This window comes from Bidens hawaiensis, unplaced genomic scaffold, assembly GCF_021521415.1.
Source record: "Bidens hawaiensis isolate Kalapana, Puna unplaced genomic scaffold, B.hawaiensis_p1.1 tig00013262_1, whole genome shotgun sequence".
NCBI lineage: Eukaryota > Viridiplantae > Streptophyta > Magnoliopsida > Asterales > Asteraceae > Bidens > Bidens hawaiensis.
This window is the reverse complement of record NW_027492122.1, coordinates 520,711-664,889: the sequence shown is the minus strand read 5'-3', so window position 1 is coordinate 664,889 and position 144,179 is coordinate 520,711. Positions and strand designations below refer to the sequence as shown.

Sequence of the window (144,179 nt, the reverse complement as noted above, 5' to 3'; positions counted from 1 at the left end):
GTCAGTTTATCGTAGGCTTGAACAAGTATCTTGAATCTTTAAACAATGGATTTACAGTCGGTATGAAATTTAGTATGCGGTTTGAGGGTGAGGATTCTCCAGAAAGAAGGTAGATGACATTTATATTTGTTGGTATTTAAGTCTATATATACAGAGATGATTGTCCTTAAATGTTGTTTTAATTCGTTAGGTTTACGGGTACGATAGTTGGAATTGAAGACCCGCCTTGCCAGTGGGAGGGTTCTAAATGGCGCTCACTTAAGGTAAATATCTGACATTATCTTTTTAATATTTTGTTAAATTCATAGCTAAATGAGTCACAAAGAAATAAAGGAAAATTAATAGTTTCTTGTAAATTCTTTTTCTAGGTTCATTGGGATGAATCAACATCAATAGTGAGACCAGACAGGGTTTCACCATGGGAGATTGAGATTTATACGACTTCTGTACCGACAAGCTTGGTTCAACCCGCGGTACCCAAAAATAAAAGACCCCGACCTCTAGTCAATGGTTAGTCAAAATAATAATAATAACAATACTAATGATTTATGTTTGTTTTATCCATATTAACCTTTGCTATATTTTACTTTTGCTGCTTAATGTTCTAGAACCTGCATGCTCAACTGTATCTGCTGTTTGGAATCCTTCACATGAGCAAACAGAAAATGGTAACAATGGCAAATAGCTACTAAAAACATTTGCGAGGGCTGGGTAACTGGTCAACACGGGTCGGGTTGGCTCAACACTTTATTTAGGCATTAAAGTTTAAAAAATAGTTAATTTGGTAACGATGATTAAATTGACTTAGGATGTTTCATACATTTGAATGCACTTTGAATGGCTTTACCCGTTCCTTTTTTAGTTGAATACTTAAATCTTTTGGATTAATCCAAACAAATCGTAATTTAAGTTAACATGTTTATATGTAAGGGTGAGAATTTTTGACATGGCACGAACCTAATACGGGATTTACGGGTTTGGGTTTAAACTAAACATGTTCGGGTTAGTTTCGGGTCGAACTTGCGACACATTTAGCTAAATGGGTTATGTTCGTGGCAATCCGGCTGGTTCATAGGTTGATATGTAACCTGTTCAACCCATTTGTTTATTTTTTTAAAATGTTTTTATGTAATAACCTAAACTAGTTGGGTATTTTTTTTATACATAAAAGTTGAAAATTTGATTGGCATGTTTTAAACACAAATGCTTAAAAAATAAAATAATATGTAAATTTAGAATTTTGTGAAAACAAATTAAATAAAATTCACTATTTAGTTTTGCACTAATTTTGCAGGTGAAACAGAAGATAAGAAAGGTCTCTCTGGTTGGTCTCTCCATTCAAATTTTGCGCCTCAAGAATCCACAAAACCGATCAAAGATTCAACTAAAAACCCGGTTGACTTGAAAAATTCAGAAAATGTTTCAACTTGTAGATTATTTGGTTTTGACTTAAAAGCCGCCCCAAAAAATGACATTGTACCCGAGGTTGACCCATCTATTTCAAACCCAAAATCTGATATCTCACCAAAGGATAATAAGCATGGCCAAAGCAAACAAACTACTTTGACCCGAAGCCGCACGAAGGTACATAATATTTTGTTCAATTTTTAATGTTTAGTGTAAGTAATGTAAGGAGTATGGTTAAATGAGTATAAATGTATAATAACTGAAGGTTCAAATGCAAGGAGTGGCGGTGGGTCGTGCGGTTGATTTAACGGTGTTAAAAGGGTATGATGAGCTCATTGATGAACTTGAAGACATGTTTGAGATTAAGGGAAAGCTTCATCCACGAACGCAATTGGAAATTGTGTTTACTGATGATGAAGGAGATATGATGCTCGTTGGTGATGATCCGTGGCCGTAAGTAACCTTACGCTAATTGTGTTAATTATGGATTATTTATTTTTCACATTATTACTTGTATAGTTGGCAAATTGAGTGGGTTGGGCTTGTTGGATACAGGGCTGGCTCTCAAGGCGGACAAGGTGGTCGACGGCTCACGGCCCGACACCCCGCTAAGCCCGATTTTTTTTAAAAAAAGTTATATATATTTTAATAAAAACAGTATGTATAGTTATTGTTTAAACTCAATTACACAACCACTAGCTTGGTCTAGTGGCAAAGGGATATGACTCCCAACCAAAAGGTTGTGGGTTCTAGTCTTACTTGAGACATGTTTAAGTCTATTCAAAAAGTTTTTTACACAACTAAAATCATAACCAAGTAAGCTCATTTAAAAATTAAATTGTTTAAACCCAACAAAAAACCCCTTTTACTTAAGGCCCAATCTTTTTCGCCTTCGGCCCAAAAAAATTTAACAATTCTCGGAGACGGCCTTGGTTGGATAATAGATCATTAGGGGTCCGGTTCGGGTCAAGACGAGTTAGGGTTGTTCAAAAAGCTCACCGCTCATTCGAAGTCAGCTCGTTTGTAAATGAGCCGAGCCTGTGCCGAGGTTAGCTCGGCTCGTTAGTTAGGCTTGTTTAGCTGGCTTATCAGCTCGTTTAGGTTAAAGCCCAAAATTTTAATATATATATAAAGTTATACATTATGTAGTTTATTAGCTATGTATTACGTGTGTTTCTTTTTTAATTTTACTTATTTATTTTATTGAAAGGGTTAAATGACAAAAATGCCCTCATGTGCAACACAGATGACTTTATTTAACCGGAAATTTTAACGTCGCCTAATTGAAAGGACGAAAACTGTGACAATATATGAACATAAAAGATATTTTTTGCTAATTTCTTGGTTTAAGGACCAAAAAGTGAAATTTTCTATATACCTAAAGGGCGAAAAGCGTAATTTACTCTTCTTTTAATATATCTTAATGTGTGTATGAATATATTTTTTTCTGTTTAAATAAATGAGTCAACTCTAGCTTTTTATGAGCCAATTCAGGTCACGTTCGGGCTTGTCTCGTTTACAGCCCTAGAACGAGTACATTTTTATTTCTGGTTTTTTCTTTCCAAAATTTTAAGCATTTTCACAAATAACTTGTCAATTGATGTCATAATTATTTTATTTCAGTAATAATCCATTTTTAAAATGAGATTTTATGCATCAAGTATAAGATTATGGGCGACTTTCAACCCGTTTGACCAATTTCCTTATAAGCTAATTTTATTTCACATGATCAGCCCATTATAGATAAAACATAACCCAAATCGATCCACTCATGCAGAGAATTCTGTAGAATGGTGAAACGAATTTTAATCTGCTCGATTCAAGACGTGAAGAAAATGAATTCAGGAAGCAAGCTGCAACTTTCTTCCTCCAATGACAATGAAGTCTCTGGTTTTAGCTTGGAGGCTGCTGAAACTTAACAAGTTTAGCAGTTTCTTATATATAATATCCCCTGTTTTTTAGGTTTGTGGCTGTGTTTTTTTTCTTCTTTTTATGAAGTCGGTGTTTGAAGATCAACGAAAGGGGAATAAGAGCGTAAGCTATTTGGTATTGAAGTTGTAGGAATGGAAACATGTAGATTAGGATGTGTGTAGTAGTTTAATGTTTGATGTTGTATGTGGGAGATACTATGTTATATATATGATTGCATGTTGCCGTGACTGATGCACACTATCTTTTGAATAGGTTATTGGGAGATAATATATGGTAAAAACTTGAAACTAAGATGTTTTTAAGGAATAATTATAAGTTTATAAAATGGATGGGTTGGTAGTAAGTAAAAACTGTGATCGGGTCAAAACGAGTTGTATATTGTTAGGGATCAAATAGGTATGATCATAATATTAATCGGTTTAGCAGTTGTGACAATAACGGTCACAAAAATATGTGAGTTAGTGTTAAGTCATTGAGCCTTATCTGTCCAAACCATGTGTCCATATCATTTACGACCAAAATCTTATTATGAAATAAAACTATTTACAAGGTTTTATATATCTTGAAAGAATTTAGGCATTTTAATAATTTATTTAGTATTTTTTTTTAATCATGAGACGTCTTATTGAAAAACCAAGGAACCTGTGATATCCTTTTACAAACTTTGAATTCAGTACTTTGAAATTTAATCCATTTATGACCCGTCAGCAATAATATATTAATATATAACCTAACATGACTCCTTTATAATATGAGGTCATATATTACTACTTTTATCTTTTAAATTACTGAAGGCTAATTAAAGACAACTAATAGATGATTAATTTATTATTCTAACTTTCCAAAAAAGAGGACTTGCATTATCATAAATTGTTTTGTACAACTTGGATTTACTTGGTACAAGATCAATGCATGCATTTTTATCTAGTCTGAAAAGACCATCCTACCCTCCTAGCAAACTCAAGATTCATGGATTTGAACATTGACGACAACAAACTCTTCATTTGAATGAGACAGCTTATTGCCCATGCTTGAACTCGATGACCCTTCAAGCATGCCCACACTATGTTGTACATGAACCACCCCTTGTGAGTTAGAATCCACATTGATCACAGTGGCTGGTTCAAGGATCACTGGCGGCTCGTGGTGGCGGCCTTTAGATGTGTTGACAACCGAGCATCTGCAAAGAGGGCATGTGGTGTTTGAACCGAGCCAGTTTCGTATGCAATCGCCATGAAACATGTGTTGGCAGGATGGTATTTGATGTAGCTTTTCATTTATCTCAAATTCTCCCAAACAAACACAACACCTTCAGATTGAATTTTCAGTAAATTCCTATTAGATTTTCTGACTAGTTTCTTCGAGTTTTGTTGATATAAATTGAAGGGAGAACAAACAATCTATATATGCATTATTTGAGTGTTTTAGCAAATGGTATTTCACTTCATTTTCTTCAAATTATCATTGTTTTGTTGTGGAAAAGCATTGCAATGCTATAGCTTGTAAAAATATGTTTTACTTTGGTTATAAAGTTGAATGGGAATTGCAACTAGTAAAAAGAAAGAGGGGGTGTGGTACGCTTAGCACAACCCTAAAAACTCAAGTATAAGATTCAAGAAACTGGTCACACTTTTGAGTAGGTGTATGCTTACATTAAATCCTTTGCGTATAAATCTTGATCGAACGCGATCACGGTAAGCTTATCTTCAAGGTTTACCTTTGATCCTGTTTCGCCCTACAAGAAAATATGAATCAAAATTATATTCGAGAAGAGAGAGAGAGAGAGGTGTTAAGTTTATACTTACAACTTGATAGTGAGTTGAAGAATCTTGAGTCCTTGAGGCTCTTGGATGGATTACAGATGAAGATAAATAAGAAGAATTGTTTCTGCTAAAAGTCCTCTTGAGGTAGAACAAGTAAAACAAGAGAAATAGTATTATGGAAAAGAGAATTGGGATGGAAAATATGAATGCTTGGTATAATTTCATTTGAAGTGCTTGATAATACAAGTGAGAGTTAACAACACTACTAGCACTTGAAGATTCAAGGTACCCCATTGCCTTTGGTAACCAAAACCAAAATGTATATGACAAGATTTCAAACAAAGATCCTTCTTTGGTTTCGATTTTAAGAAACCCTGCTGGTGGTTTTCTTGATTGATCAAGGGTCCGACACCATACACGCTAAATTTCGCTCACCTACTCGGGGTTTATATAAGAAGGGCGAAAAGACACGTGTATGTGTTTTGTACACAAAACTCAAAAAAACCTTAGTGGATTTCCTGTTTCATGAATGAGTTAGAACCAGAATGTAATAGTGCAAGTTAGAATCTTTTGGTGGAATAGAAGTTGGGTGTTATATGGTTCGTGTTTCAAACCATCAAACACTAGCTCCAAGTTTATCCTAGAATAGCAAAAAGACACTTGGTTGTTTTATAGACATGTAAGTTGATATATATAGAGTCTACAAATGAAGATCGATGTATGGAACAGTGGAAGTTGGAATAAACAGGTGGTAGTGTTTTTAATTAGCAAGCAACTATATTGGTATGTCAAGAGTTCAGAGACACTTTGGTTTTACATATGAGATAAAATAGAAGGAAAAAAAAAGAAGGCTAGTGCATTTCTTAGTTGGGTGGGTAACCAAGGGATGGGGTATAGGATTCAGGTATAAGTGGATGGTGTTTGATTGGGACTTTATGGGTTAGGAGTTTGGTGTGAAAAGCACAATGGAAATTGAAAGCAAAGGTGTGGAATATGATTGTTAGGATTAAACGCACACACGAAACCGAACACACACACGAAAGCAGTAAACGAACACGAGGATTTAACGTGGTTCGGTCTAAACTGACCTACGTCCACGGGTGGCAACTAGGTATATCTTTTTTGAGTGACCAAATATTACAAGTACATAATGTTGTTTATATAGAGTCTGAACTAGGGTTAGTAAATTATTATGCAAGAAATCTAAACCGGGCCGGGCTTGGGCCCGACCGCCCACACCCGTCTCCTCTTTTGACTTCATATAATAAACCGGGCCAACAAGGCCTACGAACCCAACAATCTCCCACTCGGAGGCCTTGAGTACTCTCGTCTGCACTCCTGATTGTACTTCTGTAATCTGAACATTAAACTTCTTCTAGTTGCCACCGCCTTCTCATCAATTAACCTGAAGGCCCGTTGAAGCTCCCCGGAGCTCCAACACGTCAGTCATGGCTGAAACTGCCCCTGACCCGTTCTCTGTCCCTACTGGCTCCCACTGTAACGAACTACCGGATCCTGAGATAACCTGAGAACAAACACTCTCCATATTCAGCAAGTAATTCACTGGAGAGACTTTTACAGCTGGAATACTGGTTTTCTTAATCCACTGTCGACCTGGAACTGTAACTGAAACACGATCTGTGCTCCCACTGTCACGATGTCCCCCAACTGATTTAACCTTCCTAGCTCGTTCATCCTGAATCTTCACTTTGGCTCTGGGTTTGTTACTTGCAAAACGAACCTTCTTCTGCCCACGAGATTCTGTGAACCGGACTTTGTCTTTCACCAAAACTGGATCCACTCCTTTCGGTGACATATCGACCATATACAACGAACCCATTTTCTTGCCACGAGCAACAACGAGATTCCCTTTGACTACTTTCCACTGCCCATTCCCGAACTTAACATCGTGCCCTTGGTCATCCAACTGCCCAACTGATATCAAACGTTTCTTCAAACTTGGAATAACCCTCACGTCTTTCAAAGTCCAAGAAGTACCGGCTGAAGTTATCAAATCAACGTCTCCCATACCCGTAACCTCTAAAATATCATCATTCGCTAGTCGAACCTTTCCAAAATCCCCAAATTTAAGATTCTTCATCGTTTCACTACAGTGAGTGGCATGAAACGATGCACCAGAATCCATCACCCAAGCATTAACGCTACTCTCAACACTACAAACCAAAGCCTCATCACTACTGACCCCGTCATCTGTGTCGTCTTCTGTAACGTTCACCTCTTTCTTACCATTCGGACACTGATTCCTGAAGTGTCATTTCTCTTTACAACCCCAACATTCAATATCCTTACGAGTCTTAGACTGACTCCTCTTCCTGCTCCCACTGTCTCGCTGTTTTCCCCTACCTCTACCTTCTGTGACTAGCATATTGCCTGATGATTCACCTGAACTTCTGCGTCTTGAATCTTCTCCCAGAATCAGATCTCGAATCCCATCGAAAGTAATATTTGTAGACGAACTACAAACTGCAGTCACTGTTTGCGACCAACTGTCGGGCAAAGAGGATAATAACAAGAGGCCTTGAACTTCATCATCAAACTTAATGTCAACTGACACTAAGCGGGACAAGATCGAATTAAGATTATTGATATGAGTTGTAACTGACCCACCCTCTTTCATTCTTGTTGTCACTAGCTCTCGGATAAGATAGACTTTATTCGCTGCCGAAGGCTTCTCATACATGTTGGATAGCGCCTCCATCATACCACGTGCTGTGGTTTCTTTCATGACGTTAAATGCCACATCTTCCGACAACGACAATGTAATACAAGCCCTAGCTTTCTTGTCTAACTTCTTCCAATCTGCTTCTGACAACTTTTCTGGTTTTTCATCCTCGAACACTACATCCAAGTCTTTCTGACAAAGTAGTGCCTCAATCTGCATCTTCCACCAACCGAACTTCTGTTCGTCAAACTTCTGTATCGAAACCTTTCCGTCTTCTGCCATAACAATGACTAAAACGAAAAACTGGATAAAAAAACAGAGACAGACACAGCAACACGAGCCTGAACTTAACGACTGTTCAACTGAACTCTGTTAAACAATCAACCTATTTAACGTGCAGCGGAATAACGAACTGTAAATCAGAAACTGAAACTTTAAACTGAAACGATAAACCTGACAAACGCGGTTGGCACTGGTTCTCCGTTTCTTTAAACGACTTCAACTGTTCTTCAACAAAAAATAGGATCTTGATTGGCTCGTTCTTGACTCGTTGAAACTGTTAAAAAATATCTTGTCCTTGTGCCTCGGCTAAACTGCCCGATAAAACTTTCGAACCTAAATAGAGAAAACTTGGCCCACACAAAAAATTGATCTTTTAAAACAAAAAAGAATCAAGAATTTTGGTCAAATCTGGCTATTGGTCAAAAGGTATGCTGCAACTTGAACAAATATAATTAACCATGGTCACGTCTCTCTCTACCAAGCACACGCTCTTAGTGAGAAAATATCGATTAAGCTTCTGCCTCAAAATCAATATCTTACAAAAACTCCGGTGTCTGACCCACAACTAAACAACGGTACACGGTGGTTATGCGGTGGTAAAATGCTTTCGAAAATAAAACCGAACCTGAACAACTCCGGCGACTGGGTATGGCGGAACCCTACCGGAGATCACCCCTTTCTTCCCTGCGGCTGAGTCGGTAAGACTCTAGCGGTGTTGCGACAGCAACAGCAAGGTTTTCTCGCGGCGAAAAAACGATGACGGCGGAACCCTAGCGCAGTAGGGTGGCGGCGGCGGAAGGTTAGTTCCCGTGTTCTTCGTGTGATCCGAACCTAAGCTCTGATACCACTTGTTAGGATTAAACGCACACACGAAACCGAACACACACACGAAAGCAGTAAACGAACACGAGGATTTAACGTGGTTCGGTCTAAACTGACTTACGTCCACGGGTGGCAACTAGGTATATCTTTTTTGAGTGACCAAATATTACAAGTACATAATGTTGTTTATATAGAGACTGAACTAGGGTTAGTAAATTATTTTGCAGGAAATCTAAACCGGGCCGGGCTTGGGCCCGACCGCCCACACCCGTCTCCTCTTTTGACTTCATATAATAAACCGGGCCAACAAGGCCTACGAACCCAACAATGATCACTATAACAAATGGCTTTTGAGATGAAGAAAGAATTCATTAAATATGAAAAGAAAATGGATGGAGTAAAACATGGCATCAGGTGCCGTGGACCCTCGGCACAACATCATATCGGCACAACATCATATACACGCGTATGCATAAGGAAGGTTCTCGTACAATATAAAAAGTTTGTAAGAAGCGTACAAAGTGGTCATGGGCCAATGATCACACTTCATTTACGGATGGTGGCATCTCCGTAAACAATAGGAAAAATAATAACATGATATAAAACATGGGAAGGTATATATATATGTGTGTGGTATGAAAAAGAAAACCAAAGGTAATCGCACCACATTTCATAAATTACGTTGAACGGTGATTATAGAAACACTAGTACTTTGAGAATTTGTAATCGTAACGTTTCATTATCGCGCACCATAAAATATGGTGTATTGTAATCGCACGATAGTAAAAGTGTCATTTAGTATCACGAACAAAGTCTTGATTGTTATCACATAAAAATTCTAGTTTTTATTATTAGGTACTTATCCATCTATCGGTATACCTTATTCAATCTATACCATCAAAAGGTCGTTATTATTCTAATCAAAAAGTTTTCGTTCTCTCCTAGTTAAAACTTAAAACACAAACACACACAACACAAGTATCTATTGATTTTTGTCATCAACCAAAAAGATGATAAAATTGTAGAGACCGAGATAGCCAACGACAACATTTAAGCATCACTAGTATCTCTTGATCGGGTCAAAGTCAGGTTAGATACCGGTCACAAGGTTTTAGCATTAGTCAAATGTTTTTAGTGTTATAACTAGTTATGGGTCAGTCACTTGTTTGTTGGGTCACTAAGTTGAATATTGGACTTAGTTGATAGGACGTGCATGTCCACATAGTGTCACACGAGCTTATTTATATGGGGTTTTGAGCATGAATGAAATACAAAAAGAGCTGCAACAGAAATTATTCATTGTTTTCTTGTTTCAATAAGTAAAATCAAGTTATTATTTGTGTGTGTTATTGGAGCCTGAACCAACATTTGGTATCAGTGCCTAGGGCTCGAGTGAAGAAAGAGTGACTGTTTTGAGAGTCGTTTAGATAAGTCGAGTAAAAAAGAAAGTAGCCTTGGCCGCTAACAATAGCGAGAAGGAATGAAGAAAATAGGGTTTTCATCAACCCTAAGGAAAAAAGAGCGATTTTCCAAGGTTAATTCGCTAGAAAGGTAGACCGAAGCCAGCGAGAAAGAAGAAAGAAAGCAGCTGGTGTAAGAAAGAAACACGGGAGACGTAATAGGCCGAACGTATTGAAAGAAAGACCGAAGAAAGAGACCGATGTGGAGAAGAGAGAAAGACTGCTACCGAAAAGTGAATTCCAATTAGGAGACAAAGAAGGCCGATAAAAAGTAGGCTGAAAGAAAGGACGAAAAAAGAGAGCAAGAAGATGATGGATTAGGTCAGCAAGAAAGAGAAAGAAAGTCGGGTTCAAATAGTTGAATCCTTAAGAAAGAAAGAAAGAAAGAAAGAAAGAAGAGGCGCCACAAGAATGAACAAAAGAGGTTGGTGTCACTTCGCAAGAAAGAAGGCCTCAAAAGAAAGAGATCGGTAGTATTGCAAGAAAGAAATAAAGTAGCATGCCACAAGAAAGAAAGAAACCAAACCCATGTGGCTCTAAGAAAGAGCAAAATCGAAAGTTTTGGTTCATTTATTCAGAAAAGCGATTCCACTTTTTGCAAGAAAAGCAAGTGTTGAAGCAAGCATGCGAAGTGGTGAACAATATGAGTAAGAAGATATGAACAACATCAGTCGATGTTGTTGAGACCAGACCGGACTGAACCGGTCCAACCGGGATTTGGTCCTCGACCGGTCCGGTTCTATAAAGTTTGCTCGGCTCCGAATCGACCGATCTGAACCGGTTCAATCGGTTGGACCGGAAAAATCGGACCGGTTGAACCGGTTTTCTATGAAAAAAAGATATCTTTTTCTTGAATAATCATTTTTCTAGCCTGACTCGTCATTTTTTGACCAAAGTTGTTCGACCGGTCCGACCAGTTCGATTGATTGAATCGGTGAACCGGTTGGCCGTCCGGTTCGCTGTCCGATCCGATTATGCAAACATTGACATCAGTAAGTAGTAGGTTAACTGAAATTAGCAAGAAGAGAGGTTTGAAGCAAGAAAAAATAGATGTGGACCCTTTCGATCTAGCACGAAGCCAGCTTACCATGATAATGTATGCATACTAGATGAGGATGAGGTGGCCCTACCACCAAAGAATAAAAATAAACACATAACCATATAACATGTCATCGATGAGTAATAAATCCATAAACACATAATGTTGAATTGTGGTTGATGAGATATAGATGCATATAATAAAGTTTGATGTGTATGGTACGCATGTTACCCCCAAAAGTAAAAGATGAAAAACAGGTGTGAATTACTCACCTTGATAGTATGTGAGTGGAGAGATATATAGTAAATAACTTGAATTATAAGTTAAGCGAGTTGACAATCCGATTAAATGAAAGATCCCTAACATGAGGCCAAGTGTAGAAGAACTTATGTACCTGATGTTTTGATGATAATAAATGTGCGCATTGAAGTTTACATTGTTCTTATTATTTTTATCATCTATATTTCTCTTGAATCATCATAGTGTATAGATTCCGCCTATTCACTATGTTAATTGATATCATATTGTATAAGATCCTGATCTTGGACTTACAATTCGGGTGTGATATCTAAAGATTCAGAACATGAAATTTTGGTTTTGAGATTTGTTTTGCTACTGGTGTAGTCTAAGAATTCGAAGAACACCTCCTTCATGTTCATCAAAGTTAAAATTGGGAAGAAGATTTGGAGACATATGTTCAAAATTCAAATAGATATTAAAATCTCGGAAGTTTCAGGATTTTGAGTCATCTCCAAGCTTTCTTGTTCTCAGCTATTTTGGGTTCTCGGCTACTTTGGTTCTCGGCAACTAAGGTTCTTGGTAATTTGTTTGGGTTCTTGGTGTTTTAGTTCTCGATATTGGGTTCTCGGCAACAACAGTTTTTGGTTTTCGATGTTGACTTGGGTTGTCTATTTGACTACTGTTTGCTAGATTTTGACTTTGGAATTTTATGATGGAGAATAAAGACACAAATTCATCCATTACCGACCTACATCAGGAGCTGAACTCTGTTATGGGAACCATGACTCGTATTCCCCGTCTTTTGACTGCTAATGGATTGGATGAGTGGAAATTTAGGTTTGAAAATTACTTAAAGATGAAGGATGCTAAGGCTTGGAGAAGCATCCTTAGGTGTCCCACAATTATTACCTATGAAAGCGACGATAAAGAAAAGACTATTGCACCAAAAGCCATTGAAATGTACACTGATGCTGATTTTGATAGTGTTGAAGAGGATGAGAGAGCTATGTCCACACTTACACATGCACTGTCACCTGACATTGCTCAGGGTTTTAGAGAGCTTAAATTTTCGAAAGCAATGTGCGAGGCCTTGATTGATGTGTATGGGGGAAATGAGGACATGAGGCAAAGTGGACAAGATCTGCTTTGTCAAAAGTTTAACATCTTTAATCATGTCTAGGGTGAATCATTAGAAGCTCAACTTTAAAGATTTGTCACGCTTGTTACTCAAATGTGTGTTGCTAAAATAGAGCTGACCCACATTGAAGTAAATAAAAAAACTATTAAATTTCCTCCCTCAGAGATGGGATATGAACGTGGCCGTTATTAGAAAGAAAAAGGATCTGGCTAGGATAACTCTATCTGAAGTTATGGCTATCATTAAATCCTGTGATATGGATGACAAGTGTAACATTCGTCCATTTTGAACCCGAAAACCTAACCCGGTGATTGAAACCCTAAAACTTGATGTTTTATTATATATTTATTTATTTATTTCCCTTTTAACTAATATTTTTAAGGGAATTAAATAATCACTTTTTTTCTAAACAAATTTCCAAGTTTTATACGTTTAATTATTCACAAATGGCTAACTGATTTGTTTTATAAATCGTTGCTTCTGCATCTTAAAAATTAATATATGTTATTTTAAAGACACACGTTTTAACGTTCCTATACGAACACTTATTGGGGAAATTATAGTCTAAACTAAACAATAATTGTAGGTTTCAAAACATTTACTCCTCGCTCAAGGATTCCTTTCGGTTATATTTGCTTGCATTATTTAAGCCTTCGTGTAAACGACTTTACAGTCTTAAAAAAACATTTGTGTCGATCATCTGACAACTTTATCATTCGAATCACTGACCGGTCCATAGTTCGAGGTGAGTAATCACATATCTTTTTTCTCTATTTTTTTCGGGGGGTGGGGGGGATTTTGCGCATTAAATTAATATTAATACACTATTATACTCAAAACACAATTTCATAATTTGTATGGTTATGATATTGTTCGATTAATTGTTGATTGTTATATGAACTATGTGTGTACCGCTTTTCTGGTTGGTTGATATCTCATCATCATCAACTTCATAGTATGCTCATACGCCTCCGGCGTAACTCGACACTGCTTAGTTTGAGAGGAAATGACACTTTTACTTTATGTTGTTTATTGGTTGCAAATTTGTCTAAGTAGACATGTCCATAATCTAGTGGCATGATCGAAAAGACACATATACTTGTTTACGTTAATTGATGCTATTCACTAACGCAAGGAATTGTTTTATTTCTCATTATTATTATATTTATACTAAAACTGTGGCAACTCGCTCAACATGTGTTGACAAATTATTTATACGCATAATGCAGGTTTTTATATGAAGTGAATGGATGTGAATGATTTAGTTTGGACTTTGGGATAATAAATAAAAAATAGAATAATTTATTTATTTTCTGTTCCTCTTTAAATTCTTTGGATAAAATTATTTATGAATGAATAAAGTTTAATACTGGCATCTATTAGTATTTTAGTGTCTTTGAGCTATGATACAAATATTGTCGCACCTCGGTAAACTCTGCCATTAGGTTGGGGTGTGAAAACAAGCAACGTGACATTAATCACGCCAGTTCCTACAACACAACATGATACAGTTCTACCACCAATAAAGCTTTTGCCGCTCAATATGGTTTTGCTATATTTAGATCCTCATTGAATCAACCAGCTTCGCCACCCATTTATCATTCACGTCAAAGCTCCAACCAAACACCGACCAAGGCTTACACCCTGTAACGTCCTAGTTTTGATTATAATAAATAAATGGAAGTTTGCTTATTTGATAAAGTGTCGTGTGTCGGTTTAAATAATTAAACTAATGGAAGGTGGGCTTGGACTTTAGAAGATAGAATAGGAGATGGAATGGGCCTTAGGTCCATGGGCTTAAAGGAGTATAAATACCCCTTAAACCCTAAACCTTTCCATTTTTATCCATTCTCTACACCTTAGCCTACACCTTCCAATACACACACATCATCCTATAACCCGAACCAAGATCCGAAGGCGAAAACCCAAGCTTGTTAGTGCTAGATCATTGTGAGGAACCAAAACAACATCAAAGACCAGCTCGTGCTCGTAGTTCGACTCGTTTAAGGTACGTTTATATTTAGAAATCGTTCATATAGATTCGATTTGATTTGGGAAATCACAGATCTGTCTTAGTATGTTGAAAACGAATCTAACCAAACAAATATTACTGAAATGGATTAGCATTTGATTGGTTAATTGATAACCTAAAAGAACCCGTAACCTATAGGCCTAAATCGCACCCCTTAAACATTGATGTTTGGCCGATTTGATGGGTATGGTTTGTTGGCGCTTGGATTTCGAGTTCAATGGTAGCAAAATCGTGTCGTTTCGTTAAGATTTGAGGGTTCAATCGCAAAAATCCGACTCTGTTGACTAGTTACTGTTCTTGGCAATTTTGACTTTGACCCTGAGTCAAAGTCTGGATAAGATGGATGCAGTTCGTTATGAGATAACGAATTAGTCATCCATTCATTAAGACCAGATAACGAATCAGTTCAACCATTCGTTAAGACAAGATGGCGAATTGGCTCACCAAATTCGTTATGCTAAAGTAACGAATCAAGTAATTCGTTACCTGCCAGTTCGCTATGGAAAGGTAACGCATTAGAGGACGAATCAGACGACAATAAGAGGACGAATTAGAATAACGAACCAGATCTCAAAAGATAATGAATTAGCTAAAGAACGAGACTTAATTCGTTATAGAGAATGGATTAGCGAATTAGGAAATAAATTAAATCCCTAATGGAAAATGTGTTAAGACAGTTAATGAAAATAAAATTTTTTCAAGCTGACCTAGCAGCTTAACCCCAGCCAGGGGCTCTGCTCCTTGGATCCCGCTAGGGGCTGCCGCCCCTAGAACCCCGCTGCCAGGGGCGCTGCCCCCGGACCCCCGTTTGTTGTGGGTTATATAAAGATAGAAATACGATATGAGTAGTATTAGTAAATTGATACATGTAAATATTATACAGTTAGCCGTGCACAGCTCAAGAAAGGGATTACGATTAACGGTGAACGTAACCGCATTCAAGTGAGTTTCTAGCCCCATTTCTGTGTTATGTTTTCGGGGCTGTGTGCATACTCGATGTGATTGTTAATACATTTATCCTAAGTGATAAGTGTATGTCTTATGCGATTATGTGAAAGGTAAGAATGATTGCTTGCCGGTACGTGAACGATCTTCGGATATTGCACGTACTGTCAAGTTATAATGTTATGTACGAAATATGAATGATATGTATGTACGTTATGAAAGGTAAGAATGATTGCTTGTTGGTACGTGAACGATCTTCGGATATTGCACGCACTGTCAAGTTATAATGTATGTATGTATGTTATGAACAAAGGTAAGAGATAGAAAGGTAGAAAAGGGACTGGACCCTAATAATATCCAAGGCAGAAAAGGGACCGAGCCCTTTAATAATCTCGAGGCAGAAAAGGGACTGGACCCTAATAATATCCAAGGCAGAAAAGGGACTGGACCCTAATAATATCCAAGGCAGAAAAGGGGCCGGACCCTAATAATATCCGAGGCAGAATAGAATAGAGTAAAGTAGAATTTAAGTTATGAAAGTATGAATGAAAGAATGTATGTATGTAAAGTGTGTGATGTTATTAACTAGAACTCACTCAGCGTAGCTGACTTTTAGTATGCACGCAGGTAAGCAGGATGAGACAGCTGGCTTGAGCGGGGAGGCATGACAGAAGAATAAGAGTCTGGCATCTGAAGACCTGTTATGTTTTATAAGCTATGTTTTGATTTTGAAAGACAAGAAGAATGTTTTAAGACTTGTTTATGATTTGATATGTGATGTTCTATGAATTTTTATGTTCCGCGTAAAGTTTTAATTAACTTTGATATTCAGAACTGTGTTTATGAGTAAATCCAACACCAAAGTAGGGCTACCAGTAACGGGGCCTTACACACCCCTATGTATCAGCAATCTCTACAGCCAACCCCCAAACCCCCCTTCTCAGATTCCTTCACTTTCAAAGAGACAAAGGAAAACATTACTTTAATGATTGGCTTTATGAACTGTTACAACAAGTTCATGGCTGGTGATCTAATCCATCCTCTCATGATTGCTGAACTAGATCAAATCCATCTCGAGGATGTAGAGGAGATGGATATTTCCTGGAAGATTGCTATGGCTGTTTTCAGAGCCAAAAACTTCACCAAGAAATATGGGAAAAATAATTGGACCTTTCCTATTGATAAGAAAGTGGGTTTCAACAAGGGTGAACTTAGATGCTACAACTGTCATGAACCGACCCATTTTGCTCATGAGTGTACAAACCCAACCAAGGAAGCTAATATGGAAAGGGCAATGGTACCAGCCGGGAATTGTAACACCCCGGCTTTAGCGGAATACGCCCGGGTGTGGCGTACAGATTGCCCAAAACACATGTGACACTATTAAGTGACAATATTATCATTATTTCATTGATGATCCAAATAACAAGTACTTTTGCAAATAAGAAAAATACAAGGAAATAAACAAGTCAAACACTTTATTATTGATAATCCTATGTCTAGTGTCTTTGCTTGTTTCATCCTCTAATAAGTATACCTGTAACATATGTATAAAATAATGTCAACTAACTTAATAGTTGGTGAGTTCACACATTTTTTTTATATAATACATAAAAAACATACAATTCCATGAAACTCGTGAAAGCAAATAAGGTCCTTTCCAATTGGGATTGTGCACCAATGTACTCGGTTAATGAGGCCCTTTTTCCACTCATAAAAACAAGGTCTTGAGTGCAAAGGGGGGGGGGGGTATGATTATACTATATTGCAGTAATCCATGAGCAAGTAACAAGTAAGCACACAAGTCCATGTATGAATTGTAGTTTGTAAGCAAAATCATAAACAGTTGGGTTTTTGTAGGATACATATGCCACCCCCAAAACAATAAAAGAGTAAAAAAGGGGGGGGGGGGGGTGAGAAACTCACCTTTGAGATTGGATGACAACTTGGAAAATAAACAGAAAGCGCGTTATATGAAAACGAAGGATTGAATCTCGCGAGCTAAAATAATAAACACGATAATTACTAACTAAATAATGGAAATAAAAGGTTGGTTTTACGGTTCATGCATTGTTGTTTATATATATATATATACTTTTACCCATTTTAAAGTATTTTAATAATTAAGTCTAACGGATTTTACAAGTTATTATTATAATATTACTTATAAGATGACTATTGATTATAATAATACTTATGGAATTTTAGCGTTACCGGTATTGCTTCATTTTAATACGAATGTTTCTTGGTTTATAAAATTACAACGTTATTATATATTTTATTTATATAATTATTCTACGAGTTTTAACGAGTATTGTCGGGTTTGTAAAAGTTGATTCTTGGATGAAAATGCTAAAGTAATCTAAAACAACTTTTATTTAACTATATATATAAAAAATGATTTTATTTATTTTATAATGATTTATAAATATATATAAGATTTATTATAACTAGTAAAATGGCTTTAAAAAATATAAGATTTATTATAACTAGTAAAATGGTTTAAAAAAAAAATATAAGATGGATCTGCAGTGACCCGGGTTCGAACCCGGGCCTCTACGACCACAACACATACACAACCACTTGACCAATTCAGTTTTGTTTTTAAAAGATTGGAACTAATAATTTAAACACATCATCCTGTTCATCTTCTTCCTCACAAAACCCTAGATTTCAATTATCCAAATCTGTTCCATATTTGTTGAATTAGAGTTAGGGGTTTTATTAGTCGGGTTGAAACTAATAAAAACCATGTAAAAATTACCTTGGATGGTGCCGGAAAGATGGTGGTCGGAGCTTGACCGGAACCGAGATAATAAGAACAAATTCAAGGTTACTAACAGTTTGTTTGTGAAATATTTATGTTTGTAGTAGGTTTATACGATGATTAGCATCCTATTTATACTTTCAATTGGATGGTTTGATGTTTTAATTCAAGTTAATAAGATCTTTATTATAATCCGGCGAGTGGGTGATTAATGGGTGTTAATTAGGTGTTAAATGATAAAATATATCGCGTAATAATGTTTAGAACTAGTGGAGACGACGTTTGGATATATTAACGGATTGAATCAGACGTTGAATGTGGGTATTAAAAGGTCGCCGGAAGTTCCATCGCCGCCGGCTGCGGCTCATCGGAAAAACGGGAAACAGGGAAAAGGGGACTAGCTGGGTTGGGATAATTATATTATTATTATTATTTAAATTAAAAGTTACACTTTGGACCCTAGACTTTATAAATATATATAAACTAATTTTAAACTTTATTTACTTTTTAAACCTTGAACTTTGAGAGTATACTAAACTTGATAAAACTTTATATACTTTAGTATTTTTGATTTGTCTACATTTTATACTCGTATAGTTTTAAACTTTGATTATTTTATCATGTTTTAAGGCTCGGAGATTCGTTTATTGAACAATACAAATAGGAAGTGAACGAAAACAAACTTTAATCATTGAAATTTACATAAATCGATAACTTTCAAATACAAATATACTGAAACGACTAAAGGGGTCGGTTTAACAAATTCAAATACAAACACGAATACGAAAAATTGACAAATGTCACAACATTCCCTACTTTTGAAAATTTCGTCCCGAATTAAGTAGAATAATCCGTAAAAAACAGATGAGGATACTGTGTTCGCATTTGATCTTCTCGTTCCCAAGTGAATTCAGCGCCACGCTTGGATTCCCAACGAACCTTTACCAAAGGTATATGGCTACGTTTAGTTCACCTTGTCTTTGTGATCCATGATTTCCACCGGTTTCTCGACAAAATGCATTGTTTCATCGATGCGCACTTCGTTAAATGGTACATGGAGGTTTCCCTCAGCAAGACATTCTTCAGATTTAAAACATGAAACGTCGGATGAATGTTGATATACGTCTATTTATACATCTTGGATCCCTTGTAAAGTTATGTTTATTTAATGTTTTGAGTTCGTTTTAGTTCGTGTTTCGTTTATCTTTTATTAATTTAGGTTTTAAGTCAAGTAGTTTATATGTTTACATGTTTTAACTCTTTTGGTGTCTTGCATTTTAAACTTAATTCTTTCTATCTTTTCATGCGAAGTTTATGCTTGTTTTGCTCGCTAACGATTACATGATTACTTCACTAATGTTTTGTTATGTGTTCATGTAGATGGTGGCTTGGTGATCAAGGGAAGGAAGATCTAGAAGATTCTAAGCATTACTTGGAGTTCAAGGAAGAATAATATGAAGATTTGGCAACAAATAACAACAATTAAAAAAAAATCCGGAACCCCCTCAAAGAGGGCGCCGCGCCGCGCTAAAGTAAATGCCCAGGATGCCTTCGCGGGGCGCCTAGGCCTTCTGGTCAGCCAAAAATTGCAAGCCCAAGCCCGATTTTCGTTATATAAACATCTTTTTGCAAACCTAGCCGAATGGACAATCATTGGCAGCCGATTATGGAGAGGAAAGAGCAAGAGGTTGAAGGTTTTTGGAGTTTGATTACATTATAGATCATAGAGCTTTCACACGATTGTTCAAGGGTCGATTAAGAAGGGTTCTTTTGTTCTTCTTCATTATCTTTGTTCAATTTATATCATGATTCTCTTTTATTTACTTGGTTGTAGTTATTTGTCTTTGATTATAATGATTCTAGGCTAGACTCCATGTCTACCTAGGTTTGATGAACATGTTTGAGACTTGATTCTTGCTTTAGACAATTGTTTGATTATGGTTTTGTTATATTAATAGTAAAAGACTTGATTTTGTTTTCATAATGCATATGAGTGTTTATTATCTTGGTTGATTATTAACTATTGCTTCACATGGATCTTGCTTTCTATTGATTGTGTTCTTTAGATCTTAGGGTTCATGTTTAATCTTTACTTGGTGTTTTGATTATTATGGCTAAATAGGCCTATTAGATCATAGAAGCTTGTTGATAGTTGGTTAGGGTTTTAAATGTTTTGCTAAATTCCAGTAGCTGTAAGGTGAGGAGTTGTCCATGTCTCTTGGTCAATTGCATGCTAGGATAGACTGTGACAATATTCTTGCTTAGTGCGTTGATCCTTGTTCATGATGTCATGATGAGTTTGTCAAGTTATCTAGAGTTTAGTGTTTCATAAGATTGCTTGCTTTAAATACTATTAATTAACCCTATTTGATAACCGTAAGGAAGTTAATATAACTGATTGCTTAATAATCTAATAATTTTTCTTTGGGATTTCGCTTGATTTAGTCAAGGGTCCTTAGGGTTTTGTTAGATGAATATGTTTAGAAATCAGTTTCCATAATCATGTTATTTGTCCATTGCTTGATGATTGTTGATACATGGGATTCTTACCTAGGTAGATTCCTTCTCTGATTGGTTTCGATCTTGTGTTTAATTGCTTATTTGTCGTTTACTTGTTTAATTTCTTTCTTAGTTTAATCATAGTTTAAAAACCCCCTTTAAACATTAATATTAAATAGTCATGTCGTAATTCGAGTCTAATTAGTTAATTAACGTAATTTATAGAGTCCTGTGGGTTCGATATTTCGGATTTACTTAGCTTTAGTACAATTGACTGGTTCACTTACCGGTGTTTTGTGTAGTTGAGTCTTAAGTCTAGTTTTTATTACTTGTTAATTTAGTTAATATTTAATTAACTGTTTTAAGCACATCAAGTTTTTGCCGCCGTTGCCGGGGACTCTTGGCGATTGCGTTATTAGCTTTACTTGGACTTATTTGCTACATACGTGCTATTTGTTTTATTTTCTTTTGAGTCGTAGGAGCCTAAGTAGTTTTTCTTTTTCTTTTTTTTCTTTTCTACAGTTTGTTTTGAGTCGTAGGAATTAGGTTAATATAGTTTAGTTTAATTTCTTTTAATTAGTTTAGTTTTCTTTAATTTATATATATTTTTTATTTTACTACTAATTGGTGCTCGTGCTTCTTTTCTGTTTAAGTTTATCTTTGCAGTGATCTTCATGGATTATTACTACAGGGCCAGAGTTGAAGAAAATCCTCCTAAAGATCAAAGAGGTTTAAGCATATGGGAGTCAGAAATACAGGCAATTATGGACCACCTAGATAAAAATAGCTATCAACCTAAATTCTGCGTGGTGTATGATAGGATGGGGAATATTATCGGTTGTAAAGACTCATCTGGCGAATGATGGATCACATACCACATCCAGAAGAGATTTTATACGATGTTTTACGTGTCATCCATAGCATTAATCCAAAAGCACCACTTTCAGATATCATGGATGATTTCCGGCGAGGCTTAAAGTATCAAATACAATTTTATGAGCCGACGATCAAGTTTGAGGATGTTGGGTTGCAGGATAAGACAGAGGATCGTATTCCCTCTTGGGAAGACGAGTTTAGGGATGAATTTGGTGAAGATTTGATGGGTTCAGCGGATGTGGATGAGAGTGATTTTAACCCCGAAAGAGATCTTGAGGAGCTTGAACTTTTGTTATTCGGGGAGCCAGTTAAGAAACAAAATGTTAAAGAGGAATCACAAGAGATATCTGAAGAATTGAAGAATAAAGAACTACATCTGATTGTGAAAGATCATCCACGTCTGCACAGAAAAGCGGATATGTTTTTAGAAATAGTTGTTCGTGGATCGCCACGTAAATCAAGAGTACCAAGAAGGAAGATATTCGGGCTCAGGAATCAAAGTGTGCCGAATTGGTCATATTCTCAGAATTTTGATAATGGGTGGATCGAGCTAAATGAGTATTTTTGGGCCTATATGAGTTTGAAAATTAGTTTATTCCCAACTAATTGTAAGAGGAGAGTGTTGAGGAGCGCTGATTGGAAGAGGATCAAGGAGAAGCCTCCTGATTAAGGTTTTCGGAGTAGGTCTGGCTGAAGACTTTTTGTAAACTTAGCGCTTCCCGGGAGGCAACCCGGTTGTTCCAGGGTTGCTTATGAGATGGTTGATGGGATATGGTTTTAAACAAGTGTGGGGATGGAGTAGCAGTGGAGCCGTATACTTAATATTTATTTATTTGCTGCTAATTATTCATGTGTTATTTATCGGTTGATGTGGAATACTTTAACTGCATAATATCTATCATTATGATAAGATACATTTTTAGATATGTTTGTTTGTTTTTGTTTGGCCGCTTACGTTCGTGTGAGAGAGAAGGAGTTACTATTTGATGTACACGTTCGTAGTTGGAGGGCATTCATGGAAGAAGACTTTGGCATCATGTTTCATGCGCATATTACCAGCTAAGTCTTTTCCTTTATCTAGCTTGTTAATTTTTTTTATTTTTCTTTTGTTTTTAATTTTTAGGTTTCTAGTTTTTTGTAGTCCGACTTTATTTTTTAATTTTATTTTTATTTTTATTTTGAGTCGTTCTTATCCTTACATTGAGGACAATGCAAAATTTAAGTGTGGGGATATGATATTTGAGTCGTAGTTTAAATTGAGTTTTTCTTTGAAAATAATAATAATAATAATAAAAAAATAAAAAAAATTTGAAAAAATGTTTTAAAAATGTCCCTTGAATTTAGTTTTTTGCGTTAAAGTGGGAGATGATGATATTTATCGGAAATCGGTTTTTCAAACTACTAATAATATGAGATAAATAAAAGAAAGCGCACTTAACTTGGGATGTGTCGGTAGGCTCAGCCTTGAAAATGAAAGGGCAATTTGATAAAATGGTTAAAACGGAAATCTCTTGTGGGTAAAGCGTTTTGTCCGTGGAAGATAAGTAATGAAAGGTCAGGCCATACTCAAGCCTCAATTTTTGGTATGAAAAAGTGAAAATATTATTAAAATTTTAAAAATCTGAATACGTTATCATATGATGCTTGGGTAGGTTTAACATTAGAGTATGCCGTGTAGCCTGTGATATAAATCTTAAACTGCTTAGTTTTAGTGTTTTACACATCATTGGAGTATGGTTTTATAACCTTAAATCTTGTATTGATGGGATGCCCCGGGTCCGGAGACCATGGATCTGTATGCAGTCTACTCATCTGGGTATTCATAATTCCTAAGTGGGGTTGTGGATATTTAAAATTAAGCCAAAAAGAGCAAACCCTTATAAGTCTATAAACATGATCACAAAAAGTACAAAAGTACAAATTCACTACAGACTTGATCATCCACGCTGTTAGCCATGTGGGGTCCCCTTGCTCGCGTCTCATTACCACGCTACATGTAAGCCCTACAGATGAAATTTGGCATGCTCACCTATGGTGATGGTTTCGGGGTGTTGCTTGATAACGGAGGTATGTCATGTTATGGGGAACACTAGCTATTAATTAATTGAACCTTAATCGTATCTAATGGCTGTTTGGTAGACTTTGATTCTTAAGCTTAGGTGGATAAACAATACCCTTGATCGTCTTAACTATTCATAAAAAAATAGAGCAATATAAGTTTTAATTCTGAGGTTTAAGTCAAGTTGGGGTGGTATGGTCCGGTAAAAGCTGAAAATAAGCTGGTCTTAATTGTGTAACCACTGAGTACTAATTGTCGGATCTTATTTGTCCCGGTAAAGATTAAGGCATGGGTTTAAGTGGACAACAATATCGGTGATCGCGGTTTTTGCGTTCTTCTAAGCTTTAAAAATTAACTTATATGTTTGTTGGACTGTAATTTTCCGATTCTGATCCAACTGCATCAGACTTTTTCAGGGACGAAAAAAGAGTAAGTGTGGGGATATTTGATATACGTCTATTTATACATCTTGGATCCCTTGTAAAGTTATGTTTATTTAATGTTTTGAGTTCGTTTTAGTTCGTGTTTCTTTTATCTTTTATTAATTTAAGTTTTAAGTCAAGTAGTATATATGTTTACGTGTTTTAACTCTTTTGGTGTCTTGCATTTTAAACTTAATTCTTTCTATCTTTTCATGCGAAGTTTATGCTTGTTTTGCTCGTTAACGATTACATGATTACTTCATTAATGTTTTGTTATGTGTTCATGTAGATGGTGGCTTGGTGATCAAGGGAAGGATGATATAGAAGGTTCTAAGCATTACTTGGAGTTCAAGGAAGAATAACATGAAGATTTGGCAACAAATAACAACAATTAAAAAAAATCCGGAACCCCCTCAAAGAGGGCGCCGCGCCGCGCTAAGGCAAATTCCCAGGATGCCTTTGCGGGGCGCCTAGGCCTTCTGGTCAGCCAAAAATTTGCAAGCCCAAGCCCGATTTTCGTTATATAAACATCTTTTTGCAAACCTAGCCGAATGGACAATCTTTGGCAGCCGATTATGGAGAGGAAAGAGCAAGAGGTTGAAGGTTTTTGGAGTTTGATTACATTATAGATCATAGAGCTTTCACACGATTATTTAAGGGTCAATTAAGAAGGGTTCTTTCGTTCTTCTTCATTATCTTTGTTCAATTTATATCATGATTCTCTTTTGTTTACTTGGTTGTAGTTATTTGTCTTTGATTATAATGATTCTAGGCTAGACTCCATGTCTACCTAGGTTTGATGAACATGTTTGAGACTTGATTCTTGCTTTAGACAATTGTTTGATTATGGTTTTGTTATATTAATAGTAAAAGACTTGGTTTTGTTTTCATGATGCATATGAGTGTTTATTATCTTGGTTGATTATTAACTATTGCTTCACATGGATCTTGCTTTCTATTGATTGTGTTCTTTAGATCTTAGGGTTCATATTTAATCTTTACTTGGTGTTTTGATTATTATGGCTAAATAGGCCTATTAGATCATAGAAGCTTGTTGATAGTTGGTTAGGGTTTTAAATGTTTTGCTAAATTCCAATAGCTGTAAGTGTCACACCCCGTTAAGCGAATTGCGGAAGCGTAAAATGGAAATGCAACAGATACAACTGGTATCAAATACATTGTTTATAAAGAAACATTACTAACTAATTTACAATATATTACATCGTCCTAACATCTTTTACAAACTAGGTGATACAATTAAACCTGTTCTTCAATCACTTTACTTCTAACTCAAATGCCTACGACATCAATCACCAATCAGACACGTAATGCACAGGAAATTACTTCTCATATCTGATTACCTGAAAAGCATGTTAAAACAGGTCAACTACGAATAGTTGGTGGGTTTCATAAGTTTTAACGAAATCAGTTCTGCGCACCATACAGTCATAGTTTGTATGTACGCGCGTATGTAAAAATATGTATTTACGGTTGTATAAACTCAACCACTGTGGCCCCCCTTCCGCCCACAACGGTTCAGCGTTAACATCAACCACTGTGGTCCCCCTTCCACCCACAATGATTCCATGTAAACTCAAACATTATATAGTGTAATTTCATTATGTTTTGCAATTCGTATTATCTCCACTCAATATATCAATCAACGATAATAATCATCTTTCATCAGCACGTAGTCAATCATTATGTTTGTAGGGACTTTTCATATATAAATGTTCAGATATTTTATATCCGATCCGTGTTTAGATAAATAACGTGTATAAACATGCTTTCCACCCCAAAAGTTCGTAAAATAGTTTAAAGAGTGGGGTCATGAAACTCACGGTTTTGTAGGCACTCAGTGCGAGATCAGCACGGGGTTCGTTTCCCTTGCTATCACTTAGTCTCTATAGTCCATATTATAATAATATTAATATTTTAATATTATTATAATCTCAGTATTAAACTGGCTGTATAACTAATCTGGGTATAGCTGGTACGCCCAGAAAGTGGTAATAGGCTTAGGCTGTGATGTTGTTTAATGTCTAATAATTAAAACTGAACTTGGCTCAGATTCCCGTTTTCCCAGCTGGGCCAAGTTGTTCGTTTACGCGTTCAGAAAACAGTTATGGGAAAATAAGCTTGGGTAAATGTATTTTTTAATAAAATGATTAAGTTATAAAGAAGGATCACATATTGGGGTACCGGATTAGCCTCGGGGCCCATTTCCGTTTATTCAGTTTGATTTAAGAAGAAACGCGCACAATCTATCTGGATTGTCCAGGTTTTTCATAAAAAAGTTCGTTTTTACCTAATTAGTCCAAAAATATGATTTTTGATCACTCTTGGTGTTTTGATATTCCCGCAGGTTCGTTAGTCGCGAACTTGCCGGTTTTTATAAAAACTGAAATTTGTTTAATCTTTAAATTAGCATAATGAATTAACCGTTAATCATTAAATTATGAAAATTTAGCCACTTATCAGTTAAAATATGTAGATTTTTATAAAAATATTTCTGGAATTATTTACTGATTTAATAATTTATAAAAATTCATTTTATCAGCTATATTTCGCCAGGAAATCGTTTGTTTATCCCAAATAATTCCCAAAAATTCCACAAAATTTTCTGAATACTCAAATCATGTCCCAAAACAACCTGTATCAATTCCAGAATGTAAAAAGCCTGTTCAATATTCTTTTCGGCCCAAATTCGGCTATAAAAATTCGCATGAACGCATATGTACAAAACACCCTTAGACTTCTCCAAATGATCTCAAAATTCATATGTTATCAAAATACATTAAATTAGAGTTCCCAGAAAAAAATCATAATTTTTGAAGTATTTTAGCTATTTTTCCTAAATAAACGTCCCAATTCGGTAATAAATTCTCCAAATATTCTCGGATGGTCAAAAAATTACCAAATTTGAACAGGGACTCACTTATATGATCCCTAATGTCCCTGAAAATTTTCACAAGCTAAAAACAAGCACGTCATAACCTAATACTAAACAGCCCTTAAACGAGTGTTACGGGTTTACCTTGTCGGTTTTCGATGAATTTTGCTAGCTTAAACGACTTTCCGGGTCTCGGGTTGCAAACTCAGTGTATCTACATATTATATAACATCAAAGAAAGCATAAATCATCCATGTGACAGCATTGATAATTAGGGTTTCAGTTTTGGGTTCAAACCGAACTTTCAATCCGTAAAAACGTTGTATTCATGTTCTAATCCGCGTTTCTGACCAAAAAAGTATAAGTTCCTGGTTTGTAAACATGTTTAACATCAAAACATGGTTTTACTTGATTTTTATGGTTTTTGCATGGTTAAACATGTTTAAAACTAATCAAGAACTAATTTTTCATGTTTAAACTATGTTAATTAAGTATGGAATCAATGAAAATTAGAGGGTTTACCTCAAAACTTTGGCTGAAACTTGAAGAACACAGCTGAGAGGTTTCTAGGATGTATTTGGAATAACTTATATTTTTAAGGCCTAGCTTATTTAACAAGCTATACAAATGGGGGTCCATCCCCCTTTCTTGCGGTCGCAACTAATAAGGGCCCATTGGGCCTCTTTTTGGCCCAATGGTGCCTCGGTTTTCGTGCCACACGTAAAAGTCGGTCCAAAATTTAATTTGGGTTTGGTTTTTCGCAAGAAAACTAGTTCGAGTACGAAAACCAGCGCGAAAACGAGTGTTTTTCAGCTTCTTTTTGTAAATTAAGAAAAACGTACTGACTCGTTGTAAAAATCCAAAATATTTTCACGGATTGCTTAGAACATGTCATATAAGTGTTTTATAAATCTTTTTCGGCTTAACGGATGCTACAATGCTCGTTTTGATATTAACGATTGCCGTTTAAGCTTATAGCGTATCGATAAACGAAACCTTTTCGTTTATAGAGTTTTAAACGTACTGGGGCCTAAATATCAATATGTTAGCCTCTATAATATATCTATAACTCATATATGACCCCTCAGTATGTATACGGGTCGTAATTAGTATCGGTCGGTTACTCGTTTAAGCACTACGAATTAACCGATTAATCGTTACTTGCTACATAGTGAATATAATATACCTCGTTTTGTCACGAATGTCACAGTAAGGTTAGGAGTTGTCTGTGTGTCTTGGTCAATTGCATGCTAGGATAGACTGTGACAATATTCTTGCTTAGTGCGTTGATCCTTGTTCATGATGTCATGATGAGTTTATCAAGTTATCTAGAGTATAGTGTTTCGTAAGATTGCTTGCTTTATATACTATTAATTAACCCTATTTGATAACCGTAAGGAAGTTAATATAACTGATTGCTTAATAATCTAATAATTGTTCTTTGGGATTTTGCTTGATTCAGTCAAGGGTCCTTAGGGTTTTTTTAGATGAAGATGTTTAGAAATCAGTTTCCATAATCATGTTATTTGCCATTGCTTGATGATTGTTGATATATGGGATTCTTACCTAGGTAGATTCCTTCTCTGATTGGTTTCGATCTTGTGTTTAATTGCTAATTTCTTGTTTACTTGTTTAATTGCTTTCTTAGTTTAATCTTAGTTTAAAAACCCCTTTAAACATTAATATTAAATAGTCGTGTCATAAGTCGAGTCTAATTAGTTAATTAACGTAATTTATAGAGTCCTGTGGGTTCGATATTCCGGATTTACTTAGTTTTAGTACAATTGACTGGTTCACTTGCCGGTGTTTTGTGTAGTTGAGTCTTAAGTCTAGTTTTTATTATTTGTTAATTTAGTTAATATTTAATTGACTGTTTTAAGCACATCAAACGTTATAAAGCTCTTGAGGAAGTTCGAGTGTGTAAGTAACACTACCAACACGAGCAAGAATCTTGAAAGGTCCAACAAAGCGACAAGATAGTTTTCCTTTCTTGCCAAAACGAACAATACCTTTCCAAGGGGATACCTTGAGAAGGACACGGTAACCAACATTAAACTCGAGAGGTCGTCGTCGGTTATCCGCGTAACTCTTTTGACGGCTACGAGCGGTTAAGAGGTTTTGTCGGATTTGAGCAATTGTGTTTGTAGTCTCTTGAACAAGTTCCGGACCGGTGATTTGGATTTCACCAACTTCGTTCCAACATATAGGTGATCAACACTTACGACCATAGAGGGCTTAGAATGGAGCCATACCGATAATCGAATGAAAACTATTATTGTACGAGAACTCAATCAAGTGAAGATGAAAATCCCAGTTTCCACCGAAATCGATGACACAAGACCTAAGCATGTCTTCGAGCGTTTGAATCATGTGCTCGGATTATCCATCGGATTGAGGATGTAGGCGGTGCTAAGATCCAATCGATTTCCCAACGCATTTTGAAGCAAAGACCAGAAGTGAGAAATAAAACGGCTATCACGATCGGAAATGATATGCAAAGGTCTACCATGACGACAAACAATACGCCGAACATAAATCTGAGCAAGTTTATCAACCGAAAACTTTTCGTTGAACGGAATGAAGTGAGCAGACTTAGTCAAACGGTCAACTATAACCCAAATACCGCCGTGTCGGTTTTGAGTAGTCGGAAGCTTGAACACAAAATCCATAGAGATATCTTCCCATTTCCAAACGGGGATGTGTGGTTGAACGAGCAAACCAGACGGTTTTTGATGCTCATCCTTAACTTTAGCGCAAGTAAGGCATTTTCCCACATATAACGCGATGTCTTTCTTCATACCGGGCCACCAAAATGTAGTCCGTAGATCAAAATACATCTTATCCGCACCAGGATGAATGGAATATCGAGACTTATGAGCTTCATCCATGATGAATGCGCGAAGATCATCACGATTAGGAACCCACAAACGATTGTGGTAATACAACAAACCATCGCGCTTAGTTTCAAGTTGATTCTCAACACCGCATGACATTCATCATACATATTACCCTCGGTGACAGAGACATGTTGGGCTTCAAAGATACGAAGTTGGAGATTGGTTTGAACGGTAACAAAATGAAGCAGAATTGATTTCACATGGGTCTTTTGACTAAGGGCGTCGGCACAACATTCGCTTTCCTAGGGTGATAACGAATTTCGTAGCTGTAATCGCTAAGTAGTTTGGCCCATCATCGTTGCCGCATGTTTAGATATTTTTGGTCGAAAATATGTTGAAGACTCTTATGGTCGGTGAATACCACGCACTTAGTGCCATAGAGATAATGTCTCCAAATTTTCAACGCGAATACAACAACACCGAGTTCGAGATCGTGCGTTGTATAATTCTTTTCATTAATCTTAAGTTGTTGCGAAGCATATGCGATAACTTTACCTCGTTGCATAAGGACACAATCGAGGCCTTGGTTGGAAGCATCGCTATAGACAACAAAATCCTCATTTCCCTAGGGAAGTGCAAGGATCGGTGCATCGCAAAGCATGCGTTTATGAGTTTGAAAAGCTTCATCTTGCTTTGACCCCCCATTCATAAGGTTTATCCTTGTGAGTTAGTGAGGTTAGGGGTAAAGCGATCTTGGAAAAATTAAGAATGAAGCGACGATAATAACCTGCAAGTCCAAGAAATGAACGAACTTCGGTAGGAGTGGTTGGAGTTTTCCAATTCTTAACGGCTTCGATTTTGGCTGGGTCAACGTGGATACCCTTTTCGTTTACTATATGCCCTAAGAACGGAATTTCTTTCAACCAGAACTCGCACTTTGAGAACTTACCATAAAGTTGTTCCTTCCTTAAGAGGTCAAGGACGGAATGAAGATGTTTGTCGTGCTCGGCTTTGGACTTGGAATAAATAAGAATGTCGTCAATAAAAACAATCCCGAATATATCTAGGTAAGGTTTGCATACGTGGTTCATGAGATCCATAAATACCGCGGGTGCATTGGTTAACCCAAAAGGCATAACCCTAATTCGTAATGCCCATAACGAGTCCAGAAAGCGGTTTTGGGTATGTCATCTTCATGCACGCGTAGTTGATGATAACCCGAACGAAGATCAATCTTTGAGAAGCATGAAGCTCCTTGGAGTTGATCAAAAATATCGTCAATATGAGGCAAAGGATAGCGGTTCTTGATTGTGAGTTTGTTGAGCTCGCGGTAATCGATGCCCATACGGAAGGATCCATCTTTCTTCTTGACGAAAAGAACGGGTGCGCCCCATGGAGATGAACTAGGGCGAATGAACCCTTTGTCCAAAAGTTCTTGGAGTTGGTTAGACAATTTTTGCATCTCGGAGGGTGCAAGGCGATAAGGATCCCTTGCAATCGGGGTTGCACCAGGCACGAGATCGATTCGAAATTCAACATCACGAATAGAAGGAAGACCAGAGACATCATCGGGAAACACCTCAGGATACTCACGAACAACATGAATGTCCTCAATTTTTCGTTCATTCTTTTCCACCACATGGGCTACGAATGCTACAAACTTCCTGCGTAAGTACGTTTGGGCTTGAAAACAAGTGATAAAATTTAGGCTCAAGGGAGAAGGATTTTCACCAGATACACAGAGAATTTGACCATCGGCAAGTGGAATACGAATGAACTTCTCGAAGCAAACAATTTTAGCATGATGAACAGATAACCAGTCCATGCCTACTATGATGTCAAAACTTCCCAATTGCATAGGAATGCGGTCGATTGAGAATTTGTGGCCATTTAAATCTAACTTGCAATTTCGAATAACCGAGTCAATTGATATAGATTTACAAATAGTTACCTCAATAGAATACGAGTTTTTAAGCTTATATCGGGTTTTAGCAAGTAAAGGCTCAAATTCATAAGACACAAAGCTCATATCGGCACCGGTATAAAATAAAATGGTTGCAAAGTGGTCATTTACGAGGAACTTACCGTTCACCACATCACCGCTTTGCTGAGCTTGATTGGCGTTAATCATGAAAGCATGCCTACAATTTTCTTGAGGAGCTGGAACAACTTGACCAACTTGTGGTGCAGGAGCTTGGATAGCTTGATGCGGCTGCACTTGAGCTTGGTAAGCCAATAACAGTGGAACTTGCGGTTGATAAGCTTGTTGGGTTTGATAAGTTCGCACTTGGTATAGCGGAGTTGGTGCAAGCTGAAGCTAGTTTACAGATGTGAGTCGTGGACACGCGTTGCGAAAGTGGTTAGGATCACCACAATGGTAGCAAGCTCGCACTTGGTTCAATGGTTGGGCATAAGACACAGGACGGGGGTTTGGTTGAGCCAATCTTGGAGGAGCAATGACAGATGTTTCTCGGCAAGTGGCACTAAGGTGTCCAAAACAGTTGCAACGAGTGCATTGACAAAAAACGGAAAAGGCGGGATGGTGTCGTTGGCAGGCGTTGCACAATGGATGGGGTCCATTGTACGGCTTTCGAAGAGGTGGTGCAAGGTTGGGTTGGGGTTGAGGTGTGGTTTGTTGGGTTAACGCATAGTTCTTGCACTTCTTGCCATGGTGGAGTGAGGAGAAAGCAGGTTTGGATGACTCGGGTTTCGATTCTTTGGACTCGGTAGAGGGTTTATCAACTGGTTTCTTCGATCCCTTCAATGTCAAGTCCCGGCTTTAACATGATTATAAGTTAAAGTTGAAGCAAGGTTAATCGTGTCACCAAGTTCTTTGGGAGCACTACTCAACACACTATCTTGGATTTGCCTTGGTAGTCCCCGAATGTACTTATCGATGGCACGCGAGGTTGAGGTAACAAGGTGAGGTACCAGCACACTGAGTTCATTAAAACGAGAAGTGTAAGATGCATGCTCACCACTCTCTTGTTTGAGATTCCAAAACTCAGCTTCCAAGTTCATAAGCTCACTTGGAGTGCAGAACTGCTTGGTCATCAGTTCTTTCAATTCGTTCCATGGCATAGCCATGGCAGCTTCGGCACCACGGGTTGTCTTTTCCTTCAACCACTAGGTAATTGCCCCTTTTTCAAAGACTTTTGTAGCAAAACGGGTTCGCTTATCATCGGGACACTCAATTTGGAGGAATTTGCTTTCCATTTGTTCGTACCACTGAAGTAGGGCAGTGGCACCTTCAGTCCCATCAAACTCCGGGGGTTTGGTGCTGGTGAAAGTCTTATACGAACAGTGAGATGGTTTAGGCTCGCTTGAAGCAGAGGCGATACTAGTAGAAAGGTTCTGGTGAATTTGGGTCATCATATCGGGAATGACCACAACTAGTTGTTTGGTGATTTGAGAAGTTAACTTGCGGCTAGAGGTTTTGGAAGAACGAAACTTGTTGAAATGGATAGACATTCTGCGAACAATAGTAACGAAATTCGTGAGACTCGAAATAGGGTGTGGTATAAAAGAAATTCCTTGTTAAAGTTTGGTTTAAAGAAATAAATAAATAAGTAAATAATTAAATAAATAAATAAAAAAAAAACATAACAATGGTAATAAATCTTGTGTGGAACTTTCAGAGTTTTCACGAACCACCACGGACTCTTATTTTCCAAAAATCGTCAAATCGAACCGAAAGCAAGATAGTCGCTTACACACTTCCAGTTAAAACACATTGTAAAACATAGAGGAGTGCAACCATATTATTTTCATAAAGAGAACATGGTCGCGTTTGGAAACTTAAAGTTGTGATTCATATGGCGTTGAAAGTGGTATGCTTTGGCTTAATAGAGTTCATGCTCTTTCCTAACTCTCCAGGTAAGCAACCGGGTCTCGCGTCTGATTGGGATTTTTATGCATTGCTTATCCTTAGGTTTCAATAACCTTGGTGTCAAGATTTTCGGAAAACAGGCACGTCCCCCATACAGTTACTACATACCCGCCATATAGAACCATCTTTAAGAAGAATAAATATCAGAACACCACAATAAAAATCAATAATTGAAAATGTTGGAAAAATCTTTGTTTTTAGGCATAAGCCTTGGACTTGTGTGTGCTTGCGTAATTGAAGTAATTGAATCATCAGTATAATAGTAACAACTAAGTGCTTTGAACAATCACATAAGGCTCACATAATTTCTAATTATGCAACCTAAGCAATTAAGCAAATAAATTATAACTAATTAAAACACTACGTCTAATGTCCTATCTCATAGTCACGGCTTTGATACCAATCTGTAACACCCCGGCTTTAGCGGAATACGCCCGGGTGTGACGTACAGATTGCCCAAAACACACGTGACACCATTAAGTGACAATATTATCATTATTTCATTGATGATCCAAATAACAAGTACTTTGGCAAATAAGAAAAATAAAAGGAAATAAACAAGTCAAACACTTTATTATTGATAATCCTATGTCTAGTGTCTTCGCTTGTTTCATCCTCTAATAAGCAAACCTCTAACATATGTATAAAATAATGTCAACTAACTTAGTAGTTGGTGAGTTCACACATTTTTTTTATATAATACATAAAAACCATACAATTCCATGAAACTCGTGAAAGCATATAAGGTCAATTCCAATTGGGATTGTGCACCAATGTACTCGGTTAATGAGGCCCTTTTCCACTCATAACAACAAGTTCTTGAGTGCAAGGGGGGGGGGGGGGGGCGTATGATCATTTTATATTGCAGTAATCCATGAGCAAGTAATATTGAGCAAGTAACAACTAAGCACACAAGTCCATGTATGAATTGTAGTTTGTAAGCAAAATCATAAACAATTGGGTTTTTGTAGGATACATATGCTACCCCCAAAACAAAAAAAGAGTAAAAAAGGGGGGGGGGGGGGTGTGAGAAACTCACCTTTGGGATTGGATGACAACTTGGAAAATAAACAGAAAGGGTGTTATATGAAACCGAAGGATCGAATCTCACGAGCTAAAGTAATAAGAACAAATTCAAGATTACTAATAGTTTGTTTGTGAAATATTTATGTTTGTAGTGGCTTTAGACGATGATTAGCATCCTATTTATACTTTCAATTGGATGGTTTGATGTTTTAATTCCAGTTAATAAGATCTTTATTATAATCTGGCGAGTGGGTGATTAATGGGTATTAATTAGGTGTTATATGATAAAATAAATCACGTAATAATGTTTAGAACTAGTGGAGACGACGTTTGGATATATTAACGGATTTAATCGGACCTTGAATGTGGGTATTAAAAGGTCGCCGGAAGTTCTATCGCCGCCGGCGGCGGCTCATCGGAAAAACGGGAAACAGGGGAAGGGGACGGGCTGGGTTGGGATAATTATATTATTATTATTATTATTATTATTTAAATTAAAAGTTACACTTTGGACCCTAGACTTTATAAATATATATAAACTAATTTTAAACTTTATTTACTTTTTAAACCTTAAACTTTGAGAGTATACTAAACTTGATAAAACTTTATATACTTTAGTATTTTTGATTTGTCTACATTTTATACTCGTATAGTTTTAAACTTTGATTATTTTATCACGTTTTAAGGCTCAGAGATTCGTTTATTGAACAATACAAATAGGAAGTGAACGAAAACAAACTTTAATCATTGAAATTTACATAAATTGATAACTTTCAAATACGAATATACTAAAACGACTAAACGGGTCGGTTTAACAAATTAAAATACAAATACGAATAAGAAAAGTTGACAAATGTCACAGGAATGCAGGGGCATTTGGAAATACATGAGGGGAAATGGTGGCTAAGCCATTCGACTGGGAAGATCAGATGCATGCACTGAACTTGGCTAATGAGAATGCAAATTTGGCTCAAGTTAAGTATGAAGAAGAGGAGAACAAAACTGCAGACTTTGTGAAGGATCTTCAGTGTGCGTGCTTTTATGGTAACTTCCACTCTTAGCTTTAAAGAGGTAAGTTCTAAATTTTGTACTCCTGCTTGTGTTGATAAAGTAGGACTTTACATACTTCATAATAGTATTTTGGTTAGGGAAATATAGGATATTAGACGTGAAAGCAACACTATTATAAAGAATGAAAAACTTTATAAAGAAAAGATAGATGCTCAGTCAAAAGATATAGCTTAACTTCATAATGATCTTAGTGAAAAATGTTTTGTCTATCTAGGCACCAAAGCCAAAATGCTAACCTTATGACCGAACTGGACACATTAAATATCATATTTGAAAATGCGTATTTAAACTTTAAGAAGTTTGATGTTTCCAGTAAAGTTGTTGAAAACATGATTAAGACCCAATTAAAATGGATAGATAAAAAGGGTGAAGGGATTAGGTTTGATAATGTTCCACATCCATACAATCATAACTATACATCCCTTCCTCTAACTAAAGACGACGAAGAATTGGAATCTAAGCTAACATATGGATAAAGAGTTGAAAAGGTCACCGTTGAAACGGGCTCAATCAAGCCCCTTGAGCATGTTCTTGAAGAGCTGAACAATACTAATGCTTCTACTTCATGTGCAGTTAAAGTAATAATGGAGGACTGGACTGTGGACTATAATGATTTTTGTGCTTTAAATAAAAATAAACTTAAAATTGTTTCTTTATCTGGTTTTTCGAATGTTTTTGATGGGTGTGTGGGCTCTGTTTTTAATAACAAAAATATTGTGTGGCTGAACCTTTACTTTTTGTTATTAATAATGATGCGTCTTCTGATAAAACTGGCAAACCGGCTAAAACTGGTGAAAACGTGACACCTAATCTTGTTAAAGAAAGTAAATCATGTACATGTGCTTGTGGTGCACAAGTTGATCCGATTAAAGCAAGACAAGATAGCTCATGCAAGCCATCAGGACCTAGAGTGGACCACAATGAATTTTATATAAAGAAACAGACTTGTTTCAATTGTGGTACTCCTTATCACATCACCAGAATTTGTGTCTACCACCCATACGTTCCATACTATGGACAAGGTAGGAGTATGTCTAGGAATATGTTAAACATTCAAAAAAAAAAAACCTTCCAAGACAAACTCTTCCAATGGTGACTAGAATTTTTTATAAGACTGTAAATCAGGCATTAAGAAATAAAAAACAAAAGTTACTAAATAAACCCGATAAGCGAAAAATTTCAAATTCAAAACAAAAATAAGGTTTAAGCAATTCACTTATCTATGTTAGTCATAAGGTTCTTGAACCGAATTATAAATGGTTGCCTAAATCCACAGTCTGTCACTCATCAAATGGTCAAAATAAAGTGTCATGCTCACCGCTTGAAAATCGGGAAGATATGACATGGCAACAAGTGTCATGTGTAGATAAGTCAGGTTTACCAAGAAAAACTATGGATTGGGTACCAAAAATTAACTAATCCTGCACTTTGTGCTAGAACAACTATGGAGGAATATCATCAGACTTTGGTATGTTGATAGTGGCTGCTTCAGGTATATGACAGAAGACATCTCTTAATTGCACAACATTCAAAACATTAATGGAGGATATGTTTAATTTGCAGAAGGATAGAAAGGAAAGATCACTCAGAAGGGTACTATAAGTGATGGTGTTTTACAGTTTAAAAATGTGAACTATGTTCCCGAGTTGAAACAAAGTCTATTGAGCGTCTCTCAGGTTTGTGACAAAGGTTTTTCAACTCATTTTTCAAAAAAAGAGTGTCTAATTTTAAAACTTGGTATTGTTATACCAGAGAAATGGATTTTGATCAAGTTACAAAGAAAGAATAATGGATTTTGATCAAGTCACAAAGAAAGAATAATGCATATGTGATTGATCTAAATCAAAATGTTCCTAAAAATATTGCATGCCTTTTTTCAAAAGTTCCAGAACATAATTCCATGCTCTGGCATCATCATCTTAGTCATGAAAATGTTAAGAATTTAAATTGTATTGCTAAAAATAACATTGTTCGTGGTCTTCCAATCAAAGATTTTCTAACTGTTGAAAAATGTGTGGCTTAAGAACAAGGAAAACATCATTGCAAACCTCATAAGCCTAAGATAATTAACTCAATAGACCCCTTGTTTCAACTGCTTCACATGGACTTGTTTGGTCTTGTAAATGTACTTAGCATCTCTCGTAACTCTTATTGTTTGGTTATTACTGATTAATACTCACGCTATGCTTGGGTTTTCTGTTTGTCTAGTAAGAGTGAGACAACAGAGTTGATTATGAGGTTTATTGTGTTGATGGAGAATCAAACGGATCTAAAGGTTAAGGGTATTCAATGTGATAACGACACAAAGTTCAAGGATGCCATTATGAATCACTTTTGTGTAGATAAAGGGGTACGCCGATAGTACAGTGCTGCTAGAACTCCACAAAAAACGGGGTAGCCTAATGAAGAAACAGATTATTAATTGAGGCTGTACGTACCATGTTGTGTGATTCAAAGTTACCTCAATTCTTCTAGGTCGAGGCAATCAATAAGGCATGTTATGTCCACAATTGGGTACTTATCAACAAATAGCACATGAAGACACCCTATGAGATTCTTTATGGACACAAGCCTATTGTAGCTCATTTTCGTGCTTTCAGTTGTATGTGCACTTTGTTACACCCAAATTTGATTCCAAAGCTAATGATTGCTATTTTGTTGGATATGTTGGTCATATTACCTATCGAGTCTATCACAAAGCTTCAAAGAAAAACATTGAATCACATGATGTACGCTGCCTTGAAGAAAATGAGACTGATGTTGGAATTGGTCCATACTTGTGGTTTGATTATAATGAACTATTTAAAACTGTGTTTGCTGAAGTCAGTACAGATTCCTTAGGACCGTCATGCAGTATTAATGAGGATGATGATATTACAATAGGTACAACCAAACCTATGGTAATGGATATTGATCCCCTGGAATGTATGATGAAGCACCTTCATATTCAGCACAAGTTCAGGTGTCAGTTTCTGAAACAGACATTTTACCTAAATAATCTGAAATGCCTGCAAATGATTCTCAAGCAGCAACAATAGAAAGTTCAATTCGTCTAACCTTTGGAAGTTCCTTATTTCCATAACCAATTCTAGAATAGTACATTGCTAGTACAACTTATTTGAACAATACTTCATCTTTTGGATTAGGAAGTACAATCCTAGGCTCTGCAGATGATTTTTCGAACTTGTTGGCCTCAGCATCAGTAACAATTCACCAAATTACTACGAGTGTTCAGCGAAATCATCCAGTTGAGAATATTATTGGTCCCATTGAAGCAGGGTCACAACCAGAAGTCAAAGTAGTGAAATTAATCGGTGTCTTTACTCATGTTTCATGTCACAAATAGAGCCGAAACACATTGACATGGATTTATAGGATCCAAGTTGAGTTGTAACTATGCATGAAAACCTGAATCAGTTTGGTAAGTTGAAAGTTTAGAAGTTGGTTAACCTATCTGAAGGCAAAACGTTGCTTAACACAAAATGGGTTTTTCATAACAAACAAGATGACAGTGGGGTGATTATGAGAAATTAAGCAAGACTAGTGGTTTGTGGGTTTCATCAGGTTGAATGTCTTGATTACACTGAAGTCTATCCACCGGTGGCTGTGACATTTACCAAAAATTTTCACTAATTTAATCTCGATTAGGAATAAAATTTCGTCATTATGAGAAAAATCTTCTTTATTGTAAGTCCCGAATCTGGATCACTACAATATGATATCAACCAACACACGTCAAATATGCGGAATCTAGTTAACGTGGTGATTCAAGAACAATGATGAACAATATGAATATGACAAACACGTAATATGGTTTCAATGCATACGATTATATTATCAATTGTCAGATACATAAACCGATTCACACAGAATCTTAAGCTCTCTAGATGGTGGCTCTCAAAATGTTCAACTTCTCTCAATGTGAACAACTCGCAACCCTAAACCCTATACATTTATTCTCTATATATAGGGAAGCTAACAATCAGGCCCAAAGTAAAGCCCAAAGCCCACCGAGACCCCTTAGTGATCTCGGTTTACATACATAGCCCAACACTAAACTCCATAAACACATAACTAAGTACAAACCACCAAATATGGACCCAAAAATCTCCCCCTTGGTTTGTAGCTTCGTTCTTGTTTATTTAACTTCAAAGTAGCCTAACCGAAATCCATAGCGATTTCGGTATTGCACCAATGTAATTCTTCAACTCGTCTTCGTTCGCATTACTTTAGTCTTGATCATGTCGAGGCCTTTTGATATGCGTCAGTCTAACCAATTTATGACCCAACAATCTTGCCCTTAGACTGATGCTTTCAAGATCTTCAGAATCTTTACTAGAACATAATCAGCAACTTCAGTGATCAGCAACTTCAGCATCTGCATCCAATATTCTACCATCTCCCCCTTTTTGATAGCATCATCCAATCTGAATCTCAGATACTTCATATGCTTCCGTTGTAAGAAATCAGTGTTGAAGGAACAATCAACTTTGATAGAAAGATCAACCAAAATATTTTTGAAAACAATTTAAATAAAACAAAATAAGATAGACATATTTTTTTTGTTTAATTTTTATGTTTTTCTTTTTTTTTTTAATTTTCTTGAAAAGACTTGAAATGAGATCATACCAGCTAAACCAACTATAACACAATAACCGAAATCATATTTAATTAGTTGAAGACAAATTATAAAATGATTTCTAACACATTTGTTTCGAACAAGAGTAATCAAGAAGTAAAAATAACATAAATGAAATAAAATAAAACCAAAAACAACAAATAAAACAAATTTAATCACCCGGTCTTCTTGTAATTTAGCTAAAAATTGTGATCAAATTTCAGTTTTTGATAAAAATGCCGCCTTTAAGAAAAGATCCGAACATGGAATCATATTGTTTAAGGTGCTTTCACAAGGATTCATGTTCGACGTTATTATGACATAAAGAAACAGGTTGATAGCAGGTATAACATACTTAGCATGATTTTCATTGCATCAGTGATATGATTAAGGTTCAGTTCGGCATAAAGCTTAGATGGACATCACTCATGGACCTGTGATGCCTCCTATCTATTCTCAAAGCATATTCGGCTTTCCCCAGATCACCCCAATTTGACTCCAACCCCCTAGTGCTTGATCAAAAGATTTTTATATAAAAGCAAATTTAAGCTTTAAGGTTGAACGTTGGACTTAGTGCCAGTAAACTGACAAGCCTTTCATTCAAGACATGACAGGACTTACTTGTGTGCCCCATCTCTGTAGTTTTAGTTTGACCCTTTAAGCTTTTGAAATACCAAGTTTTTAACAGCACAAATTATATACATACTCATAACAAGTTTTTTTTTTATCTTTTCCTTTTATTTTTTTCATCTTTTCTTTTTTTTTTATCCTTTCCTTTTTTTTCATCTTTTCCCTTTTTTTTATAATAATAAACATAATACATAATAGCACAATATTTTTGGTGATCAATACACTAACGGGCTCATGTATGACTGGGTAATTGCTTTTCTGCCTATCATTCGGAGAGATGTATCTGGAGACATGCACCTGTCTTCAAAATGACTCTCCACATTAAGTTTAGCAAATTTAGTTTATATCACCTCAAATTTTATGCATCATGGAAAGCTACCATACAAATCAATGACTGTTCTAGAGCTTTTTAAGCTTAATAACTTCACCCGTTAGGCACACAGAAACAATTTATCTATCACTTTCCAAAGGTTGGATCAATTTTCATTTGAAAATATTTTGAAGCTTCTAAAAAGCTGTTAACTGAATAATAATATCACTTCCCAAAGAGTTAAGTAAAAACACACGTGTTAAGCATTCAGTCACCCCGGTTACTTTAAGCTTTCAGGTTAATGGCTATCCATTATGACCACTGGTGGTTAACAGGACCAAAACACATATGAGAATACGTGCCCCTCCAACTTGGAATTACCGACATAATTTTAAGTGAGAGAATTCAAAACACAAAACAAAACACATCACAATCGCCCCAGATGCTTTCAGTCTTTAGATAAATGGCTATCCTGTGAATCTACGAGTAGATCACCGGAACAAACATATACAAGTATATGTTCTTCAAACTTGAGCAGCCGACAAAATTTTAAGCGAGAGTGAAGTTTGAAAGACATAGTTTGAAAGACATAGATAAAATTTTTATTAAACGCACACACACTCTTTTTGAATTTTTTTATTTTTCTCCCCCTAAATTTGTGCAAAAACTTTTATGTACAAATTTAACCTCAAAAGAAAATCGTCGAATCGAAGTATTTAATAAAAAATGAAGTGTGATAGTCAGCCAACTGATGTACTATCATTTCTCATGTACGTTCAAGTCATTTTCTCATTTTTTTAAATAAAACAAATTAAAAAAAACTATACTTGAAAGACTATTCGTGAACATAATTTTTTTATTTTTTATAAATGTTGGTGCATAATGTCAGTAGTTCAGTATCTTGTGTTTTGTATGTGTCTGTAATCGTGTTTGATTGTTCGTTTTGGTTTTGAATATTGTTTTACACAAGTTCGCCTAGGATGTAGACGAACTTGGAGATAAGCGAAGTTATGACAACTTCGCCTAGTATGTTAGGCGAAGTGTCGAGGTCTATTTAAACCTCACTTCGACTTATTTTGAAATAGTTTTTTTTTTTCAAACGTGTATTGGTGATTATTGATATCACATGTTGAAGTGTTGCAATACAATCATGTTTATTAGTATTGTGACGTGTGTTTGTTTATCGGTTCAAGGTATTATCTATCTTACGCTCGTATCATATTACGTGGGGATTCCGCACCCTCGTGTTACGAGATACTCCTGTGTAGATCCGGCTGGGAACCTACAATTGGTATCAGAGCATTTGCTTGTGATTGTGTGGTTCGGGATTATCACACGGGTGTTAAGATCGTTCTGTTCGACTATTCGCGGAACGAGTTTACGTTGAATTACCTAGTTTTTGTGTCTTGCCCATCTCCCACCATCAAATATACCCCAAAACACCTTCGCATACCTCGCAATACATCCAATTAAAACCTGCAAAACCTCGTGTTCATCAGGCGAAGTTTCCGTCATCTTACGTAGGGTTTAAGCGAACTTATAAGGTTTAAGCGAAGTTACTGTGAAGGCGAAGTTAAGAACAAGTGAAGTTGAGTACAAGCATAGTTAAGTCAAAGTGAAGATAAGCACAAGCGAAGTTAAGCACAAGCGAAGTTATAATAACTTCGCTATCTGATCACAGTTTATTAGTAAAAGGAAAATAAAATAAAATACTTTCTTTGTATTTCGAGTTGTGTTTCTCAAAACTATGACTTCAATAAACATTACAGTACTAGTAAAAATGGAGGTTGAAGCCGGTTCAGCAACTAAAGCTCCAAAAATGCTTAAGGGTACCGATTTCGTTGCATGGAAAGATCGGTTTGAACAGTATGTGAAGTATCAAGATGCTAAGATGTGGGTTTGCATTCAAGACGGATACATTCCACCAACATCCTTGTTTGAAGGTCGTGAACAAATTAAGAAGTACAGTAAGATGGAAGAGGAGGAAAAGAAAATGTATGAGGCAGAGAGTAAAGCTCATGCAGCAATAACCATGGCTCTTCCACAAGAGATTCTTCATACCTTCAAGAAGTACAAAACTGCTAGAGAGCTATGGGAAGCACTAGAAAATAGATATGAAGGTAATGTGGGGATACGTGCTTCCAAGACAAAGCTGCTAAAAACCCAATTCTCTGTATTCAAGTATTTGAAAAATGAATCACTTGACGATATCATCACAAGATATTATCACTTGATGACCGAACTTAGTAATTACTCCGTTGAATACAAGGAAGAAGAGATAGTAGAGAAACTTCTTGATGCTCTTCCACCGAAATGAGAAATGTACACGGTTCTGATGAGAGAGGATAAAGACTTTGCCAAGATTTATTTGGAAACAACAGTCAATAAGTTACGAAATTTTGAACTTAACATGGTTCGGAAGGAGACATCAACTGATCAGGTTCAGGATCCGGGAATGTATGGTGCGAAAGTTAATCCAAGCTTAAGTTCAAAATCAGAATCCTCTGCCTACTACACAAAGGGAGAATCAAACTCAAACTCAACTCGAGATGGTCATGTGATTCTCAATATGGATGGCGACGTATGTTTCGTAGCTGGAGGTAATAATCCTTTAAAACCTCAACCCACAACTGGAAATTTCTCGTCGAATGTTCCAATCTACAACTACTCACAGATGCCCATGAGTGTTAAATCAGCTGAACAGCAGTTTGCTCTATATGCATCCTTCATTGCATCTTATGAGAACTACATCAAAGGTAAAATAGTCGACCCTGCAACTTTGGATGAAGACTATGATCAGATCGATGCTGATGATTTGGAATAGATGGACCTGCAGTGGCAGATGGCTATGATAGTAAGAAGGGTAAAGAGATTCATGAAGAAAACGGGTAGAAAGTTCGTTGGAGAAAGACCTGGGTTTGATAAATCAAAGGTTCGATGTTACAACTGTCAACAAAATGGTCACTTTGCTAAGGAATGTAAAAATGAGAGAGTTGAACGAAGTCAGAACAGGCGTGCACAACAGAATGGGGGAGGTAGTGAGAATAGGGCTATGGTATCTAGATAGAATGGTGGATACAACTGGAATATACAAGTTGAGGAAGTGTTCGAACAGGCTAATTTGATAAACATCGAAACTGGAGGAAGTGAGAGGGAGACAGGAGAAAATCAAGCATATATGGCAGAAGTGAACGCTCAGCTCTCTGAGGTAAGTTCTGAACTTCATTGTGTATAATGTGAAAATCTGTCTGAACAATTAAAAACAATAACTGATCAGTTTGTTAGTTTGGACACACAATTTAAAACGTTAAAAGAAGATCACCACTATACTAAAACTAGAGAAAACAGTTACTCGGTAAAAATAAAAGCTAGTGAAAAGGATATCAGAAGTCTTAAAGCCAGTCTAGCTGAAAAAAATACAAGTAATTGATCTTAGTTATGAAGTGTTAGAAGAAAAAACAAACTAATTGCTGAAAAAGATAAACAGATAGCTGATTACCAGGTAAAAGTGGTGGAACTAAACAGAAAAATTGAACAATTTAGAAATTCTTCAGCAATGCTTGATCACATCATAAGTGTTCAACGTTCCCCAGTTAACAAAGGGGGAATTGGATTTTCTGAAGTTCCACCACCGTATAACAATAACTATACTTATAATCCTAGTAATCAGCAATCTGCGAATTTTGAGATTAGTCAGACAGTTCCAATCAAAATTTGTACAAAAGAAACTGAAGTTAATAAGAGCGACACGAGTAAATCAGGTTCTAACGTTGCGATCTCTGTCCCTAGCTCTGTCTCATCAAATTCGGACAAGTCATCCGAATTGGGTGAGATAAAAGAAGAGGTAGTGTTACTAAAACATGGGGAGGAATATAAGCCCGATGAAAAGAATTCTTCCCTAAATCTGTTTGTCCCACCATATGTTAGACAAACGGGTAGTAATGCTACCTCGACATCTGCAACAACTGTTGAGACGAAAGTTCAAAACATAAGTTGTTTCAGATGCAATCAAGTAGGAAACCTTATTGTTGATTGTCCTCTAAAACAGAGAAAATTTAGAGGTATGAGGCCTCCGAAAACTGAGAATAAAACGAATACTAATTATGATACTGGTAAGAATGCGAACACACCAAATTTCAGTCATTGGACTAATCAAAGATTTCAAAGAAATCGGTCTCATTTTTTCCCAGGTAACTACCAAACCAACAATTATAATTCAGTTAATTCACTAAGATTTGGATGGCCTCATAGCCAGTCCTCTAGAAGGTTTCCTTTCAGAACTTACAGAAACCATCCTCAAACAGACTTTGGCCAACCAAAGTACTGGATGCCGGTCAACAGATTTAATCGACCCAAGACCAGTAGGTCTTGGGTTCCCAGATTTTAATCTATTTCTTTAATTGTGCAGGAACAGTCAAATAGGGCTGTAAACAATCTGTGGGTTGTTGACAGTGGCTGTTCCCGGCACATGACCGGTAAGAAGAATTTGTTACGTGACTGGAAATCAGTTCAAGGAGGAAGGGTTAGTTTCACTGGAGAGAGTGGAGGTAGAATCAGTGGTATTGGAACTGTGACTAATGGAAGAATGAAGTTAGAGAAGGTGAATTTTGTGGAAGAGTTGAAGCATAACTTGTTGAGTGTGTCTCAGATTTGTGACAAAGAATACACGGTGCATTTTACTAAAAATGAGGCAATCGTTCTTTATCCTGGTTTCAAGATACCAGAGGCCTGGGTGGTGATGAAAGCTCCAAGAGAAAATAACACGTATGTGATGGATATGAGGTCAACTGAGATGACAACAGAAGATTCATGTCTTCTGTCAAAGGCAACTGAGTCTGAGTAAGAGTTATGGCATCGAAGAATGGGACAGATACATCTTCGCAAAATGAATTACATTGTCAAGAATGGGATGGTACTTGGAGTTCCCTTAAAGAATTTTAACTTTGAAGATCAATTCTTGTCGTGCAAGAAAGGAAAGCAACACAAAAAGCCTCATCACTCCAAGAAGGTTAACTCAATTGTCAGTACCCTAGACCTACTACACATGGATCTCTTTGGTCCTGTGAATGTAAAGAGTCTAGGTGGAACGTCATACTACTTGATTGTAACCGATGATTACTCTCGATAATCTTGGGTATACTTTCTGAAGGTAAAAGATGAGACTGTTCAGTTGGTAATTAACTTGATTACCAAGGTTGAAAATATTGTTGGGAGAAAGGTTAAGTACATCAGGAGTGATAATGGTACAGAGTTCAAGAACTATCAGATGGAGATGTTCTGCTTACAGAAAGGGATAGAAAATCAGTACAGCGCCCCGTATACTCCGCAACAAAATGGAGTAGCTGAGAGGAAGAATAGAACGCTAATCGAAGGAGCCAGAACCATGCTGGCAGATGCTAAACTTCCTGTGGTGTTCTGGGCTGAGGCTGTTGCCACAGTCTGTTATATCCTTAATCGTGTTTTAACTGTTAAAAGATTAAATAAAACTTGTTATGAGCTTATGCATGGTAGAAAGCCAAACTTGAATGATCTCGAACTTTTCGGGTCCCCATGTTCGATATTAAAGACAAACTCTAAATTTGGTGAGAAAGCCGACAAAGGTATTTTAGTCGGATATGTTGTTGGGACTCCCAACAGAAGAGTCTTTAATTTATCGAACAACAAGGTTGAGGTGGTATGTAACACTGACATTACGAGTTACAAATCACCAAGGCCTAGCATGGGACCCGCTGAAGCTTTCGACTATGATAAACTATTCAAATCTTTTAATATGCCTTACTTGGATTTTGCAGAAGTTGATGAGAAAATTGCTTCACAGATTCTGTATGACGAGGAGGAAAATATTGTGCAACGTCCGCAATACGATGAAAGTCAACCTTCCTCGTCAAGTGCCGTTGATACTCCTGCTGCCTCTACTGAAGAAGAATTCTACAATCCATTTCACTCTCAACGTCAATCACCCACTGATGAACTCTCTTCGAATTTAGAAAACAATCTGGAAGTCGGTCCGATTCAGACTACTGGAGTTCATAAAAATCACCCTTTGGAGAACGTGATAGGTAATCTGTCTGACGGTGTTCAAACAAGAAGAAGTTTGGATGAACACACATGTGTTTACGCAAGCATTAAAGACACGGGTATCATAAATGAATGCTTGTACACCTGCTTCATCAGCCAGATTGAACCGAAGAATTATCAAATTGCTCTAAAGGATAGCTCGTGGGTCGAAGCCATGCAAGAAAAATTAGCACAGTTTGAGAAGATGGAAGTATGGAAATTAGTTGAAAAACCAAAGAATGTAAATGCTATTGGTACAAAGTGGGTTTTTAAATGTAAGAGAGATGAGAAAGGGATAATCATACGGAACAAGGCAAGACTGGTAGTAAAAGGGTTTAATCAGCAAGAAGGAATCGATTACAACGAAGTGTTTGCTCCTGTGGCAAGATTGGAAGCAATTCAACTATTTTTGGCATTTGCTGCACACAAAGAGATAAAAGTGTTCCAATTAGATGTGAAAAGTGCCTTTTTAAATGGTAAAGTCGATGAGGTGGTGCATGTTGAACAACCTCCGGGATTCCCTGACCCAGATTTTCCTGATTATGTGTACAAACTGAGTAAAGCTTTATATGGGCTACATCAGGCCCCTCGTGCCTGATACGCAACCTTGTCCGATTACTTGCTTGAGAATGGGTTCGAAAGAGGAAAGATCGGTAGCACGCTGTTTGTCAAGAGAAAAGGGGGAGATTATCTACTAGTTCAAGTCTATGTGGACAACATCATTTTTGCTGCATCAAAAGTCGCCATGTGTTAGGAATTTGAAGCAGTCATGAAAAAGAGGTTTGAAATGAGCGCCATGGGCGAATTAACTTTCTTTTTGGGATTGCAGGTAGATCAGAAGAAAGATGGGATGTTTATTCATCAAACAAAATATGTCCATGATGTGCTCAAACGCTTCAAGATGGACGATAGCACCCCATTTGATACTCCAATTTGCGTCAACCACAAACTGGGTGCTGATTCTGACAGTGATGAAGACGTTGATCCCACCCAATATCGAGCAATCATAGGTTCTTTAATGTATCTAACTGCATCTAGACCTGATATTATGTTTGCAGTTTGTCTTTGTGCTCGTTTTCAGGCAAACCCGAAGGAATCTCACATGAAGGGAGTGAAGAGAATATTGTGGTATCTCAAAGGCAAGCCTAAGTTGGGATTGTGGTATACGAAAGGGGGAGAACTGGATTTGGTAGCTTACACAGCTTCTGACTATGGAGGTTGCAATCAGAATAGAAAGTCAACAACCGGTGGATGTCAGTTTCTGGGAGGAAGATTGGTGTCGTGGCAGTGCAAGAAGCAGACCTCAGTAGCCATTTCCACCTGCGAAGCAGAGTATATGGCAGCATCAAACTGCTGCTCCCAGGTTCTATGGATACAACAGCAATTGCGCGATTATGGTCTGAATTTCACTCAAACTCCTATTTGCATTAATAACACTGCTGCAATCTCAGTAACTAATAATCCCGTCAAACACAGCAAAACTAAACATATTGACATTCGTCATCATTTTATACGGGATTGTGCTGAGAAGAAATTAATTGTGCTTGAAAAGGTTGATTCTTTGGATAATTTCGCCGATCTTTTTACTAAGCGTTTGACCGATCCCGTTTTCATAATCTTGTTGAGCTTAATGGGATGATCAATCCCGAGTAACCTTGTTTTCCGTTCTAATTTAAAAAATAAAAAAAAACATCACTATCGCTTAGAATTATGTCGGTTGCTTCAGTTTGAAGGACACATCTTCGGATATGTTTGGTCCTTACTTCTACTAGTAGATTATGAGAATAGCCATTAACCAGATGACTGAAAGTGATCGGGGCGGTTTATGATGGGTTTTTATTCTTTCGCTGAAAAATAGTTGTTCATACTTAGTTAGAAGGACACATACACGTATGTGGTCGGTCCAGCTGATCCATTAGATCTTCAGGATAACCGTTTACCTAAAGACTTTGACTTGATCGGGGTGATAGAATTTAAATTTTTTTGGGAGATGATATAACTTTTCAAGTCTATAACTTCGTAAGAAGTTTCAATACAATGTTTAAAAGAAAATTGATCCAACCATGGAAAGTGATAGAAAAACTAATTCTGTGTGCTTAACTGGTGAAGTTATTAGGCCTAAAAGACTCTAGAACAGGCATTGTATGTTATGGTATCTTTCTATGGTGCGTAAAAGTAGAAGTGATACAAACTAAATCTCCTCGATTTAATGTGGAGAATCATTCTGAGTTGTGCATGTCTCCATATACATCTTTCCGAATGATAGGCAGAAAAGTGATTACCCAGTCATACACGAGCCCGTGAGTATTCTGATTCCCGAGAAGATAGTGTCAAGTACCTGTAGTGATCCAGATTCGGGACTTGCAGTTGTCTATAATTTGAAGCTGTATTAACGTCTTTATTAAAAAAAAAACATGTTGTTAAGCCTTCTGAAGCTTATGTTGTTTCAAATATCAATAAAGGGGCAAGAAAGAGAACGGGAAGAAGACTCTAAAGATCGATGTGTGCTTACTTTTTAATCAGACACTACGGGTAGAAGTCAACTCGGGGTGACTTGGGGAAAGCCAAATACGCTTTGAGAATAGATAGGAGGCATCACAATCTCTCATGTGATGTCCATCTCAAGTTTGAGCTTAATTAAACCTTATCCGTATCACAGAAGCGATGAAAACCATACTAAGTTTACAACCTGTTTCTTTATGTCATAATACCGCTGAACATGGATCTATGTGACAGCCGCTTAATTAGTATGATTCCTGTTCGGATCTTTTCTAAAACATGCAGGTCCTCGTCAAGACTGAAATTTGATCCCGTTTATTTAATTACTAAAATTTTCATTGCATATTTTGTTTTATGGTTTAAAACTTGGTTACTTGGTTCTTAAAAGCCAGTTGCTTTTTGATCAAATTTATAAGGTCTTGTTTGTAAATTAAAATAGGCGAACTTACTGGTAAGGTAAAGGGGCGAAGTTGTTCAGGGGCGAAGTTAATGGTAAGCGAAGTTGACAATAACTTCGCCCATGTATTTTCAAAAGTATAAAAGATGTTACAGGGGTCAACTTGGTTAAATACTTTCCATCCTTCAAACTCTCGGCGAACTTATAACCACACTTCTACCCTTGGCGAACTTAATCCTTGAATTGAACCTCATTATTATCTGTTTCTTGTCCGTGATCAAGGTGTGTAGGATCAGTTTAACCTGTAATTCATATTAATGGTGTTAATTAGAAGCCTTTGTGGTCCGATTTGTGACATAGTTTGTGCAACCCTTTAAACACTCGATAAACTTTCTGTTTCTACTGTGTTTGTAACCCATTTAGTCTTCTAGATCTCGATAGTACTATCTTCTCATGTTTTCATTCTAAAAAATTACCAATCAAAACCTTAAAAAAAACGATCGGGTTTGCGCCGTTTCAGTTAAAGGCGAAGTTAGTGTTTAGGCGAAGTTGTTCTCAACTTCGCCCTAGGTATAACTTCGCCTGCTCAAGTTTTTGTTTAATTAATTAGTCTGGTTTGTTCTCAGGCGAAGTTATATTCAAGTTCGCCTTAGGTTTAACTTTGCCTGCTCAAGCTTATTTTATTTAAACGTTCTGGTTTGTTCTCAGGCGAAGTTAGGGTTTAAGGCGAAGTTGTACTCAACTTCGCCATATGGCTAACTTTGCCTGCACATTAGATGTTATCATAACTTCGCTCATGGTAACAGGCGAAGTTATGACCTCCTACGTCGATGTTCTAACTTAGACCGTTTGTTGTGCAGATATGGCTGCTTTGGTAGGGGCTGGTGGTGCTGGTGGTGACGAAGGTGGTGATAACAACCGACAGTTCTTTCCGGGTCACAACATGTATATCACTTTGGATCCGGATGCTAGTGATATCGATGACTATCGCGAGATCATATCCTTCCTTGTTTGCTCACGTATTTTTCACGCCATCACTGCTACTCTCCCCATTTCTCTACCAAATATTAAAGATTTTTGGCGAACGGTAGAATATGACTGTAGAGTTGATCCTCAGGTTATGCGCGCTACTGTGAACAATCAGGTGGTACAGTTCTCGGCAGATCAAATCAGATTCGCTTTGCAGTTCGGGGATGAAACTACAGATGATCTAACAGATTTTCCGGCTCCATTCAGAGATGGTGCGTTTCTACGTATGGGTTATTCGGGTCCGTTGGGTGACACTCAAAGGAGAAAGGTATTTTTACTAGATCAGTGGCGTTTTCTGATGCACGTGATGATAGTGTGCTTGTTTGGTCGTAAAGCTGGTACAGACGGTATGGGGGCAACGATGCAATCTGCAATGACAGCCCTGACTTACAACAAGCCATACAGCTTAAGTCAGATGGTGCTTTATGAAATTGATCGTCAGAGACGCGCGGTCGCCAGGGAAAGATTTTTAATGTACCCGAGATTTTTACAGATGATTCTGAATCATGTAGCCCCTACGATGCCTCAACGACGTCCTATCCGTTATGTTGAGAGTGTAAGTAAGAGAATCTTTGCGCAATGTAGATCGTCAAGTGCTCGTAGCAAACCAGAGCTTCGTCCGCGGCACACTGCATTGTTTGGTTATTTGGTGAACCCTGCTTATATTGCTCATCCAGGAGATGAATTTCGTGACCCGGCACCGCAACAGGCTAATGTTTCTCAACCACCTCCTGTGGTTCAACCACCACCTGTGGTACAGCAAGCACTGCCTGCTGATCTTGTTGCAGCTCCGGAAGAACAGGTCGATCTTGAAGCCGCCTTTGGAGGACAAGGGTTCTTCGACATGGAACAAATTAATCCAGCTGCTGAGGTTCGAGCTCTAGTAGCTGAGGCATCTGGTGTGCATGTCTCTATGGTCTCTACGTCTGTGGCGGATTCTGAGAGAACCGACTCTGATTCCTCCACTGACGATATTGTTGAAGCACAACAGATTCTGGTCAGACAAGAAAGAATACATGGCAAGAGAAAGAAAAACTCGGATGACAGTGAATCTGACTATGAGGAGGAGTTAGATAAGTTGGTACGAAGATCGAAGAAGGTCAGTACTAGTGAGAGTTCAAGAGTTGGTGAAAGCTTAAGGGTGGTTCGTTTCTCTCCACCCTCGTTATCTGGTATGACTATGGTTCCTGCTTCTATGCCTGTGACAGTGCCGATAACCTCAAGTGTTCCAGTGGTGACCACATCGTCATCCTTTGGTGTTCCTCCGACCACGTTTCAATTTACAGCACCGGAGATAGTCTCCTTGCCACCTCCTACTATTACTCCATCAGAGGTTGTTGCAAGATTTGTTGAGTCAACGTTGGTTGATACTGCGGGGTTGCCTATTTCAATACCACCCGCAGTTACTTTTCAGACTACTTCTGATACTCCAGCTAGTTTGGAAATACCTCCACCTTATGCTAAAGATGTTTCTCACATACGTTTTGATTTTGATGCTACCTTGTCTGATTCTGAAAGGATAGCTGCTCTTGAACGGGTAGTTGCTGAATAGTCAAGAATCAATCTAATCCAGACTCAAGCTATCCAGTGACTTGTAGCAGAAAATCAGATCCAATCGTCCCTCCTTGTTGAACACGGTAAACTATTTGATGCTCTAAAAAAGTTCTTAGCATCTCAGGGGGAGACGAGCTGCAAGGGTGATGAGTTGAGAACCAAGAAGAGACAAGATAGAGACGATGATCCCAATGCATCGAAAGGTGCAGGTGGTTAGTTGCCAAGAACTGAACAAACTCTTGGGACTTCCACATCTCAGGGGGGAGACAACTGGAACGGCAGGTGAATCAGGTGGTGAAAATGTCGTGGTTGTTGATGATGAGGAAATGTTGGGTGATGATGATGTGTTAACTATTGAGGAGATTGAAAAGATAGGAGAACAGATTGTGATTGATAGAGAGATAGAAGAATGTGAGATTGTGGATGATAGTGTAGAACATGATATTCCAGACGTTGACAAGGTGAATGTGAGTCAAGATATGGATGTGTCAGATGAGTCTGAGTGGGAAGAACAGCCGAGATGGAAAGAAGGCTATGCTCAATGGTTTGTTAAGACAAAGAAGCCAGCGGTTCCAACAATGTTCAAAAAGAGTTACAATATCAAAGGGTATGCTGAGTCGAAGAAAGGTATTATTTGCTGGATGTATGATGAGCAGTTAAAGTTATTTGTGATTAAACGCTTTGATGGGATTCAGTATTTTAGGAGGACGTTGAGATCGCTCAATACCTTGCCTGAGTGTGAGGTGAAGGATTTGGCTAAATTGGGATTGATTAATAGGAGTGATGACAATATGGCAAGAATAATTGGGAAGATTGTGTGGAAAGAAAGTGTGAAAGAGAAGAATTTTGAGTTGTTAAAGCCTCAGAAAGGGAAGTTAGTTGAAGATAAGGAAAGGGGAATGCGAGCTGATGGCAAACCTTGGATGGTGATGAAATATAAGCCGATTCGGTGTTTGAAAGAAGTGCCGATGAAGATAATGCCCAAGGATGTCTTAAAGAGTCTCAAGTGGTGGTACGTTGATAGTCAAACAGCTGAAGCTGTCATGGAAGATGAAGACGAACAGGAGATTCTAAGAGTGTATGATCCCATGCACTTGGTAAATTTGTCTCAAGCTGATTTGCAGGTACTAAACGATAAGAAGATCTTCTATATTCCTGCGTGGAAAGATGAAGCCAAGAAATACCAGAGTATGGTCTCTGTCTGTGTAAGACAGGGAGTTCATGCTTGAAGACAGGTGACACGAGATTTTTGGATTACTAGACACGAGAATGAAGATAGAGATATGAAGCTACTGCCAAGGGGGAGTCTGTTGGTGCATAATGTCAGTAGTTCAGTATCTTGTGTTTTGTATGAGTCTGTAATCGTGTTAGATTGTTTGTTTTGGTTTTGAATATTGTTTTACACAAGTTCGCCTGGGATGTAGGCGAACTTGGAGATAAGCGAAGTTATGACAACTTCGCCTAGTATGTTAGGCGAAGTTGTCGAGGTCTATTTAAACCTCACTTCGACTTATTTTGAAATAGTTTTTTTTTTCGAACGTGTATTGGTGATTATTGATATCACGTGTTGAAGTGTTGCAATACAATCGTGTTTATTAGTATTGTGACGTGTGTTTGTTTATCGGTTCAACGTATTATCTATCTTACGCTCGTATCGTATTACGTGGGGATTCCGCACCCTCGTGTTACGAGATACTCCTGTGTAGATCCGGCTGGGAACCTACAATAAATAAAAATTTTAAAAACTTTTTGATTGATCAATTTTTCGTACCAAAGTGATACGGTTACCTTTTATCTTCAAGACATCATTTTTCATTTGTGAGAATCTCCCCCTAGGAATAAGCTTGTTTTGAGATTCTGCATCCTGCGAGTTGAATGTCTGGAACAAACCTTTTAATATGCGATGTATTCCCTGATTTGTTCCTACACCTTTTAATATCACCATAAAATTCCCGTCCAGGCAACAAATAATCCATTTCATGGTTTAAAGATTTAAAAACAATGGATATTTGCCCTGTCATGTGCCTGGAACAACCCATTTAATAAACAAAGAATTTAAGGTTGTTCCTACACGCATAACGGGATCAGTTGAACATAGGAACCCAAGTCATAAATGTCTTGGGGTTCCCTTGAGCATCAACATATGTGACCTCTTGCCAACTCATATCTTTCCCATCTTTAACAGAATCATTTGTTAACACAGATTCTGTTTGATGAGTTTTAAGTTTCCAAATCTGTCTTGGTTTAGTGAAATTTGAAAGAACAGACTTTGGAGTGTAGCAATCCGAATTTGAACTCTTAGAACTCTCAACACTCTTTGATTTATGAAAATTTATTTTTCTTTTAACCGTTTCTAAATCATTTGAGTGCAAACCTGTCATATTAGCTTTGAATCCTTGAGTATCTCTGACCCATCGTACAGATACTCGTAGTTTTCTAAATAAGAATTTTGTTTAACCACTAGATTAGATTGAAACTTGTTACCTTTCACCTGAGGAGCTTGTCTATTAACAGCACGGTAGTGACACTCCTTTGCCAAATGCCCGCCGTTCCCGCAGACGAAACACGCCTTCATCCTTCTTCTAATTTCAACAGATACAGTTGCCTCATGTTGGAATTCCTTCTTAGGAAAGGTTTTTCCATTCTTCTTGCCCCTTGGCACAGCCTTTTGAAAGGGTCAAACTAGAACTACAGAGATGGGGGCATACAAGTAAGTCTTGTCATGTCTCGAATGAAAGGCTTGTCAGTTTACTGGCACTAAGTCCAACGTTCAACCTTAAAGCTTAAATTTGCTTTTATATAAAAAACTTTTGATCAAGTACTAGGGGGTCGGAGTCAAATTGGGGTGATCTGGGGAAAGCCAAATACGCTTTGAGAAGAGATAGGAGGCATCACAGGTCCATGAGTGATGTCCATCTAAGATTTATGTCGAATTGAACCTAATCCATATCACTGATGCAATGAAAATCATGCTAAGTTCGTTATACCTGCTATCAACCTGTTTCTTTATGTCATAATAACGCTGAACATGAATCTTTGTGAAAGCACCTTAAACAATATGATTCCATGTTCGGATCTTTTCATAAAAGGCGGCGTTTTTATCAAAACTGAAATTTGATTCCAAACTTTTGCTAAATGAATCAAACTTTTGCTAAATTACAAGAAGACCGGGTGATTAAATTTGTTTTATTTGTTGTTTTTGGTTTTATTTTATTTTTACTTCTTGATTACTCTTGTCGAAACAAGTGTGTTAAGAAATCGTTTCAAAATTTTGTCTTCAGCTAATGGAATATGATTTCAGTTATTGTGTTGTAGTTGGTTTAGCTGATATGATCTCATTTCAAGTCTTTTCAAGAAAATCATAAAAATTAGAAAATTTTAAAAATTACAAAAATATGTCTGTCTTATTTTGTTTTATTTAAATTGTTTTCAAAATATTATGGTTGATCTTTCTATCAAAGTTGATTGTTCTTTCAAGACTGATTTCTTGCAACGAAAGCATATGAAGTATCTGAGATTCAAATTGGATGATGCTATCAAAAAGGGGGAGATGGTAGAATATTGGATACAGATGCTGAAGTTGCTGATCATGTTCAAGGGGAGATGGTAGAGTATTGGATGCAGATGCTGAAGTTGCTGATCATTGAAGTTGCTGATTATGTTCTAGTAAAGATTCTGAAGATCTTGAAAGCATCAGTCTAAGTGCAAGATTTTTGGGTCATAATATGGTTAGACTGACGCATATCAAAAGGCCACGACATGATTAAGACTAAAGTGATGTAAACGATGACGAGTTGAAAAATTGCATTGGTGTAATACCGAAATCCTTATGGATTTCGGTTAGGCTAGTCTGAAGTGAAATAAACAAGAACGAAGCTACAAACCAAGGGGGAGATTTTTGGGTCCATATTTGGTGGTTTGTAGCTTCGTTCTATGCTTGTTGGGCTGGGCTACGGGTTATCTATGTAAACCAAGAACACACTTGTGTTCTCGGTGGGCTTTGGGCTTTGATTGGGCTATTGTTTTGGTTTCCCTATAAATAGATACTATTGTATAGGGTTTTGTAGCAGTTCACATTAAGAGAGTTGGTGAGTAGAGAGAGAGAACTACAGGGTTGTTCATTCTAAGAATTGTGTTGGAGTATTGGAAGTGCTTAAGCACCAGATGTATTTAATAATATACGTGTGTTTTGAAGCAATTCCGTGTTAATTACTTGTTCATATTCGTGTTCTTGAATCACCGAGTGTTGGTGTTCCGCACCAATACTCATTTGGTTGATATCATATTGTAGTGATACAGATTCGGGACTTACATTTATTAGTGATCTAGACGTTTCAAAGTCAACAAAAAGTGCAAAAATCGCCACATAATGAGCCTGACGTTGAATAACCTCGGGTAACGAGTCAAAAAGTAAATAAATCCTTAAGGGGGCTAAATGATCTCGAAAAATTAAAATACATATTAAAGTAGTCGAGACAATGTATAAACTTAATTTTAGAAGGCTCGAATCGCAAAAATTGCAAAATAAGTAACCGAGTGCCGGTGGACGACCCGGTAAGGACCCAGCATCAACTATTTCCAAAAATTAGTTTCTTAGGCTTGTATTATCTAGAATTCAATATCGGTTCAAGCCTGACAAAAAATATTAGAAACGAGATTCGTTTGATTAGCTAAAATTCGTTAGACGTTAAACTGGGAACTTAAGACATTGTTTAAATACCCACACTTTCTCATAAAATATCTTCACCTCCCCACCCATTGTTTTACTTAAACCATGTCTCCAACCCATGGTTTTACTTGTAAAACCATGTCCTCATCTCCCTATATATATACATATTTATATATATATATATATATGCCCCCCCCACACACACCACCACCATCACAATTCAAAACATTACATACACACACACACACACACACACTTGTTACAATAAAAAATCCAAGAAGGTTGAACTAGGAAAAGATCAAGAAAGATTAAAGAGAAGGAAAAACAAGTAGAATCCAACCCACATTCATCTTAATTTCTAATCAAAATATAAGTAAGTATGATTTGAGTTTTATGATAATAGGTGATCTTGGGTTGGAATTGGGATTGAAGGATTGATAAATATGGGTTTGGAAATGTGTGTGTGTGTGTGTACCGTGTATTTGTGTGTGTATGCATGTGTGTGCCGTAAGTGTGTGTGTGTGTAAGTGTAAGCATTAAATCTACATGTATATGCATACATTCATCTCTAAGTTCATGTCTTGAAATGATTAATTTTATTAAGAGCTTTGTTAGATTATTTGATGTTTGGGTGGAACCTTGAATAAAAAGATGTTTGGGTTTGAGATTAATATGAGTTTAATGATTTGCATGAATGATTGTTAGATGTTAGGGTGAGATTTTTATTTCTTGGATGAACTTGAATCATAGAATTGATAATGTTGGTTGAAGATTGCAAGAACTTGTTCATATTGATCAATTTGGGGATTTTTGGGATTTTTGATTTTTTTTCTTGGAGATAATTGATAAATTTATGAAATTGAAAGATGAAACTTGGAAATTGTTGAAGTTACTAATTAAGGAAACTTTAATTGTTAAATTGCAAAAATTATGATGAATGATCCTTTGTGATATGAAACTTGGATTTGAATATTTGAAATGGATGATTGATGGATAGGAGGCATGTTAGAGATTCATGGATTAATATGTTAGGAGAATAATCAAACTAACTAGTCTTAGATAATTCTAATTATAGAAACTTTAATGTGTCTTCAATATGAAAATTGGGAATTTGATGATCATTGGTGATAATTTTCTTGAGATGGATGCATAATGTATAGGTTATATGCTATAAATTCATATAAACTTGAGTTGTGATTCGTTGATCAAGAACTTGAAAGTACATGAATTGCTTGCTAAACGATTACTAGGAATGGAAACTTTGGAAGTATGAATGATAATAAATTATAACTTAATTAGAATAATAAGAATCATGAAATTTAGATCAAACTAGTTGAATGAGATAAACAAGATTACTACTTGATAATACTTGTAAAGATTGTGTTGAAAAAGGGTAACAAGAATTGAAAGTTACCATAATAAGAAACATTGTCAAATAAACGCTTAGGAAATTATGAAATGCATGGGCTAGATGATTTGAATGATTTGTTGATATTAGTTGAAATCTGGAAAATTTAGTTGTATTTTGATAAGCGTTCATATGAAAAAAATGATAAACTTGATTGATCATAAACATACATTGCAAATTAGGAACTTAAATATCCGGCTTAAACGTGCTATTTGATATTATATGATCAAATAAGAAAATTAAGGTTAAATTATAGGCTATAGTGTGTATATTTAATGCATAGGATAATTGGTTCGAAATTGCTAAGTCTAGTTGCTCGTCGGTAACTTTAACGGTTGAAAAACCGACTTTTAAACGTGAACCGACACAACGATTAGGGACTATTTTAGAACAGCCCCTAATATTTGTATAATACTCACATATAATATAGGATGATATATGAGAAGAGGAAAAAATGACTAGACTTGGTCCTAGACGGTTCGTGTCGGAAAACCGACACGAAAACGTCAAAAGTTGCTATTTTAAGAAAATATTAACGAAAATATAAAATGACATGTTTTTATCAAATAAATTCTAAAACTTAACTAATATATATGTCACAAGTGTTTCCCAAGTCATAAAAGCCATATTTTACACGAAATGCCGATCAGTTTGTTTTTAAACCCGAAACCGACAAAACTGGCAAAACTGGCGAATCCGACAAGATTTATAAAAACATAAATTAATTAATTAATATTTTCTTAAACTCTCCATCAAAAATCGAACCATACGTGTATTAAACTATTAGGACTCTATTTGCTTGTGTGCTTGCGTGAAAATTAGCATAGGAATAATAAATAAAGGATTTTTATAAACTAAGACTCAAACAAGGTTTTGATTAACAAAACGTGTATTAATATAGGACACACGTATTTTGGAGAAAAAGGCTTCGAGCAGTGAGTTTCTCTAAGAACCCCTTGTTTTTAAATGGAATTGTTTAATTGTTTTTATAATTGTTTTGGGGGAAAAACATATTATTTATTACATATTGATTTTATTGATATTTTTAAAGGCATTTTATTTTACAAACCGTGTCAAACTCAGGATGAGTCTAGTTGGCTAAATAACGGTTAACCCTAGAAAGGGGCACATAAATATGGGTAGATCTATCAGGGATTCGGGGTGACGCCCCCCTACATCCATCGCTTTGGGTTAAAAGTGGGCGTATTTTGAGTCTGGTATGTATCTGGTTATCAACTATGATAGTCATACGTAATGTTGTATTGTATGGCCCCGATCTTGGTGCCTCACTTTGGACGTTGGATTTAGTCATAAACACAGTTCTAATATCAGAGTTAATTAAAAATTTCACGGAATAATATAAAAGTCAACCATTCATTACAAATACCCAACTTGTCTTTTAAAACTTAAAATAAAACATTGTATTTCAAACATCATGAAAAATCTTCAGATGCCAGCCTCTTCGGATCCTACCATGTGTCTTCCTCAAACCAACTGTCTTAGTCGATTAACCTACATGGATACTAATAGTCAGCTACGTTGAGTGAGTTCTAGTTAATCATACAAGATACATTACATTCATAACTACGTACTTCCATACGTACTTCATACTTTCATAATTCGTTCATAATATACATACTTACCTTCATACTTTATTCTAAACTCTACTTTATATTATTCTATTCTGCCTCGGTTATTATTAGGGTCCGGTCCCTTTTCTGCCTTGAGTATTATTAGGGCTTAGTCCCTTTCTGCCTTGAGATTTATAAAAGGGCTCGGTCCCTTTTCCGCCTTGAGTATTATTAGGGCTCAGTCCCTTTCTGCCTCGAGATTTATAAAGGGCTCGGTCCCTTTTCTGCCTTGAGTATTATTAGGGATCAGTCCCTTTCTTTTGTACCTGGCTGTCTCTTACATTCATTCGTAACATACGTACATATCATTCGTACATTTTACATAACATTATAACTTGTCAGTACGTGCAATATCCGAAGATTATTCACGTACCGACAAGCAATCATTCATACTTTATATACATATTCTTCATATCTTCAAACTATCACCCGATGGTACATGCAATATCCGAAGATCATTCACGCACCATCAAGCATTCATTCATACATAATCATATAAGGCATACACTTTCCACTTAAGGTAAGTGTATTAACTAATCACATCGAGTATGCACACAGCCCCGAAAACATAACAAGGAATGGGGCTAGAAACTCACCTGAACTCGGTTACGCTCACCGTTTATGGTTATTCCTTTCTTTAGCAGTGCACGACTAACTGTATAACAATTACACGTATCAATTTACTATCACTACCCATATCGTTTTTCTAGTGTAATTATTACCCTCAACGAACGGGGGTCTGGGTGCAGCGCCCCTGGCAGCGAGGTTCTAGGGGCGGCAGCCCCTAGCGGGGTCCAAGGGGCAGAGCCCCTGACTGGGGTTAAGCTGCCAGGTAAGCTTGAAAAAAGTTTTTTTTCATTAACTGTCTTAACACATTTTCCATTAGGATTTTTAAATTATTATATTATTCTCTAACTCATTTGTCATAACGAATTAGGCCTAATTCGTTATCTGAACACAACCTAATTCGTTATCTGCCCATAATCTGATTCGTTACCCGGATTCGTTATTCTGATTCGTTATTCAGCTCTTTTAACTAATGGGGGTTCATAACGAATTGACTGATTCGTTATCTCATAACGAATGGACCTTTATAACGAACTGGTCTTTATAAAGAATTGGACCTTATTCGCTTGGCGTGGTTAACAAACTAAACTTCATAGAGAATTGAACCCTTATAACGAATGACCCCTTTTATAATGAATGGACCTTCTAACGAATGAGGGTTCATTCGTCGTTTCCCCATAACGAACTTTCTGACGAATTGCTTAACGAATTAAGCTAATTCGTTTTTCTTCCTTAACGAATGGGCGTGCCTAGTTCGTTACACATGCATAGGGTTTAGGGCATCTGACAAAATGTCAGATATCCATTCATTGTATTCACCTACATTCCCCTCATCGCCGGCGCCGCCTTTCCGGCGCCGTCGTCTCTGGAAAACCGAAAATCTCACCGGAAAAGCGAGATCTCTTCGTTTTTCCACCGTTTTTCACCGTTTTTCATCCCGTTCGATCCAGATCCAAGCTAGGGCGACCCCTAAGCTCGTCTTTCGACCGGTTTATACCCAATCCCTTCCGGATCTCGTGATTTTAACGCTTGAGGGTGTCGGTTCATCATTTCACGACTAGATCTAGTGGGTTTGGATCTATAAATATCATACTATCATTACCTCAGGTTGATGCTTGGGTTTCTTGGTGATTTCGGCTAGAGAGAGAAAGTAGGATGAGAGAGGGCTAAGTTTGTGTTTTTGATGGTGTATGGAATATGTGTAAATGAATGGATTAGGGGTTAATTATTGTTTATATATGATGGGTCATGGGCTTAAGCCCATGGTTTTTATCTCTTTCCTTCTTAACCCAAGTCCATAACTCACATATATTTACCCAACACAAGCTCAACTCATAATAACCCATATTTTATTTATTAACCGAAACGAGAATACAGGATGTTACATGTATACTTTGCTCATCTACAACAACACGATTTGTTAAAGAAGTAAAATGCCTATTGTTTTTCTGATGTGATGACGGTAGATCATTACACACCGGTTTGTGTTATAATGGCGGTAGACCATTATACACGTGATGTTTTTGTTATCATTCGGGGTGTAGTGACAATTACACACGAATTGATATTGGTATATAATGACGAGAGATCATTAAATGGATGTTGTTTTTGTTATATATATATATATATATTATGGATTTTGAAATACTTCCGTTGCTTATGATAAATAATTGACGTATAATGGTCGCTAAACCACTATACCGTGAGATTTATGTAAATAAATGTTCCATTGCTATATTTTCATAATAAATTGATTGAAGGTTCATTTGCAATATTTTCATTATAAATTGATTGAAAGTTCGTTTGTTCGTTTGTTCATTTGCTATGTTTTCATGATAAATTGATTCTTTCAGTATAAAGGTTATATTATATATGTGTATAACTATTTTGAATATACAGAGAAACTCACCAACACAATGTGTTGACAAACGATTTTTAATATGCTTTTCAGGCAAGTGATGGCTTCGTGACGATCAAGGAAAAGAGGCGGGCGGTGTTTGAATATGGGAAATAATCTGGGACATGTAATAACCGTGTTTTTATACACGTGTAGACTTTATTTTAATAATAATAAAGTTTCTTTGAAACGTCAAACTTTGATTATTATTATATTATAGTTTATTATGATTGGCTAACGGCAACTGTCACAACCCGAATGATTTGGTTAAAAGTCTTCCGCGGTTTAAGTTAAGGTTTTTGGGGTGTGACAGTGGCTAAACTTGAAGCAATAAGAATTTTCCTAGAATATGCATCATTCATGGGATTTATTATGTAACATATGGATATCAAGACATCGTTTTTGTATGGTGATGTCAAAGAAGAAATCTATGTGGATCAGCCACTTGGGTTTAAAGATCCAAAGTATCCAACTCATATCTATAAGTTGGATAATGCTCTTTATGGTCTACATCAAGCTCCATGAGCTTGGTATGCTACCTTTACGGATCATCTTCTGGAACATGGGTATACATGGGGAACTACCAATCCGACCTTATTCATCAAGAGAGTCAAGAAAGATATTATAGTGGTTCAAAACTATGTGGATGACTTCATTTTCGGGTCCACAAGTCACGAGTTGTGTGCAGAGTTTGAGACGGTAATGAAGCAAACATTTGACATGAGTTTTCTTGGGGAGATGACCATGTTCCTTTGTTTCGATGATTAAATCTATTTTTGTATTAATTTTGTACATAAAAGTTTTTTTTTTCTTTTTAGCTTTTCATTTTGCACAAATATAGGGGGAGAAAATATCAAAAATACTAAATAGTAAAATATCATAAATTCAAAAATAGTGTGTTATTTGCTTTTCACAATAATATAAAAAATAGAAAATACAAAAACAATGTCACGTTTTGTTTGTTTTGATGCATTTAATTGGGAAATGACATGAATCCTCATGTTAACAGTAAGATCAACATATGTCATGTACTATAGCTTAAACGCATAGACTCTGTAATCCATGTGTCGGTAGATTCAGCCCTTAAGAATGAAAAGTTGGTTTGATTGATGACATGTTGGAAATTAATGAATATGTTCCAAGTGGGACACATTAGGGTCTTGTTAGCTTAACTAAGTCTTGTGTAAGGACAGGGATGAAAGGTCGAGTTGTACCAAGCCTCGTCTCACTTGATCACAAACTATAAAAACCGTTTTTTATACATACTTTATATATAAATTCGATGTATACGTATTTATTCTTGCAAAGCTCCGTACTTTGTTACGCAGTGGCGCAGACCTGAATGTTGAAGCACTTTGTAATTTTGTCCGACATGGTGAAAACTTCAAAACAATCAAACTATCTAAGAGGCATAAGCCTTATAAATTTCAATACTAACAGAGCTGAAGGTAAAGTAGCAAATTGCACAAGAAATAGTTGTATATTTGTCTAGTTAAATCACTATGTAGGAAACTACTGTCGATCAATCTTGATATCCGAATAACGGCGTGCACTTAAAAGAGAGAAATCATTACTGCGAGGGGACTTAAGGACCAAACTAGAGTTCGTAGGTTTTGTATTGTGTCAAAAATCTTTTGACATTATGGCAAAAGGTTTAAGTCAAGTTGGGGTGATTCGGTTGGTAAAACTGTAATGAAACTTGGTGAGGTGGTTCTAGGATTTTAAGTGTGGGTTTAACTAGCTCATACAAACCTAAATTGTGACCGGTCTAATCCCTCTAAGTAAGTATTACGGGCATGGATTTAAGTGCACAACAATACAGACAATGGACCAGATCTAGAAAAATATGTGTGTGCTGAAAAATGTTCCTTGATCAGTCTAGATCGATTTGGTCTCAACCTTTATGTAAAGTGTAAATAAAAGAGCAAAATCAAAGGTGTAGTTTTGTTTCATTTATTATTTTATTTCTTCTCATAATATTTTTCTAAAAAACATTATTGTTGAAACGAGTGTGTTATAGGATTTAATATATTAAAATATAAAAAGTTGTTCGGTCTTAATTTTACCCAGGTCCGTCAAAATTAGATGGTGATGGACCTAAGGCATCCCATCATACTATCAACTTATAAAGTTCGAGTCAGGCCCAAAGAGGTTCGGGTGGAACTAGTCCAAATCAACAGAAATCCCAATAGTTAAAAACTTTTGGGATGTGTTATCAAATATCACTTTTCAAAATCTCAAATCCGAAATCTCTAAAAATCTTAATCATAAGATTCATCTACCAATTAATTATCTACTTTCATTAAAGGTAAAAAATGATAATTGTCTTGTGATATAATATGTTGGTGTAGGTTTCGGCAATTAGGATTTGGAAATTGAAATTGGTTTGAATGGGTACTTTGTTTAGGGCATATATGTTACCGATTATGTGTCATATGTTTTTATCAATGTTTAATTATATGCTTGAAAGAATTTTTGGTGTATTATTAAAGAGTTGATGGTTCAAAGATGGTGTTTAGGTGTATTGGAGAGGATCAGCACATAGATCGAGGAGTCAACGTACCGAAAACCACCTTGGGTTTTCGGATATTGATCGATCGAAAACTTATGGTTTGAGCAAAAATTCTTGATTGACCGATAATTAGCTGCAGACCGAAATCAATTGATGGACCAAAATTGTTTATATTGACCGAATACTTAAATTGTTTACCAAAAACTCAACATGTTGACCGAAATCTATGTTTTGTTGACCAAAACTATATTTAAAATTGGTCACATTGACTGGGAAGTAGACCATAATCATCTTAGCCATAATATTATGTTATTATTTTATTAAATGGGTCTAACTTGGCTTGTTTGGTGTAGATTATGGGTGATCAAGTTCAATTGAAGTTTGTGGACTCTCACAACATAGCTGGATACCTGCCTGACCCTCCTCCAACCCATAAAGAATTCAATTAAATGATCGTGGTCTAAACACATGCAAAATCTCTCATGCAATCAGAGAAAATCAAGTCGCCTGTCGCCGGCAAAGAGTTAGTATCGGGATTCTTGAGTAAATCAAAGTTTAATCCACGAGGTGTAGGGGGAGTTGGTTCTATCCATCATTCAGAATAAATCGGTTGTGATTACTGAGAACTCAATTTGAGAAGCTCTGTTGTTTTATGGCAGTCCTGAACATTCTACTAAACACTCAAGTGATGTGGTTTTTGACTTTTTACAAAGAATGAATTACGATGGTCAGTATCCACCAACGAAGAAGAGATTACTTCCTCCCTACTATAGAGATTTTTAGCAAACACTTTTGTTTAGTGTGTTGCTGGAAGCAAGGGAGGTTCAAATGAGATCAGTCAAACCTAGTCATATGTCATTGTTGCTTTAGCAAAGGATTGGGATTATAATTTTTCAAAGTTTGTGTTCGCTAAGATGGCTGAGAATCTAAAAGGAAAGAAGAAAGAAATGTTCTTGATGTAGCCTAGATTTTTACAAATGATCTTTGATTTCCATTATACTCAACTAGAAAGATATGTAAATTCTTTGGATGTGAAAGGCATGGGCCCTGCGTCTTTTGGACTCATGAAACAAAAGAGGGAAGCTGCCAAGGTAGTCTATCAAGGTCTTAATCCTTTCGTCAAATTTGGAAAGTTTGCTGAAATAGAGGCTGATCCGGTAGTTGTAAGCCTAATGTTGTTGTTGAAGAACATGCTGAGCCTGCTCATCAAGAATTTGTTCCTAACTTTGAGGTTCTTTCTGATGATGAGACAGATAATCCTCCACCAGCACCACATGTGGAGGAACAAAACCATGAAAAGGTGTAATGTCCTGCACCTACAACTGAACAGAAGGTCGTTGTTAAAGAAATTTGCAGCGAACGACTATGAAGCCTCCTCAAACAGTTCATTTTGTACAAGAACAGCCATCTAAGATTGATCAAGAAGATAACACTAGACTGATTCCAAGAAATAGAAGAAGGAGAAATCCCAGACCAGGTGTTTTGATTAAAGAGCCGACTGTTACACAGGCTATAGATGAGCCAAATGTTTTGACTCATTCTGTTGAAATCCTAGAATTTGAGATGGAAATGCCTCAGGTTGTTACCAATACACATGTTGAACCCTCAAGTTCAACTGTTCAACATGTTGCTGAAGGTTCTAGTGCAACTGAGAAGTTAGCCCATATTTTATCATTACAATGCCAGTTTCTTCTTGACAAGGGTAAAAGAGTTGATATTGGTTATGTGACGATTGACGTTCAAGCTTTGCAAAGTAGATTAGTTGAGTTGGAACATGATTCGATTGTGAAAGATGTAAGAGTTAATCAGCTGGAAGAGAACAATGTAGAAAAGGATGCCAAGATATTGGAATTGCAAGCAAAGTTGGTGGTCTAACGACATTCTGCTATGATACGCATTAGAAGTTTGTTAGATGGTTTTGTAATGAATTCAACAGTTCAAGTAATAATGAAAACGTTAGTGAGTCAGATGTTCAAGGATCTAGAGGAACTGAAACTCCTACTTTTGTTGATGTTCTTGAAAGTCAAGGGTTTAATGAATATCTTGCCATAGAACAGGAGACTGTGGAACAAAGACTTGCAGAAGAAATTGATCCTTATGAAAAATTCAAATCAAAATGTTTCATCATCCACTCATCCTGAGCAATTTGTGATTGAGGTTGGTAAAGGCTATTATGATAAAGTTGGTGATAGATTAGGAATAGTTGTCTTGGGTTATGACACGGAAAAGGAAATGTGGTGGTTTAAGAGAAAGAGTGGTAATATTGAGTAATATAATAAGGAAAATAACTTTAGGTCTTGGACTAAACTTGATCTGACGGAGTTATCTCGAGCTCTGTTTCACAATCCAGGCGGCGAGCCAAAAGCCTGGAAGTTCTCTAACTTCTTAGATAAACAAGCTGCAAAGGGCTTTCCTGACATGTCTACCGTTGAGTCATATTTAAGAAGGAATAGGGGGTCATTGATCCAATCACAGATAACACAATGAAGACTATAATGTGGCGTCCTACCGACAAAGTGAAATCTATTCCAATAACCAAGAGATTTTTTGAGAAAGCGTTGAATGGCTTACAGTTCTGGGTTTATGATGGTGAAATTGCTTCTGTGATTATTAGACTTGATCGTGGTCAACACAGAATAATTGATCCTAAAGATCTTTTGAAGTTTGGAGAAGGTGATATAAAGAAGTTTGAAATGTTTCATATCCTAGTCGATCTTTTGTATGAGCTTGCTGTCAAAGCCTGTACGGGTATGGTTGCTTTGATGATACGCATCAAGAATCGTGCAGGAGCTTTGAGGGAAGCAAATGCAGAGCTTGTTCCTAAAACTTAATAAAAAAAGGCAATAAACCACAGGAGAGATTGTTGGGATACATTTTGTATGTTTATCCTTTGTACTTTAATGTTTACGGTTTATTTAATATAACTGAAATCCTTATAGGTATTTCGGTGGGCTGTTGGTTTTTGGGCTTGATATGGGCTTAGCCGGATATGGCTTGTGTACACCCTATATATAGTTTTTGGTTATCATTGTTTAGTGATAGGCACCTCAATTAATATCATTGTAATCGGCTCTAAAGTGTAGAAGAACTTATGTACCCGCCGTTTTGGTTATAATAAACATGTGCTTTGAACTTTACATTGTTCTTATTATTTGTTCATTTAAATTGCACGCTCTTGAATCATCATAGTGTCTAGATTCAGCGTATTCATTGTGTTAACTTATATCATGTTGTATAAGATCCTTTTATTGGACTTACAAAAATCATAAATTGAAATAATTATAATTAGATAGAATAATTATTCAAATATGATATTTATCAGCGCAAAACAAAAAGTTCGTTTTTAAGCGAATGCTTGGTTTGTGTTAGACCCAAATGCTGAGTTGAGGTCAATTTTGGGTCCACGTGACCAAAACACAAATACAAACATAAAACATTAAGGAGCAAAAGCTAATTCGAGTCAATTCATGGTGTAATTGAAAAGCCCCAAATTAGTTCATAAACCCTAACTTCAATTTGACCCAATTGAGTATGAAATCCACCAAATCTATTGAAATTAAATGAGGGCGTTCGTTCAAGGTTTGATAACTAACAATAAAAACCAAAACTGGGTTGAGAATTGTATGAGGAGCTAGATGATTTAGGATTAGAAGACCCGTTTGACTTTTCGAAGTCAAACCTTGAAGAACACCTTGAATAAGCTTGAATTTGTAAGAAAAAATGAATTAGATGAATTGATAAGTCGTGAAGAATGATAATAAACCTTTCATTATATAGAAATCGGAATTAGGCTTCATGTTTATCAACAATTTAGAGATAATTTTGAACTTAAAAAAACGAAGATAAACACTATAATATGATCAAATTTGAATCTTTATTCAAAATTAAATGATAAAATATGTGGGTTTATAATAGAATATACCTAACAATGTTCTAGAACTTATGAATTTGAATTACAATGAGATTAGGATAAAGACTGGATGTTATATGCGTCAAAAACAAACTTACTCGCGAAAACGTTGATATGATGCTTCCATCGTGCTACGTGCCACCATCTTGAGCACCCCCTTCGCGCTATGCGACGGATAGGTTTACTAGATTTTTTTTTATTTTTTTAACAATTTTGGACCCTTTAGTTTCCAGAAACGCGTTTTAAGCTCGAAATAAGCGATTTTAAGGATTGTTTAACGTGATTAAATAGCAAAACAATATAAAATGAATTAAAAAACATAAATTACTAACAAACACTCGGTTTATTTAATGATAAATATCCGAATAGAAGCTCGGGTCGGGTAAACGAATACAAATAATACACCGAAATTGACAAATGTTACAGTACATGTCTATTAAGGGTCTACCTGACGTAACTTGTCCTCCAATAAGTCTCTTTATTAAGGCAAAAATTGTACCGCCAAGAATGTGCACGAACCGTATAGGTCTCAATTTTTGCTTTTTACTGTAGTTCAGCTTGATATTTTGATTCTTGATATCCATAACATCCAATTCAACTCTTATTCCACCAATACTTGTTAATAACTCAAAGTATAACATTACTTACCTATGTATATCAAACTTATAGTAAAACATATCCAAATATGGGCTTCATTACAAGACCATCTGGGAAGAGGAGGCTGGGAAGTCGACAGACTTAGGCCGATCATCCCGAAGGCCCGAATATATATGTATATACATATATATAGGGGTGGGATCAAATGAAAACTCCTTTAAAAGAGAAAACTTAAAAACTCATAAAGAATTATTTTTAACTTTTTTATTAAATTGTATTGGTGGTTTCTTTTTTTCCATTATTCTTATATGTTGATATGGTTAAAAATAAAAATAAAAAAAAATAGAAAACCCTTGTCGGTAATCTCATCGGTGTAGCGCACACGTGTAATAGTGTGCATTTCATATATGCAAGAGTGTTGTATTGCGTAGAATACAACACTATTGCACGTATTTGATAAACACTATATATATATATATATATATATATATATATATATATATATATATATATATATATATATGCAATATAAGACTAATACACACATTGAATACACATTAGTACGTATGTGTAACACAACATTAACGCACATGTGCACTACATCGACTTTTTATATATATATTTTTTGCATATAATACAACACTACCACACATATACAATACACAAATATTGAATATATGCAATTAAACACTATTGAACATAAAAATATATAGTAATACACATATGTAATACAACAGTATAGCACAATAATACGTATGCACATTATAACGCCTTTTTTCTATTTTTTTATTTTTTTTAGTGAAGAGTAACAAAATATAAGATTAATAGTAAAAATGGAAATTTGAAAATATTTTAATTAAAAATAATTTATAGGAGTTTTTAAGTTTTCTCTCTAATGATGAGTTTTCTCTTGATCCTCTCCAAACACACACGCACACACACACACACACACACACACACACACACACATATATATATATATATATATATGATGAGTATCATTACAGAACTCTTAAATTATTTATGAACTTTATGGAGATCTAAATAACTAACGTTTTAAAAAAAATTGTATGTTAATGTTATTTGAGTTTAGTTTATCACTTTTTTATATCCATTTTTATGGTTACAATTACGAAAATTAGGTTTTACACATATCTATATTTTTTTACACGTATGTAAATTTATTATTATATAAATTTCACACATGTGTAAACTTATGATTTATATATGTAATCAAACTTTTTTTAAATAGGATAAAACTATTCTCAGATAATGTTAATATATAAAAAATAAACTTAAAAAATGTTCAGTTATGAGTTTCTAAAAGTTCTTAACTTTTTTTGAGTTCCGGTGATACCAACCCTATATATATATATATAGAGAGAGAGAGAGAGAGAAAGAGAGAGAAACTGAATCAGATCCGATCAAAAGTTTTGTTTAAAAAATACCAATAAGTGAGGCACAAAATTCAATCATTTACATTGCTCGATTACTTTTTTATATATGAGTTATCAAATTTATATTTTACTTAATGTCTAAATTTATACTCTCCTTGGGCCCAAAAGTTTTTAGTAATTCTTAAAGACAACCCTTTTTATTTATAAAAACATTGTTAATTCCAACACATCAGAGTAAAACCCATGTTTTGAGATATAACGATGCAACTTGGACAATTACAGCACTACCACTTTGCCACAATTTAAGATGTACATGTGTCGTTATATTATTGTGGCTCGTCACCTCATACACTCCATATGATATTATATATATATATATATATATATCAAATACAAATGAAATTAATGTGCTAAATGTTAAAATCATGTAGAGTAATTGTATATACAAGTAGAATATTATGTAATTACTCTATAATGTAATTACATAATTACTCTACTTGTATATATAATTACTATACTTGATTCTCATGTATAGCACGTTAGTTTCATTTGTACGTTAACCTTCTCCTATATATATAAAGGGTATGGTTAATGTAAAAAAAAATAGTTTTGTGAGAAGCATAAGAATAGATGTACACCATTGGATCTAGGATCTCGTCGTTGAGTTTGGTAGTTTCTAAAAGTTGTATAGTTTCCTATTTAAATGTTATAGTGTCCTATTTAGGTGGTGTATTGTATTTTATCACACTTCTCACAAAACAATTTACGTATGTATGTAAAGCCCCGATCCCGGTGCCCTACATTTCATGTCGGATTTACTCATAAACACAGTTCTACAATCAGAGCTAATTAAAAACGTTTGAGAAGACCCGCCATGGATCTAGCCGCGTCGATACATCGATTATACAATACGAACATGAATACTTTAAATACGGTTTATTGATAAATAATGGATAAATTACATAATAAATTATGGAGAAGATAAATAATAGATCTAGGACCTCACACCTCTCATATGTGTGATCTCTCTTAATTATGAGCATGGAACCACCTATTTATAGGCCACATGCTCCATTCGTTAAGTTAACTCTAATTCGTTATGCCTCCATAACGAATTAGACTCTATTCGTCAACATTCCATGACGAATGGTAATAACTTAACGAACTAGCCCTCATTCGTTATGCTTCTATAACGAATGGACTTATACATTAACGAACTAGCCTAGATCACTAACGAATGGACCTCATTCGCTATACAAACCATAGCGAATGGGCCATTTACAATAAATATTCAATCTAGACTATCTATAATTTATTCAATCGCTACAGACAACCAAAACAGTGCACTAAAAGACTCCCCCTTTTCCGTAGCTATCGAATACTTTATCCTTGAATACTTTAACTGCAAATCACCCGTCACAAACCGTGCACTAACAACTTTCGCGGAAACGTTAACTTAATCATTCGTTACAAAAACATTCAAACTTGCCGTTTAAACATAACATAAACATCATATTTTAAAACATCATTTCTTCCGTCTTCGAATGTTAGCCGTTCAATCCATGTCATGTGTCATCCTCATGCTAACTCATTAAACATATTTACATGCGTGCATAATAAAAGTCAGCTACGCTGAGTGAGTTCTAGTTAATCAGGCAACATACAATACATTCTCATACATTCACGTATACGTATCCGAAGATACATATTCGTACTTACTGAACTTCATTCCTGACACTTTATAATTATCCGTTGGAGGACCATTGCATAATATCTATTAGAAGAACAATTACTATTATCCATATAAGTAACAACTTGTATCATCTATAAAAGGATCTATATAAACTATCCATAGAAGGATCCCTAGATATTATCCATAGAATGATCCTTAAACATCACCCATAGAAGGGACCCTATATACTTTCCATAGAAGGACCACTACATACTATCCATAGAAGGAGCCCTATACCTGATCCATAAAAGGAACCATATATATTGTCCATAGAAGGAACACGTACTCAATTATATAATATCCGTATAAGGAACGCCAATAAGGTTCGCAGTCCTTATTTACGCTATCACATATCGAGTCTAGGTCCAATAATAGTTTAGAGGGATTTGCCATCCTAACTTACTATGCTGGACGTAGATCTCATATACCTTTCGTGTACCTGCTTACACATACCTCACATATACGAACACTCTAGGTATTCTTCACATCATTCATCTAACAATCATACTCCTTGACGATACGTGCAATATCCGAAGATCGTTCACGTACCGACAGACATTCGTCCATTAGATTTATACATTTTATTGCATATATCATATATAGCATACACTTACCACATAAGCTAAGTGTATTAACATTCACATTGAGTATGCACACAGCCCCGAAAACATAACAAGGAAGTGGGCTAGAAACTCACTTGTCTCCGGTTTCTTTCCGAGTTAATAGTGATTCCTTTATTCAATTGAGCACGGCTAACTATATTAATTACACGTATCAATTTCCTAATCCTATACTCTTCATTTAGGTTGCACCAAAAATGGTTAAGTATGGTCTATTCTAATAGCCAGATCGTTCACGTACCGACAGACATTCGTCCATTAGATTTATACATTCTATTGCATATATCACATATAGTATACACTTACCACATAAGCTTAGTGTATTAGCATTCACATTGAGTATGCACACATCCCCGAAAACATAACAAGGAAGTGGGCTAGAAACTCACCTTTCTCCGGTTTCTTTCCGAGTTAATAGTGATTCCTTTATTCAATTGAGCACGGCTAACTATATATTAATTACATGTATCAATTTCCTAATCCTATACTCTTCCTTTAGGTTGCACCAAAAATGGTTAAGTATGATCTATTCTAATAGCCTTGTATTCGAATGGTATTAGAATACATTTGTGTTAGCATTCAACTTGTATTCGAATGGTATGAAATTAGAATACATTTGTGTTAGCATACATTTGTATTCTAATGGCATGTGATTAGAATACATTCGTGTTAGCATACATCTGTATTCGAATGGCATATAATTAGATTACATTTGTGTTAGCATTCAACTTGTATTAGAATACCTTTGTATTCGAATGGCATATGATTATAATACATTTGTGTTAGCATACATTTGTATTCTAATGGCATGTAATAGGCCTTGTATTTTCCTTCTGTCTTTCTCTCTTTCAGGTATTTGAATAAGGCACTTGTCCCATTCAAATACACCCACTGATGGGTTAGTGTTCATACTTTTATTATTATTATTATTATTATTATTATTATTATTATTATTATTATTATTATCATCATCATCCAGACTCTCCTTATAGCACCATATCACTCCTTAAGCATTACCATATCTTCCTTAGCCTAAGATCTCGTCCGGGTGTCCATAAAGCTTGAACCTTTATCGATCCCAACCCCGTTTAGGCTAGATCTAGGGTTTTTACATGAACCGTACCTACTAATGAGTCCATTAAATCCATTTTTAACATCAATTTTACATTTTTATGTTATAAAATACCCGATTTGTCTTATTACCAAGTCTTAGGGCAAACCGTTCTTTAAAACATAATCTTTATGTGTAAAGAACATAACTTTATACGCTTTTAGGCTACGGTTAGCGTTGGTATGCAACAATAGGCTTGTATCTTGCTTGTATATTCAAGATCTATCAAGATCCAAGCTTGGTTGTTGATATTGAACCTTGGCCGATTTTTAGAGAGAGTTTATGTGTGTTTTAGAGTGTGTAGGAGGCTAGGAGATAAGAAATGAGGGTTTTAGGGTTTGAGGGTTTTAGGGAGGTTTAACGAGTATTTATACTCTCTTAAGCCCTTGGACCTAAGGCACATCACCACCCTTTAATCCATCTTTCATAACCAAGTCCATACTCCTTTATTATATTTAATCTTAATTGAATATTAACACACATTTAACAAACATATTTCCTCTATTTATTATTATAAAAATTATGATGTTACAATGTATGTATGTATGTATGTATGTATGTATGTATGTATGTATGTATGTGTAAGGCCCCGTTGCCAGTGCCATACATTGGACGTTGGATTTACTCATAAACACAGTTCTAAATATCAGTGTTAAATAAAACTTTCACGGAATATTAAAACTTCAAAGAACGTTTCAAGTTATTAGAAAAACTCGTCTCAATTAACATCTTTTGACTTTCCAACATAATCATTATTTATATAAAACGTCACAGGTCTTCGGATGCCAGCTTCTTATTCTTCCACCATGTGTCCTACTCAAGCTAGCTGTCTCATCCTACTCACCTGCTTGCATACTAAAAGTCAGCTACGCTGAGTGAGTTCTATTTAATCAAATAACATACAATACTTTCACATACTTATACATACGCATTCGTAGATGCATATTATATACTTAACCTGCTTATCTTACTTTCATACGTACATGAGTATATACCTTCTCCCTTCCTTTCATTATTTCTTTACATACTTTACATCTATTCATACTTTACATACTTATAAGTTTTAAAGAGCGTTACGCCCTACTGCCTCGAGTATTATTAGGGCTCGGTCCCTTTTCTGCCTCAAATATTATTAGGGTCCAGTCCCTTTCTACCTCGAGTATTATTAGGGCTCGATCCCTTGCAGTGGTCAAACATATCATCAATCCTTGGCAAAGGATATCTATTCTTTACCGTAAGTTTGTTCAACTTGCGATAGTCTATGCACATTCTCATACTTCCATCCTTTTTCTTAACAAACAACACCGGTGCGCCCCACGGGGAAACACTTGGTCTTATAAAACCCTTGTCGAGGAGTTTTTGCAGTTGGGACATCAATTCTTTCATCTTGGACGACGCTAGACGGTAGGGCGCTTTCGCGATGGGCTGGGCTCATGGTATTAAATCTATCTGGAATTCTATCTCTCGCTCCGGTGGCAACCCCGGAAGATCCTCTGGGAATACTTATGGGTAGTCGCGCACGATAAGAACATCCTTCATTTCTTTCGTCTCGGCCATAGCGTTGACAACATACGCCAGGTAAGCACCGCACCCTCGCCTTAACAAACCTTCGGCTTTTATCATCGAAATGACATTAAGCCTAGAACTTTCCTAATCACCATAAACCGTCACCGCACTACCATCCAAGGTCTTTAACCTTATTATCCTACTTTTACACACTATCTGAGCTTCATACTCAGACAACGAATCCATTCCCAAAACCACATCGAATCCTCCTAAGGTCATAACATACAAAGTGACAGGGAACTCATGTCCCTCTAACTCTATCTTACAATTCTTAACCATTTTCATTATTTTCACTGAGGTGTCAATAGCGGTTTCTACTATGAAAGTTTCAGACACTCGGTAACATTTAATTTTAGCTAATTTACTAAATGGTGTGGCTACGAAACTTTTGTTCGCACCTGAATCAAATAATACAGAAGCAGAAATACCGTTTACCAGAAACATACCGGTCATGACATATGGAATCTGCTTGGCTTGCTCTTGGGTCAGCATGTAAGCTCTGGTCCTTGGCGTAGCTTGTTCCGCATCCTTCCTCCCACCTCCTCCAGCTTCACCTTCGGTGCACTCCCTAGCAAAGTGACCTGTCTTACCGCATTTGTAAAATGAGGACTTTGCGGTACAATCTGGAGCATAATGCCCCACCTTCCCGCACTTGTAACAAGCATTCGAACCAAACTTGCACTCACCAGCATGACTCTTTCCACACTTGTAACAAACTTTCGAACCCTTACCCCATCTGCACTCACCACCATGTATCTTGCCACAAGTCTTGCACAACTTCTTCTCCCCGACTGCTTGTTCTTAGGGTTTCACATTTGAGTACTGGGTCATTTAGCAGGAACGACCCATTTCTTATCCTTCTTCTCTTCAGCCACCACATCATCTGTCGACAAGTCGTCGTAAACCATTTCTATGAGCCCTACAGCAGAATCAAAGGTACCGGGTCTACTAGCCTTGACCAAGACGCGAACATTCTGTGACAGTCCTCTCATATAGCACTTGATCCTCTTGGCCTCAATGTTAACCATATCAGGAACCAACCTAGACATTGGGTTGAATTCAGTAGTATACTCTCGGTGTGTCATCTTTCCCGCTTTCAAGTTAAGGAACTTCATCTCCGCCCTCTCAACTTCGGTGTCAGCACAGAACCTTTTCATCACCAACTCTTTCAGGTCATCCCACCTCATAGCCTTAATCTCATCCCGACTCTTCCTCTGCTCCACACTTTCCCACCAATATATAGCTTCCTCACCAAACGACTGAGTGGCATAACCCACTGCTAAACCAGTAAGCTTCAGCGAGTCGCAACCTTTGAATGACTTGTAGTTACACCTACCTTGGCCTCTCTTTTTGTCATCAACCTTCACCGATCGAACTTTGCTCGAGTCACCCTTCTCTCCTTCATCATCCTTCCTACTCTTTTCCCCAGACTTCTGAGTAGTTCTTACATGACTTTCAGCAGAATTTTCAGGATTCAAGTTTTTCACAGCAGCGACTACAGCTTGAGCAATGGCTGCTTGAACTGCAGGGTCAAGTTGATACCCTTCGTTGTTGCTCGGGTTTCGACCAGATGCACTTCCTTCTTCCTAAGTGTTAGTGGCTGTTCTTACAGAAGGTTCTCGGACAATGCGTGGTCTACCACGTCGTCCCGTACGACCTCCTCGCTCAACGGTCTTCCTTGCTCCAGCCATTCGTATTCTATAAGGAAACACAAACATCATCACTCAAGGAACTATTTAGTACAATGATAGTAAGGCTAACAGGTAATAACTGTGGCCAGCTGTGATTAGCTGAGCACGTTACTTTCCGTGTCCTATACACTTCCCTTTATGAGTCTACTTGTGCTAAGTTCTACTTTTAAACAGTTAATCAATCAGATAATCAATTAATCCCATCCCTAACATTCACATATCCTTTCTTTAGCAATTAAGCTAACATTAACATACATTATTTAATCATACCTTTACCTTTACTGAGCTTGCTTGAGTGACACATGACAATCTTGAACATGCATCTTCTTTCCTTTCTTACTTTAATCTCATTCTCTATTCGAGTCTAAGCATGTAGGATGCTTAATTCTCTCGAACTTTGCTCTGATACCAACTTGTAAGCCCCGTTACTGGTGCCCTACATTGGACGTTGGATTTACTCAGAAACACAGTTCTAAATATCATAGTTAACTAAAAATTTCGCAGAATATTAAAACTTCAAAGAACATTTCAAGTCATTACAAAAACTAGTCTCAATTAACATCTGTTGTCTTTCCAACATAATCATCAATTAAATAAAACGTCACAGGTCTTCGGATGCCAGCTTCTTATTCTTCCACCATGTGTTTCCTCAAGCTAGTTGTCTCATCCTACTCACCTGCGTACATACTAAAAGTCAGCTACGCTGAGTGAGTTCTGTTTAATCAAATAACATACAATACTTCACATACTTATACATACGCATCCGTAGATGCATATTATATACTTAACATGCTTATCTTACTTTCATACATACATGAGTATATACCCTCTCCCTTCCTTTCATTCTTTCTTTACATACTTTACATCTATTCATACTTTACATACTTACATGTTTTACGCCCTACTGCCTCGAGTATTATTAGGGCTCGATCTCTTTTCTGCCTTGAATATTATTAGGGTCCGGTCCCTTTCTACCTCGAGTATTATTAAGGCTCTGTCCCTTTCTGCCTTGAATATTATTAGGGTCTGGTCCCTTTTCTGCCTCGAGTATTATCAGGGCTCGGTCCCTTTTCTTCTGTACCTTGCCATACCTTTATATTTGTTAATAACATACATATATCATCCGTACATTGTATATAACATTCATATCTTATTTATAACCCTGACAATACATGCAATATCCGAAGATCATTCATGTACCGACAAGAAATCATTCATATCTTTCACATAAACATATATGGCTTACACTTACCATATAAGATAAGTGAATTAACTAATCACATCGAGTATGCACACAGCCCCGAAAACATAACAAGAAATGGGGCTAGAAACTCACCTGAATGCGGTTACGTTCACCATTTACGGTTATTCCTTTCTTTAGCTGTGCGCGACTAAATGTATAACAGTTACATGTATCAATTAACTATCACTATCCATGTCGGGTTTCTAGTTTAGTTATAACCATCGATGAACGGGGGTCCGGGGGCAGCGCCCCTAGCAGTGGGTTTTAGGGGCTGCAGCCCCTAGCAGGGTCCAAGGAGCAGAGCCCCTGGCTAGGGTCGAGCACATTTTTATTTCCATTAACTGTCTTAACATATTTTTTCATTAGAATTCTAATTTTTTTTTTTATTGCTAACTCATAAAGTTTGAGGGCTTCTTCGTCATTAATCCATTTTATTCTAAGTACAGGGACCTTTCTGTCATTCATTCATAGTCTAATTCGTTATGCAGTTCTCAAATTATAATTTGTTATTTAGTTCTTTAACGAATGAGGATCCTATAACGAATGGGTCTTTTATAACGAACTGACATTTATAACGAACTGACCCTTATAACGAATTGGCCTATATAACGAATGACCCTTCTGTAACGAATGAATCTTCTAGCGAATGAGGGTTCATTCGTTATATCTCTGTTAACGAATTTCTTAACAACTGGCTTAACGAATTAAAGCTTATTTGTTACTTTCCCTTAATGAATTAAAGCTTATTCGTTACTTTTCCTTAACGAATGGGCATAAAGAATTACTGTTAATTTGTTATTCCTCCGTTAACGAATTAGAGTTAGGTCAGAGAATGTCAGAAACATTCTCTGACATTCCCTTACCTCGTACCCACCTTTTTCGGCGCCGCCTTTCCGGCACCATCATCGCCGGAAAACCGGGATCTCGCCGGAAAAGCGAGATCATTGTTATCTTTCACCGTTTTTCGTCCCGTTCGATCCAGATCTGAGCTAGGGTGACCCCTAAGCTCATCTTTTGATCGGTTTATACTCGATTCCATCCGGATCTCGTGACTTTAACGGTTTAGGGTGTCGGCTCATCGTTTCGCGACTAGATCTAGCGAGTTTGGATCCATACAATATCATACTATCATTACCTCGGGTCGGAATTGATTCTTCTTCTTGGTTTTGGTTTAGGGAAAGAGATATGAGAGACAGAGTTTAAGTGTTTGTTTTGGGCGGTGTATGTAATGGATGAGAATGAATGAATTAATGGTTAATTATGATACTTATATCATGGGTCATGGGCTTAAGCCCATGATCTTTTCCTCCTTTTCTTATTAACCCAAGTCCATTACCCATACTATTTAACCCAACACAAGCCCGGCTCCTAATAACTCATATTTTATTTATTAAACGATACGAGAAAACGGGATGTTACAGTATGTATGTATGTATGTATGTATGTATGTATGTATGTATGTATGTGTGTGTGTGTGTGTGTGTGCAGGTTCAATAGGAAACCCAAAAAAAGTGTGGAACCGATTAACTCTTCATTTAAATGTAAAAAAATAATATAAAGCTCGATTTCACATGTAAAAAGTTAGTTTTAGCAAAATTTTGGGATTTTTGTATATAAATACATGTAGAAGACATTTCAATTTAAAAAAAAAACAATTTTGTAAAATAAATTACGCTTTTTTACTGAAAATAAAAAAGATTTTTATTTATATTTAAAATCGGCTTCTACATGCGTTTATATGTAAAAAAACTCTAAAAGATTATGTAAAACTATTTTTACATTAAAAATGATTTTTTTTAATATTTGTTTACCTGTTAAATGAAGAATTTTCCCAGTTCCTTATTTTCAGTTCTCTTTTAAGCTTATATATATATGTATATATATATATATATATATATATATATATATATATATATATATATGGAGAGGATCATGAGAGAACTTCATTTTATGGAGAGAACTAGAGAACTTATAATGAAGTATTTTTAATTTAATTAAAAAAATATTTTTAAATTTTTTTTTTCATCCTTCTTATATGTTGTTATTCTTCACCACAAAAAAATATAAAAATAAAAAAAATAAAAAATTAACGTTGTAATGCATATATGCAATACATCGACTTTTTTTATAATGCATATGTGCAATAGTGTGCATTTTGATATTTGAAATAGTATTTAATAACATATATATATATAGTTGTTTGTATTGTATATTTGCAATAGTATTATATTATATACAAAAATAAAAAAAATCGATATAGTGCATATGTGCATTAGTGTTGTATTACATATATGCAATAATGTGTTTAGCATACAATTATTAGTGTCGTATTTGCATATATTCAATAATGTGTATTATATAACGTATTTGTGTTGAATTATATGCAATAAAACACTATTTTATATATACAATACACATTAATGCACATACGCATTACATCGACGGTTTTTTTTTAGGAACAATATCATCTTATTAAAAGGAGGAAAGAAAAAAACAATCACAAAATATTTTTTTAAAAATAGTTAAAAATAATTTTTACTAGTTCTCTAGCTCTCTTTAAGAGGAATTTTCTCTAAATTTCACCCCTATATATATATATATATAGTATCTGTACGTGTACCCGTTGGAAGTGGGTGAATCAATATAAAACACTATATTGTGAAACCGTTGTAGACAATTTTGTTGGGTGTTGCTAAATGTACCGCCTCCCCTCTACTTTTACTAAATGTACCTCCTATTTCAAGTTTCACGTTAATAAGATTTATACATTTTTTTTAATACTTTTTGCTATGTTATTATATTTTATTTATCATTAGTTTAAAAAAAATTACTACCTTTTTAAAGAAAGTTTATTTTTTATATATCATAAATAATTTTATTTATTACTTTAAAACAATCAAAAAAACATTTTTTTTCTTTAATATTTTTATAAAGTGTTTTTTAAGAAATAATTAAAGGGATAGTTTATATTAAAAAAGGTCGTACTAGTTTTTAACAAATAAGCAAAATTAGATAACATATAACTTGGTCAATAAATTTGGTTTCGTTCCTTAATTAGGTGTCATTAATCTCATGCGTATGAACCTAAAGAAAAAAAATCAAATCTTTATTTTTTGTTTTTTTTTATGTGAGGAAGAGGCATATGATAAGAAAAAGATTGTATATATATGCACACACACAAATGGGTTTTCATTATGTAACATCATGTTTTCTAGTTTCGGTTAATAAAACGAGAATTTATTATGAGTCGGACTAGTGTTGGGTTAAATGGATATGGGTTATGAATTTGGGTTATGAAAGAAAGAGGAAAAGACCATGGGCTTAAGCCCATGATCCATAAATATATATAAACCCTTAATCACCCATTTAATTCATTTTACATACATTCCATACACCTCCCAAAACACACATTTAAGCCCTCTCTCTAGTCTCTCTCTCTCTCTCTAGCCGAAATCACCAAGGAAAAACCGATCCCGATCCAAGGTAATGATAGTATGATATTGTATAAGCTTAAACCCGTTAGTTATGGTCACGAAACGATGAGCCGACACCGTTGAACCATTTAAGTCACGAGATCTGGATGGAATCGGGTATAAACCGAACCTAAGATGAGATTAGGGATCACCCTAGCTCAGATCTGGATCGAACGGGACAAAAACGGTGAAAAACGAGTTAAAACTCGTTTTTCCGGTGAATTCGCGGTTTTCCGACGACGACGCCGGAAAAGTTAATACGAGGTAAATGATGTCAGGGAATGTTCTGACATTCTCTGACCTAACCCTAATTCACTAACGGAAAGTTAACGAATTAGAGGTAATTCGTTAACGTGGAGTTAACGAATTGGAAGCAATTCGTCAAGCGTTTCATTAAAGGAAAACCTAACGAACTAGACTTAATTCGTGTTCAAATTCGTTAAAGATAAGTTAACGAACTAGCTCCCAATTTGCGTTGATCATTCGTTAAAAGGAATAATGAATTAGAAGGTCCAGTTCGCTACTTGGACTGGTTCGCTATATGGACTGGTTCGCTATATGGACTGATTCGTTAAGGGTCCAGTTCGTTAAAGGGTTCAATTCGTTACAAGAACCAGTTCGCTAAGATAAGCCAATTCGTTAAGAACCAGAAAATGAACTAGAAGTTTGATAAAATGACAGAACAGTTACTGGTCTTAGAAAAAGAATGATTTAATTACAATGAAGCCCTTGAACTTTTAAGTTAGCAAATCATTGAATGATTCAAAATTCTAATGGAAAATGTAATACGGTAGCTCGACCCCAGCCAAGGGCTCTGCCCCTTGGACCCTGCTAGGGCTGCCGCCCCTAGACCCCGCTGCCAAGGTCGTTGCCCCCGGACCCCCGTTCATTGAGGGTTATAATTGGACTAGAAATACGATATGGATAGTGATAGTAATTAATATGCGTAATTGTTATACAGTTAGTCGTGCACAGCTAAAGAGGGGAATAACTGTAAACGGTGAACGCAACCGCATTGAGGTGAGTTTCTAGCCCCACTTCCTTGTTATTTTTTCGGGGTTGTGTGCATACTCGATGTGATAGTTAATACACTTACCTTAAATGTTAAGTGTATGCCTTGTATGATTTATGTATAATGATTGCTTGACGGTGCGTCAACGATCTTCGGATATTGCATGTACCGTCATGTGGTAGTTAAAGATATGATTGATATGTATGATGTAAGATATGATGTATGTACGAATATATATGATGTATACATAATGTATGTATGATATGTTGATGGTACGTGAACGCTTTTTGGAGATTGCACGTATTGTCAAGGAAGGTATGTAAGAACATGTATGGTACAGTTGCATGAAACAAAGGGACCAGACCCTAATAATATCTGTGATGTTGGGGACCAGACCCTTTATAATATCTGTGATGTTAGGGACCAGACACTTATAATATCTGTGAGGTTATAGGGCGGGAGGCCCTTTAAATAGGATGTATAGTTATATATGAAGAGTAAGTATGATTAATGTACATCCCCTTCGGGCACGTGTGCAAGTATGAGAACAGATTGTATGTTGTATGATTAACTAGAACTCACTCAGCGTAGCTGACTTTTAGTATGCACGCAAATGAGTAGGTTGAGGCAGCTTGTATAGGAGGAAGCACATGGCATGATCTTGAAGAAGCTAGCATCTCAAGAAATGTTATGTTATTTTTAAGACAATGTTTTATGTTTAAATAATTTGAATGTCCGTTATGACAAGAAAGGATGGTTATGTAATATAATGGTTTGAATGTTTTAATATTCCGCGAATGTTTTAATTAACTCTGATATTTAGAACTGTGTTTATGAGTAAATCCAACGTTAAAGTGAGGCACCGGTAACGGGGCCTTACACATTATATATACAGGGTTTATGTCATTTCAGAATTCAAAAAAAGTTAACAACTTTTAGGAACTCTTAATAACTATGCATTTTTTAATTTTTTTTATCTATTAACATTATTTGAGACTAATTTTATCATATTTTAAAAAACAAATAAATAAGTTTGAATGGATGGTTTTTATGTACATAACACACTTATTTGTACGTAAGAAAGACAAAGTTTAAAAATATGAACTTTTAAGGAAAAATTAAATAATTTGATATTTGTTTTTTCTGTTTTATACTAGTGTAATGTTATGTAAATATTCAGAAATACCATTATTTTTCTTATAAAACTTATGATTTTAGCCCTTTATATATATACTAGTTTTTGTACCCCGTATTATGAGGGTTGTGTTTTTTCCGTGTCTAAAATTTATATATTTATTGATTTTAGTTTTATTAACTGTAAGAAAGTTAATAATATACTTAAGGTTTTATGATGAAAGAGTTTCACAAATAAATGAGATGCTATAATCCGTTTATATGGGTTTGGTGAGACCCATGACCCGCTTATTTATTTATTTATTTATTTGCTATAAAACTGTTTTTTAATATAAATAATATTATTTCTCAAAAAAATGGATATTAATTTTTAGTATATCCATATTTTATAGGATTTTCATATCAAATATTTTGTGAAATTAATTTTTAATATAATTAGATGTTATAACCATTTAAAGTTATCAGGGTTTGACGAGACCCATACCCGTGAATTCGGGTCTAATGCATGAGAAATATTCTTTTACAAATAAAACAATCGGGTGGCTTGAAAAAAAATGTAAGAAGCAGTCAGAGAGCTTCTAAAGGTTTCATATATATATATATATATATATATATATATATATATATATAAGATTAAGAATCTTAGTTCTATTGTTTTCTTTTTCTTTTTCTTTTCCTTTTCCTTTTCCTTTTTTTCTTTATTTTTCCTTTTTTTGCGCACAACATGTATTGTAATTTATTTACATACTCATATGTTGTTTTATATTATTCGTTTGTAATATTTATATATTTTTTTGGACTTTAATTTTATTTATTGTAAGGAAGTTGATAATATACTTAGGATTTGATAATAAAATGGTTTTAAAAATAAATGAGACGTTATACCTGGTTTAAAAGTTATATGGGTTTAGTGAGACCCATGACCTGCTTATTATTTTTATTTACTCTAAAGTTGTTTCTTAATTATAAATAATATCTTTTTAAAAAAATGGATATTGATTTTTAGTATATCCCTATTTTATAGGATTTTCATATCAAATATTTGATTAGATTAATTTTTAATATAATGAGATGTTATAACCCGATTAAGGGTTGGTGAGACTCATACCCATGAATTCAGGTAAAATGCATGAGAATTCTTCATTTAAAAATAAAGCAATCTGGGGGCTTGAGAGAATTTAGGGAGCTTTCGTTTATATATATCATCGTATTGCGGGGGTTGTTTTACATCTTTTTTCGTTTATAATATATATATATATATATATATATATATATATATATATATATGTATGTATATATATATATTATTTTAATTTTATTTATTGTACGAAAATTAATAATATACTTAGGGTTTAATGATGAAAGAGTTTCACAAATAAATAAGATTTTATAACCTGTTTTAAAAGCTATTTGGATTTGGTGAGATCCATGACCCACTTATTTTTTTTTACAATGCAATTTTTTCTTAATTATAAATAATATCTTTTTATAAAGAATGTATATTAATTTTAAGTATATCTCTATCTTATAAGATTTTCTTATCAAAAATTTGATGAGATTAACTTTTAATATGATGATATGTTATAACCCGTTAAAGGCTATCAGGGTTTGGTGAGACCCATACCCATGAATTCGGGTCAAATGCATAAAAAGCCTTCATTTAAAAATAAAACAATATGGTGGCTTGAGAGACCTTAGGGAGTTTTCGTTTATATATATTTAAGATATATATATGTGTGTGTGTGTGTGTGTGTGTACTAGTATTTACACACCCGCGTTGCGGCGGGTAGTGGGGAAGAGGGTGTGAAATCGTTTATTTACAATTTCACTTCACTCGAAAACATGGAGTCGTCACCATCACTATCTTTCGTGAACTATTCAGGAAATCAAATCTCTATATATAATAAATGAAAACAGGTTCTGACACGTGTCACCCCCACATTCATTTGGGACACGTGTCATCACCATGTTTCATTTGATATTGTGTTCAAAAATTAGGAGGCCACGTCTCCCCTAAAATTGAACCTGGTTTTTTTGGCCTTTCCACCTTTATTCTACCTAAACTCTAACCCCATTTCTCTCTTCTCCTTCTCTCTCCTTCTCTCATTCCACCACCGTTTCTCCCTTTCTCTCTTCTCCACAACCGTTTCTCTTTCTCCACAATCTCTAAATAATTATATTGTAGATCTTCTAAATCCATACCGCTTCATATCTTGTGACAAATCATGTACTTCAGTGTTGTGTTCATTAGTTCCGATTTTTGGTCGACAAATCATCTTCACCGCCGTCGAGCCTCACTGTTTAAGGTGACTTTTAATATGTTTATATATCCATTATATCCCTTATTTTCTCTAAATACATTGTTCGTATGTTCTAATTCTGAAATTAATTTGATTTAGGGAAAATTGAGGTTCGGTTCATCTAAACCCTCCCGTCTGTCGGCTTTGTTGATGGTGAGTGCAGTTAATTTTGTTATGTTAGGTTGTATTATTTTTTTTAACTTTTTATTAATAAATAATTTTATGTTGTGTATTCAGATTCATATTCTCAACAGTGAAGATGAAGATGAAGTTAAGAGTATTGTTTTGTTGTTCAAATATTATATTGAATTTCATTCTTTAATTTTCAATTTTCTATATTTTTGAATTATATTTACTTTCCAAAATTGTCTTCTATGTTTTGCAAGTACATATCATCTTAGCTGGAATCAATAACTTTGCTTGAATCCGAATTGAGAAATGGTTTCAAACAGTAATCATATTCATCATTAATTAAGGTATGTGTTATTGATTTTTTAAATATTGTAATTCCTTATATGTATATGTTTTTCTATATTAACAATGTGTACCATATTGAGTTGTGTTATGTATGTTTGTATGTTATGTATTCAGATTCAGATTCATATACATTGAAGATGAAGATGAAGGAGTACCGTTTTGCTGTTTAAATATTATATTTAATTTAATTATTTAATTTACAATTTTATATATTTATGAATTCAATTTACTTTCCAAAATTGTTTTCAATATTTTGCAAGTACACATCAACTAAGCTGGATTCTAGATTGATTAATGGCTTCAATATCATGGTTTTAATGGCAATTTCTTCAAACAGTGAGTCATCTTCTTCGTAGATTATTTTTATTATTTTTTATTTTTATTGAACTTTAATATATTATATTTATTTTTAATATTAGTTACTTATTTTAAATTGATTCGTTTTGCATATCTTTACAGATTACATTATGTTTCTTCAATCAAGATTGAGACTAATCAATTTATCATATGATGTATGGTGTTAAGATATAATCAAATTTAGATTTTCTTTAAAAGTATGTATTTGTTTATTTTAATTTATAATCAAACATTTACATGTTACATATTTAAAAAACAGAAACATAATTTTTAAATTAATTAAATGTAAACATTATCATGTGTTTAGACTTTCCAAAAAGTTTCAGTAGTGTTTAAAAAACTAATTATATTTTGGCTGTATCCTCTTATGATATATGGTTATTTTTCAAGTTCAAAAAGTTCTAGAAAAGTTATATCCACCTTACCTAAATATGTTTACCAACTTTTCAATTCAAAACTTTTCACATTTTACAATACATTTATCTAACCAACAAATATCAAATTTGATTTTTTGATAAGTAATTTATATACAAACTAAAATATATATTTATTTTGCTAATTTGTTTCATATACTCAAAAATATATTATTATTTTTTTATGAGTAATTTATATCAAACTGAAATTTGGATGTTATATAATTAAGTTACATTATTAAAATGTTGGGTCTTTATATTATGTGATAAATATTTAAAACTTATCAGTTCTATTAGATAATGATAGAAGTCATTTATTTTGATATGATGGCCACACACTATATATATATATATATATATATATATATATATATATATATATATATATATATGTATGTATGTATGTATATATGTATGTATGTATGTATATATAAAGAAATTTGATCAACATTGAGACTCTTTCAAATTCCAATAAAGATTGAGAGTAATGAAATTGCCATATACATTTTCCATTTTCGTTTAAAAGTATATATTTGTTATTATTAATTTTGACAAAAAGTAAACTTTTACATTTTAAAGTATTCACTCTTTCCAAAAAAATTGTAAATATTCTTAGAAAGCTTAACACTGTGTTTTCGAGTTTTTAATTAAAAGAAAGGAATGTATAAGATTGGATAGGATGAGAGAAGAAAAGAAAGTAGATGCATATAATGCATTCTCAAGTTTAATGAAAAATGAAAGAAATGGGAAGAAAAGAAATGGTTAATTACATTCTTTAGTTTAAATGAAAGGAAATGAAAAGAAAAAATATGTAGTTTTACAAATATAGCCTTTTTAAAACAATTATTAGATGTAGATTGAAGGGTAAAGTGGTAATTTTAAATATTTATCATTTTCTTTCTTTCCAAATCATGCCAAATTGGCAAGAAAACTTTGGGACTAAAAACACCCAAGTTTTCCGATCATTTCCTATCATTTCTTTTATAAAAAAAACTCAAGAATGAAGATTCAAACTAAAATCTTATTATTTCCTTTCTTATCCTATGGAAAAAAAAACTCAAGAATACAGTGTAATAGATTCTGTTTGTTTCCTTTTTGATGTATGATTTTATTTCAACTTTAAAAAAGGTAGAAAGGTAATCTTGAGTATAGCTAAATATTTTGACATTTCAATCTATAAACAATATTCATATTCATATTTGTCAACTACAAGGACAAGTTTACCATTTCGAAATTGTGAGCGTGTGTTAGACTACTTATAGAGATTATAGACGAAAAAAAAAACAAAATTATATTTTAGGTTGTATGAAAAAAAAACAGAAATTTGATCAATATTTAAACAGTTTCAAATTCCAATCAAGATTGAGCCTAATTAAATTGTCATATACATTTTCCATTTTCGTTTAAAAGTTTATATTTGTTATTAATTTGGAATCAAAGATTTACATATCACGTATTTAAAAAATACAAACTTTAATTTCGACAAAAATTAAACTTTTATATTTTAAAGTGTTCACTCTTTCCAAAAAAAACTGTAAATATTTTTTCCAAATCTTAATATATTCTGTTTTTTTTTCCTTTTTGATGTATTGTTTTCTTTCAACTTAAAAAAAAGGTAGAAATGTAATATTGACCTTACCTAAATATGTTGAACTACTTATAGAGATTACAGATGAAAGAAAACAAAAATATAATTTAGTCTATATGAAAAAAAAAACAGAATTTTTATCAACATTGAGACTATTTCAAATTATGTAACATCCAGTTTTCTCGTTTCGGTTAATAAAATAAAATATGTGTTATTATGGGTCGGGCTTGTGATGGGTTAAGTATCAGGGTAATGGACTTGTGTTAAAAAGTAAAGGAGGAAAAAACCATGGGCTTAAGCCCATGACCCATGATATAAATACCATAATTAACCATTAAGTCATTCATTCTCATCCATTACATACACCACCAAAACACATACTTCAGCTCTCTCTCATATCTCTTCCTTTAAACCGAAACCAAGAAGAAGAATCGATTCCGACCCGAGGTAATGATAGTATGATATTGTATGGACCCAAACCCGCAAGATCTAGTCGCGAAACGACGAGTCGACACCTTAAACCGTTAAAGTTATGAGATCCGGATGGAATCGGGTATGAACCGATCAAAAGATGAGCTTAAGGTTCACTCTAGCAAAGATGAGCTTAAGGTTCACCCTAGCTCAGATCTGGATCGAACGGGAAAAAACGGTAAAAGGTCCAACAACCATTGCTCAAATTCGAACAGTCAACTCTGTCGGATATCCAACATTTAGAGATGCATGTCAAAGAATGTTTCTGGCATTCTCTGACCTAACCCTACTTCGTTAGCGGAGACATAATGAACTATCATGCAATTCATTATGCCCATTCGTTAAGAAGGGATAACGAATTAGAAGCAGTTCGTTAAGCCATTCATTAAGTAATTCGTTAACGGAGAACTGACAAATGAACCCCCCAGTTCGTTATAAGGGCCAGTTCGTTATAAAGATTCAGTTCGTTATAAAGGTACATCTCGTTATAAAGGTTCAATTCGTTATAAAGTCCACTTGTCAAGAAGTAACGAATGAGCCCCATTCGTTAAGAAACTGGATAACGAATTAAAATTTGAAAGAATGACATAAAGGTCCCTGGACTTAGGATAAAATGGAATAATTACAAAGAAGACCTTGAACTTTATGAATTAGCAAATAAAATAATAAATTAGAATTCTAATGAAAAATGTGTTAAGACAGTTAATGGAAATAAAATTTTCCAAGCTGACCTGACAGCTCGACCCCGTGCTTTTTATCACGGGGGCGTGCTTCTGAGGCACGCCCCCGTGCTTTTTATTGACATGTGCCTAAATCCTTTTTGTCTTATTTGAGGGTGACCAGGGCCCCGTTGTCAAGGGGGCACGGCCCCGTGCTTTTGCCTTATGTGTTTGTCTTTTCTTGTAGATTTTTGTCTTTTCTTGTGTTCAGAAGCATGAAGACGTTTTTCTTGTTTTTTTCTTGTGTTTTCTTCATTTTTATCTGTCTTTTCGCTTGTTTCTTCGTTTGAGGCTTGGGTTTACCTGAATTTGCATTTTATTATGATAAGTAGCCTTTTGAGCTATGTTATATGATAGAAATTACAGTTTTTAGAGATTATTTGATGCTAAAAAGATGTATAATTTTATGTACATCATCCAGCGTCCTCGCCGGACCTGGCACCACCGGTTCGGCCCTGAATATGATACCATCTTGTAACATCCAGCTACCACCGCACCATAATATTGTCCGCTTTGGCCGGCACATACCACTATCGCCTCACGGATTTGCTTTTGGTTGCCCAGGTGGTCACCCATTTTCATACTATTCCCACCTGAGCACGCTTAACTGTGGAATTCTCCTCTCATCCACTACCATTAAACGCCCAAAACGCGTTATGATGGGGAAGTATTCACCTCCTTAAAGAAGGCTTAGTTCTCATTCCCAACCGATGTGGGATGTCACATCTGTTAAAAAAAACTTAACAGCGTCAAGCTTTTTTCAAATTTCAAATTGATGTTTTAGGACTTTCGATCGGAATGAGGATACGAATCGATTGATGTAAAACCTACCTCTAAATGGTGCTCCAAGCAGCTTGAATTTTGTTAATTCAAAGTTTACACGCTGGAATTGAAGCATATTTTAGTCGTTTGGATCACTGTTTTGAGTTAAGTTTTACATCACTCGACTCGTATCCTCATTGTGAACGAAAGCCCTAAAACATCAATTTGAAATTTGAAAAAACTTAACGTCGTTAAGTTTTATTAACCGGGTCAAATGAAAACAAACAGTGTGAAAGTTGAGACCGGTGAAAACTATTTTCTAAGTTGGAATTATTATCGGTCAATTGCATTAAATTGAGAATCCAATTCGTCGTTTTTTTATTATTTAAGTATAACTAGAATTCTATTATTATTAAATATTAATTTGGTTAAAATACTAAGTTAACATTATATTCAAGAATTAAAAAGTTTTTTAGCAGTTTTGAGAGCGGAATCTAGGAAGGTTGCTAAGCATGAGCCATGAGGTAGCGTGTTTGGAGAATCAACATGTGTTCATTCCATTTGCCTTCGACACATTTGGATCCCTAGCTCCTGAGGCGGTTCGCTTCTTGGAGCGGGTGCAGAAGGTGGTCCACAGTGACTCGCAGAGCCCGAGGAACCAAGGATTTATATTTAGTAGAATAGGCTTTGCGATTCAAAAGGGGATAACGGCGCAGCTTGTTGCTCGCTTACCCATTAACCAAATGTAGCTCTGTTATATATAATAACTTTTATTTAGTTTTCACTCATTTCTTCCCCCTTTTGACTTCCAAAAATTGAATACTTAAAGAAATAGTTAAATAATAAAAGGAAACAAAACTAAAATTAAAAGATGAAATTAAATTATGAAATTTTATTTAAGTAACAAACATTTTTGTTAAATTTACTAAAAGACGTTTGGTTAAATTTGACTTAAATAATATAAAAGAAAAAAAACTCAAAAACCGTCCCTAGGGTAGATCCAAAATCGAACTGATGATATGTTCTTTGTTGGACGCACGCGTTAGTTTATTAATGAACAATATATACGTGGAGTCCATAGCGGTGGCAGAAAGAGACTACAAGAATTGATATGCAATATTAGAAGGTGGTTGTCGGAATTGATAGTTAGTGGCTAGGGTTTATAAATGCAGGTCACGTCTCATAACTAATGGTGAGACGCTGCCTGTCATGGCAGCTATTATTTAGTGGCAACTAGGTTTAGGAGATATGACCGATAACATATAAAGGTAAAACATAATTTATTGACATTGATTATTGTTACTTTTTATTAGAAGTATGTACATAGAGAAAAATATAAACCTTAACACTGTTAGACTAAGCTAACGGACCCTAATGACACTAATATATTTTAACATCCATACTCCCAACTCCTAACCTTTTCTCCTTTTTTTAAAAAGAAAACTGAGTTGAAATTCTTATGTCTTAAAGAGCATTAAATCCGAATCACATCATTGTTGATGAAAGCTAAAAGCATATTAATGAGTATAATAACATAAATTTTATGTTTTTTTAAGGAAAGTCATGTTAGTAAACTGTTGGTCTATAAATAAAAAAACAAAAAAGAATTGTAAAGTTCAACAACATTGTATGGCTACAAATCAAGCTTTATCTAGCATAAAGTGTTGTGGAGCTTGCATGGTCTCAATGGCATGGATTGCTTTCTTTTTATATATTTTTTTTCCCACTTTCCTTGTTAATTTTAGTGAATGATTTGCTTATGAGTAGGGATTGCTCTTTACACAAAAAAGTTTTCTTTTCTTACCCAACAAAGGCTTATTTAGATAAACATAAAATAATATATAAAAAAAAAGCCCCCCCAATCAACCAATAGTTAGTTAAAAAGGAGTTGTGTGCAAATCACCTCCCATTCCATTACCTCAAAAGAAAGATTCTTGAATACAAAATAACATAATTGTATCCATAAAGATGCTCATAAAATATGTGACATTTCTACAACATATTGCTTGCTTATATAACTAAAACTTTCAACAACTCTTAAAAAGATTTAGATTTAATACTTCCTCTTCCGTATTATGAAGGTCGAGGATCTGATGACGTCATCATCCGTGGTCAACGCTGTCTCCAGGGCCTTCAAAGACTCCGGTTTCGTGAAATAAGTGAACAACATATAGATTCCATCCAAATAAGTGTTTGTCTCACCAGCTTTATTCTTCTTTTTTATGCTATAAGCAAGAGGGATCACACCCCTATTGAAGACCTCAACATACATGCCACCACCAGCAACAAGCAACTGCAAAAGAGTATAAATATTATTAACTGAATTAATCACTAAATTGAATAAACAATTCATGATTTGTTTTGCCCACTTCACTTGACATCTAATACATTATAAAGCACTCAACTTTTAATGTTAAATCTATTCGGTTTATTATTATTTGAGCAAATAAATGTACGGATGGTCCCTGCCTAAGTTTCATTAACATTAATAATTCTTATGAGTGATCCCATATTATAGGGTATTTTGGTAACTTTACAACCACTTAATGTCTATCCACTTTACGTTTTTACAAACTATTAGTCTAAAGGTGTAATTAATAAAACTTAAGAACCAAAACCGAAATATGGCCATACCACAGGGACCATCTTCCTTATTTAAAGTTGTGGCTTATGGTCTAGTTAGAGTTGAGCACTAAAAAGGTAACGGGTCTGGTCATCGTTTTCATGACGTGTTCTTGACTCGTAAGTCTGTAATACCAACAAACAAAGGGATTCCATGTCATATGCATATAAAACAGGAATTGAAAATTTAAAGAAAATGGTAAGCCAAAACAGATTATAAACGGAATAAATAAAATAGCAAGTGCTTGTTATGAGATCCTATAACAGTATTTAAAAGGTAAATTGTACATGTTTTGAGTTATATTGTAATGCTGATGTGATCAGCAAAGATGAATATTTGTGGCCTATAATTAATTAGCTTAAAATATTTGAAGTGATGATTCATTTATACAAACTTTCAATACACCATTTTATGCAACATGGGAACCACAAAATGAAAAGGTTGAACAATTGAAATGATTAAAGCCTTAAATTTTATGAAATCACAATTAAAGGTACTTTTGGCAGTTTATAGAAACTAAAGTGTACTTTCTTGCATACTCATACCTATGGGTTGCGTCTAAAGGACCACCACTGACACACTATCTAGACATAACAAATGTGTCATGCGAGCCGTATGACAGGAGAAAAATGGTTATATGGCCCGTATTTTAGACGAAGAATGGTCACATGGGTAGTATGAGGGGCAATCATAAAAGGCATGTATGACCATTTGCGCCCTACCATATAGCCCGTATTTTAGACTCTGGTTTGCAGACTTGATTTGATATCATACAGCTTGTATGATGATGTGACAGACACACTGGTGTACACTTTTGTATAGCAGATATTAGTTGTTTGGAAGCATGAAGACAAGTAATATGTTTTGAAATGCTAATGTAGGTTCCCTGAATGGATCAACACGAGATATCTCGATCTACTTAGGTGCGGAATCCCTGCGTAGGTCGTTACGAGTGTAGAAGACACGAATAGATCAAACACACGATACGAATAAACAAACACGTTATATTATAACCGAAACACGTGATATGAATCACTGACTACAAGAAACTCTCTGGTTTACACGTTACACACGATATCACGATCTCTATCTTATTCTTTCAAACCAGCCGTAACCTAGCATATATATTCACGACAACTTCGCCTGGCATGTTCAGGCGAAGTTGTCCATAACTTCGCTTGACTAACAAGTTCGCCTGATAAGCGAACTTGTCAGTAACTTCGCTTAAACATAAACAAAACACAATTAACATTACAGACACTAGACTATGAACTACTGACATTATGCACCAACAGACTCCCCCTTGGCAGTAGCTTCATGTCTTGATCTTCAAGCACGTGTCCTGTAATCTTCAATCTCTTGGTCTTCATGCATGTACTCCTTCTCTCACGCATACTGTGACTACTCGCTGATATTTCCTCGCTTCGTCTTTCCAATCAGGAATATAAAATATCTTCTTTTCATTTAACACCTGCAGATCAGCTTTCGATAAATTAACAAGATGCATCGGATCATACACTCTTAGCACTTCTTGTTCGTCTTCGTCTTCCATCACGGCTTCAGCAGTCTGGCAATCAACATACCACCATTTAAGATCTTTCAACACATCTTGAGGCATAGTCTTCATTGGAACCTCTTTCATGCATCGAATCGGTTTGTACTTCATTACCATCCATGGCTTGCCATCTGATCTCATTCCTCTTTCCTTATCTTCCACTAGCTTTCCCTTCTGTGGCTTTAATAACTCAAACTTCTTTTCTTTAATACTTTCTTTCCACACGATCTTCCCAATAACTCTGGCCATGTTGTCGTCGCTTCTATTAATCAACCCCAATCTAGCCAAATCATTCACCTCACATTCAGGCAATGTATTGAGAGATCTCAACATCCTTTTAAAGTATTGGATCCCATCATATCTTTTCACCACGAACACTTTTAACTGTTCATCATATAGCCAACAGATAATTCCTTTCTTTGATTCAGCATAGCCTTTGATATTATAACTTTTCTTGAACATGGTTGGAACAGCAGGCTTCTTAGTTTTGATAAACCAATGAGCATAGCCTTCCTTCCATCTAGGCTGCTCCTCCCATTCTGTATCATCACCTACTGTATCTTGACATACATCTGACTTTTCAACTTCAGGGATCTCGTGTTCAACATTTTCCTCAACTATTTCACCCTCTTCAACATCATCTTCTATCACAATTTCTGCACCAATCTTTTCAATCTCTTCGACTGGTAGAACATCATCTTCACACATAAATTCATCATCCAACATATCATCATCTAATTCCTTCAAGGCATCGATCACATCATCTCCCATCTCCTCGTCATCTACCAACACCACCTCATCACCACCAGAACCGCCAGCTGCGCTTGCAGACTCCCCCTGAGCTGTGGAAGTCCCAAGAGCTTGAGTAGTTCTTGGCAACTCACCACCTGCACCTTTCGATGCATTGGGATCATCGTCTCTGTCATTCTTCTTCTTTGTCCTGAGCTCGTCGCCTTTACAGCTCGTCTCCCCCTGAGATGCCAAGAACTCCTTCATAGCATCTATAATTTTTCCATGTTCAACCAGGAGGGACGACTGTAGTTGATTTTCTGCTACTAGGCGCTGAATAGCCTGGGTCTGGATAAGATTCACCCTTGATTGTTCTGCCACGACCCATTCAAGTGCGGCTATTCTTTCCGAGTCTGATAGGGTTGCATCGAAATCGAACCTCATATGCGATAAATCGTGAGTGTACTGAGGAGGGATTTCCGATGAAACCGGGACATCAGAAGTAGCTGTGGACGTAACCGCAGGTGGTATCGTGACCGACAACCCTGCAGTTGCAACGACTGTCGACTCAACAAATTGTGCAACCACCTCTGAAGGAGTAAGAGTTGGAGGTGGTAAAGACACAATCTCCGGAGTCGTCAGCTGGAAAGTAGTGATAGATGGGAGGCCAACAGATGATGATGTAGCCACCACGGGAACGTCCGTGGCGCTTGGCCTTGTGACCTGTAATGGTGTAGGGACAATTGACATACCTGACAGTGCGGGCGTAGCGAAACGTACGACTCTTGAACTCTCACCTGCTTACCTGCACATGTCCTGTCCCTTCTTGAACGTCTGATCAACTTATGAATGTCTTCTTCTTCTTCTGACTCACTGTCGTCATCCGTCCTCTTTCTCTTCCCATACGTTCTTTCTCGAGTTACCATCATACGTCTTGCCTCATCCATTACTTCATCAAAATCTGAGTCAGCCACCGTCGTAGCTGCTCTAGTAACATCCATCCTCGAAACTTGTGCTACCGAGACCTGTACATCTTCTTGAGGATCAACTCGGTCCATATCGAAGTAGCCTTGACCTCCAAACACTTCATCAAGGTCTATGTTCTCCTCTCGTGACACAACAGGCGCAGCAGGTATATGTTGAGGTGCTCCTGCCTGTTGTGGTTGAGGGTCTCTGAACTCGTCCCCATTGGCAGGAACATACTCCGGGTTGATTAAATACCCAAAGAGTGGAGTATGCCTGGGACGGAGCTCAGGTTTGCTCCTCGCGCTCGATGTCCTACACTGAGCGAAGATACGTTTGTTCACACTCTCCACGTATCTGATCGGGTGGCGCTGAGGTAGATTTGGAGCCACATGGTTCAAGATCATCTGGATGAATCTTGGATACATAATGAACCTCTCACGCGCCACTGCCCGTCTTTGTCTATCGATCTCATAGAAGACCATCTGACTGAAGCTATAACGTTTGTTATAAGTCAGAGCAGTCATCGTCGACTGCATGGTCGCACCCATCCCGTCAGTACCCGCCTTCCTCCCTGACATGCAGACAATCATTACGTGCATGAGGAAGCGCCACTGATCGAGTAGGAAACCCTTCCTTCGTTGTGTATCGCCCAACGGGCCCGAATAGCCCATTCGTAAAAACGCTCCATCTCGGAAAGGAGCCACAAAGTCCGTCGGGTCATCCCTGGTCTCATTCCCGAAACGTAAAGCCGCCCGGATTTGTTCAGAAGAGAACTGAACTTCTTGATTGTTGACGGTTGCTCGCATAACCGGGGGCTCAACGCGGCAATCGTATTCCACCGTCTGCCAAAAATCCTCAATATTGGGTAAGGATATCGGCAGAGTAGTTGTGATCGCGTGGAATATCCGCGAGCGAAGGAGGAAAGTGATGATTTCGCGGTAATCCTCCACACCACTCGCATCTGGGTCTAACGTAATATACATATTATGCCCAGGGAAGAATTGTCTCTGGTTATCTCCCCCGTCATCGCCACCAGCACCTCCAGCACCAGCAACAGCAGCCATATCTGCAACAAACGAACCAAGTTAGATAAACGTTAAAGCATAACACAAGTTCGCTTGTTACCATGAGCGAAGTTGTGATAAAATCTGTATAGGCGAAGTTAAAGGTGGGGCGAAGTTAGGAACAACTTCGCTTCATCTTTAAGTTCGTCTAATAACTAATACGTAAAAAGGTCCAGGCGAAGTTAATGATAACTTCGCCTCACCACAACATCGCCTCAGGCGAAGTTAAACCTCAGGCGAAGTTGCGGATAACTTCGCCTAATCCTTAAGTTCTCCTGAATCTGAAACGGCGACTGTTAGGTTTACGAAACAACGTGCAGTTGGTGATTTCGTGATTAAGGAATCCGGAAAACATGATATTATGGTTATCTAGATGATGAATGTGTGAACGACCACGTTAAAACAAGTATGAAACCGGGTTTAAGGATCGAACGTCCGAGGTCACTAACCGGGTGTCGAAACAACCTAGGATTAACAACAATGACAAAGATTATTAGCTATGACGACACTACGAACCTTAAATCGATAACGGAAACTGAGAAAAAGAACAAAGATGAAATCGAAAGACAAGTTCGCTGGTTAATCGGATAAGTTCGCTGGTTTTGAAAATTATGAAACTGTTGACCTTAAAAATTCCTTTATATAGGAGCAGATTTATACAGGCGAAGTTGTGGATAACTTCGCCTCGGGCGAAGTTATTCGCAAGTTCGCCGATTTATCAAATTTTACAAAATCAACCCCTATAATTTGAACAATTTGCAATTAAGTTTTAAAAACTTCCCTTTAAGAATTAATTGACACGATCAAGTCCAAGTAACCAGTTATAAAATCATAAAACTACCTAAGTACGAAAAACTTTTAAAAATTAAAGTACAAGGGATCAAATTTCAGTCTCGACAGGGACTACTACGTTTTAGAAAAGATCCGAACAGGAATCATACTAATTACGTGACTGTCACATGGATCCGTGTTTAGCTGTATTATGACATAAAGAAACAGGTTGTAGGCAGGTAAATAACTTAAGATGGTTTTCATTGTTTCTATGATACGAGTTAAGTTTAATTAAGCTCAAAATTTAAGTGGGCAACAACTCAGAGATTATGATGCCTCCTATCTATTCTCAAAGCGTATTTGGCTTTCCCCAAGTCACCTCGTATTGACTTCGACCCGTAGTGTCTGATTAAGTTGTAAGTATTCTTCGATCTTTAGACTCTGCTTCCCGTTCTCTTTCTTACATCATGATTGACATTTAAAGAATGTTTCAATGACTTAAATTTTTTTTTTTTAACAAACACATAGAGAACAACTGCAAGTCCCGAATCTGGATCACTGCAGTCTCTTGACACGCTTTCTTCACGGGAATCAGAACACTAACAGGCTCGTGTATGACTGGGTAATCACTTTTCTGCCTATCATTCGGAAAGATATATATGAAGACATGCAAAACTCTTAAGGAGTTTCCACATAAAATCGAGTAGATTTAGTTTGTATCACATCTACTTTTACGCACCATAAAAAGCTACCATTACATACAATGACTGTTCTTAAGCCTTTTAAGCCTAATAACTTCACTAGTTAAGCACACAGAATCAGTATATCTATCATTTTCCAAGGTTGGATCAATTTTCTGTTAAACATAGCAAACGAACTTCTTACGAAGTAGTAGACTCGAAAAATAATTTCATTTCCCTTAAAGAAAAATTTAACTTCTATCGCCCCGACCAAATCAAAGTATTCAGGTCAACGGCTATCCCGAAGATCCAATGGATCAGCTGGACCGACCACATACTAGTATGTGTCCTTCTAACTAAGTATGATCGACTAATTTTAAGCGAAAGAATGAAAACTCATCATAAACCGCCCCGGTCACTTTCAGTCGTCTGGTTAATGGCTATCCTCATATTCTACAAGTAGAAATGAGGACCAAACATATCCTAAGACATGTCCATCAAACTGAGGTAACCGACATTGTTCTAAGCGATAGTGACGTTTTTTTTTTTTTTTTTTTTTAATATGTACAAAAAGCATGGTTACTCGGGATTGATCATCCCATTCAACTCAACAAGGTTTTTAAATCTTGATTTGTCAAACGCTTTAGTATATAAATCAGCGAAATTATCAAGCGTATCCACCTTTTCAAGCACAATCGGTTTCTTCTCAGCACAATCCCGTATAAAATGATGACGTATGTCAATATGTTTAGTTTTACTGTGCTTCACGGGATTGTTAGTTACTGAGATAGCAGCTGTGTTATCAATGCAAATAGGAGTAAGTGAGAAATTCATACCATAGTCGCGCAACTGTTGTTGAATCCACAGAACCTGGGAGCAGCAGTTGGATGCTGCCATGTATTCTGCCTCACATGTTGAAATGGCGACTGATGTCTGCTTCTTGCATTGCCAGGACACTAATCTGCCTCCTAGAAACTGACATCCTCCAGTAGTTGACTTTCGACTCTGATTGCACCCTCCATAATCAGAATCTGTGTAAGCGACCAACTCCAAGTCTCCTCCTTTTGCGTACCACAACCCCAGCTTCGGTTTGCCTTTGAGATACCGCAAGATCCTCTTCACACCCTTCATCTGAGATTCCTTTGGGTTTGCCTGAAAACGCGCACAAAGACAAACTGCAAACATAATATCAGGCCTAGAAGCAGTTAAGTACATTAAATAACCTATAATAGCCCGATACTGAGTTGGGTCCACATCTGCGTCATTGTCTGTCTCAGCACCCAACTTATGGTTGACGCAGATTGGAGTATCAAATAGAGTGCTGTCCTCCATCTTGAAACGTTTGAGCACATCATGGAAATACTTGGTCTGATGAATGAACATCCCATCCTTCTTCTGATCAACCTGCAATCCTAAAAAGAAAGTTAGTTCACCCATAGCACTCATTTCAAACCTTTTCTTATGACGGCCTCAAACTCCTGACACATGGAGACTTTTGATGCAGCAAAGATAATGTCATCCACGTAGACTTGCACCAGCAGGAAGTCGCTTCCTTCTCTCTTGAAGAACAACGTGCTATCTATCTTCCCTCTTTCAAACCCATTTTCAAGCAAGTAATCTGATAAAGTTGAGTACCAGGCATGAGGTGCCTGATGTAGTTCATACAACGCCTTGCTTAACTTGGTAATCAAATTTGGTAATCAAATTCTTCACCATCTGGTTTCATCTTTTGATTTCAGGAAATATACCCACGAATATTGTGAGTAATCATCAGTGATCACCAAGCAATAAGAAGTACCTCCTAGACTTTTTGCATTCACGGGACCGAAGAGATCCATGTGAAGCAATTCTAGAGTACTGATAATAGAATTGACCTTCTTGGTGTGATGGGATTTCTTGTGCTGCTTTCCCTTCTTGCACGTTAGACATTTGTCTTCAAAGTTGAAACTTTTCAAGGGAACGCCCAGCACAAGTCCATTCTTGACAATGTGGTTCATCTTCCGAAGATGAATGTGCCCCATTCTCCTATGCCACAATTCGGACTCCGATTCGCTCGCTTTTGACATAAGACATGATTCTTCCGTGGCCATTTCAGTCGACCTCATATCCATAATATACGTATTTCTCTCACGTGGAGCCTTCATCACAATCCACTCCTCTGGTATCTGAAAACCAGGATGTAACACAATCGCCTCATTCTTTGTAAAATGTACGGTGTACTCCTTATCACAAATCTGCAACACACTCAGCAGATTGTGCTTCAATTCTTCGACAAAGTTTACTTTTTCTAGAGTCATCTTTCCATTAGACACCGTACCCATTCCTGTAATCTTGCCTCCACTTTCTCCTGCAAAGCTCACTCTCCCTCCTTGAACAGGTTTCAAATCGTGTAACAAGAATTTGTTACCCGTCATGTGCCGGGAATAGCCGCTATCCACAACCCAAAGATTATTGGCAGCCCTGTTCAACTGTTCCTGCACGATTAAGGCAAAAGATTAGTATCTAGGTACCCAAGACCAATTGGTCTTGGATCTATACATCCCGAACTTTGGCTTTCCAAAGTTAGTCTCTGTATAATTATTTCTGTGAGTCCTGACAGGATACCTTCTTGTGGATTGTCTATGAGGCCATCCAAACCGTCTTGAATTAAATGAATTATTAGTTATGGTTTGGGTGTTACCAGTGAAAAACTGAGATCTATTTCTTTGAAAACCTGGATTAGTCCATTTTCTGAAATTCAATGGGTTTTCAGTTTTATCATTAAATTGATTACTGTTAGCTCTTTTCTCATATTTTAAAGGCCTCACACCTCTGAATTTTTGCTTCAGAGGGCAATCAGCAACAAGATGTCCTAATTGATTACATCTAAAACAACATCTGTTTTCAACTTTCTTATCAAAAGTTGTCTTAGATGTTGAGGCTGTATTACTGCCCGTTTGTCTCACATATGGTGGGACATACGGGTTTAGTGGAGACTTCTTTTCAGATGTTTTCTTTTTCTCTCCACTTTTTGGTAATACTTCCTCTTGATTTGTCTCACTCGACTCAGAAGACTTGTCCGAGTTAGATGAGACAGGACTCGGAGTAGAAATTTTAACACTTGCAACACGCTTACTAACTTCTGGTTCTTTAGTAGTAACTGGAATTGGAACTGTCTGCACAACCTCAAAGTCAACAGATTTCTGAACACTAGGATTAAAAGTGTAATTGTGATTATAAGGTGGTGGAACCTCATGATAACCAATTCCTCCCCTCTTAACAGAGGAACCTTGATCACTAACAAGGTGATCAAGAATAGCAGAGGAATTTCTGAACTGCTCAAGTTTTCTATTCAGTTCCACCACTTTCACCTGGTGATCAGCAATCTGTTTTTCTCTTTCAGCTATTAGCTTGGTTTTTTCTTCCAAAACTTCATAGCTTAGATCAATCACTTGTATTTTTTCAGCAAGTTTTGCTTTTAGACTTTTAATATCCTTTTCACAAGCTTTTATTTTAACTTTATAGTTATTTTCTCTTGCTTTAGTAAAGTGATGATCTTCTTTCAAAGTTTTAAACTCAGCATCCAAACCAACATACTGATCAGTTATAGTTGCTAATTGCTCAGACAAGTTTTCACATTTAGAACAAGTAGGTTTAGAACATACCTCGGAGAGCTGGTCTTTAACATCTGCCATGAGAGCTTTTTCTTCTCCGGTAACCTTCTCATTTCCTTCAGTTTCAACCTTCGCCAAATTGGCATGTTCGAAAGTTTCTTCAGAATGCAGGTTTCAGTTGTATTCACCATCTTCTCTGGAAATCATAGCACTATAATCTTTACTACCCCCATTATGCTGTGTAGACTTGCCTTGACCACGTTCTACACGCTCATTTCTGCACTCCTTAGCAAAGTGGCCGTTTTGCTGACAGTTGTAGCATCTTACCTTCGTCTTGTCAAACCCTGGCCTTCCACCGACAAACTTTCTTCCGGTCTTTTTCATAAACCGTTTCACTCTTCTCACGATCATAGCCATCTGCCATTGCAGATCCATTTCTTCCATATCATCAGCATCAATCTGGTCATAGTCTTCATCCAACATAGCTGGATCAACAATCTTCCCCTGAATGTAGTTCTCATAGGATGCAATAAAAGAAGCATAGAGAGCAACCTGCTATTCAGCAGATTTGACACTCATAGGCATCTTAGAGTAGTTGTTGCTAGGAAGACTTGGAGAGCAGCTACTCTTGCTTGCTTGCGGTTTAGAAGCACTAGATCCACCTGCTACAAAGCAAACATCACCATTCGTGTTGACTGACACATGCCCCTCATGTGATGAGTTGGCACTCGACTCTCCCTTCGAGTAGTAGGCAGCTGATTCAGTCTTCGAACCTGAACTAGAGTTGACTTTAGCACCATACATACCTGGATCTTGAACCTGATCCGTAGGTGTCTCCTTTCTAACCATGTTAAGCTCAAAGGTTCGGAGCTTGTTGACTGCCGTTTCCAGATCATATTGGGGAAAGTCTTTGTCTTCCCTCATCAGCACCGTGTACATCTCCCATTTTGGTGGTAGAGCATCAAGAAGCTTCTCAACTATCTCTTCTTCTCGGTAAGAAATTGAATAGTTGCTCAGTTCAGTCATCAGATGATAATATCGGGTGATGATATCATCTAGAGATTCATTCTTCAAATACTTGAAGACTGAGAACTGGGTTTTGAGCAATTTCATCTTCGAAGCACAGATTCCCACATTTCCTTCAAACCGGTTCTCAAGAGCTTCCCAAAGCTCTCTTGCTGTCTTGTACTTTCTAAACGTATGAAGGATCTCTTGTGGAAAAGCCATAGTGATAGCAGCATGAGCCTTGCTCTCGGCCTCATACATCTTTTTCTCTTCATCTTCCATTTTGCTGTACTTCTTGATCTGATCACGACCTTCGTACTCCATAGTTGGTGGAATATAACCATCCTGGATGCATACCCACATTTTCGCATCCTGGTACTTGACATATTGTTCGAACCGATCCTTCCATGCAACGAAATCGGTTCCCTTCAGCAACCTTGGTGCTTTTGTAGCTGATCCTGCTTCTACTTCCATCTTAACTAACTCTGAGATGTTAATTGACGACATCTTTCTCAAAAACTAAGAAACCCGAAATTTTTTTTTTTTTTTTTTTTTGAAAGTACTGTAGGCGAAGTTACGGATAACTTCGCTTAAGTCTTAACTTCGCTAAATAACTTCGCTGATTCTTAACTTCGCTTGAGGTAAGTGAACTTAGGAGGTAGACGGAGTTGTAGAGAACTTCGCTTGAGTTAGGCGAACTTGAGAAGGTAGGCGAAGTTGTGGATAACTTCGCTTAACCTTATATCTTCGCTGAAACCCTACGAACAGTGACGGCAACTTCGCCTGATGAACACGAAGTTTCTGCAGATCTGGAATCTGGATTTTTCAAGGTTTTTGACGGTGTAATGGGTTGAATACGATGGTAGGAGGTAAGAATGACACAAAAACACAGAAAACACGTCCCGCGGATAGTCGAAACGGGACGATTTCTACACCCGCGTGAATATCCCGAACCACACAATCGAGCCGAAGCTCTGATACCAATTGTAGGTTCCCTGGATGGATCAACACGAGATATCTCGATCTACGTAGGTGCGGAATCCCTGCGTAGGTCGTTACGAGCGTAGAAGACACGAATAGATCAAACACACGATACGAATAAACAAACACGTTATATTATAACCGAAACACGTGATATGAATCACTGACTACAAGAAACTCTCAGGTTTACACGTTACACACGATATCACGATCTCTATCTTATTCTTTCAAACCAGCCGTAAACTAGCATATATATTCACGACAACTTCGCCTGGCATGTTCAGGCGAAGTTGTCCATAACTTCGCTTGACTAACAAGTTCGCCTGATAAGCGAACTTGTCAGTAACTTCGCTTAAACATAAACAAAACACAATTAACATTACAGACTCGATTACAGACACAAGACTATGAACTACTGACATTATGCACCAACAGCTAATCACCCTACAAAAAACTACAAACCACATATACGAAAGTCTCAATAGTTACATATCTATATCCTTATCAAAATAAAGTAAAATCTTTAAAAGGTATTTTTTGAAACAAAGTTATTTGAAAGTAAGATTTCACAATCAGGATATTGCTGTTGAACTAAGCCTTTTATTACCTATATTCTAATGGCTATGTTCATAATGCATCTTTCCCAAACTGGACAATTTTGGTATTGCATGACCGTTATCTAGTCTCTCATTACCCTATCAAAACAGGTAAATTTTGTACAGGTCGAAACTCGAAACAGGGAGGTTGGGTTGGCCAAGAACACTCTTTGCTCATTAAATTATATTTTTCATATGGAATCTGTCAGATATTTTATCACTTAAAAAAAGAGTCAAACTGCTTGAATATATTGACTTAGAAAGCTTTATGCATTAGATAAGCACTTTGGGGGACTTCAGACTGAAAGTCTTTTCTTTTTATTAAACTGTATTGACCCGTTAGAGAGAAAATATAATCCAGTTCGACTCATATAGCCTATAAGTTAATGGGTTGAAACTGCCACCAATAAATTTTATAAATTTACAGATCTTTTAAGTATAAGAACACATAACTTCTAACAGATCTCAAGAATCCATATAATTTACAAATTTTCTTCATATTTTCGACTTATAGTCTTATACTATGAAAAGATTAATAAATTAAGCGTCTTTGAAAAAGCTATACATTTCTTTCATCCTAACAGCCTTTTTAGTCTTCCTCTCTGTTCGTAAGATAAGAATTTGGACCTTTTGGGTCAACCTACCTGACTAGTAACTAAAGTTTCCAATTTTGACCGAAATGAACAAGGTGAAAGCCCACATAGACTAAATGCAGGGTGAACCCCAAAGAGAGAAGTGAATGAAGGCCCAACTAGACAACAACTTTGTTTACTCTCAATAACTTAATAAAATTTGGATTAAAGGTAATTGTCAACCTAGAGAACTACCAACTAAATACCTAAAAGGTTAAAACATATTTATCAAACAATGGGAAAAAAATCGAATTTCAGCAACTCCAACATTAAGCGAAACTACACTAGTGTCAAAACAGTATTTATTGTCTGTTGATTCATAGGATACATCTTGATCATAGGTTGGATTAAGGAAAATAACTTGATAAGTCCCACTTCACTATTGGCTACTTTTCCTATGTTGGATATTAGGTTATTATTAACACGAAAACAAATAGATCAATATATTCGGCATATTTCACCAGCTGCTAGTTTTTTAACAGCATAAAAAGGCTCACTAATGGTCATAGAGATCCACTTCATAAGATTCATCCAAACGAGCTAGTTTTACTCTACAGTGCAGCTTTGTTATCTATGTCTATGAAAACACAAACTGTCTTGAAAAAAGTCATAACTAGATTTAGTCCTGTAAACGAACCGAACGTTGAGTGAACCGTTCGGTGGGAAGTTTGTTTATGTTCGTTCATATAATGAACAAATGTCTCACTCCTTCAGTTATGTTGGTGAGCGTGTGTTTTTTCTCGCTCATGTACGTTCTTTCATGTATGTTCATTCATTTAAGTTATTTTACATCTGTTCGTTTGCATTTGTCTAAATTTGAAGGGTACATTTAACACTTGCAGTTATCTACTTTGATATCAATTTCATAAAAAAGTTGACCACCTTTTGTCATATATCTATGTTGCAGAGCCAACTTCGTTTACCCTCAAGCTTTCTAAAAATATTGAGTAAAGGTAATTTCACTAACTGCCATCTTTTCAACTGCAAAAAAAGATGCTTACTAATGAAGCATCTTATCTAAAGCCAAAAGTTTCTCTATTTCCCAGTTTCCTCACAAGTTCAATACCAAAGACAATATAGAGCAAATCAGCATTGCGTTAAAGTTTCATTCTAAAAGTAGAGAGTTCAACAAACCCAAATTTTGTTATGAAATCCTACGTTTAAAAGTCCTCATTTCCGATGCTAGGAATTTATATTTCTTTCTAGTAGAAAGTACGAAGAAAGATATGATTATCTTTCTTGAAAGGGTCAACTGCGCGCTTCATTGCCTTAAACTCACAACCTAACGATCGTAGAAAACCACTCATAACATTGAGCCAAATGAAATAGTTTTACACAGCAATGCACTTTGCTATCTATGTCTATTAAAACACAGAGTGTCCTTAAAAAAAGATAACTAGATTTAGGCCTATAAACGAACCAAACGTTCAGTGAACCGTTTGGCGAGATGTGAGTATATGTTTGTTCATTTGATAAACAAAGCAGCACGAATACAATTTTTTGTTCATTTATTTAAAAAGAAGAAACATGAGCACAACATGTCCCGTGCTCCCATTCGTCCACATATGTTATGAAATATGTAACGAGAAGATAAGATATTAATTAATTATACCTCTTCATACTTCTGGGTGAGAGACAGGCGCTCATCTTCAGACATATCCGGTCTCAGAACCGCCATTGTCTCATACTGTCTCAGCCCGGGCGGACACTGGGGCTCCTCCTTCTCTTCGACCGCAGTTGCAACCGAACCGGATGATGATGAGGAGTTGCTGATGTCATCTTCGCCTCCCAGTCCGCCTTCGAAGAATGTGCCGGAGAAGCCAAGGGTTTGAGCCTTGATTGGGGACACGAGTCGTTGAATCTGATAATGGAACTGAGTGGTGGGTTTGTTGAATGGGGCTAAGGATTGTAGCAGAGGAGATGAGGTTAGTAAAGATAATGAACAAGAAGAAGCCATTGTTATTGTTATTGTTATTGTTGAGTGAAGATGAATGAAGTATAGATATGATAGAAGTGGATAAGGGCCGTTAGGTTCCTTAGTAGTAGTAATAATAATAATAATAATAATAATAATAATAATTTGTAGCTTGAGTTTAGATGCCTAAGTAAATAAACCCAACGTTGAACGAATGAACAATTTTTATTAGAATCAACATAATATATGTCATGTCATGTTCCAACATTTATTTTATGTTCGTCCACTAGGTTAGTTACCCGTATGAATCATCATCATCATCGTACTCAGTATATCCCACCAATAGCAATGCTATGGTAAGGTCTGAGGAGGGTAAGATGTAGACAGCCTTACCTCTATCCCATAGGGATAGAGAGGCTGCTTCCGGTGAGACCCCCGGCTCGATATTAGTTTTGCATCAAGCCTTGGACATAAGGCACATAGCACTCAATCATCAGGGACACCGGCTGATTGGTGCATGTGCCCTTGTCTTTCGGCTATCAACGCCACCACATGATGCCTGATTAACTTTCCGCCACCTTTAACGTTATTTTCACGAGATTGGTAAAATAACGTCAAAATTAGTGCAATTTTACTTTTGCCCACCCGAGGGTTCACACATATATACTTTATATGTGCGCACCGCAAGCAGGGCGTTAGTTACCCGTATGAATAAATAAAATTATTTAAATAATATCATAATGTCAAACATAAAAAAAATATATTCAACACGTATAAGAGATATTATACGATAAAATAAATTATACATTACAAAATATGAAAATAAAGTTGTTAGAATATTCTTTAATTCATTGTTTGCAGCTTATCAAGAAATCCGTTCTTAGACCTACCGGTGACCGGCTTCGCGAGACCATTTCGATCCTCGTAAGTCGCCACTCTCGTCACTGGGCATTCTCACTTTTGCCTTGTTATCTCAGGACGCTCTGCCAGGTTGTTCCTTGTTGACCGGCCTTGTGATTCTCGTAGAGCTTCTCATAGAAATAAAAAAACTTCTCGCCCACTTCCTACAATCCGGCCTGAACCAGTCTCCCTCTCCTTCCCCCGCCGCCTTCCGACCCGCGGGAGTATACAATGACAACTTCCGGACACTCATGCCCGATCGTGAACACTCACTTAATGGGGCTCTTTGATTTGGAAGACAACGACAAAAGTGAAAGAAGGAGGTCTATTTCGTTGATCGATGCTTATTATCTTACTTGTGCTTTAGATTTGATTGAATGAAGGTGGACTTATTGTATGACAAAACCACAGATTGAGCTTAATATTCAAGGCCCAGAAAAGATGGGTTGAATCCAGAAAGCCTTACCGCTGTTATTCCGCCTTAGTTTCACGCTGGCCTAATGAATTGAATATGAATAAAAGTCAGTCATTTAGTAAGCGTGTATAAGCAGTCTTTAGTAAGTGGAATCAATCACCTAAATGACATGATTCAACTGCCAGTGAGATTAGGAGCACTGAAAATTGGAGAAAAAGAGTGACAGAGGCATCTTCCATTCATCTCGATTTTGGTTTGAATATTTCTTTCTACACAATATTTATAGTTATATTTGTAACTTTACTTCATATAATAAAACTTAGTAGTTTCACATTGTTTGTGCTTTTAACTCTAGATAATGCAATGCATAACTGGCCACGAGTTACAATAATTTGTTTAAGAAACAAACCAACCTTCTATAGTGATTGGCCTTAGTTTGTATTAATCTTAATTGCAAAACAAAAAATAAAGTGAAAATTTCATTCTTTGAAATTAATCATTTTATCTAAAGGTGTAGGAATTTTCTTTTTAAGAATAAAAGTGTGAGTTCTAGTATTACTTCCGGATATGATTTTCGCTTTTATAACACGGTTATCATATTGTATTTTCACATTTGTTTTAGTTTCATTGCATAGACCATTTAAGCATCATCACTTCATCATAGTCTTTCAGGACTAATCTATGACTTTACAACTTTAGATTTTAGATCCTTAGAAAACATTACTATAGGGGGGGGAGGGGTAGATGTCGTCCTAAATTGACTTGGGATGAGAAGATTAGACATGATTTGCTAGACCTGACTCATGATTGAGGATAAGAATTCATGGAGACTTAGAATTAAGGCCAAGGATTTTTAGGGAGAAAGGAATACCTTAGGGGTTTTTTCGTTACCTGATTTTGGTCGTACACCATTATGTTTTTCTCTTTTCATATATCTCTATGTTGTTACCTATACATGTATTGGTATTATTAATTTTACTACGTGCTATTATCAATTTTATTACTATTGAACTTTGATGCCCCTTATTTTTCTCTCAAACAATGTTACTTTGAGCTGAGGGTCTCCCTGGAAGCCACCTCTCTATCCCATTGGATAGAGCTACGGTGTGCCTACATCCCACCCTCCCCAGACCCTACTTATAGCTTTATTATTGGTGGAATCTCACTGGGTATGATTGATTGATTGATTGATTGAAACATCAAGAAACTAATAGTTTCTTGTAATGTATCATTTTATGTATGATAGATACCATCTGAGTAATGGTAATATTTTTCATCTCCCGGAAACATGGATAACAAATATTTGCTAATTCTTGAACGACCTCATGTAACATCCCCAAAATTTTGGTTCAAATTTTACAAATTAATAAAGTTGAAGGATAAATAATAATCTCAAAAACAAGTAATGGGAAATTTTTAAATAAGGAAATATAAGAAAAATAAAGAAATAAAAAGTTTCCTAAGATAATCTCCCCACATGAAGGAAATAAGAAAAAAAACTCCATCTCATATGGAAGGATGTAAGAAAGTGGAAACATTCCACTTAAGTATAAATAAGGAAGATGGAATCCATCCCACATAGAAAGTGGTAAAGAAATGGAAGCACTTTATAAGGAATAAAGTTTCCATAGCTGTATTCTTTTATGCTAAGCATGCACCTAGTGGTCCTAGCGGAGGGTGCGGACCCGATGCACACGCGCACGAGCTCGGACGATGGCGACAGCGACGGGTGCAATGTGATGCTTTGATGGCGCACGCTCGCATCGCCGCGAGCCGCTTAAGAGTCGCCTTAGTATATTTGGACAACGAGAGTTAGACCCAGACGTGACAAGCTACTAAAGATAAAGGACTAAAAATGAAAAATGGTATTCAGGGACCCTCGCGATATGCGATGAGTCCAAGAACAAGGCCATCGCGTAGCGCGATGGGCCGTTATGACACATCGCACACGTGTCGCATCCAGGTGACACGTGGCAGCATGGCAGGCCACATGGCAGACGTGTCAGGCCACGTGGCAACATGTGGCATCCTCTGGTTATAATAAGTCATCGCGATACGCGATGACCCGTTTAAACGGGTCATCGCGTATCGCGATGGGCTGAGATTTTGGCTATAAGTAGAAAAGGGCCGGCTCATTCATCACTCACCTCCCACACTCTCACTATCTAAAAATACTTTCTCTCTTTACACCGTTTTGCATGCCAATCTCGTAGTACGTGCCAAGCTCCGAAGTTTTGACGGTTTAAACCTGATACGCGATATAGAGTAGAAGTGCTGCTCAATAGGTGATAAAAATCTAACTCCAAATGCCCGTGTGAGGTAGGGGTTCTGTCTAAGTTATTATTTTATTATTATAAATGGCTTAGACCATAGTCAGGGGTACAGCCCGAACCTTGATTACAATTAAACATTATATAACTTTTCTTAAGAGGAGGTTATAGTCAAAATATTGTTTCTTCTTGATTAAGAAACGTAAGCATGTGCATAAAAAGGGTAGAGACAAAATAGTATTTCTTTATTATTAAAAAATATAATATTTATAAAAAGAGAGTATAGTTAAATTAATGTTTCTTCTTGAAGAAGAAACTCAGTATAAATGTTTCTTTCTGAAGAAGAAACGTAACATATAATTGGTAAATAAACAAAAGGACTAAAGGTCCAAATGCTTTATATAAACAAATGATTTTATCAAGGTTAAAGCTATACAAAACAGACTAAAGGTCTGAAGCTAGATCAATGATCTAGTTATTATACAAAGATTATTCTCGTACTATAGGTCCGAGATAACAAAACAAGAAGCAGAAATCAGAAAACAGGAATCAGTATCAGAAACTGATTATAAATAGAAAAGGTGAATACGCCCTAAACTTTTACAAACTCTTTTAGAGTCAGAATGTATACATAGGATTTACGAATCCTTAAAACTTTGTGTTACAATAATAAGAAACGGACTCACTGATTAAGAGTATATATGTGTCTGGATCCATTCATACATGGTGACTCGACATTTCCTCGAGGCTATGCAAATCATTAACATGTCTCCGGAAGCTTTATGAGAAATGATTTGTGTATATAATTAATTGTACAAGGTACTTAGAATAATTTGGTCCCAATTTAGTCGGGTGCCTAATGAGTAGTTACAAAGGTATTATTGTTGATTTCACAAAGATATTGAAAAGATTTTACAAAGAGTTAGCGTCATTCACCAGCTGTGAGCTGATGTATTTTCCAACCCATTTTACAGGAAAACAAGAAATGTTAGAACAGACAAGCAAGACGGAATAGAATATTGGAGAATTAGTCATTAGATGCTATCTAATGGCTCATATATTTTATATTAAAATATTATAAAGAATTATGTTTCTAAAGAAAGGTATGTGAAATATCAAACGGGTATTTAAACCCGAGTTTTCAATTATAATAATATTATATTTAAGACTTCCGCTGAAAAGAACTTATTTTCTGAAAACATGCTTTGTAAACATTAAAAGGATATTTTAGTCCAACATTTTATAAATAAATATTTTATATTCAAAAACTTCCGCAACTATAATATATTTACAAAACAGGTACCAACTATTGGTCACACGCCTATGCCCTAAATCGGGGTGTAACACCTCATTTTTTGGTGCAAGCATAACTCATTCACTATAGAAATCTATATATTTGAAATGTTTAATAATAGAATGATATACAAAGTCAATTTATCATCTGATTTACAATGTGTTAATGTCTAACATTTGTATTTTTAATGTAAGAGGTTGATTTATCCTTCTAAAAAACCAAAACATGTAATCTAGTGTTTATATATTTTTGTGGATTTTTAAGATGATAAACTTAACATAAATGATGGGTTGATTAAATAGTAAATTAAAAAAAGAAAGTTGTAAATGGCTCTTTTTTTAACCAACTCGTGCACCAAAACTCGTTCTAATCATAAATTGTTTTAACCTGAACCATGTTGATACTTTAACCAGTTATAAAAACCCGCTTGTTTAAATTAACATAAACATTGAGATTGTTAGGGCACATATATTTTATGCTGAGGATATGTTATCCTTACATGACTTCTGGATCAATTATTCATATTATGTGTTCCAGATTGTATCAGGATCAAGGATTCTCGGTACTTATTATTACTAACGTTTGTTCTCTTTGTATGGTGTTATGTTAATAGGTATAACGGCTAAGTGACCTGGTCTACCCATTAATTCGCAGTCTAAGGGAATTAGCACGTGGTCAAAGATGATGCAACGTTTCTATGGAGTAGTGGCGGATTAATAGGGCTAGTAGTTGATATCTTTTTTTAATTATACATTAAACTATGATCAGTTAGGAACACATTACAACACACACAGCTGATACCTTACGATTTACTCATAAACCCTAGCAGTTAACATACACTTAGAATCTTTGTATTCACTGATCATAGCTTCCAATCTTGTAATCTTACTTTTTTTATTAATATAGTGGTGATAGACATTTGTCATCACCCGGGGTTTTTGTGCCGGCGATCATAATCCGATCAAGGGCTTTTCCTCGTAACAAATCTTTGTGTTCATCCTTATTTCGTTTACTAATTACCATTATTTCACAAGCACTCTACCTCACAAAATCTTATTTGGTTACATTATCCTTAAACCGATTTTTGACCAAAACAATCTGGCGCCCACCGTGGGGTAAGTGGTGCTTTAATCCAGAAGATTTTTCATCAATTTTCAATCCTTTCAACCTATACCATAACCAATGGCCTCTGAACAAACCTCTGCTTCAATTACTATGTCTTCATTACTTTCTCTCTCATCAAAGGCTTCATTACCGATGCCTCTTCCACCCGCGGGAGTACAGAGGACCAACGCTGCTGGGAGCAAGATGCAAACTCCAGTCTTTCAAGGCTCAAAGTCCTTTGCTACCACTTCTGTGGTAACTTCTAACAATGATATTTCTGCTATGTTTTTACAGGTTAAGGCATACATGGAGTAGCGGAACAAAACCAATCAGAGGATTCTACGCGGAATTGAAGATCTTAAGAAAACAAAGAGGTCAGCGGAGGATCAGACTCCCTTGATGCCTAGGGTGCTGGATTTCACCACTCCAAGATCCATGGATCAACATGCTCAAGGATCCTCCATCCTTCAAGAAAGATCATCGATCTTCCAATCAAGATCCTGTATCCTTCAACCAGGATTCATTGGTCAGCATGCTCAAGGATCCTCGATCCTCGATCTTTAAACAAGGATCATCCATCCTTCAATCAGGATCCTTAGAATTGTTTCATCAAGGATCCTCCAACTATCAGCCTCCAGGATCCTTCATGCAGAGTCAAGGATCCTCAGGAATTCAACATCAAAGGTCGTTGGAGGTTCATGAGGGAGACTTTATCCCTATGTAGACCATTGCTTCCGGTGGATCAACTGTCATGGCTGATGCATCCTATCCTAGATACTCTTCTGGGATACCATCATTTAATCACCAAAGAGGTAATCTTTATAATCATATATCCTTATACACTAACCTTGGTTTTACGCAGGATACAAGTATTAATCAAGCCATGGCCAAGGAATTACAAACACTAAAGGATATGATGGAGCGTTCCAGGAGTGGTCCGGCCCATTCTAGGACCAAATCTAGTTATAATATTTCTTTTACTGAAGGATATAACTTCCCTTTCTCGGACCTGAAAGAATGCTTCTGCCTCAATCCATTTAGAGAAGTAGTCTGTCATAGAAAGCATAAAGACCTTTCCGCCTGGTGCCTTTGGTAGCTTGCCAACAATATCAATTCTCCACTTCATGAAAGGCCATGAAGAGGATACAAGATACATTGGTTCTGCTTGCTAATGAAGGCTGTTTCCATACCTTTGGCAAACATCACACTTCTTTGAATATTCCATGACATCTCTCTTCATGGTTGGCCAGAAGTATTCTGTTCTTAGAATCTTAGAGAGTAGGGCTCTTCCTCCCTGTGTGGTTGCCGCAGTCGCCTTCGTGGAAGTTTTGGAGTACCTCTTGTATTTCAGGATCTTTGATGCATCTCAAATAGAGACCTGCAAGAGACTTTCTATATATAGTATATTGTAAAATAATGAATTGTGATACCTTCAATCTGAAAGCTTTAGGGTTTTCCCCTGTAGGGATTTCTCCATCTTGGAAAAATTTATTGATTGGAAGGATCCAAGATCCTAATTTTGGAGAGGATGAAGTATCATTAAGTTCTTCTGTGCAATCCACTGTTACCTCCACAGCTTCCTGTTCTCCAATTGTCGGAGACAATATATGAATTATAGGAATCTTCACATCATCTGGGATCTTTAATGATGATGCTAAGTTCGCTAAGGCATCTGTCCCAGCATTTTCCTCTCTTGGTACCTACATGATACTAAATAACTCGAAGGATTTCGCTAATTCATTCACAATTTCTAAATACTTGATCATATTCTCACCTTTCACGGTATAAGAGCCGTTAAAGTGGTTAGTTATAAGTAAAGAATCTATATAAACTTGAAGATACCTGATCCTCATTTATTTGGCTAAAAGTAAACATGCGATAAGTGCTTCGTATTCTGTCTCATTGTTGGTGGCTTGAAATGCACATGCAATGGACTGGGGTATTATGTCCCCCTGTGACGATTTCAGTAGGATACCTAATCATGTTCCTCTTACGTTGGATACTCCATCTGTGAAGAGGATCCAAGGATCCTTGGTCTCTTTGGCATGTCTCTTGGCCGAGGAGAAGAAAGTACCACATACATCTGAGCCACTGGAGATGAAGTTGATTACTTGTGCATTTGGTGGAGGAGGAGTTGCTTTTTATGGGACATCTTCAGGATCTTGAATCATTGACTTTTTTCTTCCCAAGAGCTCCTTTAAATGGCCCTTACTTAGGAGGTACCCAATTTCCCTCCTTAAACTAATACAGTCATAAGTCTGATGGCCGAAATCCTCATGGAATGCACACCATTTGGATTTGTCTTTGAAGGATGTTGTCTTCTCGTTTTTCCGAGGCCACGTCGCTTTCTCTCCAAGATCCTTCATGGCACAAATTAAACCATGAGTATCCACAGAGAAGCAATACTCAGAAATTCTTGGGTAACCTTCATCATCATCATCATCATCATCTCCTTCTTCGATGCTCGAACATTTTGATCGTTGAATTTGGAGTAAGGCTTTGGGTTGTTGTTCCTGAATGAGGATCCTTGTTTCTTGTCAAGAGATTCTTGCTTCGTTTGAGCCCCTAACCGTTCTTGGATCCTTTTGTCATCCTCTAGCCGTATGAATCTAAGTGCCATGTTCCTTACTTCATCTAAAGTCCTACAGGGAGTCATCACAAGATCATCATAAAACGGGGAGCCCCTATTTAGTCCCATCTTGAAAGATTCCACAGCCGTAGCCATATCAAGATTAGGGATCTCTAGGGCCTCCCTGCCAAACCTCGTAAAAAAATCCCTAAGGGATTCATCATAAGGTTGGACAACTCTATATAAGTCACTAGTTAACTTTTCCAAATTTTTTACTACAAGAAAACTGGCAGTTGAACAAGTTAACTAAATGTGAAAAAGAAGCAACAGAAAATGGAGGAAGACTTAGCAGCCATTTTAGTGCAGATCCTGTTAGTATGGATCCGAAACCCTTGCATAGACAAGCTTCCTTGAGTCTTTCAGGAATTGGATTGATCTCCATTCTCTCCCTATATTGAGACACATGCTCTTCCAGATCAGTTGTTCCATCATACACCTTTATGTTGGGGGTTTGAAATCGTTTTGGGATTTCAGCATCACAAATAGTTGGAACAAATATGGATAACTTGTGGCTCTCTTGGGGTATCTCAGGAATCGGTCAGACCACCCATGGTACACTGGATATCATATCCTTAAGCTTCTGCAGTTCCTTACCATAACCTGGTTGATACCTGCATCCTGCATGGAACAAGATTAGCATCTAAGGATATAAGATTATATGCGTTACCTCTCTGTTGTGTGAATGTTGGCATCCCAGAGGAATAGTTGAGGTAAGAAGCATCTGCTATGGGATTTGGTCCACTAGAGGCAATGGTTTGCTTGGGGATAATATCTCCTTCATAGACCTCTGAAGACCTTTGATGTTGAATTCCTGAGGATCCTTGATTCTGGAAGAAGGATCCTTGAGGCTGGAAGTTGTAGGATCCTTGGTGACACAACCCAGAGGATCCTGGTTGAAGGATTGATGATCCTTGTTGGAAAATTGAGGATCCTTGAGCCTGCTGACCCATCGACCCTGACTGAAGGATAGATGATCCTTGCTGAAAAATCGAGGACCCTTGAACATGTTGACCCATGGACCATGGATTAAGGATGGATGATCCTTGTTGAATAACTGAGGATCCCTGAGTTTGATGACTCATAGATCCCGGTTGAAGGATAGATGATCCTTGAGTAAGTTGAGCCAAGGATCCCGCAGTGTAAAATCAAGCATCCTAGGCATCAGTGGAGTTTAATCCTCCGCTGGCCTCTTAGTCCTCTTGAGGTCTTCTATCTCCCGAATGATCCTCTAGTTAGTCTTGTTTTGCTGCTCCATGTATGCTTTAACATGAGAAAACATAGCATAAACATCATTGTTAGAATTAACCACCGAAGTGGCAGCAATGGTTTTCGAGCTCTGGAAGACTGGCAGTTGTGCCTTGTTTCCAGCAGTAGTAGCCCTTGGTGCTCCTGCGAGTGGAGGAGGCATTGGTAGTGAGGTCTTGGTGGGAGTGAAACTGATGAAGGCATGTTTGATGAAGCAGAAGATTGTTGAGAGGCTATTGATGGTGGTATTGATTGAAAAGGTTGAATATTAATAGGAAATAATCTGGATTATAGCACCAATTGCCCCACGGTAGGCGCCAAATTGTTTCGGTCAAAGATCGACAGAGGATAAAATAACCAAATTCGTTAGGTGAGGTTTAGTGCTAAGTTGATGATAACGATTATGGTTCGGTTGCAAACACAAACACAAGGATTTATACTAGGAAAAGCCCTTGATCTTTAGAGGATCGTCGGCATAAAAACCTCGGGTGACAACAATTCTCTATCACCAATTTATTAAACAAAGAATCGGGTTACAAATGGTGGAGATTATGATTAAAGATTACAAGAATGCTAGTGTGTGTGATCTACTAGCTTGCTCTGTGAATGAGTGTGAACGTGTAATGTGTTACCTAATTGAACATAATCTCGTTTATAAACATAAATAACAACTAACAACTACTCCTACAAGAAAAACCACTCTTGGCCACTAACTCCTTCAACGTCTTTTGACCACGTGCTAGGAGTCTCTAGTAGCGAATTATGAGGTGGACTCGGTCATAGAGCCGTTAAACATATCAAATACAACACCACTCAAACACAATTATTAGTAAACAAATAATACCGAGGATCCTTGATCCTTCATAACCAGGAACATATCTCAAGAATAATTGATCCATAAGTCACTTAAGGATAGGGGATCCTCAGCATAAATTTTATGCCCTAACAGATGCAATAAAATCCATCAACGTTCTCTTCTTTGTTTTGCAATAAATCTAAATTCTTCGTTGGTTTGAGTTGGTATATATGAAGCATGCACATCTTTATCATTGGCACTTTCTTAAATGCTATTTTTTCTTTGATATTTAACAAAGTATTGATATGATGATCTTTATAGTGTGTTGCTTTGAGAAAATGTTCATATGTTATTAGATATAATGACACCTCTAAAGATCATGTATATTCAAAAAAAATATTATAATTAATGTTCTTTGTTACAGGCTCACGCATGTAGACCGTGGGCCTCACACATAGTAGATCGTGGTAGACTAAGGGTGGCCTGGTGGGTGAACGGGGTTTACTCAATAAACTTGATTGGGTAGGTCACATACTTCAAAAACACCTCCACAAATCAATCAACAAATAAAATGGAGGAAGGAATTTGGTTTCACATTATGAAGAAAAGAGCCATTAGGAAATGGTTTCAATATCGTGGAGGATGTCGTTCAAAAATTTAAAAAAAAATAAAAAGAAATGCTAAGTAAATAATTTAAATCTATAAACACAAACCATCTTCACCTAAATTTGTACTCTAAACATGACCAAAGGACAATTACGGCCTACTTAGTTAGCATAATACAGAGACAACAACGACAAGGGAAGATGGGTACCTTATTTGATGATCGCGACGAACAAATGAGGGAGTTGAGGAGTCCTAGACAGTTTATGAATAACGTTTGCAACTGAAATGGTAAAGCAAACAATAGAATGTATGCGTTGAAAAATGGCAAAACACATGCGGTTGATAATGAAAGTTTGATAATAATATGTGGTTATTATATAAAGTTGATGAATAATAAAATTAGTAGATAACAAGTATTTGCTTTTGTTTTTCTTCTCTTGTTCTCTTTTCTTAGTTAGGCCCAAGAAAGTCCTTGCGTTATTCCCCCTAATCACATCGTTGATAGTAGTCAGAGTCAGTACGCCTTTCACCTCCCTCGAAGTAAAACTATCTAGTGAGACCAGATCATGTAACATCTCGGATTTTTCGTAATTAATTTTGTATTCATTTGCCCGACTCAGGAATATATTTCGAATCTTTCGTATTAATAAAACCTTGTACTTATTAGTATTTAACGTGGTTTAATTAATTTTATATTATAATAACTTAAAAACTTATCAAAGAATGCTTAGAAACCTTTAAAATTGCTTAAAATGGCTAAAAATGCATTTTTGGAACTTCAGGGACTAAAAATGAAAAAATGGAAAAGTGCTTGACACACCCCAATGCCACGCCGCGCGGGGAGAGTGGTCTAACCGGGCCGCGTAGCGCGGCCAAGTGTCTGTGCAGATTTGTTTGTTATTTTGGTTCATTAATTCGTTTTAAGTGCTAAATCATTCCTAATCAAGCCCAAATCCCGAATTTTGAGCCCCAAGAAAAGTAATATAGTATAGTTCAATTCCTAGGTTCATTACCCACTAATTCCTTGATATTTTATTTATCAAAAGATCTTATTTTGGTCATTAATGCATAATTCGGTTTTTTTAATCGATCAAATGCTTAACTAAACCATCTAACCTATGTATTATTCATAGTAATACTTCCCTTAAACCCTAAAGTGACCGTCTCAGCCGTCATCAAGCTTTCTTCCACTAAAAATTCCTCCTTCAAGCATCCTAATCTTCACTAATTTAACAAGCTTGTTCAAGGTTTGTTGACTTTGAAATTCAAGACATCTTTGACTACGATTTCTCCATAGTTCCTCATCTTGTTTGGGTAAGCTGTCTTCTGTAGTTTATAGATTTTCATTCAATAGACAAAATCCCTCAAACATTTTTACTAATTGACGGAGTTTCAGTGGTCAATTTGATCCCAACCCGTTAAGGGTGTTCTAGTCAAGCTTAATTGACTTGTTAATATCTCTATCTTCTGGTCGGAACTAGCTTTTGATGCAGAAGACTTTTTTTTGTTCAAAATCAAATTTTGAGTGTACTGACCAAAATCCGACTCCTGACTCGTTGTTCAGATTCTGGTCAGTACTAGCTCGCTAATTTACTGAAAATATCATAACCAGAGTTCTATATGTCCATTTAGATCAATTCCAGCGGCTATTTTATCGGTTTTAATTCTAGTTTATTATTTTAAGTTTCAGGTCTATTTGGCTTATCCCAATCAGCGCCTTAAAGTTTGATTACTTGTTATTCTTATTACTTTATGATCTCGTTAAAGTGATAAGGTGAGAAGTCATTCCCCCTTTTAATTTACTGTTTTCAAACACAACTTGGGGATGTATGCATACTTACAGTATTTATATATTATTTTATACAAACTAGCAAACTGTCATATATTATGCGTGTATTCAATTAAATGACTAACTGTTACTTGATTACTTGATTCTAGTAATTCGGAGGGGTCCAACATAATCACATTATAGTATGATCATACGACTGTCATAGTATTCATAGTCCGTGAGACTTGGTCGACTGACGCTTTTATTTACTCAAGGTTTGATTGTTTTACATTCACAATAACAGTTTTGCCTTTTATTATATATACTATTGTAACAAATCTTGTGATTTTCTCACTCAACCATGTGTTGACAAAATTATGCTATTTTCTACGCATATCCAGATTATCAGTTGGTGTGAAGCTAGGTGAAGAACACTTAAAGATACCTTAAGATTTAAAATTTAATGAAGACTATTGATTTTTTGAATTGTATTTCTTTTGAAATTGATGTAGTTGGATGATGTTTTGATTATTAAAAAATAATTTAGTAGATATTGTCATATTATATTGCGTGATAGTACCTTGTGAGCTGTGAACCAATGGTTCGCACCCCGACATTCCCACCATAGATTGGGGTGTAAAAGATTGGTATAAGAGCCGACGGTTGTAAGCTAGGTCGTTAAAGATGCCTTAATAACATGCTTAGGACCCTATACGTGCTTACTTGACAACGTATTGTGTTCTATTTTTATGTGTTCACAACTTATTTATTTATTTATTTTATCACATACACACAAACTCCGAGGCTATGCCTCATTCTCAAAAATATTTTATCTAATAAATTAGTAGATTGTTTTTATTTTGGGGAAATTCCTTAAGAATTCCCTTGTTTTGTTACTATCGCACCTTAAAGCATGGGAGTATGACAAGTTCATGTTGAAACTGGAAGGGGGGAGAGTATTGTGAGTTGGGCCTTGGCAAAACGATTCCGAGAATCAAAGGAAAGACGCTATTCCTTACCTAGAGGATAACCCGACCACAATACTCGAGCTTATAGGCCAAAGCGGAACAATTGTCATACAACCGGAACTTTAAGCGGTCAACGTAACTAGTTAAACGGTTACATTCCTTATTTACAAACCGAATTCACGGTGGTTCGTGGCTAAATTCGAAAATTCCAGATATTGTATTTTTTATTTAAAAAAAATGTTTAGTTGGGTGAAAAATTCATGGGAAAACCCATGGGCACTCTAACTATCCATTTCTCAACCGGTTTTGATACATATGTTTTTGTTGGAGTCTAATCATACGTGGTGATTCACGGGATGCTCCAACTAACCAAATTTAAATTCATTAATTCGTTATTTAGTTAGGTCAGTTAAAATGTCATGTAACGCTCATGGGCCGACTAATTGAATTGTCTTGTTAATTCGTTAATTAGTTGGGCCATTTAAAATGCCATGGAATGCTTATAGAAGGCCCGACTCATAAATTGATGTTATTTTATTTAGATGAGCTAATAAAATGTCATGGAAAGCTCACCCAACTCACAAAGTTATTTTAGTATGTAAACATGTTGGGAAAATAAAATGTCATGAAAGGCTCATGGGAAGCCCAACTCACCGGAAAAAAAAACCGTTTATTCATTTTTTTTATTTACTTGATTTCATTTAAATCAAAGTTTTATGGTTTGACTCATTCACTTACTTTAAAATATTTTCATTCTCATGATCCGACACAATTCCTTCATTTATAAAAACACGATTATCACAAGTTATTTAAACAGTTAACATTTTATTATTTAAATGGTTTTCTCATACTCATTTTAACATTTTTTTTAAAAGTGTCAAACACATTTCAAATTTTCACCCTTAAATTTTAATTTTTAACATTTTAGTACTTCATGTTTTGGTAAATCTTGTGTTACTTCTCGTTTTTTTCTCAACTTACCATTCACTTTATAAATATTTATTTTGATCCTCGTAGAATGTCTTCTATAATAAATACTATCTTATGTTTATTTACTAACCCTAAATACACGTAACGGTTAAAAGGTGTTAACACCGTCATAAACCACCACTTGGAGGTGTGCACAGTTTAGTTAAGTTATTAGTTAAACAAATTTTGATCAACCCGTTTGGTTTTTTTTGGTTAGTTTTTCGGTTCGGTTTCTACTAATTTTGGTTAACAACCAAAATCAAACTTGATCTAAAATTTTACTTAAAAATAGATGATAGATGGAAGCATAAATACTACTCCCTTCGTCACTCTACAAGTGTCATGGTTTGAAAAACACAAAATATAAGAAAGTTTGAATAATTGCATTTTTTGCTTAACAAATTACAATAATGCCCTTGACATATATAAAAACACAAAATTTAAAAAAGTTTCAATGATTCAATTTGTGTGAGGGTAAACTTAAAAATTAACTAATAAATTTGAAAATAAACATTTTACTAAAAATGAATCGTGAACAGTTTGAAAGGGAAACAAATTAACAGGTACCATGCACCTTTGGCTTGTCCTTTGCGCATTGCAAGCCGTACGCAGCTGGGTTACATCTTTATAAACCTTTTACCATTATTATTTTCCTGTAGACAAGAAATCTGAATCGAAGCCCAAACCCTAATTCCGGAGCTTCTAAAAGCCATGGTAAACTCACTCTCTCTCAATAATCCTCTGAAGTCACGTTTCAGTTCATCTACATGTAGTACATTATTATTATTATTATTAATTACATGTACAGTCGGCGTTATTCAATTTCCATTCGTTTCTGACGGTGGTGCTGCTGGTCATCTGCACATGTACCTTCCTCAAGATGCAGTTTCCCGCCATACTTGAACACAAAACAGGGTCAGTCTTATTATCTATGCCAAAACCCTAATTTCAATCTCATTAGGTTATGGTGATCATGTTTGATTAGAAACTACGCTAAAAAAGTTTTAGGGCAAAGGGTAGCATTTCACAATTATTAGGTCTTCAACTTTTCATAGCTAGTCTTATACAATATGTATAGCCTTTTGAAACCAGTGCCAAACATTATTAATGGGAGTAATAAGTACTGTCAGAGTTGCACCTTTCTGAGAGCATGATCGAGGATAAGTGTGTGTGGAAACGACGAATTAATCTCATGGATGATTAGGGAATTGCATGGGTTTTGTCTTAGTTTTGCCTTGGAACCTTAGGCTTTTCCCACTTTTCTCTAGCCTTAGTCGTAGCCACTTTTGTCTTTTTTTCTCATAGTTACATGGTTCGCTGTGTTAGTTACGTTTTTTGTTTTGGATTGCACGTACTAAAACGTGGTACGAATGCATTTTGGTTTTCGTATTCAAGCCTACATCAGTCGCAAGATATACCTGGCCAACAAATTATTCTTTTTCCCTTTCCTTGGTTACTTTATTTTTATTTGTAGGCAAAATACTACAGTGATTGAATCATTATATTTTGTTACTTTCTAAATTAGGTATACGACGACCACCAATTACAGTAGATAATAAGCCTTTATATGATAAAAGTTAATGCATATAAAAGTTAATTCGCCTTGCTTGCGGTGCGCGCATATGATGTATATATGTGTAAGTATAAAAAAGCAGACTATATGGAACAAGTATAAAAAAAACGATTTGGGGTATTTTTTATATGTATCGAAATATACACAACTCAATCAAATAAAAATTGAATAAAAAATCGAAATATCTCATAATCAACCGTTTCGAAATAAGGAAATATCTCCCCTTTTGACTTTCTTTTTACTTGTTGGAATTGAGAATATTCTTCCATTTAGAGGAGATACTCGTTTATTTAGTATTGGACCATCTGTAGCAGTCATATCAATTTTATTAAGTTATTTAGTAATTCCTTTCGGTTATCACCTTGTCTACCCTCGGATGGGCAACAGTGAAATTGCACTAATTTTGACGTTATTTTACTAATCTTGTGAAAATAACGTTAAAAGTGGTGGAAGGTTAATCAGGCATCATGTGGTGGCGTTGATAGCCGAAAGACAAGGGTACATGCACCAATCGGCAGTGTCCCAATGGTTGAGCCTTATGTGCCTTATGTCCAAGGCTTGATGCAAAACTACTATTGAGCCGGGGGTCTCACCGGACGCAGCATCTCTATTCCTAAAGGGTAGAGGTAAGGCTGTTTACATCTTACCCTCCTCAGACCCTACCATAGCTTTGCTATTGGTGGGATATACTGAGTACGATGATGATGATAAGAATGATGATGATGATAAAAGTTAATTTGATAAGTGCTGGTAGTAGTAAAAGCCCAGGAACTGCAAAAGTGTGGATTTGTAAACAATGCAATAATAAGTTTACTAGTTTCTACACTTGAATACACTTATTTTTTGTCGCTCCATTTTTTTAAGGGGAGTGGGGAGCTTATATTAAAAGGCGTCTTGCTTTAGTCAAAGGCCAAGACAACTGCGAACGGTTGCAAAAGAGGGTGAAAGAGGCCGAGAAGCTGGGAGCTTCTAAATCATTAAAAAGCGTTGTAGTGAAAAAAAAAAATAATTTAAGCTAAGATTCCGATAATCTTTTTCTATAATGGACAGACGCACGGTTGATTTAAAAATCATGAGGGCTTTACGTGCAAATGGGATTCCCGTTAATGTTTTGCGTCAATTTCAAATTATGATAAATGCAATAGGAAAGGCATCTCAAGAGATGTGGAGAAGGATCCAACACCATTTAAGATACATGGTACCCACAAGGTGTTTCTTTCCATAAACAACTGTAGTTCTATGTTCATGTATCTCAAAGATTAGACTTTTATGGGGTGGAGAAAACATGAAAAGCAATTGTAGAAATTTTATCCGAAGCGATTGAATCTGTCGGCTCAAGTAATGTTCTTAGTATCGTGATGGACAACGCAACCAATTGTAAGGCCACATGAAAGGAAATCGAAAAGGTCTACAAGCACATTTTTCGGTCACCATTAAACTTGGTTTTTAAAGACTTTGCAAATGAGTTTTGTTTTGCTACAAGACATATAAAGGTGAAAAAACGATTGGCATGTATTTTTTGAACCATGTACAAGCTTTATCCATTTTTAGAGACAATTCAAAGTTGGAGCTATTAACGGTTGCAAAAACTCAATTTGTTTCACTACATTTTGTTTCAGAGGTTAATCCTTTGTAGAGAATGGCAATTCGTTGATAACAAGATACACTCAAATAAACAAAGGAAAATATCATGAACACAAAAAACTAAAAAGAATGATGGGAACAGTTATCTCACCTCCTGATTTTGTGGGTTTCTCCTCACCCCATTTCTTAAACTAAATCTGACTTGATCGTAGGTCAAGGGGTGGGATCCATATCAGGTCCGTATCAATACTTACTGCCCAAAGAAACGACTTGACCTTAAGTCGAGAGTAAGGGAATCGGCTGGTTAAGTCCCTGCATTTCAAGTCGGCTTGTATATCTTTATTCCGAACATGAACAATGGAATTCTGGATTTTGAGTGCTGTAATACCCTCTTGTAAGTAAGATACCAGAGAATCTAGCCAAGCTCTAACGTTTGCTAATTGGCTGGGAAATCGAAAGTTGTTAACGTAGGTTTGATAATTAAGTAGGTCCGATTTAAGAAAGGGCGATTAACTGATTACAATATAAATTCAGATAAACAAATAACAAAACAAAGAAAAATTACACTGTGTTCTCGAGTTTCAGTTATGGGGAGAAAGGAAAGGAAGGGAAAAAATGGATAAAGTGTGTTCCTGAGTTTTTTATGAAGAGAAAGCTAATTTTGGTGTGTTCCAGAGATTCACATAACAGAAGAAAGGAAAGGAAAGGAAAAGAAAGTAGTGTGTTTTAAAGAGTAAAATGGGATGGATAACTTTCCTTCCGATTTGGAAGGAAAGGGAAAATAAAGGAAAATGATTCTTTTCCTTTCCTTTTCTTGAGTTAAATGAACTCGGGAACACAGCGTAACACCGAATACATGAACTAAAAAGAATGATGGGAACAGTTTTCCCACCTCCTGGCTTTGTGGGTTTCCCCCACCTCACTTTCTAAATTTAAACTGACTTGGTCTTGGGTCAAAGGGCGGGGTCTGAATCTAATGTGGAGCAAGTTCTTAGTTTATATCAGACTATGTGTTGAAAGGTCTCCTCTACAAAGGGTTAACCTCTTCAACAAAATGTAGTGAAACAACTTGAGTTTTTGCAACCTTTAATAGCTCCAACTTTGAATTGTCTTTAAAAATGGATAAAGTTTGTCCATGGTTCAAAAAATACTTGACAACTGTTTGCACACAACATGGTGACCAAAAAATATGCTTGTATACCTTTTTGATTTTCTTTTCTGCGGCTTTACAATTGGCTGTGTTGCCCATCATGACATTGAGAACGTTACTTGAGCCGACATATTCAATCGCTTGGGTTAGTATTTCCACAATTGCTTTTCTTGTTTTCTCCACCCAAGAACATTGATCAACTTCTTATATTTGTTGACTCATCGGATACAATAGAAAGACCTTGTGAGTACCATGTATCTTTAAATGGTGTTAGTTCCTTCTCCACATCTCTTTACATACTTATCTAGAGAACGCTTCTTGCTTACTCACTAGATGTCGCTTTATAACCTTCGGAAGCCTTTCTTATTGTAGTTATCATTTCTTGAAATTGTGGATACCCGTTCGCACATGAAGCCTTCTTGATGTTAATCATGTCTTTTTAAGTACTTTTAAGTTTTACCATTTATGTTTTTAAAGTTTTAACTTTTAAGTTATATAATCTGTTTTGACTTTTGAAGTAACTGCTTTGAACTTTGAAGTCTTGAAGTTACTTATGAAGTTTGATGTAGAAAAATAGCACCAAGTTTACCTGGTACATTGTACTGGAGGAGCTATCCGAAATGAGTCCATCCCCCCCCTCCTTACTGAATTTTAGGGACCTAGCGAATTGCGATCCTGTTCCACTTTCTACGTATTTTGAGAACTTTATGCCTTGCCGTTATTTCTTCCCCTCTTTTATTCATAATTTATGTTTATCTGGTTTACAATAAAACAAAAAAAGAAAAGGGTTCCTAGAGCCGGGGGTGTCTCTGCTTGGAGCAGCCTCTCACATGGGGTAGGGTAAGATTTTGCACTAGTACCACCCTTCCACGCCCTACATGCCATATGTGAGATTTTATTGGGTATGTTTGTTTGTAACTTAATTAATGAGAGTAGTCTTGCCTGTGACACCATGATTGAAGGTTTCTAGTGGAAGATGTAGGGTATATCATTCATTTGCAGATTTGTTCTTGAGGCTTGTTGTAATTTGTTTTGGGTATTTATCGGTTCAAATCTTTAAGCAGGTGCACTTAGATTTCTTGAATTACTTTACACATTTGAGTTCACTTTCCCGGGTTTAAAGTTGACTTGAAATCAGGCTACTTTTGGATTAGAGTAGCTGCACATGATGTCCACAATACCACCAGTGCACCATTCTTCTAATATCACTTAATCAAACCTTACTTAGAGGAGTTTTGTACTTTGTGTACATTGTTGTTTATGATACATAGCTCTATGTGGATTGTACACCTTCAACTTCTTGAAATATGTTTTAAAAAGATGAAGTAGTTCAGATTGCATAATTGCGCCTTTTTCTCTTACACCACTAAAAATGTACAAGTTGTTTAATCATAGTTTAACAGATAGTCATTTATGCTGTTATTTCTGATTCTCTATGTATCTGTGTACATTTGCCACTTACCAGAATCTTTTGAGGATATATTGGGGTTTAGTAAGTAAAGTTTATTGATGATAATTTTTTTGTAAGCATAATATCTTTATCATTTAGTTTTATATGTTCTCTAGATATTATTATAGGCGCAGTTAGGTTGTGCATAAGGGTAGACAAGTTTTTTTGGTTGTGGTCAAATAAACAAAATAGTCCATGTGTTTACACTTTTGCCCTGTGCTTGAACAAAAAAATAGTATCAATTACATCACTGCCTTTCATTCTTTATCAACATAACCAGCATTACTTGTCACTTCTAACCAAAGGATGAACTAGAAAAACAGTTTCTTGGAATAAATGTTACTCATCTCAACCATTGAACATTTCTTGAAATGGCAAAAATTAGTGATCATTTCATTTTTATCGCTTCAGATATGTAATTAAAAAAGTGTGAAAATTTGATTGACGTGTCTATATAATTTTTTAAAGGCCACATGCCCAGCGGTGCGCGCACTTTATCAGTTTCCATTGGTTAGCAGGGTATTGGTGGGTTCTGTGAGTTTTCCAGTAACGTGTTCTCATGGTTACCGGAAAAATGGGGCATTTTGGAATTATTAAGTTTTCATAGTTTTAGTATCCTAAGTTTGAAATCAGTGCCCAGCATTATTAAAGTTGCATATCATAACTCAAGGCCCTCTTCTATATGTTTTGCTGGATTGTTGCTAATCAAGTAACTTTCCCGTTGTTTGGCAGGTTTCGGGGTTTCTTTTGGAAGGCTGCAAGAATAGGTAAGTTTTTAATGGCCATAATTTTTTGGCATCATGCTTTAATTGAAGTACCCTGTTTAGAAGCACAACCTGCTAGAACAACCAATCTATGTTGAGACAATTCTAAGGCATTACGGGCTCTATTCATTTTGGCTATATCTCTATTGTGGGTTTCATCTTTGTTGTCTTATAGGAAAATGAGCTGTGATATGGGTTCCACTTATTTTACATGATTGAAACATGCTCTATTGCAATAATACTTTTCACATCAAGTTTCCACGTACAATGTCTATCTATCTGTAATATATGTGCTGTCTCAATTGTGTTAACATTTGAAACAGGTGAACGGTTGAGCCCGTGGGTGGCGTTTGGGTGCTTCACAATGGGCGTGTCGATCATATTTTTTTAAGTGACATTTCACCGTTGTTGGTAATTGATTCCTGTAACTTTGTTCAAGTTTCCTTTGTATTAGTAAAGATTTGTTTTAACTTTGTTCCTTGAATACAACCACTATACTTATCTAGATGAACCAAAACATGGATGATGTATAGTACTGGTTGGGTCCAGTCAGCAATATCTCAATTATGATTAAAAGCACAAGTTACTCATGTGTCGTTCAATACATAATTAGTTTTAATTAAGAGTCATAAGACGGTGTAATCACATGTATACAATCGTGTCTCTTTCATCCTGTCACTATGTCTAGTCTGCATTACGTTTAAGCGTTTATGCTCAAAATGACTTTTGTATGAAACGAACTTGTACATATTCTATCCTCTTTATCATACATAGTGTGATTAACTGTATAACTAAATCTCTTAGTTTCTACTATGTGTTGGGTCGTTTAATAATGCCCTCATGATTCTCTGTAAATATTCCGTTATATTTCTTATTTTGGAAACATATCCTAAAAGTTGTGTTGAAATGGGAACGAAACTTTTCTTGATTCTGTGGACACATGGTCAATGAAAAGGAAAACTTAACTCAAAATAAACCATCGGATCTTTCGTTAGATTTGATGGTATAGCACGATACCATTCTCTAAATATGATGGTAGATTACCATAATGCCCCTGGCTTTTTAGTAAGCAATGACAAACGAGATCCAAGATATTTATCATGTATACTACTTAAAAAAAGACTGAGTAGGCCTTCCCAACAGTGACAAAAAATATAGAAAATTGGAGGGCAAAAATGTCATTTCAAAGGATGCCATCATTGACTTGTAAATATTGCTTAAATCGTCATTTGCTATAAACTAATCTAATGAAGCACTAATCAAGATCATTAGGAGCGGGTAAGAACATGAATAAATTATAGTCGACTTTGCTTTCTTTAAATGGCTTTTTATATCTTATTAGTTGTCTTTAATGATGGTTTTGTTGTATAAAATGTTAAATTAAAACAACTAACAACTAATAATGATACCTTTATACAAAGTAATATATAATAAATATTTAAATATGTTTTATTAGGAAAAAAGACAAATAAATATGCCATTGTTTTTAAGTTCCTTAAGTTAACATATGTTTATAATTGTTATTTGTAAGAAAACATGCATGGATAACCTCCTAGGTCTTTTTTCATTTTTTTATAAGGCAAGTGTTGGTTGAATCACTCCAATGTTGTATTAAGAATAAATTCTTATTTATTTTAAAGTAGTAGTCAAGGGCAATATTATATCCTAAAGTTATTTTCCCACTATTTTATATGCCTTCTTATTTTTATGAAACATTGTAATTTAGATCCTTGTGATGATGAGCAATAACTTTCATGTCTTCTCTTTGCGAACATATGTTCGTGTTTTCATAACCAGATAACTAATACGTTGAAAACTATGATAACTATACAGTAGAAACTTGATAAATTAATACTTGACTATTTAATAAACTCTCTAAGATAATATTTTTTGCCGGTCCCGACTCGGGGAGAGGATGCTAAATTAATAATTCGCTAAAATTATAAGATAATACATTTTTGATAATTTCTTTAGTCCCCATATAAAATATAAATCAATAATTCCTTATATATAGCATATTACATGAATGATTTATGAAGGGTTCTTGAAAAATGACTCAATTGTCTTTTGTTTTTTGTTGAAATCAATTTCCCCTTGAATCGCGTCTCTAATTTTCCTTAGCATGGTAAGAACTTCTGGTGTTGTTTTCTCATAACTCAACAAGAAATTGTTCAATGTGATTGCTTAATAGCTTCGTTTCGTGAAGGGGGCTCCATTGTAGAACTTGCATCATCTTCTTCATCGATATCATCTTTATTAATTCCAATAACGCTTTCAATAATTTCTTCATCAGTCAACAACTGTGCAACTACATTTTTCTTCTGGATGAGTCGGAACATCTTCGACATCCATTGCATTGCGATAACCCAACTCTTTGATCAAATTATGGAGTTCTTGAGTGCTTTCACCACCTTCATCTAAGTTCTCAAAAGTCATGTTATCTGTTGATCGAAGTTTACAATGACGAAAGCAGTTCGCAGTTGTATTTGCACGAACATCCATAGTCCATGCTGAAATTGCAAGATTCATTGCATCTAATACATTTATTTTTTCTATAGTCCATTCTACTATAAATTAATAAAATATTAATTAATATATAAATTAATAATTATTAATTTATCGATTAATTAATCAATCTTTTAATTAATAAAATTTTGGTGGTCCTAAGTGTATTGTTTTATAGAGTTTCTACAGCATAACGCATTTGTACGTCTTTTATATGCAAAACGTAACACAAATATCATGTATTTCACCTATTTGCGTCTCTCAAGCTAAATTATCATTGCACACATAGAGGTGCACAAATCAGGTTTTACGAATACTCGGTTTCGGGTATGGAATCGGGTTTGGGTATGACCGGGTATTGGAAAATCGAGTATTGGTAATACCCGGTTCGGGTATGCCTTTGAAAACCATACACTATATATCAAGTTCGGGTCGGGTATAGAACCAGGTATTCTAAAATAGGGTATTTGAATACCCTATTTCCGGGTATTGAAAAAACTCTTTTCGGGTTTTTCGGGCTTTTTTTTTCGGGTATATATTAGATTTTTAAGGGGTTACACCTTTTAGGATTATTTTTACGGGTATTTTTCAGGTATTTGAAAAACCCGCTTTCCGGTATTTGAAAAACGCGGTTCTAGGTATGGAACGGATTCAGGTTTTCGGGTATTACCGGGTACAAATCGGGTCTGAATCAGGGTATGGGGTTCGGTACTGAAATGCATACCCTATTCGTACCCTACGGGTAGGTTTGGGTAGGGGTTCAGGTATTAAAAACCCGGTTCTAGGTTTTCTTTTCTAGTTCGCTTTTGGGTTCGGGTTTTCTGTCCACCTTTAGCACCACGTCCTCTAGCACCTAGAGATGGCCAAAAAAACCGGTTGGGGAACCGGTTTACCGGTTTAAACCGGAAACCGGTTTTTACGAAAGCCGGTTTTTTAAAAACCGGTTTGACCGGTTTAGAAACCGCCGGTTCGTCTTTCGGTTACAAGTTCTAGATCCAAAACCGGTTAACGAACCGGTTAATGGAAAAACCGGTTTATTTTATTAACCGGTTATGGAAAAACCGGTTAACCGGTTAATGGAAAAACAGGTTATTTTTATTGACCGGTTATGGAAAAACCGGTTAACCGGTTTATAAAAAAACCGGTTTATAACGGCTATATGACCGTTTTTTTTGTTTTTGGACCGTTTTTTTTTTTTACCATTTTACCCCCACAAACATCTATATATAGTTTAGGTTGGGTATTGGTTAGATCACACTCGATTATACAACTCCAAACGCTCTAAACGTTTATTTCATACGCGATTATTTTGTTATCTCACGCTCAATTATACCACATTACCACTCCATACGCTCTTATTTCGTAGTCGTTTATTTCATACTCGAGTATACCACTCTTATTTCGTAGTCGATTATCATGGCCTCCCAAAGTGCTGCTTCATCCGTCAACATGGGTGCCTCGAACACGGGAGAAACGGTCGTTCGGGTCATCCCCACGAAACGAAACCATGATGTTTGGCAACATTTCGACCTATGCGAAATGTCTAACGGTAGCCAAAAAGCTCGATGCAAACATTGTTTGAAGTTTTATGGCAAAGATGCAAACTCCACTTTAAAAGGGCATGTACAAAGGCCCTTTTGCAAGGCCTTGAAGGACGAATCGGGAAGTAGTTCGCAGCCGGAGATGACGAATCAAGGAGCGGTGTTTACGTACGACGTTGAAGCGGTACGTCAACAGTTTTCAAACTTTGTGATTCAACAAACACTTCCTTTCAACCACTTCGACAACCCTCAATTCACGGAGATGATGCAAAACTATGTTCAACCACGCTACCAACACGTAAGTCGTTCGACCCTTAGAAGAGATTGTCTTAAAGCATGGAAAATCGCTAAATCCGAACAAATTTCATACTTTTCAAACTTACAAACTGGTGTAAACTTAACAACGGATGTGTGGTCGGTACCTCATGGTTCGCCCGACTCATACATTTGTGTGACGGCTCATTGGGTTGACCCCGAGTCGTGGCAAATGATGAAACGAACCGTTGCGTTTCAATTGTTTGATTACCCGCACACGGGTAGAAATATATTTCAAATCTTGGATAAAGTCATTCGACAATACAAGATTGAACATAAAATCTTTTCAATTTCGTTTGATAACGCGTCCAACAATACGGCCGCGGTTGGCCATTTAAAATTAAAGTATAAACCTATTTGTGATGGAGCGTTTTTTCATAGCCGATGCATTGCACATATTATCAACTTGGCCGTGCAAGATGGGTTAAACGTGATCGAAACGCAAAGAAACAATTTTAAAAGAATGTTACGAGATGTTTTTAGTAACAATAAAACATTTTCAAGATACAAAAAATTTTGTGTAGAAGCTAATTGTCAATGGTTGGGGCCAAATTGGGATTGTCCAACAAGATGGAACTCGACTTGTAATATGTTTGAGAAAGTCATCCAACAAAAAGAATCATTAATTGCGTTTCATCAAATTTTGTCAAGTAGGGGTAAATGTGCACCGTACGATCCTAGAAACTGGTTATTGATTGAGATCGTTACGGAGGTCCTTCAAATTTTTAAATCTTGCACAACTAGTTTATCCGGGGTTTACTATCCAACAAGCCCCATTGCTTTACCAAAAATTGCTGTCATGTGCACAAAGTTGAGTGAACTTCATTGTAGGGGTGCACCTTATTTTGATATGGGTGTAAAAATGAAAGAAAAATTTAGAAAATATTTTCAAGAACTACCCGCTGTTTTGACATGTGCTGCTGCGTTAAACCCTTGCATCAATGTTGGTGGTGTTGAAGCTTTAATAGAAAAAATTTGTGATGAGCTAGGGTTAAACGACGATCAAAACCCCTATTATAGCCAAACTTTAAAGAATGCTTTCAACACCACCTTGTCAAACATGTATGATGTCTACCTTACAAAATACGGGTCGTCTTCCCAAATTCATGACTCGTTAAGAGCTGTTGCCCAATCCCAATCCCAAACCGACCTTGAAATGGGGATGTACTACATGATTTGGGAAGACGCCGGTAAACGTCAAAAGGTAAACACCCCAAGCAGTGAACTTGGAAGGTATGGTGGTACCAACTTTGTGAAACACATGACTCCGGATGAATTTAGAAGTCTTGATTTGCTGGCTTGGTGGAGAGGTAAGGAGGATGAGTTTCCGATCCTCGCCGCCATGGCCAAAGATTTACTAACGGTCCAAACTTCCACGGTAGCTTCGGAGTCTGCTTTTTCTGTTTCTGGCAGGGTTATATCGATTAGGAGGACTCGACTCACTGCACCAGCTATAGAGATGTCGATTTGCTACAAGGATTACTTGGACTCTTTAGATAGGGCACAACATCAACGCTCACTCGAGGGGGAAATGGAGTATGAAGCGGGCTTGTATGAAGACGAGGTCAATGAAGGACACACTTAACCAATGACCGATGAAGAAGCCGCGTACGACGATTACCTAAGAAATAGCTCGGGATCGGGGTAGCGAAGAAAATTAGTTAAAGAAACAGCAAACATGGAGGCAAATCATGAGTAAGAAACAGCAAGTTGTTCATGTAATCGTGTCTAAGCATTCTTTTTCCTAATATGTGCTCTTATTTACTTGTTGATTTGGATTTTTCTAATTTAGTTAAAGAAACAGCAAACATGGAGGCAAATCATGAACAAACTGCGATTGGGAACAGCAGGAGCATCTGCTAGTTCACGATTTAATGTTTGTATTTTTGAGTTAAATCATGAACAACAGTTCTTGGCAGAGATTTCTTCAGTGTTAATGATTTAATGTTTGTATTTTTGAGTTACGAATATGCGATAACGATTTAATGTTTGTATTTTTAATGTAAAAACTATAAATGAAAGTTATGTGTTTTTAATCTTTGGTTTGTTGAAAACACATTCACCAACACACACTCATACTCATCTTCCAAGCAAAGAACCCTAACAACGAAAGCAAAGAATGGCTTCGGTCAGTCCGTTTTGCCTTGTAGTTACCGTTTTGCCTTGTAGTTACCGGTTTGTTTATACTGTGAAAAAATAATGGTCTTCATTAAGTACAAAATATAAAAAACAAATATTCGTATTTGAAACCGCGAAATTTAAAAAAAAAAACCGGTTAATAAAAAAAACCGGTTAATAAAAAAACCGGTTTATTAACCGGTTCTAACCGGTTTCTAAACCGGTCCTAACCGGTTAGACCGGTTAGGGTTTTGACAGCAAAAAACCGGTTATTAACCGGTTCGGTTATTAACCGAACCGGTTTTTTTCCGGGCCAAAAAAAACCGGTCCGGTTAATAACCGAACCGGTTTTTTTAAAAAAACCGGTTTGTGCACCTCTACTAGCACCATCTGGGTTCGGGTTTTCTGTGCACCTCTAGCACCACATCCTCTAGCACCACGTACATGTGTTTTTATATAGTTCTCATGACTCTCTGAATATTGGTTCTAAAGAAAACACGCTTAACAAACACGTTAAATTGGTGCAAATAATAATTTAAGGGTTCTGTAATGATACTCATCATATATATATATATATATATATATATAATAGCATATAATACTATTATTTTATCATAACTTTACATAAACGACTATTATATAAACATAAATATTTATTATTTTAAATATAAAAAGTTATATAAATAACAATGAGTGAGTTTCGATATAAATAAAATTAAGGTATTAAACATACAAATAACTAGAGTATTTATAGTTTTGAAGTATAGTAATTATGTTGTAAAAAATAAAATAGTGTAATAATAATTAATCTAGTTCAAAAGTTATAGAATAATAATAATTACTTTATGAATAACATAATTACTCTAGATATTTGTACATTTTTCATGATCAAGTTATTTGTATTTGATCCAAACCCTAAATAATTATTCGTTTAGGATCGCAAGACAACTTAAGCTTGATAAGTAAATATCGAGCAAACTCAATTTAAGCTTTAAAGGAGCCAATTATGAGTAAACCACGATGCTTGACTCGCTTACACTCCAAAATGGGTTATAAACATATTGTTGTTTTATATTACAAAAACTAATGGTTTATGCACTTTGAAAATATTACATATATTAATGTTACGTAATAGGCCACTTCACTTTCTGTATAACTTTCTATATTTACTTATTGTAATAATATTGTTATCGTTTGTTAGTTGTACTAACCTATTGCATAACTATTATGTCAATTTCTATTCTATCTAATAAACTATTATATTTAATTTAATGTCTTATTTATCGGTCTTTTCAATTAGCAAGTTGTCTTTTTGTCTAATATAATATTAGCTCATAAACTATAGTTCTTGAGATTCAAATCCGTTTTTATATTCACAAGACCACTACTATATATAATCGTATACAACTTAAGAAATACAAGACTCTGAATATAATGATATTATACCATCTTATAAATACATTAGTCAATACTCAGTTAAATATAATAATATTTTGTATATTTATAAGCATTTTATAATCAACATAACTTAATTTAAATTATGTCAACGTTGCATATGTCCTAATCAATTTAGACATGTTTATCTTCAACTGAAAAAGGAAAAAAAAAGTTAAATGTATAGTTTTAGTCGGTGCTTGCTCAAAGGCTTGTTCAAATTCCTGTTTTCAGTCTAAAAGATTTTTTTTGGGGTCTTTTTATGTCCTTCATTTTCGTATCACTTTAAACTCCACTAAATAATTTTGTTAAATAAAAGTAAGAACGTGAACAAACTTCGGAGACTGAAATTGTGACTTTTTTTTTTTTTTTTTTTTTTTTTTTTTTTTTAACAGCCAACTAAGTAACACCGGGTACTCCGTACGCGGCCCCTAATGGCTAAAGGTAGCCCGAGCCGGCCACTAGTCCGGACGGACGGAGCCCCTAGCGGTCCACCTATTGGGGGATTCACCAGATAAAACCCGACCCCCACGCCCGCCAAACGGCACGACAGCGAGGAGCCGGTAAAACCGGGTGAGATCAGGACTCGAACCCTAGCAAGCCAGGGTCATCCCTCATATCTCTCATATAAATTGATGGTAGTGAGGTTTGAACCCCCTACCTCTCACTAATAAAATAAGTGCTCTACCATTAAGCCACAACCAATTTATGATTTAAATTGTGCTTAACTAAAGAAAATAATAATAATAATAATAATAATAATAATAACAACAACAACAACAACAACAACATGTTATAAGAGATGGAGTTGGTGGGGAGCACATCATTAGACATGCCATCCTTCCAAAAGATGATTTTGGACGAATCAATGTGGAATTGACTACAACACTAGATAAATGCCTTAATTCGATTTCTATTTGATTTCTTTACATCTAGAATGCCTTATTCGTTTTCCATTCGAATTCTTTACATATGTAACGATGTCGATGGTAGCGGTTCAATGCTTAAGTGCTTAACCAATCACGCCCATGTGGAGTCTACCATGAACCTAAAACCATACCGGTTTGGAAAAAATAAAGTCAAGGCGAATAACTAGACCATTAGAAACGCATGCTAAACTGATGTAATTAGTTTGATTTTACTTCGCACAGACAGTGTACCCCTTAGTGTATTTTAACAATATGTTTGACATTCATATATGTTTTATTACTTTAAACTTTCATATACATTTATTTATAGATTATAATATTGTTAGACCTTTCACATTAAATAAAGTAGTACCTCCACAATGTTGGTGCATTTGAACTATGATTTTATTCCATTTGAAGTTTTATATTGGTAAAGCAACATTATTTAATACCGAAAATGAATTTAAAAAGATATATATAAATAAATAACTAAATCAGAGAACACTGGCATTACATTGCATGGTAGAGTGGTGGTGCAAGTGGTACACATTACGTTGTCAGGACCACACAACAAGTTGTATGGTCATGTGTTGTGTGGTTACAACTAGGCTACAACCTACAAGAATCACCAATAAGAAAACCAACGTCGAGTTTATTTATCATCACTCAATATTCATGTTAGATATACATAGCCTAATTTTTTTAAATGTAAACAAAATGATATAAAATAAATATTTTAAATTTTATTCAACACAAATAATAATAAAAAAATATAAGGTTTAAAGACAATCTATTGACAACTAGAATAAAGCTTTCTTATTTTATGTATACTACATATAAGTAGTATGTTAAAACGATATAATATGCATGTTGCATATATGAAATTTTGAAATACTCACGGACGAGACTGTTGTAGTTTTATTTCATATGTGTGTAATACATGTTGAAAATGAGTAATATTAATGGTTTTTTTTGAACGGTAAAGATTTATAAAGTTTTTGGAATTAGTTATAACAATCTAACCAAGCAACCGAAAAACAAAATTACATGAAAATAAGAGGGTTTTGGATCCACTTGGTTTAACTTATTTGTACATTTTTGTTCCTAGATACAACCCAAATAAACGAGAAATGTAAAATAGACCCGAAAATAAGCTCCGTCTTCAAGTCGTCCGCTTCAAAAATCGCCTTTTTTAAAGTTTTTCAAATAACCCACCACATAGTAAAAGAATTCCTTCCACCAAGGATTTCTTCTTTTATGACAAATGAATTTGATACAACCAAGAATAAACATTCTTAGGTTCCATAGTGACCGGGCTGACTAAATGAAGCCAAGAAAGCAATAACGCCCTGTTCTTGAGTTTTTTTAAAGGAGGGAAATGAAAAGAAAACCAAGAATAGTTAAAAAATGGATGTTCTTGAGTTTTTTTTAGGATAGAAAGAAAATGAGTATGAGGAGTTAGGAGGGATTAAATTAATATATTTTCCCAATAAGTTATCCTCCCAAAAATGGGACGATTACTAAGGATAACTATTTTTTGACATAGTTATCCTTTCCTCTAATTTCCTTCAAACTCAAGAACACATCTAATTAAAAAAAAAAAATTCATTCTCTTCCCTTCCCTTTCTTAGCCTTCCATCTCCTTTCCTTTTCCTTCCTTAGTTAAAAACTCAAGAACAAGGCTTAAGTGCCAAGCTATAGAAGCTACCTCACAACATATGAAGAGATGAACAGGCTTTTCAGTGTCTCTAGAACAAAATGGACACAAAATACACGACACATCTAGCCCTTTATTTGAGAGATTGATTCTAGTCGGTAGTCTATCAAGGAAAAGCCGCCAAGCAAAAATGTTTACTTTTTCTGAAACACCTTTATTCCATTTAGTTTGCCATGAAATTTTAGTAGAGACTTTCTTTCAATCAATTTCCTTATTTGTTTGACCTCAAACTCCGTTTGATTTTCATAATCCCATTTCTATATATCCTTAATTGAAGACAAAGTATGATAATAGATCATATTAAACATCGACTGGCATTGCAGTTTGTCAATGTTTATGTGTAATACATATATATGTGGTATGTTAAAAGATGGTAAGTATTTAGATTGTTGCATATATGTAATATTAAAATGAAATTATATGAGTTATAAGTAAAATAATATTTATACTTATAAAACTTGAAGACTTGAAGTAAAAATAAGTTTACCTTAAATTCGTTGAAAATCTTGAATTTTATTGGTTTGTACAATAGTCTCAACTTTAATCCTGACCACTTATGCTAAATTAACTATATATATAATTACGGGGGTTTTTGGGTGAGCATATAATTTTGCTATTTTGCTTATTTGCTTTTTGAAAAGCATAAACAACTTTTGAATAGCTCCATTTTGAAGCTTTTGAAGTTACTTTAACAAACACCTTTTACTTTTCAACAAACAAATAGCAAATAAGAATGTTTTAGAAGCTAACCCAAACACCCACTACACGTCATTTCATTCCTAAATAGTTAGCAAACATATATATAATTTTTGGTTATGTGATTGTGAGTATAGTCATTGCATTTCACATTTCAAATCATATATATCAAATACTATCTAAGGTTCATCATGCTTACAAGTTACACCCTATCACCAAGCCAAATGAGATTTTGTGAATAAATTCCTATTCACGTAGTATATAAAGGATGATGGTGTTACTGTTTTCTACCAACTATCATCTTTAACGTTGAATGAATAGTGTATATATATATATATATATATATATATATATAATAGGTTCTAAGATCACGTCTCATTAAAAAATGGTTTATTGGATTTTAATAATAATAATTGAATGGTATTGGCCGGCAATAATCTTTATTTATTTTATCACCATTGTCGGTCCCAAAAATTAAAAAGTTGGTTGTTAATGGTCCTCTGTTAACAAGAACTTAACGGCGTTATACTTTTTTCCGAATTTCAAGCTAATGTTTTAGGGCTTTTGATTAGAAAGATGATACAAATAACGGTGATCAAAACGACTTGATTTTCGTTAAATATAACACCTGAATTGAAGCATTGTTTCGTCGTTTTGGAGCACCGTTTCGAACTAAGTTTTACATCAATCAACTCATATCTTCTTTCCGATCAAAAGCCCGAAAACATTAATTTGAAATTTAGATACAAATTGTCTTAACATAACACGTCATAATTTTTCTTCACGAGATGGCAGTTAGCTCAATCCATGCCATGTGTCTGTCCCAAGCCAGCTCCTTCATCCTGATCTTCTGCGTGCATACTAAAGTCAGCTACGCTGAGTGAGTTCTAGTTAATCAAGCAACATACATTACATTCACATACGTACATATATGTATCCGAAGATACATATTACATATTAAACTTGTTTTCTTTCTTTCATACATACATACATACATACATACATACATACATTCTTTCTTACTTTCATACATCCTTACTTTCATACTTACTGGTTTTAACTAATTTAATACATACATAACTATCTCTACGTTTTAAAGAGCGTTTCGACCTATAACCTCACAAATATTATTAGGGTCTGGTCTCCACCATCATAGATATTGTAAGGGTCTGGTCCCTATCATCATAGATATTTTAAGGGTCTGGTCCCATACCCCCATACAACCATACTACCGTACATATATTTGTTATATATATATATATACACACTTCTAATTCTTTCTACATTCATTCAACGTTTCTATATCATTCGTATATCATTCATAAAAGATTCATATGGCATACACTTACCACGTAAGGTAAGTGTATTAACTAGTCACATCAAGTATGCACACAATCCCGAAAACATAACAAGGAAATGGGGCTAGAAACTCACATGTGTCCTACTTCTTTTAGAGTTGATGGTAACACCTCTATTCTACTGAGCACGCCTAACTGTTCAACACAAACGAGTTAACTACTACTTTTGTATTCTTACGTGTCTATTCTAGCCTTTGTCTTTCTTTCTAAGAAGTTCTCATTAATCATTACCTTTATGTATTAATTTACCATTTATTCTTTTCTTATACACCGTATAAGTCCATACACGTCGTATGCGTGCTTATTCGCCGTATATCTTTCTTTATCCGAAAATCAATTTATCTAGCGTATATGTATCCACCGCGTAAGTACATATACGACGGATACCTACATACATATACGCCCACATGCTTCCATACATATGCGCCCGTATATGCATAATACATATCTGCCGTATAAGTGTTGAACTTATGCGCTCGTATATGCATAAAACATATTCGCTATATAAGTTAGGATCACTTATCCGACTTAAGAGTTGAGCTTCACATATCCGCCGTAC

The 144,179-nt window shown here is 35.9% G+C and overlaps 4 protein-coding genes across 6 annotated transcripts in view; 2 read left to right on the top strand and 2 right to left on the bottom strand.

Annotated features, from left to right (window-relative positions):
* Positions 1-3,643, top strand: part of LOC143543734 (auxin response factor 11-like) — a 5,599-nt gene extending 1,956 nt beyond the window's left edge. The window contains exons 8-14 of one of the 2 annotated variants that reach the window (XM_077035990.1): positions 1-109; positions 191-263; positions 369-510; positions 609-668; positions 1,295-1,584; positions 1,673-1,860; positions 3,185-3,643. The exon at positions 1-109 is cut by the window's left edge and continues 5 nt beyond it. In XM_077035990.1, coding sequence (XP_076892105.1) covers positions 1-109; positions 191-263; positions 369-510; positions 609-668; positions 1,295-1,584; positions 1,673-1,860; positions 3,185-3,326 — 1,004 coding nt within the window. In that variant the 3' untranslated portion in view covers positions 3,327-3,643. Of the gene's footprint in view, positions 110-190; positions 264-368; positions 511-608; positions 669-1,294; positions 1,585-1,672; positions 1,861-3,140 lie in introns of both variants that reach the window. The other variant, XM_077035991.1, reaches the window with a different exon arrangement.
* Positions 3,644-4,299: 656 nt separating this feature from the next.
* On the bottom strand, positions 4,300-5,780 carry LOC143543732 (putative E3 ubiquitin-protein ligase RHA4A). 2 transcript variants are annotated; one of them, XM_077035989.1, is made up of 4 exons: positions 5,520-5,780; positions 5,145-5,479; positions 4,992-5,074; positions 4,300-4,648 (listed from the first exon to the last, which is right to left on the bottom strand). In XM_077035989.1, exons 2-4 carry the CDS (start codon positions 5,394-5,396, stop codon positions 4,300-4,302), a joined length of 684 nt encoding a protein of 227 aa, XP_076892104.1. In that variant the 5' UTR covers positions 5,397-5,479; positions 5,520-5,780. The 2 variants fall into 2 exon arrangements, with proteins under 2 accessions (XP_076892104.1, XP_076892103.1); XM_077035988.1 differs by having other exon boundaries at positions 5,145-5,780.
* Positions 5,781-38,297: 32,517 nt separating this feature from the next.
* Positions 38,298-131,552, top strand: LOC143543731 (uncharacterized). The gene is made up of 5 exons (XM_077035987.1): positions 38,298-38,308; positions 125,172-125,221; positions 125,316-125,422; positions 130,997-131,031; positions 131,352-131,552. The coding sequence occupies exons 2-5, from the start codon at positions 125,219-125,221 to the stop codon at positions 131,417-131,419; spliced, it is 213 nt and encodes a 70-aa protein (XP_076892102.1). The 5' UTR covers positions 38,298-38,308; positions 125,172-125,218; the 3' UTR covers positions 131,420-131,552.
* LOC143543730 (small ribosomal subunit protein bS6c-like) lies at positions 94,336-109,609 on the bottom strand. Its single transcript, XM_077035986.1, has 2 exons — positions 109,241-109,609; positions 94,336-94,726 (listed from the first exon to the last, which is right to left on the bottom strand). The coding sequence occupies exons 1-2, from the start codon at positions 109,583-109,585 to the stop codon at positions 94,487-94,489; spliced, it is 585 nt and encodes a 194-aa protein (XP_076892101.1). The 5' UTR covers positions 109,586-109,609; the 3' UTR covers positions 94,336-94,486.
* Positions 131,553-144,179: the final 12,627 nt, after the last annotated feature.

Excerpts from the sequence above, each read along its gene's own strand:
- LOC143543730 (XM_077035986.1), bottom strand. The coding sequence starts at position 109,585 with ATGGCTTCTTCTTGTTCATTATCTTTACTAACCTCATCTCCTCTGCTA. Across the intron at positions 94,727-109,240 it reads TCACCCAGAAGTATGAAGAG|TTGCTTGTTGCTGGTGGTGG; the intron begins GTATAATTAATT and ends ACTCTTTTGCAG.
- LOC143543732 (XM_077035988.1), bottom strand. The coding sequence starts at position 5,396 with ATGGGGTACCTTGAATCTTCAAGTGCTAGTAGTGTTGTTAACTCTCAC. Across the intron at positions 5,075-5,144 it reads CTTCAACTCACTATCAAGTT|GGCGAAACAGGATCAAAGGT; the intron begins GTAAGTATAAAC and ends ATTTTCTTGTAG. Across the intron at positions 4,649-4,991 it reads TTATACGCAAAGGATTTAAT|GTGTTGTGTTTGTTTGGGAG; the intron begins GTAAGCATACAC and ends TTCAATCTGAAG.
- LOC143543731 (XM_077035987.1), top strand. Across the intron at positions 125,423-130,996 it reads ATACTTGAACACAAAACAGG|GTTTCGGGGTTTCTTTTGGA; the intron begins GTCAGTCTTATT and ends GTTGTTTGGCAG. Across the intron at positions 131,032-131,351 it reads TTGGAAGGCTGCAAGAATAG|GTGAACGGTTGAGCCCGTGG; the intron begins GTAAGTTTTTAA and ends CATTTGAAACAG.